At 40.8% G+C, this 144,179-nt stretch overlaps 1 protein-coding gene across 1 annotated transcript; it reads left to right on the top strand.

Moving 5' to 3' along the window:
- Positions 1-47,857: 47,857 nt before the first annotated feature.
- MINDY4 (MINDY lysine 48 deubiquitinase 4) lies at positions 47,858-125,244 on the top strand. The gene is made up of 18 exons (XM_059478996.1): positions 47,858-47,920; positions 50,585-50,704; positions 51,730-51,932; positions 54,801-55,059; positions 56,090-56,496; positions 70,198-70,256; positions 70,589-70,698; positions 71,683-71,799; positions 75,626-75,714; positions 79,491-79,592; positions 81,411-81,474; positions 82,836-82,901; positions 83,189-83,256; positions 102,381-102,444; positions 105,113-105,274; positions 114,304-114,484; positions 118,876-118,948; positions 124,151-125,244. The coding sequence occupies exons 1-18, from the start codon at positions 47,858-47,860 to the stop codon at positions 124,197-124,199; spliced, it is 2,256 nt and encodes a 751-aa protein (XP_059334979.1). The 3' UTR covers positions 124,200-125,244.
- The last annotated feature ends 18,935 nt before the right edge of the window (positions 125,245-144,179 follow it).

The following is a 144,179-nucleotide window of genomic DNA, read 5'->3' as shown; positions in this document are numbered from 1 at the left end:
GCTGCTACCCCCCAAAACCCAGGTGAAAACCAAGAGTGGCTCAAAGTCAAGGCTTAGGAAAAAGGAAAGAGGGAATTTTTTTTTTTTTTTTAACATATTGTTGTAAGAGCTGTAATGAGGGATGCAGGACTCCAGGCTGCTCTTCCAAATGCAGTTTATTCCATCCAAGGTGTTACAGCAGCCCATGAGTGGTAGGTGACAGAGCTGTGCCCACAGCTGTCAGCTCCAGCTGCAGGCAGGCCTGGACACCCTTTGGTTTTGGTTACAGTGCATTATAGACTTTCCTTTGCTGAGCATCTTAATGCAGAAGAACCAATCTATGCCTTAACTTTTACCTACAGCCTGTCATAACTGCTGTAATTACCATATTCATGTTACTGTTCTCCAATCACTAAAAGTTAGTACATTACAGTTTAAGCTAGAAGCTGTTTTTCAGTTTTCTTGCAGTGGAAAATACTGAGACCTTTTTTCTACTTGCCACATTTGCTGACTTGTTTGCCTGTGCTCTCTTTCTGCTTGGTAAAAACATCTTCTTGTTTGAGGTGGGTTTATCCTTTGCTCTAAGTCCTAAAAACCCCTTCTAACTAACACAGCCTTTGCCTCCTTGGTTATCCAGTAAGACTGGCTCAGCAATTCTATATCAAAACTTACTTCCATCTCTATTCCTTCTTCAGATTCTGCATTCAAAAGTCTTTCTGCCAAGCACACATACCTGTGAGACTTTCTCGTCAAACTTTCATCCTTCCCAACATATTGTTTCTAAAGTTCTTGATTCAAACTGCAGTTTTTAATGAGGCCTCTGGCTAATGAAATCAGCAGGTAACCTTTCAGTGCCTCTAAAGGCAAAGAGCACACGCATTGCTGGAGTCACAACAAGGATGAGAATCCAGGAAAGGCTCCTTTAGGCCCTACAATCTTCTCTATCAAACATTAAGAAATGCATTTGATCCTACAGAAAGAGGCAGAACTGAAAGTCATCCTCTCACCCCTCCCCAGTCTAGACACAGCTGGCACAGCCACATCCACCAGGAGGAGAAGAAAATCCTCAGCTAAGCCCAAACACTGGACCAGGATTCTCAGCCAAGGTGCTTCATGGTATAATTTCAGTTCCTGACATCTGTAAAATCTGGATAAAGAGCCTTAAAGCTGTGAGGATTAGGCAAGCTCTGAGCCATGCCCTGCAGACACCTTGCCCTTGCTCCAGAGCTTACACAGCCTTTGCTCCTGCTTTCTGTACCTCTCCAGCAAACAGTCATATAAATAAATGTCAGGCTGCATGATTATACAGAGCAGGAAGAAGGCACAAAAGCTCTCAGTAAAAGGAACAGACCCTTTAAATAATTTGTATTAGCTGGAGTGCAGTGAAATATTAAACTGAAAGAAATGGCCTTTAAAAGTTGTAATCTTGCCCTTGGTGCCAGTCCCTGTGGGTAAGAACACTCTGTGCCCTGGTCTGGATTTTGATTTCTGGGCAAACTGCTGGTTCTTCAACCCAGCCCAGGTTCTTCAACCCAGCCCAGGCCAGTGACTTCCTCTCAAATGTGGTCCTGGAACAGCAGGTCTTGGAAAAGGACAGATCTTTGTGCAGTTCAGAAATCCAGAATAACAGCTGGCTTAAAGCTTCATAGAACCCCAGAATGGTTTGGGTTGGGGATGACCTTAAAGATCATCTCATTCCAAACACCCAAACTGAATATGTGACCCCAACATTGTTTTGTAAGTTTTGAACAACTGTGAACATGGCTTAGGGTTCTGAACACTGTAACTATGGCCAAAATGAGACATCCAGCAACATGGGCCATCATTTGGTCAGGAAAAATACTCCAGGTCCTTATTCCTGAGCTTGGAAAGAGAGTTTCACACCTGCCATATTGTGGCCCCATTTTTTCTAGCCTGTTTTTTCCTCAACAACGTGTGTAATCCTTTGTTGTTACAACTGTTCTACACTGCAAAGGGAAATAATGGGAAAATAAGAGAAGTTTAGGGAAGAAAGGATTAAAAAGATGGCTCTTAAGAAGAGGGCTTGCAAGAAGAATTCCAGATTAAATGTGCACAGAAAGCAGAGGGATAAGGTGAGGACAGGAGGTCAGAGCTCCTATGGGGAGGGGACCAGCTGGGGCCCTGGCACAAGACCCACTGCTGACATGTGTCAGCATTAACAACCACTTTGCAGAACAAACACCAAAGGGCATCTCCTGGGCTCTGCCTTGTTCATTCCCATCAGCAGGGCACTTTTCCTGTCAGTGTTTCTGTCTGTAATAGCCAAACCCTCCTGCTTAATTAGTTCCATGCAGCACCACCATGGACAGCGCCACCTGCCCCCCTGGCTGTGGCCCAGCTGGGTGAGAGCTGATTTCACTGTGGGTACATTTCCATGCCAGCACTGACACCCTCCTCCTCCTAACACTGTTTTCCACCCAGAGACTGCCAGCTCCCTCTGCCAGTGCTCATTCCCACCAGCAGCAGCCACAGGCTGATGTCCCTTCTCTCTCCTTTGGGACAGGTGGCTCCATCAGAGCAGCTCTTGAAGATTTCAATGAAGATGTTTTCCATTACCATCTGTATGGCAGATTACCTTTGTCAAGTGGGCAGTTTGCCTTATCTCTCTCTTTGAGTGACCACAATCACTCCTCCCTCGGGAGGGGACATTGCTGATAACAGCTATTGAATGTCACTGCATGGCTGATAAGAGCTACAGCATCCCATTGGGAGATGTGAGCCCAGAGGGAGGAGCCAAGCATTCCTACCCAGATATAATCCAGAGGTTTTGAGACACCAGCACGGCTTCTCCACTGGATTCCCCAGAGGAACAGCAGCTGCCTCTCCTTCCACTGGATCTTCAGAGGAAGAATCCATCCTTCTCTACAGGATCCCTGCTCCAGCAGAACCACCCCTGACACTGCAGGAGGGCTGAGCCACAATTCCAATGGGACTGCTGCCAACACCCTGACCCACAGGGTGTCAGGTTGGGTTCTGACTCTGTCAGTGTTGTTCTAGTGTACTGCATTGGTTATTTTATCCTTTTTTTTTTTCTTTTTCCTATTAAGGAACTGTTATTTCCTGCTCCCATATTTTTGCCTGAGAGCCCCTTAATTTAAAATTTATAGCAATTTGGAGGGGTGGGGAGGGTTTACATTCTCCATTTCAGGGGAGGCTCCTGCCTTCCTTAGCAGACTCCTGTCTTTCCAAACCAAGACAGCAGCTCTCTATCCCAAAATGACACATTGGATGGTGATGGGAGCAGCTTGGCACAGGAGACACTTGGTGGCTGTTCCTCAAAGCTCACAGGCACCGTCCACTCCCCCAAACCTGCTCCTGCTCAGGGGCTGTCCCCAGCAGTGTCACACGTGGTGGGGTGGCTGAGCACCTCTTCCCCCTGTACCAACAGCAGGCTCTATTTTGTGTTTATTTCCTGGCTCAAATCTTTCAGTTTGTTAGGCTTGGCTCGATGCCACGCTCAGCTGAAGAGCCAAAAAGCCATGGGCAGAGGGCTGCTGTTTCACCTCTGATAGATGGGAACTGAGGTTACTCTTGGCAGCTCAATTGAGGCTGCTGGAGAGAAAAAAATGGGACCTGGTTGCCACAAGACAGTGCTCTGCAGGGTCTGGTGATGGGGTTAATTGGGATTACCTGAGCTTGGCTTCAATCAGCACCAGGAACATATTGTTTGCAGGATTGTTTTGCTGAAGTGTATTTAGAAATGTCGTGGTGGGCTTTGATTATTGTCAGAGCAACTGACAATGGGTTTATGTTTATGGACTCCATAAATGAGTAAAAAAAAAAACCCAAGCAACAATGAAACAATCTGATCTCTTCAATGCCATCTCGAATTTGCACTGGAAGTACAGAACTGCACAAAATTCACAAGTCTGATGTAAAAAGAGAGTCTGACAAAGTAATGGATTTTAAATCTTGGGGAGTTTTCTTAATTCCAAGAGCACTAGTCGCCAGAGTTGTTCAGTCTTTTCCTGCCTTTTGTATACATTTTAGAGACATAGCAAGTGTTCAAGGTACATGTGATATTCACATGTTGAAGTTTTGTAGATGTTCACACGCTATGAGAAAGAAATGAAAATGTCATTTAACTTTTATAAACTGTCTTTTTATCAGCCCTCAAAGGCAGCCCTAAAACAAAGGGCACTATCTTTCGATTTGCCCAGGTCAGAAACTGCAGCACCATTGATTTGTGCAGCATCTCCCACCTTGCTCCTGGAAGAGCCATGACCACAAAGGGTGACTGTGGGGTTGAATTTATTGCTTTAACCATCACCCAGTGTGGCCCCTCAGACACCTCCTAGGTACAAAATTGTCACGGACATATTTTACGAAAAATCCTTTTGCTAGGATTTTTTTTCTCCTGAGAAGCTGAGAGGGCTCAGAAACAAAATGTAAACATTGATTATCTGCTGCTGTGGAATGCAACAGCTGGATCTGTGATTGGTTTCATGTGATTTTTTTTAATTAATGGCCAATCACAGTCCAGCTGTCTGGACTGTCTGGTCAGTCACAAGATTTTATTATCATTCAATTCCTTTCTATTCCTTGCTAGCCTTCTGATGAATCCTTTCTTCTATTCTTTTAGTATAGTTTAATATATCATGTTCTTTTAATATTATATAATATAATAGATATAATAAAATAATAACTCAGCCTTCTGAAACATGGAGTCAAGATTCTCATCTCTTCCCTCATCCTGGGACCCCTGTGAACACCACCATACAAAACCTGTACCCCAGCCTCTATCAAGCCTGATTTGGATCTTAGCTGATGGAAGCAGCTCCCCAAAACCCAGTGGAGCCATATCTAGGTTTGCCAGATGAAGATCAGCTCCTGTATATTTCATGCTAATGTATCCCTGCAATTCACCACGTCTGTTCTGTGTTCCTTAATCTTTTATTATTTCTGTGTCAAGGACTGAAGAATTTTCTGGCTTTCTATAATTTCTCAGACGTCTGAGAACACCCAAACATTCAGTTTTAATTCCTCTTTCTAATGGATAAGTATTTAAACTTGTTATTCATCAGTCAGCCTTACTTTGAGGGCCAATCTCTGAATAAGGAAACTGTGACAGGAATGAGCTCTGCCATCTAAGTGCCACAGATGCCTCTGGGCAGATTTAGACTTAATGACAGACAAACCCAGCTCCAGCCAAATCCATGGCAGCCTGTTTTCATCTCAGCAGTCAGCAGGAATGAAATCCCACTGGAATCTGGGGTGGGGGTGTGTCACTGTGATATTTTATGAAAAAATCCCTTCGCCAGGATTTTTCTCCTGAGAAGCTGAGAAGCCTCAAAAAAGAAACCTAAACAATAATTATCTGATTGCTTGGAATGTAGTGTGGAGGTTGCTCACCAACAGGTGCATCTACGATTGGTTCCATGTGAATTGTTTTTAATTAATCACCAATCCCAGTCCAGCTGTGCTGGACTCTCTGAGCCTGTCACAGGTTTTTATTATTCATTCCATTCTAGCCTTCAGGTGTTTCCTTTTTCTTTCTTTAGTATACTTTTAGAATATAATATAATATAATATAATATAATATAATATAATATAATATAATATAATATAATATAATATAATATAATATAATATAATATAATATAATATAATATAATATAATATAATATATCAGCCTTCTGAGAACTTGGAGTCAATTCCCATCTCTCACCTCATCCTGGGGACCTCAACAACCCCTCAACAATCGGTGACCACAGGGCTGGGACTGAATTTTTTCACTCTTGAAGAAGAAAGAGGTGAAAAGTCCAGAATATTGAAGTCACTTGGAAGTTAAGGTCTCCCTTCCAGCAGGTATCTTTATGATCTTTTCCCCTCAAGTTCTGGGTCTAAAACTCTTGTGTGGAAGTGGCAGATCCTGGGACAGGTGGCAGGGACTTGTGTCAGTATGCAGTGGAGATGTGGGGGGAGAAAAAATGATCTTCAGTCCCTCAGATAATCTTGCACTCCACATTAATGTTGGAAATGGGCCACTGACCCCAGCAGGCCCTTATGTGTTAGAAAATCCCTGTGTGGCCCCACGAGCCTGAACCACACAAGCTGCCCTGTCAGAACCTGCTTGTCCACGGCTCCAGATTGTCCATAATTCAGGGGGTTGTTTTCTGGGTTATCTTTTGCAATTTTATTCTGGTATATTGGCGCAGAGGACCAATCTAACATCTCCTACATGGATACCCTAAAGGAAGAACAGTCTTGAGGGCACACATACAGAAAATCACAGAAATATGATTTTCATGAGGTCCCCATTTCCCCTGCATATAGCAAATTATGCAATATTGCAGCATTACTCACATTTCAAAATTCAACAAATTCAGTTAATTTTGAAATTTTCAATCTACTCAGTGCTTTGATTTATGATTAATGGCATTAAAGCCCATGGTATGGGGGTAGGAACTAGATCCACCCTGGCTAATGAAAGAGTACCACGATCCACTGGGTTTTAGCATCCTGATTTATTCTCCAGGTTGGTTTGATCCCTCCACAAATTCCATGTTTAGTAAAGACGCTGGGCAGCAGTTGCCAAAGGAAGTCTGTGCTTATTAACCCACTCCTCCATGAGCTCAGCAGATATTGTTTTCAGCTGGAAAAATCTGAATTGTTTCCAAACGTTTTCCTTCCTGAAATACCAGAAGCAATATAAAAAGTTTACTTTGCTGGGCAAGCTTGGCCTTCTCAAATCTATCCATTTCCCTTCTGCAGCTCTTCCCTCTGTCTCACAGGACAAGAAAGCTTAACCCAGAAAGTAGATTCACCCCAGGCAAAGTGGGCTGTGGGAGCCACTGGGAGGTGTAGTTAAAAAATGATGAGTGGTTCAGGTGTGCACAGTAGAAATGAGCATTGTGATACAGCCAAATAAATAACAGCAATAGTAGAAACTATAACAACAACAGCAATGATAATAATAACAATAATGAAATAAATTACTCTTCCTTCTCCAGATGTTTTATAAATGAGCTTGCCTGTAGCTGGAAGCAATTTCCCCCTATCTCTGATTCCTCATGCCAACATTACATCCTGGTTTTCCGGATATATTGGATTTTCTACCATCTGTCACAGGACAGCATCAGGATTTTGCCTTGGGCTACACATGTGTGTTAGGTAAACCCTGCACACCCAGAGACATGCCAGAGTGATGGAGGAGAAGCTGGACCCAGCCCAGCATCAATTATTCCTTTGGAGATGGAGATTGATTTCCCCTCACTTCAGCCACCTTTGAACTCACATGTCACCATGATGTTTTCTGAAAAATCCTCTTTGCCCAGGATTTTCTCCTGAGAAGCTGAGAAGCCTCAGAGAGGAATGAAAACAATAATAATTATCTGATTGCTGTTCCTGTGTTTGCTGCTTTGGAATGTGCTCTGGACATTGTTTACCAACAGGTGAATGTTTGATTGGTTGCATGTGAATTTTTCTTAATTAATGACCAATCACCATCAGCTGTGTCCGACTCGGAGGCGTCAATCAGGAGTTTTTATTATTCATTCTTGTGAAGCCTTCTGATGTATCCTTTCTCTTTCTTTAGTGTAGTTTTAGTATAGATATAATATAATATAATATAATATAATATAATATAATATAATATAATATAATATAATATAATATAATATAATATAATATAATATAATATAATATAATATAATATGTAATATGTAATATGTAATATAATATATTATCAGCCTTCTGAGAACATGGAGTAAAATTCTCATCTCTTCCCTCATCCTGGGGACCCTCACAAGCACCACATTCACATCTCAGGATTTGACAGGTACAGGGACAGCAAATGATGCTCAGGTAAAATGCTGCCTGCTTTGGGAAGGCTGTGCAAAGTTATTCCTTTTCACCTGGCACACAGCTTCTGGAACATTCCTCCTGCACGAAGAAGATATTGAGAAATTTGAGTGAAGGACATGAAAGTGGTTTGGGGTTTACCAGCCTGGGGGATGTGATGGATGAGGAGAGCCTGGAAGATTTTTTTAAGCTTGGAGAAGGCCAAGGGGGATGTAAATGACTTCCTTTAGCTCTCACATTGGAGAAAATAGAGATGAGGAGCCAGACTGCTGAGCAGGGCACAGCAGATGGACACAAAACAGCAGCTACAGGGTGAAGGGAGGCAAACTCCCAGCTGAAAACTGAAAACTGGTTTTGCCATGGCAGTGGTGGAGCACGGGAACAGAGCCTCTGAGAGGCTGTGAAACCCCACAGAATCATGGATTGGCTGGGATCAGCAAGGATTTCTCAAGACCTTCTAGCCCAACCCCTTTCTTTTTAACAGGTTGCCCAGGACCATGTCCAGATGGGTTTTGAATATTTCCAAAGCAAGGGGCTCCACAATCTCCTGAGCCAATGTATTCCAATGTTCAACCACAATGTTCAACCAGCAATCCATCACTGGAGACTTTCATGACTGCACTGAAACCTTGAGCAGCCTGGTCTGGGATAGAAGCCAGCATTGCTCTGGGCAAGATTTTGGGAACAGACACTCTAAGGGTCACTTCCAACCCAAAGGGTTTCATGATTTACCAAATGATGACCGCAGATGTGTCAAGGCTCCAGCCTTATCAATTGAGAAATCCATTAGATAAGACAGACTCCAGCTAAAATAAAATAAGGCTATTTTTATTGCTATGAAAAACCACAAAATGCAGAGTTAGGGGTTCCTCTACACTCATTCCTGGCAGCAACAGATCAAGAATTAGCTCAGTTTCCCAAATTTCACTCCAGCAACTTCCCCATCATCACCTTGATTCTCAAGTTTCCATCCCACTTTTAGTATCAGCTCAAGTTCATAAACTCCAACTTCCCATATGCCTTTCAGCCATAAGTGCACAGTGTTATTTTTTTTAAACCAGGAATGGATGAGAAACATGTGCAAAGTAAAAGAATAATGCAGAGCAGACAGCTGGAGTCCTGCATCTGACGCGTGTCCCACCGTGAGGAACCACCTGGAGGGGAACATGACCTTGAATTTGTGCATCTAACCAGGGTAAGGCTGGGTGAACATCTGGATTGGGACTCACCATGACCCAAAACCACTGTAAAATGGGATTGCTGGGAAAGATTATTGCCACAGATATATTTTATGAAAAATCCTTTCATTAGGATTTTTTCTCCTAAGAAGCTGAGAGGCCTCAGAGGAAAAGAAAAACAACGATTATCTGCTGCTGTGGAATGCAACAGGTGCATCTGTGATTGGTCTCATGTGGTTGTTTTTAATTAATGGCCAATCACAGTCAGCTGGCTCGGACTCTCTGGTCAGTCACAAGTTTTATTCCATTCCTTTCTACTCCTTTCAAGCCTTCTGATGAAATCCTTTCTTCTATTCTTTTAGTAAGCTTTAATATATAATTTTCTTTTAATATAATATATATCATAAAATAATAAATCAGCCTTCTGAAACATGGAGTCAAGATTCTCATCTCTTCCCTCGTCCTGGGACCCCTGTGAACACCACCACAGATTATGGTGAGTCTGAACCATGAAAAAGCTTAACTGCTACTTAAAAGCTGTTAATTTTGTCCCTGCTGCCAGCTGCTCTTGAAGAGTGGCCCAGGGCTGTCTTGTTTGTGTCAGTACCACGGCATTTCCCTGGAAACACTGACAGAGCCAGTCCTTGAGTTATTGACAGCTTCCCCCCAGAACAGTTTGGGTTGGAAGGTTAAAGACTCATTTGTTCCACCTCCTGCCATGGGCAGGGACACCTTCCACTGTCCCACGTTGCTCCAAACCCCATCCAACCTGGTCTTTGACACTTGCAGGGATCCGGGGGCAGCCACAGCTTCTCTGGGCACCCTGTGCCAGGGTCTCACCACCTTCACACTGAGGAATTTCTTCCTAACACCTCATCTAAACCTCTCCCCTTAGTGTAAATCCATTCCCCCATCACTCCATGCCCTTGTCCAAGTCCCTCTCCAGCTCTCCCGTAGCCCCTTGAGTCACTGAAAAGAGCTCCAAGGTCTCCCTGAACCCTTCTCTTCCTCAGGCTGAATCCCCCCAACTCTCTCAGCCTGTCCTTATAGAAAAGTGGAGCCAATATTCCATTTTCCTGAGTAATTTTAAAACAAGGACAAGAAATTAGACTGACCCCACACGTTGTTAGAGCCATGAAAGCACTCACTCCCCAAGAATAAGCAATTTTAAAAAGACATATTTAGGTTGCTACTTAGGAGAGGATAGAAGTGAAATTCAGAGAAGCTCATTATCACAAGTATATTGACACTAAGGCAGAATTATACACATCTGCTGAAGACAAAGCCATTGCATTGATTCTTTTTCCATTTTCTAGGTATTTAGCAGCTATTTAACCTGCCTTGCTGAGAGGATGATACCTGGAATTTGCATCATTTCTTTGTCTGTCCAGTACAGTTTGTGGTAGGACTGATTTTTCAGCACCAAGAGGTAACACTGGGCCTTCAACAGCTGCTCTTAGAGATACTTAGAAATTTCTGGGCAATAAATAGCACATTTTCCCTGAAAGCAAAAGCCTCATCTTTTCCATGCTCATTCAGCCTGAAGATTTTCCACCCATGCTGGTCAGTTTTTCACCCAGCACTGCTGCCCTGAGTTACCTGGCAAAACCTCTTTTGAAGCAAAAAAAAGTTGGTAACAACTGAAATATTTAAAAATATACAAAAAAATAACAACCACTGCTGGCTGAAGGTCCCTTCCAAAGTGTGCTGCAAAATTAAACACTTCCAGGGAAGGATGAAAATATCCATTAATTCTCCTAATTATGTCAGCATCAGGGGTCCTGCTGGGATGGGCTTTGCTGCTGGGGTTGCTGTAGCATCCTTCGGAGATGGTGCCAAAAGAAAAGAGTGAAGGAGAGCAAGACAGGGACACTTATTCTTGTTTTATACTGGGAGACTGAAGGGGCAAAATTATTAAAAGTCTTTAAAAAAAAATCTTTCAGGCTGAGACACAGTCCAGACGTCTTTGGTCTCTTCAGAGCACAGCTACAGGCTGTTTGTCCTTGCCACCAACCTGGTAAAGCATTTTTTACTCTATTTTTGCTCAAGTCAGACAGAAAATTCCCTCTTTTACAGCCTGAAGCCTCCATATAATAGGTGGAAGTGTCTGACAGCAGCCACAACACAGACTGCTCCCCATCATCACCCCAGTGCTGCTTCCCACTCCAGCCACAGCCTCATCCCAAAGTCCTCTGCAGGAAAAATCAGCTTTGCACCCACCCTGTGGCCCTCTGAGTTTTTAAGAGTCCTGGAATAGCAGAGGAAGGGTTTGTAACTGATTTGGTGCTAATCCCACCCTTAAATGGGAGCTGCAATTGAATTAGTGCTGGTGATTTCCTCTCCTCTTTGCAGTCATTGTTCTCCACACAGCCTGGAATTTGATCTTCCAAATTCAATCAGAAATTGGCCACCAATTTATACTTGCAAAAACTACTGGGTTCCCCCTTCCTCCTTTTTTTTTTTTTTTTTCTTTTAATGCAACCTGAGAGCTATCTCATGTCACAGCAGCAAAATTGTATGCTGAAATTTGAGTTATAACAACCAATTTCCTCAGAACTGTACTAAAAATCTGATTATTTCTCCCTCATCAGAATGGTTTGAGCACCTATATTCAGAAAAATACCTCAATGCAAACCCAGGCATTAATTTTCTATATCTACTCAAAAGTGACACAGCAGCCCTAGAGCAGAATGAGGGCTCATGTGGCATCAAGAAAACCCTGTTTGGCCAAATTAACATTTCGCTTGACCACATCCCACCATAAACAGGATTGCTTTAAAGTGATACCACAAGTAGTTCCTATTTATTATGTGGCCATGATAATACTCAAACCAAGATATAAAATATTCAGAAAACACACCTTGCTCAAACAGAAATTTCAGACTTGGGGATGAAACAGTTGAAGGAATTGAAGAAATGAGATATGTTAAGGAGCCTGTGAAAAATGCCAATCACTTGTTTTAAAATTTTAAAAGTTTAATAGTAATGAAATAGTTATAAAAATAGGAATGAAAATTAGAGCAATAAGAATTTGGACAATCAGAGTTAGGATAATAAAGGACAATAAAAGCAAAGAATTAAAGATGTCTGAGTGCTGGACATTCTGCCACAGAAACACATTTTGCTAACAAAGAGTTAACCCTTAAAAGCAGTAGCCTGTTGCATATTCATATATCTCATACATTTTGCAAATATTCCTTTCAAACTAGGGATTATTCTGTTTATTGTCAACTTTCCCCTCATATCTTGTAAATCAACCAACCCACAAAATTTGTGTTTACCCAATAAGAATTATTTTCCCAATAATTCTTCTCTTGAGATCTTGGTGTCTTGTTGCTATTATCTCTATGTGAAGAATTTATTGATTTTTTTAATCCATTCCTTGATCTAGCTACAAAAGGTATCTTGCATGACATAGTTTCTATTTTAATATTATGCTATAGCCTAAAAACTACATTTACCACACTACTTAAAAGAGATTAATGCAGCATAGCTTTCCAACGTAACACATATATAGCATTCACTTTAATATTTGTGAAGAGCCAATCATGTAATATGCATTTTTTACAGAGCCTAACACCAAAAAATCCTCAATTTTTTTTAAAAAAAGTCATTCCTCCCTCTCAAAACAATGTTGAGCATAAATAGCATTGAAAGAAAAACCTATGGCCTAAAAACTATATTCACCACACTACTTAAAAGAGATTAATACAGCATAACTTTTTAACATAACATATATAGTATTCATTTTAATATTAGTGAAGGGCCAATCATATAATATGCATTTTTCACAGAACCTAACCCCAAAAACCCTCAGTTTTTAAAAAAATAATTCCTCCCTCTCAAAATGCTGAGCATAAATAGCATTGAAAGAAAAACCTATGGCCTAAAAACTATATTCACCACACCACTTAAAAGAGATTAATACAGCATAACTTTCTAACATAACATATATCGTATTTATTTTAATATTTGTGAAGAGCCAATCATATAATATGCATTTTTCACAGAGCTAACCCCAAAAAAACCCTCAATTTTTTAAAAAAAGTAATTTCTCCCTCTCAAACAATGTTGGGCATAAAAAGCATTGAAAGAAAAACATCGCAGCCAAAGAAAATAGCAGCAAGAGTGATGAAGCCTGATGTTTCAAAACATTAAAAAACATGATTTCCCTAATTTCTGAGTTCCCAGGTACAAGCTTTTTACGTTGATGACAAAACTGATGGCAGTCATGCCTCACACAAAATAAATAATTGAGAGGATGGAATGGTTCCACTCCAAGTGGCTGCTGTCAGTGCAGTGCTTGAAAACAAAACGAGATCCATCGAGACAAAGCAGCAAAATTATTGCACGGTGATGGGAGAGCATCCAAGTGGTTGTTTGCTGTTAAAAACTCCATTGCCAATAATGGAATGAAAACATGACATTCTGAGTGAGGCTTTCCACACTCCACAGCAGCATTCCCACTGCCAGGCCCTTTCCCTGTGGGTGGGTTGAGGTGCTGCTGTGTGGGATTTTCGGGGTCCCCCGTGGCAGGAAGGAAATGATGAATCTGACTCCATGTTCTTAGAAGGCTAATTTATCATTATATTATAATTATATTATATTATATTATATTATATTATATTATATTATATTATATTATGCTATACTAAAACTATACTAAAACTATACTAAAGAATAGAGAAATGATACGGACAGAAGGCTTAACCAGATACTAATGAAAAACTCATGACTTTCCAGAGCCTTGACACAGCTGGACTGTGATTGGTCTTTAAGTAAAAACAATTCACATGTTGGATAAACAATCTCCAAACCACATTCCAAAGCAGCAAAACACATGAGAAGCAGATCAGATAATTATTGTTTTCATTTTTCTCTGAGGCTTCTCAGCTTCCCAGGAGAAGAAATCTTGGTTAAGGGATTTTTCAGAAAATATGGTGACACTACTGTTTGTTGGGAGGCTGGGATGCACAATGATCTTTTTAAAGGGGGAAGAGCAGGAGGGCACTACAGCTCACGACTTAGGATTTTTTTGGTTTTTTTTTTTGTATTGTATTTTTGGTTTTGTTTTTGGTTTTTTTTGTATTTTTCAAATCCTGTACTGCTTTAGGGTATAGCTCTAAAACTCCACAGCCTATCAGCTGCTCTTCTCTTGTTTTATTCAGATAAAACAATTCCCCTCTGGGCCTGAAACTCAAGGACTGTCTCAGGCCCTGAGAGATGTAAACGGCTGTGAATTGTGGAGAGAAAATTTGGAATAAATTATGACGATTTTTGAAGGAGTTTTAAATGAATTGGAGACGGGACCTCTGAGTTGGTTTTGATAATGTGATTTATTTTTCCTTCCTTCTACATAGACAGGAAGGATGAATTTGGTCACATCTTTACCCCATGGTTCAGAAGGGCACAAGACCCTTAGTTACAAGACCTTTAAAGGATTTATTCACCAATAAAACACTGCCAACAAAGATATTTGTGGTTTTGACCCAATCCTTAAAAATTTTGCCTTATGGACTTATGCTACGGTATAAGCTAATCATGTTATAACGCACAAACTTACAGTATTGCATTCTAAACTCTTTGTTTACCTTTAGAACTACTTTTATTTTTTTCTATATCCTAAACTCTAAAACTCTAAACTTTCCTCTACTTAGCTTAACGTGTCTGTGGTTTAAATGATAAATCCACATTCTCGCTTCTAGCACCTGAGTTTGGAAGCCTTTTCCAAGGTCTCAGATCAAATCCTTGGTTCAATTCTAAGCTTTGCCTTACAGGCCCAAAATTCTGAGAGTTCTCTGCATTTCAGATTCCAACAGTAAATGACTTCATTACCTGAAGCTGTAATTGGAGGATTAACCCCTCCAATTATGTAAATGGACCAAACTTATAATTGTGTGAAAAATTTGTGACCATTTCCATCCTGGGTGTAGCCCCTCTTGGGACTGCCCAAGGTGAATTTATTGAAGGTTCACTTTTATTCACTTTTATTCTCGTAATCTTGTCTGGCCTCTGTTCCAGGTACCCCCTCCAAGGCATCACAGCCCCCCAAACACCTCTGCCAGGGCACTGTGGGGCACAACCACCCACCCCAGAGACTACCCAACCTTCCCAAGGGTGCAGCTCAGCCTTGGCACCACATCCAGCTTGTCACAGCCCGCCCAAGAATTCCCAAAGGACATAACCCAGAGGGACAATTCCCTCCTGGAAGATACATCCCAAAGGACATAACCCAGAGAGACAATTCCCTCCTGACAGGCACATCCCAAAGGGAATAACCCACAGGAACAATTCCCTCCTGGAAGATACATCCCAAACGGCATAACCCAGAGGGACAATCCCCTCCTGGCAGGAACATCCCAAAGGGAATAACCCACAGGGACAATTCCCTCCTGGAAGATACATCCCAAAGGGCATAACCCAGAGAGACAATTCCCTCCTGGCAGGTATATACCAAAGGACATAACTCAGAGAGACAATTCCCTCCTGACAGGCACAGCCCAAAGGGCATAACCCAGAGAGACAATTCCCTCCTGGCAGGTATATACCAAAGGACATAACCCAGAGGGACAATCCCCTCCTGGCAGGAACATCCCAAAGGGCATAACCCACAGGAACAATTCCCTAATGGCACTGGCAGGTACATCCTAAAGGGCACAACCCAGAGGGACAATTCCCTGCTGGCAGGCACATCCCAAAGGACATAACCCAATTCCCTCCTGGCAGGTATATACCAAAGGACATAACCCAGAGAGACAATTCCCTCCTGGCAGGCACATCCCAAGGGACATAACCCAGAGGAACAATTTCTCCAGGCCCCACAGCCACCAGGGACAAGGGCAGATGGAGATGGGTTATTTTGAGCACACAGATGCCAGCTCAGGTGATTAATTCTTGTCCCACACCTGCACATGGATGCATTCACACTCCTGTTAGTGTGAAAAACAACCTCATGCTGCCACTGGAGGGGATCAGCTCTTTTGTGAAGCCTGCCCAGGCTCCCAGAGACTGGAGAGTGCAGAAAACTGGTGGGTTTGGGGAAATGGAGGCACCCACATTTCCTTTCCAAGGTGCTGCCTGGATGAGAGCACAGCAGGGTGGAAGAGCTCAAAAATCCCCATGCTAGGGCAGGATGGCAAACAGAGGGAGAAAGAGGCCAACAGGCTGTGCTGGGGTAGCCTGTGATGCCTGCAGCTCCTCAGCAGGGCTGATCCTCCTGCATCCTGCCCAGGCTCCAGGGAGTGAAATGGTGCAGTGTCCATTCCATTCTGCTCCAGCAAGCTGAAGAAACTTAATTTAATAGATTTCTCTTTCTGCACCTGTCTTTCCCTCTTTGTTCTCACTGAGAAGTTATCACAAGGGCAAGGGAGGGTTATCCACAGAATGGTGTTTTCATGCAGCCTTAAGAGCTGTTCCATCAGGGAACCCAAATCTCACAATTGCTAGTCCACTGTGCCATGCCACAGTTTGAGAGGGTGATAAAGAAGTGAAGATCTCAAGGACATATATTTTGTGTTTCAGTTAGTGCATCAGAGGCTAGTTTATCTTTATTTTTATTTTTTCTTTTCACTTGACTCACTTTCCACCTCGTCCAGCTCCCCTTGTACTCTCTGTGCTCAGCTGCATGGGTCAGGCAATCCCAGTCTGGGCAGTTTTACCACCAAATAACCACACATCAAGAATGAGAACACAGTTCCTGAGACTCACACTGGTTTTTGTGTCAGGCAGCTCCTGCAGCTTCTCACCAGGGCACAGATTGGAAATTCTCCATTGTCCCAGTCCCAATTATTTTAGAAAAGTAGTAGAGAGAAAGCAAATTCTGATAACAGTCAGGAGAGCAGAAAAATTAGCTGCTCTGAGCGATTCATCATCTCAGACCACTGATGTAATCCTTCCCAAATTCAATTACAGCTAATTAAAAACAGTTCTCTCATCTGAGTTGATCACTTGTGGTTCCAAGTTCCAGTTAAATCCTGCTGGAACAGCGACCATCAAATCAAACCCTGCAAGCTCTGCTCCTGATGCAGACAGGGTTAAACCAGAACACCCTGAGCTGGCAAATGGGCTGGAGCAAAGAAAGATGGAATTACAATCCTGAGCATCCTCTTGCTCTCCCTGTGCCCCCAGCTGAGGTCAGATTGCCTGGGAGAAGCAGCACTCAGGAAACTGCTGCTGCACTTCACACACAATTGTGGTGTTGTGAGGTCCCTAGGATGAGGGGAGAAATGAGAATTTGACTCCATGTTTCTCAGAAGGCTGATTTATATTATATTATATTATATTATATTATATTATATTATATTATATTATATTATATTATATTATATTATATTATATTATATTATATTATATTATATTATATTATATTATATTATCTATACTAAAGAAAGAGAAAAGGATACATCAGAAGGCTAGACAAGAATGATAATAAAAACCCATGACAGACCAGAGTTCTGACACAGCTGGCTGTGATTGATCATTAATTAGAAACAATTCACATGGAACCAATCAAAGATGCACCTGTTGGCAAGCAACCTCCCGACCACATTCCAAAGCAATCAGATAATTATTGTTTGCATTTCTTTTCTGAGGCTTCTCATCTTCTCAGGAGAAAAATCCTGGGCAAAGAAGATTTTTCAGAAAATATCACAGTGACACACAACTTCACACGGAATTACATCATCTCATTTGTAAACGAGTGCTGCTCTGCAAAGGGCTTTAAAAGCCAAGATATCCTCTCTCCTGCATTCAATGGGGCATGTTGGAGCCCTGGCTGCTGAGAATTTCAGATTTCTGTGCTGCCAGGCACTGGCCCCCAGGAGAACACTGCACTGACCTGAGGCCATGGAGAAGCTTCCAAAATGGAATGACAGAACTGGGATTGTGGGTGTGGAGTTTGGATAGAAGTGTGTGATACCACAGGGTGGGAAACTCAGAGTTTAAGGGTTTAGAATATAGTGATATATAAAAAACAAGATAAAAGTTTTAGAGCAGAAGCTAGTCGTCCTTCTTCACCTTCTTCTTCATGAGTTTAAGTAGTATTGTGTAATTAAATTAAAAAATCCACATTACGAGTCATGAATAGTTAATTAAAAGAAAAAGTGATTTGTGTTATTTCTTAATTAGTTTATCCTTAAAATGTAAAGAAAGAAATACAAATCCATTTTAAATTTATTAGTGTGAAGTACTGTAGACTCACAGTTTGTGAGACTGTAATATAAAGAAAAACCAATAAATATCTAAATCCAAACAAGAAATACTATCTCATGTGGCAATCATATATTCTGGAAAAATCCCTTCGCTAGGGATTTTGCTCCTGGGAATCTGAGAAGCCTCAGAGAAAAAGGAAAACAATAATTATCTGATTTGCTTCTCCTGTGTTTTCTTCTTTGGCATGTGTTTGGAGATTGTTTACCAACAGGTGATTGTTTCATTGGTTTCATGTGAATTGTTTTAACTTAATGACCAATCATGGTCAAGCTGTGTTGAGACTCTGGAAAGAGTCAGGATTTTTCATTATTATCTTTTCAGCCTTCTGTAAATATCTTTTCTAAATTCTTTAGCATAGTTCAGTATAGCATTCTTTAATACAATATAGTAGCATAAAATAATAAATTAACCTTCTAAGAACATGGAGTCAGATCCATCATTCCTTTCTTCATCTGGGAACCTCACAAATACAACAGTCTCACACATTTAATCCCAACCTTAACAAAAAAGAAATCCACAGGATCAGATCTCACCCAGGAATTAGACATCCATGTTCTGCACAGCAACTCAGGAAGCAGCTACAAGTTATAAAGCACCTTCCTCTGATTCCTGCCTGTGGCCATAAGTGTTTAACTCCTGAGAGTCTCTATTAGCAATTCTTTTATTGTGTTATGTGGGTAATAAACCAACTACTCACTGGCTTTTAGTGACAAAAGCAACTACAGGACTTGCAGCAGCAAAACAAAGCTGCTGTTAGCTTTCGAGCTGCCAAGATCAACACAAGGCAGTGACAGGAAATAAATCATGGAAGGGCATGGTTCAGGAAGGAAAACAAGTTTGTGGTGTTTTCACCCGCAAGCCAAGCAAGACCTGCTAATGACTAACCTTATTAAAATATTGGAAAATGGATGTTTCATCCCACAGGCTTCAGGACAAATGCCACTGATTGTTTTATGGGTGTATCAGGGCACAGAAATGCTTCCCAAAAATGTGATTTTCCCATTGTTCTCTGACATCCCTTCTTGAAGGGATCAGAATATGCTACTAAGAAGACAATCAGAGTGGATCTCCAATGCAAAGAAATAACACTTCACAGGGGGAATTTCCTCTGGCTCTTGCAGAGAACAATTAAGCCATGTTGCACATGATGTAATTATACACATTTTTACCACCTTTTGTGTCTTAATCACTATTACAGAATGCTTGGCAAGGCATCACTCAGCAGCTCACAATCACAGCCCTTGACTGCATTATTTCATTCATTAAATGATGAAAGCAGCCAAGGCAGGCTGCAAACACAGGCTCTGGTTTCTGGTTTCCAAGCACATCCAGCTGACTGGAGGAGCAGGACTCTACTCATTTTAAACGAATTGCCCTCAATTAGGCTGCACAGCATCTTTTTGGCACACTTCTACTACAGCTGAGAAAATGCAAGTATCAGCCCCTGGGTAGATGCTTTCTTCATTTTTATGGTGTGGGTTTTTTTGATGTTTTGAGATGAGAAGAGGAGGTTCCTGCCCACTCTCAACATGCTGTGTTGACTTCATTCGAAGGGAGAAACAGAAATAGTTTTTGCAAGATTATTAAAAAATTTAAAAAATAAATAAAAATACTCATTGTGATTTTTAAATCTTCCATCCATGTTGTCCTGAGAGGCTCAGCTTTGAGCCTCTGGCAGAGCTCTGCTGTCAGGGCCTTTGTGGGTTCCTCTCAACATGTTGTGTTGACTTCATCCGAAAGGATAAACAGAAGTAGTTTACAAGGTTATTTAAAAAAAAATAAATAAAAATATTGATTGTGATTTTTACACCTTCCATCCATGTTGCCCTGCTCCAAGCAAGGCTCAGCTCTCTCAGCCCTGGCAGAGCTCTGCTGTCAGGGCCTCTGTGGGTTCCTCTCCCACACAGGATCAATCTCCTGAGGTTGGAAATGGAGCTGGTCTTCTGCACCCACACTGGGGACAGCACTTCTCACAGATTTTCACAGAACCTGGAGGAATGCTAAAGATTTCAGGTCTCTTTCCTGCATCATCTTCCAAATCATGTCATCCTAATAAGGATATCAATGATTAACAGATAGGAAATGGAAAAAAAAGCCAACAGCACAAAAAACATTAACAAGACAGATGGAGAAGGACTTTTAAAAACAGCATGGAAAAATGGCTTTAAACTGAAGTAGGCAGGTTTAGATTTTGAGAAGAAATTCTTCCCTGTCAGGGTGGGAAGGCCCTGGCACAGAGAAGCTGTGACTGCTCAATCCCTGGAAGTGTCCAAGGCCAGGATGGAAGGGGCTTGGAGCACCCTGGGATAGTGGGAGGTGTTCCTGCTATGAGAGGGGGGGTGGAACAGGGTGAATTTAAGGTCTTTTCCAACCCAAGCCATTCTGTGATTAAGAAAACATTACCTTTCTCAAATTATATTAAAGATATTGTTGTATAAATTACAGTAGAATAGAATAGAACAGAATAGAACAAAACAGAATAGAATAGAACAGAATAGAATAATTTCAGACTAAAGTGATTTACAATTATAATCTAATCCCACTGCCTGACCAAAAACCATGTTAAGGTCATTGGCCAAATGCTTCCTAAACCCTGACAGTCTTGGAGCACCAACAACCTCTCCAGGAAGCCTGATCCAGTGTTTGACAACCCTCTCAGTAAAGAAATTCTTCCTCCTGTTCCATCTAAGCCTCCCCTGGCACAGCTTTCCATGAGAAATTGTTACTTTTTCACTAAAGGCATCATAATTCTCTCAAGCACTTGACAGCCCCTGGCACACAAGGCCAGATCAGCTTTTCTCCTGGATTCAGACTCATTCCTCCATCTTCACTTTGCTGTCAATTTATTGTGGTGATGAAAAGAAGGCAATGGAAAGAAATTCAGTCGATGGCAGTGTGATACATAAAGCATCCTAAAAATGAGTCTGAGCCAGAAATATTTTATTTCTGCAGCACAGTGAAGGAGAAGGTGGCACCTGGCTGCATCTTGCCTACAAACATGATACAATCATCTTACCAAGAGCCCAGGCAGTGGTGAGGTTAGAGGAGATACAACCAGAATTTGGCCACACTTGAAGATTCTATGGCTAAACCTTTCACCAGCTTGGTGATATTACAAATATCAAAATGACATATTTTCATGTTTTAGGGAGCAACCCCAGCTGACACCTGATTTGTGACCTAGGAAATAGAAATTACAAGAGCCCACACATTCTGTAATAGCTTTTTACACCTCTCCACCATTTCAGCTGTTCAGCAGCTTCACCTTTCCCTCTTTTTGCATATTCATCCAGGCAAGTGCAGGCGCTCTTATTTTATATTTTACAGCTGCTTCTCCCACTTTTCACATACTCAAGTACAGCAAATACTGGTCCACCGATGAGGGGAGAGAATGATGAATCTGACTCTGTGTTAACACAAGGCTAATTTATTACTTTATAATACTGTATTGTATTAAAGAATACTATGCTATACTAAAGAATACAGACAGGATACTTACTGAATGCTAAAAAGATAATAATGAAAACAACTCCTGACTCTTTCCAGAGTTCTGACACAGCTTGGCCCTGATTGGCCAAAGAGTGAAAACAACTCACAGCAGAATCCAATGGAACAATCACCTGTGGGTAAACAATCTCCAAACACATTCCACATGTGAGCACAACACTGGAGAAGCAAATGAGATAAGAATTGTTTTCCTTTTCTCTGAGGCTTTGCAGCTTCCCAGGAGAAAAATCCTGAGTGAAGGAATTTTTTCAGAGAATGTGAATTCCATACTCAAGTCTTCATGGAAAGCTTCCTCTGCTCCTCCCAGAAGATATTTTCATAGCAGAAAATTGAGTCACAAAATTATTCCACTCCTGGTTCCATAGCGTGCTTCAGTATGGTATAAATTCACTTCCCAGTAAACACTGAGGGCACCATCACTGATGTAAACTACAAATGTTTAGACTCAGTTTGATTCTGAGATTGATTGCCAAAACAGAGAGATGCTTGTAAATAAGGAAATTTAACAAATGCTTCTTAATAAATAGTTGGGGGAAAAATATCTGCAGTTACTGGTCTGTTAACACTCTACAAGTGATTGATTATGGACTTATGATAATGGTAGTTCATTTTAAGAGCCTCCACAGGGATGTAAATCAGTTTTAATTAAAATATGATATGAAAAATCACTTGTTGAAATATGAGTTTGTGAATAAAATTCAGTGATAAATTACATGACTGTTTAATTGGAAAGAAAGAGCTGTGCCACACTTAATTCAGCTCTCTTTATTTTCATATAAATGTATGCACTGAAAGCATCTTAAAGGTAACTCTGGTATGATTTAAGGAAGGAGAAGTCTCTGTCTGTGTCTCAGCAGTGGCACTCACACAATATGGGGTGATTTACAGGAAAAGTGGGGCTGGGGAAGGACAACTAACATACAGCAGTGTGTTCTGAAGGATTGTTACTTTAGCAATGGCACAGAATTTCCAAAAGGCAACTCTTCTATTTAAACATTTGGCCTTTAGGAAGTCTGAAAACACCAAGAGGTGTTTTTGGTGGGTTTTTATTGGATCTTTTCCCTTTAATCCTAATCCTCCTTCTGTGCTAAATGCAGGCACACCAGAGAGCAACCCCAGGCTCTCAGAGAAGCTCCTGGTGAATGGGCAGCTGAAAACCCTCTCAGTAGAGAAATGCTTCCTCCTGTTCCATCTAAACCTCCGCTGGCACAGCTTTCCACGAGAAATTGTTACTTTTCCACTAAAAGAATCATAATTTTCTCAAGCACTTGACAGCCCTTGGCACATATGGCCAGAGTAGCTTTTCCCCTGGATTCATTCTAAGATGTAAATTGGAGGACACACGATACAGAGACCTGTCTCTGCTGATCACAGAAATCCTGGAATGAACCAAACTCAGCCTTCACGCCCAAAGGAGCTGATTTTTGCCTCTGCTGGAGGGCCTGGGAGTTAGCCAGCATGGTCAATAACAGATCAGAGAAAGCAGGGAGCCAAGCTGGTTAACAGGGCAGACTTGTCCTTCATTAGTGTGGCAGACTCTGGAGTGATTTTTTTTTTTCCACGAAAAAAGTAGATAAGACCATCAGGGATTGAGTGGCCCTGTTGTAACAGGAAGGATTCTTGTTTAATGAAATATGTTCAATACCTATTTTCTGCAAGTCAGTCCTCCTGGGATAAGCGGGCATCTAGGACCTGTCATTTTGCCATCCATATATTTCATACTAAACACAATTTTTCAGTTCGTTCTGTTCTGAGTCTGATACCCCAAAAATATTCCTGAGAAAGTATGCAGTCCAATAATGTGGGTAAATAAATCTTTACATGTTTGGGCAGCACTGTTTTTGTGCTTGATTTCTATTGCCATAGCAATTTGCAGTGGGATGGTTGGTACTGAAAAAAACTCTGGCTCAGCAGAGGAGCCACCACAGGAGATGGCAATAAAAGAGCTGCAATGTCAGTATCTAAAAGTAAAAAAAATTAAAAAAATATCAGCACCTTGTATCAAAGTGGGCACAGCCTGAGAGAGTTCAAGGAGTGTTAGGGAAATGCTCTCAGGAACAGGCTGGGATTGTTGGGGTGTCTGTCAGGGACAGGAGTTGGACTCGATGGATCCCTTCCAATTCAGTTTATTTTGTGATCCTTACTTTTTCAACAGGCTTAGGGTCTTCCTTTAGAGTCTCCAGAGAAGCTGTGGCTGCCCCTGGATCCCTGGAAGTGTCCAAGGCCAGGTTGGATGGGGCTTGGAGCACCCTGGGATAGTAGAAGGTGTCCCTCCCCATGGAAAGAGGTTGGAATTGTGATCTTTCCAATCCCTTGCAACTCAAACCGTCCCAGGATTCTATAATTTATTTTACTTGCTGTGGAAATATTTGCATCTGGGCCTTTATGCTGAGAAAGCAGAAAAAGCCATTTGGAGTTCAACTTTTGGAGGTAAATCCATGATTTGGAGGGCCAAGAGGATAAAATCTTGATGTTTTTTTAGACTAGATCCATCCAGGTGTGGTCTAGTGGAAGGTGTCCCTGCCCATGGCAGAGGGAGGAAGGAGATGCTCTTCATGGTCCTTCCAACCCAAACCGTTCTGGGATTCCTTTAGCTTTCAGTGGAATATCCTCTACAGTTGTTTAATTATTTGATCTGACCAAAGATGGGTAAGAAAATTCAAATGTGAGCCATGAAGGTTCAATTTCATTGATTTTCACTCCTCTTGAGCAGGACAGTAAGCTCCAGCTGCTCACTTAGCACAGTCCATCTCATTGGATCCCAACTATTCTTCCAGGCTTCCATTTCCAGGAAATGGGGAGACTAGCACCTCCAGGTGGTGCCTCATCCCAAATTTTTGAGGTCCTACCCTGAAAGGGATGGCTCAAATCCCTCACCAGATCCCACCTTTCTCCTGCACTGGCAAGGCAACCTAGCTCAGCCCCCCAGAAATTCAGCGCCTTGTTCCAAGGCACATGATTCCTGCTGCAGGAAGAAACCCACCCAGCTCCTAAAGTCACCTGAGGAATTCTGTGATGCCCTCAACCCACTGGATTCACTTTGCAGGGAGAATGCAGCACCTGCATGTCACAGACGTATTTTATGAAAATCCTTTCGCTAGGATTTTTCTCCTGAGGAGCTGAGAAGCCTCAGAAAGGAAATGCAAACAATAATTATCTGATGGTTTATAATTATCTAATGGTTTATAATTATCTGATGGTCTGGAGCTGGTTTACCAACAGGTGCATCTTTGATTGGCCTGTGGTTTTTTTCAATTAATGACCAATCACAGGTCCAGCTGTGTTGAGCCTGTGAGCAGTCACAAGATTTTATTATCATTTCTTTCTTTTCTAGTCTTCTGATGCTTCCTTTCTCTTTCTTTAGTATAGTTTTAATATATAATTTTATCTTAATATAATATATATAATAAAATAATAAATCAGCCTTCCGAAACATGGAGTCAAGGTTCTCATCTCTCCCCTTGTCCTGGGGACCCACCACAAACCCCACCACACAGCACCAGTTCTTAGATCTTGCCTTCAGGGTCTCTTGGAATAAAAGCCCTCTTGATTTGGTTTTGGTACAGATCTTGTGGACATGCAGAAAATCCCATTATTAGTTCTCCCAGCATGCCCATGGAAAAGGGATTCTGAAGTGATTGAACACAATAAAATTATAGCTCTGATGAACCCACCTGGCCCCGGGATCCCTTTTGGTGTGTTCAGAGAAATACTAAAGACAGTGAGAAATTTAGCTGGGGGCTGATTTCATTGCAAGGGGAACAAAATGCTACGTGTAGGGAGTAACTGGGACCCCTCACTTGCACATCAGGCAGGGACAGAGAAGCCAAAACCCTGATGTTTGATTTACAGCAGCCATTTTGACATTTTACAGTTGGGAGGAGAGTCAGAAAAATGCTTGAGCAGAATGTAACAATGGCAAGCAACAATTTCCTATAATTTTGTTTTACTATTTTGTTTTCCAATAAATGCACTTATTCTAGAGTGACCTACTGTTTATAGATCCCAAAAATGCTGCCAGTCAAAATGAAAGAGGACAGAGTGGATCAAATTCAACCCAGGGTTGATACTGCTGGAAGAAGAAGTTGTTTTGAATGACTGGAAGTGGAGAAAAAAATAGAAAAACAACCCAAGAAGTTGGTTGGAAATTGAACTCAGCTTGCTGATAAAGGGCTCATCAAGGTCTTTAAATCATTATTGTGGATCTTCTTACTTGTGTCCTCCCACTTGCCCTACACTTCTCTCTATCCTGAAGGGTTTTATGTTCCAAGCATCTCCAGTTCCCTGTGCTGCTTCCCTGGAGCTGGCCTGGCCAGAATCTGAACTGATTCTTCCCCAGTGCCCATCTGAACTTCAGGGAACTGTAGTCCAGCTAAACTGTATTTTTCAGACATTATTCAAACGCTTCCAGCAAGACTTTCCTTTTCAAGACCTGATTTAAATCAAGAAATCTTTGGTTTTGGTAGTGTTGCATCATAAAATCAGGCAATTAATCTTGTAAATCTGTCAGGGCTCTAAGTAATTATCTAATTTAGAGCAGTTAAAATAAAAAAGGCAGGAAAATTCTGCTCTCTGGGGTGTGTTGCTTAGAGGAATTAACCTGAGGGACAGGGATGGGCTGATGAAATCTGTTCCATGGGGTGAGTTGGGTCAGCAGGGAAATATCCATGAATATGTAGCCAACTTGAAATGAGTGATCCTTTGGCTGCAGTCACCCTCCTTTCCTGTCCCAGTTGCACCAAATTAGAAAGATTATTGCAAGGAATCAAATTCCTGCCTTCAGCTGTCTAGACAAAGGTTGTGGGGAAGACAAAACCAGACTGAAAGAAAAGAGGCAATGGACACAAACTGCACCAAGGGGAATTTGGGGAGGAATAAGCAGCAGCTTTTCTCAATGTGAGGCTGGGGCAGCACAGGGACAGGTGCCTGGAATGGCTGTGGAATCCCTGTCCTGGAGGATTTTCAGCGCTCAGCTAATAAAATCCTCAGGCCACATGATCTGACTGGGAAGTGTATCCTGCTGGAAGTCAAGGCTGGACCAGGGAGCTCCAGAGATCCCTTCCAGCCTAAAAGGCTTTGTCATTCTAACAAGTAGAGACACAGCTCTGCAATTCTGTAATTCTGTAATTAATTCTGCAATTCCGTAATTCTGAACTTCTTACAGCCTCGTGAAGCAGAGGCAAGGTTGATCCAAGCAAGACCCTTCACCGTGTCAAGCTAAAACCACAGGAAGAGGAACTCTCGTGCTGGGACTGTGGAAATCCTTCAGCATCTGAAGTTGACATTGAACCAGAATTTATCAAAGCCATAGGCAGAGCAGGTCTTCAGTGACATTTTCAGAGAATCACAGAATGGTTTGGTGTGGGATCTCAGCACCTCAGGACTGAGGTGCAGAGTGACCGAGACCACCCTTGGGGGGCTCAGGAGTCCTGGAATATTGCCAGAAGTGTCTGGTGGCTGGACTTTGATCCTGCACAGGAGACAACACCTGTATGAGGATGGGAGGATTTCACTGGGGTAAATGGTGAAGGGATAAGTTAATTAGAGTGTAAGACACAGGGTTTAGGATTTCTGTACAGGGGGGTCTAAAGAAGTAAGATGGAAGAATTGGGGCGTGTCCTGTCCTTCTTCTTCTTCTTCTTGGCCTCCATCTTCTGTGGTGATGTTGGCACTTTGGGATTGGTTATTACTAAAAGTGCACCGGTTAATAAGGGTAGAAGGTATTGGGGAAAAATTATAAATATTGTACATGTAACTTGGAGTATAAAGATAGGTGACCGCCCCGGGGGCTCGCAGTGTGCCCATGGCTGGCTGCTGTGCAGACCTCTGTCGGGCCGAGAGAAAATCTTTTAGATAAACAATTAATAAACACCGAGACCGAGAAAAGATCTGGAGCCTCTTCTCGTTCTTTGAAGCGCGGGCTGTCCAAGGCCACCCCGGGCCTTTCCAGGTCACCTAAACAGAAAAAACCCGGCAGTTTGGGTTGGAAGGGACTTGAAAGATGATCTTGTTCCATCCCCTGCCATGGGCAGGGACACCTCCCACTATCCCAGGTGCTCCAACCTGCTCTTGGACACGTCCAGGGATGGGGCAGCCACAGCTTCTCTGGGCAACCCATGCCAGGGCTTCAGCACCCTGACAGGGAAGAATTTCTTCCTAATAGTTATTCCTAATATCTCTTCCTAATATCTTCCTAATACCTCTTCATAATATCCTCATCTAACCTGCACTCCTTCAGCTTAAAGCCATTCCCCCTTGTACTGTCCCTACACGCCCCTGTGAAATTTTAGGCTTTAGTACCATGCTTTAAAATAACTGGAAAATAAGGAAAAATAGCTACAAACATTTTAGAGCAACTTGCACATGCAATCACCCTTCTCCTTATTCGTCCCCCAACAACTCCTGGGCTCAAATCTTGCTGCAAAACCAGCACCTGACATCACTGAGAGCTTGTCTTTGACAGCAAAGCTGCTGCTGCTGCAGGAATCTGCCTTTTCACCCATCCATCAGGGCAGCACCAGCCCTACAGCTCCACACTGGCAGCCACACATATTCCAAAGCATCCCTATTTTTTATGAAGCAGATGCACAGATTCCCAGCCAGCTCTACTTGAGAGAGTCCCTGTACCTCCCTCCATCTGCTCCCCAAGCTCACACAGGCAACAAACTGTGCAGCCTTGTATGAGGAGCTTGGCCTTCTGCCTCCACCAAAAAAAAAAAAAAAGGAAAAAATAAGAAAAAAAAGGAAAAAACCTCCTCCACTTCAGCTAGTTCGAGTATCTATAATTAGCTTCCCTCAAAAAAAAACCAGGAACATAAGACTGTAGATATTTTTGATAAAGCTTGAGTGATGATCCTAAAGACAGAACAGGAATATCGTAGAGCCACAAATGTTTCGAAGCTTCCTTCTGGACGTTTGTAATTTAGAGCAGGCTCCTAATATGGAAGGCATGCCTTCATTAGGAAGGGAAACAGGATGAGAAATGTTTGCTAGGGCTGCTGGGAAGGCAGGACACAATTTCCATTGGAATTTTACCTTTCCATTCCCCCCAGTGAAAAATTTTAATGTTCCTCCAGAAGAGCAAATTCCAATACCTTTGATGGCTGGGCAGACCTTAAGGTCTCCATTCAAATGAGATGAACATGTGAAGTAAGGAACAGCCCTCAGGCACAATACATTTTAAATCCAAATTTTAAATACCTCTGAATTTTGAGAGAGATTCAAAGTCCAGGGACAGTCTGTTACAGAGGGGAAGAACAAAACTGACATTGGAGACAACACAAGTTTGATATCATAGAGGGTTAATGCTCTAATCAGCCAATTAACATTTTAATTGTAGGTTAACTGTAGGGGAAACATTTGGCCTTGCTTCTTCTCCAGAATCTCCATTAAAAATAATTTTTACTTTCCCCTGCAATTTCACTGTATCAATTTCAATTGAATGTTCCTGTTGCAATCAAGCCCTGCTCCATTTCCCGATCCAAAACCACTCCCCTGAATGTTTTCACTGAACAATCCTGTACCACAAACAAAACCTCCCCACACATCTGGAAGGGGGAAGCAGAGGCTCTAACAATTAGACATTATCATTAAACAACATCACACTAATGAGAGCAGTTGTTCAAAAAAAAGGAAGAGCATTGTTAGAGGGAAATAAACACCCCGGGAAACAGAGCAATCAAAACAAGTGACACTCATGCTAGCAACAACTGTGACCTTACAGTCATGCTGGAGTAAATAGAAATTTGCTCATGCATAAACAGTAGGAGGGAAACGTGCCTCAATAAAGGAATAAACTTTGAGAACACCCACAAACAATAGGAAAAGACAAAGAGGCCACTGGCGCCTCTTTGGAAGCTCATGAGCAGCGTTGTTCTCCAGCTCCTGGGAAGGCTCTGTCACTGAGAACTTCAGCTCAATGAGGATTTGTCCCACTTAAAATGTGGGGAAAGTGACTGGTGACATGGTAACATCCAAACCAGGTACCTCTTCTTGAGGCTCACCTGTGCAGCAAAACCTGCCTGACCCAGGCTGGTGCAGGAGAGATGGGGATGAGATGTAAATTCTACTCCAGCTCAAATAATGTGCCCTTCATGGGTCTCATTAAACTCATTTCTTACTAAAATTCTCTGAGTCTTTGTTTTTAAGGCATGGATGGAGGTCCTCACCACCAGAACTGTTGTTAAGAAGAGAGCATCCAATGGAAATGAGGAGTTTTGGGTGCCATTAAAATTTCAGAAGCAATGTTTAGCCAGGCATGTGCACTGCAGATTTTCTTGCTCCTTCTTTTGAAATATCCAGTACCATAGAAACACAGAATCACAGAATGGTTTAGGTTGGAAGGGACATGAAAAATAACCTAGTTCCAATTCCACTGTCCAGAGCAGGGACACCCACTAGACCAGACCTGGGTAGATCTAGTCTAAACCCCAAGATTTTACCCTTTTGGTACTCCAAAACATGGATTTAAGTCCAAAAGTTGAACTTCAAACCTGCAGTAAGGTCTGGGTCAGTTAATATAATTCTGAGTCAAACACATTTTAGAAGACCCTGTGGGAACTTGCCATTCTCCAGGGTTGGGGTGCAAATATAGAGTAAAATTGCCTTGTTTTTGATGGTAGCAATGCTGAGGGCTGAAAAAATGGCCAGGACAACAACCACAAAAAGTTTTTCTTAAAAACATCTACATACACATGATCACATACACAAGGCCTGCACATTTATGTCTGACGTCAGCCTTATTTCTCAATCCAAACATTAACCATCATCAATTATTTTGTAGTTCTGCAGCTCTCAATTAACTGAAATCACACAGCGTGGGTACCAAACCCAAACAAGTTTGTAAATTTGTTTGTAAGCTGCTGGGCTGGAAATCATTCAAATTACTGTGTAACAAAAAGCTGGGATTCCTGCAGGAGCCTGGGACAGAGAGACTTTAGCTTGGCTCTCAGCAAACATGCAGGCATTCCTTTTTTTAGCAGAAGCACTCATAAGAAATTAGTTTGGAGTTCTCAGGGGTGCATATTTGAGGCTCCAGAGAGGATCTGTACACACACAAGAATGTGGTTCATGCCAGAGCTGCTCATCCAATCAAGGAACGGAAATGCTGCTACTGCTTGTGGTTCATTTACCCAAATGCTCCCAAATACCACAAAGGAAATTTAGAATAGTTGGGACCACTGCGACAGAGAAGATATTCCAAAAATGCATGGTCAAAATTCTAATATTGCAGTAAAACTCCTATGCTGTTTTCAGAGTGAAATAAAACAAAAAAGTTGTGTTAAGTGGGTTCCCAACACCTGCAACTGTTACTGGTAAGAAAAAAAATAATTGGATAAGCAGCAGATGAAGATCTGTGAAGATCGTAAAATGAGCATTTTGTTAATTCACCAGAAAATGGTTTAGTTATTGTATTAAATTACATTTCAACTTTAACTAACCACAAATTTGTTGTGATATGGAGTAAAAGGCAATATTCTGTTGAAAGTTTCTCTTTTATTTACAGTTAGGAGATCATGAGGAGTCTCAGCTCTCCAAAAAAGCCTCTGGAAAATGAAACCATGAATCAGGAGCTCTCCCTAGTGTCTTAATATCAGACTGCAGTGAGGAGCTAAAAAATCCTTCATATTTTACTTGGTGATTTCATAAGTCATTTTAGCTGTGCACCTTGTCTGTATAAAAGCCAAAAAATTCCTTGCCTAAGCTCTGATTTCTTTCCATTAGTATTTAACAAAAGCTTCCTCATCTGGCTCTCCTATTGTACTAAAAAATGGACATACTCCAGTGTTTTGATGCACATTTTGGTGTCAATTAATTAATATCAAATCAGTGAATTATGGTTTATTTTGTAGGCTCCAAGGACAGCAGTATTTACCGTGGACAATCCTTAGCAAATTGACAGTGAGGATTTTACTCTAAGACACAACACAGAAGAAAGGAGAGGGGGGAAAAGCAACAGCTAAAAAATCTGAAGCATTTCATGTGGAATTTATACAAAATTGTCAATTAATTCATGACCTGGTTTTTAGAAATGAGTCCATTTACATAAATACAGCCTACATGCAGCTGTCTTTCTAATTTTTCTTCCTCTCTGTGCCTTTTAAATTTTAATTCCTAATAAAATAACATATTTTAGGCCGACAGGTCAATGCCAGGGCACGTAGGGAGAAAGTCAATCTCCTTAAAAAGGGGGAATGACTTTAAGCTGAAGGAGGGCAGGGTTAAATGAGATATTAGGGAGAAATTGTTCCCTGTGAGGGCGGGCAGGCCCTGGCACAGGGTGCCCAGAGAAGCTGTGGCTGCCCCTGGATCCCTGGAAGTGTCCAAGGCCGGGTTGGACAGGGCTTGGAGCAGCCTGGGACAGTGGAAGGTGTCCCTGTCATGGCAGGGGTGGCACTGGATGATCTTTAAAGTTTCTTCCAAGCCAAGCCAACTCATCCCAACCCAACCCAACTGAATCCAACCCAATCACACCCAACTCATCCCAACCCAACCCAACTGAATCCAACCCAACCAACCCAACCCAACTCATCCCAACCCAACTCAACCCAATCTGACCCAACCCAATTCAACCCAATCGAACTTAACCCAACTGTGGGATCTCAGCACCTCAGGATGGAGGTGCAGAGTGGCCGAGAACACCCTTGGGGGGCTCGGGAGTCCTGGAATGTTGCCAGAAGTGTCTGGTGGCTGGACTTTGATCCGACACAGGAGACGACACCTGTATGAGGATGGGAGGATTTCACTGGGTGAATGGTGAAGGGATAAGTTAATTAGAGTGTAAGACACAGGGTTTAGGATTTCTGTACAGGGGGGTCTAAAGAAGTAAGATGGAGGAATTGGGGCATGTCCTGTCCTTCTTCTTCTTCTTCTTGGCCTCCATCTTCTCTGGTGATGGTGGCACTTTGGGATTGGTTATTACTAGAAGTGCACCGGTTAATAAGGGTAGAAGGTATTGGGGAAAAATTATAAATATTGTATACGTAACTTCGGGTATAAAGATAAGTGACCGCCCCGGGGGCTCGCAGTGTGCCCATGGCTGACTTGCTGTGCAGACCTCTGTCGGGCTGAAAGAAAATCTTTTAGATAAACAATTAATAAACACCGAGACCGAGAAAAGATCAGAAGTCTCTCCTCGTCCTTTGAAGTGTCGGCTCTTCAAGGCCATCCCTGGGCCTTTCCAGGCCACCTAAACAGCCGAGAAACCGGCACCCAACCTAACCTGACCCAATCCAACCCAACCCAACTTAACCCAACCTAACCCAACCCAACCCATCCCAACCCAATCACACCCAACCCAACCCCATTCAACTAATCCCAGCCCAATCTGACCCAACCCAACTCAACTCAACTCAACCCAACCGAACCCAATCCAACCCAACCCAACCCAAACTAACTCATCCCAACCCAGCCCATTCTGTCATTCTGGGACTCCATGATCACACAGACCAGCCTAGAGGGGAAAAAATAAAAATAAAAAATAGACCCAAGGTTTTTACACAGCCTGTCCCTTGTAAACTGGCAAAGCGACCTTCTTCAGGGAGAGGACAGGAAGTACCAGGAGAAGTGGGACAGCAAGCACTTCAATTCCAACAGAAGTTTGCACTGTTTGCACTGAAGGGCTGCAAATTTGGAGAGAAAAGGAAAAGATGGAAGGTCAAGAACTTGAAAACTACAGCTTTTTAGGGGCAGATGTAAAATCTTCTGCAGTTTGCTCATTGCTGAGAGAAAAAAAAAAAGGCAATTCACCACAGCAGGTGAATTCCTTAATGGTCAGAAAGTGGTTGGACTATTTTAGGGGAAGAAAAGAATTCTTGCAGCATGCAGAGCACTGAACAGCCACCCTGCAGGGATGGTGGGGGAACATTGGCATTTACCTGAGACAAAACTGCTCCAAAGATGCAGGAAATTTGTTCTTTCCCTTAGAAAAGGGACAACAGGATGGTACCAGGAAGAAAAACACTCAGTGTGCCAATGCCTCGGTGTTACTGTGTATAAACCAGACTGAACAACTTGGCATAATGATAATAACTCCTACCTGAATTCAAAACCCACAGGAGGAGGAAAAGCTTGAGACGGACTCAGAAATTTGAGGGCAAAACTTTGAGAAGTAAAGGTTTTTGGTTCATTCTTAACAGTGCTTTGATGCACATTTTGGTGTCAATTAATTAATATCAAATCAGTAAATTACGGTTTATTTTGCAGGTTCTGAGGACAGCAGCATTTATCATGGACAATCTTCAGCAAATTGTTAATGAGGATTTTACTCTGTAGCTTAAAACACAAGAGAGAAGAAAGGAAGGGGAAGAAAAGCAACAGCTAAAAGTCTGAAGGATTTATAAGGAAGTCTCAATTCATTCATGACCTGTGACTAAGGTAGGTGATTGTTTCATCTAAATTTCTTCTTAGAAACCCCTTTGAAAGGCAAAAAAAAAAAAAAAAAAAAAAAAAGGAATCTAAATCTCAGATCAAAATCTCTTATTTTTATCTCAGTCAGAACAACTGGACCTGTAAGAAGAATAAAGATTTACAGAGGAGTTGTAAGAGCAAGGCTAGTAAAAAGTGGGGGCTTGGCAGATCCCATCAAAGCCAACAAAAGCATGATGGGGACAAGGAAACATCTTATTCTGCTGACAATGATTTGCACAGAAAAAGAAACCATCTCCTGTATTCTTCTGATTCGCAGTCTTGTATTAAACATATATTGTATCTTGAGGGAAAAAACCTTAAAAGAGAAAAAGGAAATTTGAAATCTGACTTGACAGCCAGAGCGGGTGTTCTGTCCCTCTAATTTATTCTGCATTTTGTTTATTTCTCAGTCTATGTGCCAAAAGATGTTATTGTTCACTGCTGGATTGGAGTTAATTATTTTCCTGACAACAGCACCAGTTCCTATTTAAATACCAAAATACATTCTTGATTTTCCATGCAGCCACGTTGGCTGGTACTGGGGATAATTCAGGAGCAGTGAAATCTTCCCACAAAGTTTCTGTGGGTCTTTGTGGGGCAGAATGTTATAAAAAAAATAAAATTTATGAGCCACCAAACTCGGAGTACTTCTGCTGAGGTCTGTAAGAAGCTGGGGCACTGGGATGAGGTTTAGCCAGATGAACAGACCATGAAAAACTATTGGACACAACATTAGAAACTGCTGAATAAAAATAACAGTGGAAAAGTGGATAAATAGCTCTGTGAGGGACGGCTGGATTTCCATGAGTGTCACAGACATCTTTGATGAAAAATCTTTTTTTTAGGATTTTTCTTCTTGGCAAGTTGAGAGGTTTCAAGAACAAAATGTAAACATTGATTATCTGCTGCTGTGGAATGCAACAGGTGGATCTGTGATTGGCTCATGTTAGTTGTTTTTAATTAATGGCCAATCACAGCCAGCTGGCTCAGACAGAGAGTCCAAGACAGCTGCTTTTGTTATCATTCTTTCCTGTTCTATTCTTAGCTAGATTTCTGATGAAATTTTTTCTTCTATTCTTTTAGTATAGCTGTAATGTAATATACATCATAAAATAATAAATTAAGCTTTCTAAAACATTGATTCAAATCCTTGTCTCTTCCCTCAGCCTGAGACCCCTGTGAACACGGTCACACATGAGACCCTCAGCAGACATCAGGACAGTCACCCATATGACAGGATAGAATAAAAACAGGGAGAATACAAGAAAATCAGGCTGTCAGCTACCATGGAAGGGCTGCACAAAGAAACAGCAGCAAATCCTGCTGCTAGCAGATGCTGTGGGAATGCTCCAAGCACAGCCCCACTGTGCAGCTGCATTGATTCCACATTTCCAACAGAATTGTGGCCAACATTTGTTCATAGCTATTTTCCAGGCATTAAGGTGAGACAATGATCTCTGCCTCCTGCTCTCTAACACCTTGTATTAGCAAATAGTCCCAGAGATTTTGACCAAATAAGCTTTTAACTATTTAAAATGCAATATTCATGGGGATATGACAACCTGATATTAGGAAACTAATAACAGCATTGTACCCAAAAGACACACTTATCATTACACACATGCTACATTTAACAATGATTCAGGATTCCAGCAGTTCCTTAACAACAGGGCTCAGGAAGAACAAGGCATCCATCATATTCCTACCTGGAATACTACAACAATATTATAAATTACACAGCTGCTTCCTCTCAAGGCCTTGGATGCAATTATAAAACTCAGTGGTGGGCAAGTACATATTGTTGGCTTTCATTTCTTCTAAGAAATTTAATTTTTAGATGTGTTTCATAACTTTTCTGTAATAGAAAGCTGAAATTTCCATTAAACCAGTCCTCCTTCACCAGAGGAGTGAGACAAAAAGATGGATGAAGTTTCAGATTGAAACAGTGCTGCAGCTCACAATTTATGAGTTATACAAAGGATGGGGATGCTGTGTTTCAAGCTGTGGTTGGCACTTCTGTGATTATTTGTTTGCTGTTTGTTATTTTGAAATACTCAGAACTGCACAAAGATGCAGCCAAGGCTAGCAGTGTAAAAGTGAAGGGTTTTGAAGGCCTTTGTTCCCAATCCTCCTTAACTGATGGGGAGGGAAGAATGGTGGGGAAAATAAAAAGCCTGATGCCATGTCTTTTCTTTTTTTACAGAATGAAACAGCTTTTAAATCCAGCATCAAAAAGTTCTTAAGGAAATATTAGCCAAAGCACACTGGAGGAGTCCAAACCAACATGGCAGTTATCAAAACAGGTCTTTTGATTTGTTTTAATAATTGGGTCTAAAATATCAGGGCCATTAATAATAATAAAAATAATAATAAAAATAATAATAATTGCTTGAAACTAAAGTGACTGGGAGAAGGGAACCTCAATCCATCACATCCAAGAGAAGATGCTCAGTGTCTGGAGACAATTACAGTCAGCAGGGCAATGGAATTCCAGCCACTCCAGACAGTGAGGCTTCATCAGGGGTCCTGTTTTGTTGGGAATGCCCCTGCATCCCTGGAAGTGTCCAAGGCCATGTTGGACAGGGCTTGGAGCAACCTGGGACAGTGGAAGGTGTCCCCATGGCAGGGGTGGCACTGGATGGGTTTTAAGGTCCCTTCTACCCAATCCATTCCATGATTCAACACTGAGTAAACAATACACAACAAGATTAACTAAATCCATGACAAACATTTCAAATCCTGCTGGTTTCAGTCAGCACAGCAGCAGCAAATCACCTTGATATTGAAGTGTTCAGAGAGTGGCAGGTATTTTAGTGGTTTTTTTTCCCTTAAGGGTGCATTCTTCACATCTCATTGTGGCAGGTTAATTTTTGCAGCACTGATTCACAGCAGCAGTCCTGAGCAGGAAAGCAGTGTAACAGCTTTCAAGCATCTCATCCTTGAAAAGCTTTATGAAGTTTTTTGCCATTGTTGTTTTACTCCTCCAGTCATTTCTACCTTTGATTTCTGTCGGTTTCTCGGCTGTTTCAATGACCTGGAAAGGCCCAGGGGTGGCCTTGGACAACCCGCGCTTCAAAGGACGAGAAGAGGCTTCAGGTTTTTTCTCGGTCTCGGTGTTTATTAATTGTTTATCTAAAAGATTTTCTCTCAGCCCGACAGAGGTCTGCTCAGCAGCCAGCCATGAGCACACTGAGAGCCCCCGGGGCGGTCACCTATCTTTATACTCAAAATTACGTATACAATATTTATCAATTTTCCCCAATACCTTCTACCCTTATTAACCGGTGCACTTTTAGTAATAACCAATCCCAAAGTGCCACCATCACCAGAGAAGATGGAGGCCAAGAAGAAGACGAAGAAGAACAGGACACGCCCCAATTCCTCCATCTTACTTCTTTAGACCCCCCCTGTACAGAAATCCTAAACCCTGTGTCTTACACTCTAATTAACTTATCCCTTCACCATTCACCCAGTGAAATCCTCCCATCCTCATACAGGTGTCGTCTCCTGTGCAGGATCAAAGTCCAGCCACCAGACACTTCTGGCAACATTCCAGGACTCCCGAGCCCCCCAAGGGTGGTCTCAGTCACTCTGCAACTCAGTCCTGAGGTGCTGAGATCCCACACATTTCCAATGCTTAAATGAAGGTAGCTCTGATAAACACAGGCAACAAGATGACTCTTGGAAAATTTTGGAAATTAAATGACAAATTCTCTGAAGGGAGGTGCCAGAGCAGGCTCCCAGGGCTGGGGCTGCAGCAGCCTCAAACAGTCAAACTGTGCTCTGCTTGAATTCCTGGAGAATTATGTATGTTTGCAGTGTAACAGCATGAAAATATTACAGGAAAATGTGGAAGAACCCTTGAGGCAAGGAATCCCATAATCTAATTTCAGTTTAACACTGGAACTGGATCCCCACTGTCAATGACAGTGATCAGGAAATGCTGAGCACAGAAAAGGCAAAGTTTGGAATGAGAGCAGTTAAATCACCTAAACCCAAATTGGGTCAGCAGCTCTTCAGGATGAGATGCAAACCCAAAACTTCTCAAAGAAACTATACAGGAATCCACAGAAAAGATGCTGCTTTGGATTTAGAACTCAAGTGGTGCTTGGAAAGCAGTTCAAGTGGAATCACTGGAAAAGCAGTTTTCTAGTGGTGCTCACAACAAAATTGGGTTGCTGTAGAAAAGAGCTGGAAAAAAGCACAAGATAAAAAATGTGAAGAAATGTAACAATGTAGAAATAAGCCTATTAGACAGGAAAATAATGAGAAGAACAGCTCCTGAAGCAGGAACTGTCACACCTACAAACAGGCTAAAGACTACACAGAATACTGGGTTAGAAGGCCAGATAAAACACAGACCAAAAAAAGAAGAAAGAAAATCCAATTAATTTTTGCTTGGCTCAACAGCGAGTTCAGGAGGCTGAAGGAAAAGGTCAGAATTTAAAGAAGTTTAAAACTTACCCACATGCAGAGAGCAGAAAAACATAAAACATAGCAGGTCAAAGCTAAGCAAGAAATTAAGAGGATGGAAATTAATTTGAGCAGCATTTTAAGTGGAGACTCAACTGCATGGTGAGAAGTTCTTGAAAAGCATTAAAGCAGGAGGTCAGCTAAGGAATCACCAGGAATGCTTGATGAAGAAATGTATCCAAAACATCCTTTACTGGGCTTTTATGACACAGACTTTGAGGAGATTCCCACATCTCTGACATACTTTAACTAAACATAAATCAAATTAAATTAAAAATATTGGAAAAAATTAAAAATTTGAATTAAATTAAACTATTGGAGCAAACCAAAGGTGTCAATAAACCCCCAGAACCAATTCTCCTTCTCTGCAATGTGAACCAGACAAGCTGCTGCCAAGGGCAGGTCACCCCCCCCACCCCCAAAAACACCTTCCCTCTTTTAATTCTTTTTTTTTTTCACTGTATCAGCAGCATTCCCTGTATCCCTGCTCACAACATACTGCACATTTTTAAATAAAATGTACAATTGCAAAACTGAAATGGAATTTTTTTCTAATCAATACCAGCACTAATGAGCCAAGTTCAAGCTAAATGCATCATTTTGCTCAAACCCAAATTCTATAAAGTGAAGGGGGTGTCACAGCCTTCAGGAGCTTAAGCACCACTTTAAAAGACTCTGTCAATTATTGAACAAAGATTCTTCACTAGTACAATGTTGCCAATCTATGTCTCACATCCAAAGTTAATTAAAGGCTTGAAATGGAGCATTTCAGGTACTGTTGCATTAAATAATAAAGAACAAGGAGAAAATTCTTCATGTGAATAAAGAACATGAATCACAGAGGAGAGAAATTTCTATCTATACAATGCAAACATGCAAAGATCAATCCTGTATATGAGGTGATATAAAGGAAGGAAATTTAAATTGAGGGTGAAACTATAGCTACATATAGTAATTTATTTTTTTTTTTTAAGCAGCAAAGGGTCTGGTTCACCACAGATTCTGGTCCAGTCAGTCAAGGTGCTTCCAAGCCATCCAGAAAACCTCTGTAAATCCACTCAGGAGTATCTTTACTGTCAATACACTGAGAATCACAGAATCCCTGAGCTGCAGGGTACCCACAAAGGCTATGGAAGCCCAGCTCCCAATTCTTCCTTCCAAAGACCTCAAATGACCAAGAACACACACAAAGAACACTCACAAGCTCACAAACACTTCCAGGTTCCACAGGAGAACCCATCTCTGTGACAATTAGACAGAGGAAGGTCAGTCACAATTCCAGAGACCACAGGCATTATAGAATCATGGAATGGTTTGGGTTAGAAGGGACCTTAAAAACTCATTTAGTCCAACTCTCTTGTCATGATCAGGGACAGGTTGATCTTGTTCAACATGATCTTGAATGTTTCCAGGGATAGGAAACCACTGCTGTCTGGGCAAGCTGCTCCAGCTTCTCTCATGAGGCCTCAAAGGGCAGTTTCATCCCCTTCCCAAAGACATTTCAGAAGCTGGCCAAGAATCAAACCACTTCTCTGCCCACATTATCAGGACTCCAAATCATTTCAGAGCTCCTGCCTTGGGGTCTGGAACCAGAGCTAGATGACAAAGAACCACCTCCCTGTCCAGGGAGAATCGCTGCTTCCCCTGGCCTTGGATCAGGGATGCTGAGGAGAAGCTGCCAGGTTCACCCAGATCTTGGGCACCCAGACCCCCTCACATGGGTCAAGGAACACCATGAAAACATCCACACAAAGAGGCCTGAATGACTGGAGCTCTGTCACAGATTGCAGGGTGCAATGGAGGAATTTAGAAACGCTGCCAAGGCAGGTGGAGATGGTGTCAGAAAAGCCAGAGAACCCACAGTTCATGTTTGTAGAAGATTTTAAGGGCTCAGAGAAGTGCTGCTTCCCTCACACCCATGACTGGGGTCATGGCAAGGCTGCTGTCCAGTTGTGGGCATCCAAGGAGCTCCTCAGCCACTGATAAAAGATAAATGTTTCAGCTGCTTCAAAAAGAGGCCAATGGTTCTATCCAGGGCCCCACAAAGTGCTCAGCTTCCCTTCAGTTTGTGGGGAAATGATGAAATGAGTCCTGCCAGAACAGATTTCTGCATGAAGGAAATGGTGGTGATTTGGGATAGTCTGTGAGAAAGGATGTGGAGGTCTTAGCAGTCAGCAAGTGATGGGTCCTGGCAGCATCCAAAAGGAGCATGGCCTGTGAATGGAGGAGAAATGCTGAGGGGAATCATTCACCCCCTTGGCTCTGAGGGGCTTAGATCACATTAGGTCATATCTCCATGATCTGTGATGGGGAAATGTCACATTTCTGGTACCCTGGTACAAGGAAAAGAGAAAGGTCAGGAGTTACAAGGGGCTGGCTATGTGCAGCCAGGGCTGTTTGTCTTTGTGCCCCAGGTCAGTGAAGTCTGTCCTGTGTCCTCATTAAGCATTATTTCCAACTACTATCCCAGATAAATTACTCTCTATTCTGTGCCCCTGTGTATATTCAGAGGTCTGACCCATCTGTCTCTTTCTCATGCCTTTAACTCCTTTCCCCCCCAACTCCTCTGAGCAAGCTAAGGGGTGAAAAAAAAAAGACAGGTAATAGAAAAAGGAACAAGTGGACCAAAAAAAAAAAGTTTTGGCAACAAAGTTACACAAAAATACCACCCAAACCAATGAAGAAGAAGGTGAAGAAGGACCAGCCTCCACCCCAAAACCTCCATCTTGCTTTATATCTATTACTATAATCTAAACCCTTAAACTCTGAGTTTCCCAGCCTGTGATATCACACACTTCTATCCAAACTCCACATCCACAATCCCAGTTCTGTCATTCCATTTTGGAAGCTTCTCCACAGCCTCAGGTCAATGCAGTGTTCTCTTGGGGGTCAGTGCCTGGCAGCACAGAAATCTGAAATTCTCACCAGCCAGAATTCCAACACAGGATGATCAACCAATTTTCTTGTTCATCACCACAAATACCAGCCAATTTCTTTCCTGCACAAATCAGTCACTCTCCAACCCCACTGTTTACAAAAATGCCTTTTGTTCACAAAAAGTTGCTGGATTTGACATTTAAATTTCTTCTAATGCATTTCACTTTCTGCTGTTACATACAATGAAATGTTCTGCATTTCAACGAAAACCCACAGGAACATTAACTGGGCAAATAAAGATCACCTTAAACAGAGCATAAAACATCAAGCTTAAGTGCAATTATATTCTCCAAAGCACAGAGCAGAGAACAAAGGAGTGAACAAACTGCAGCACGCACCTAGCTGTGTACAATTACACAAGCTATACATAATTACTTTTGTTCTAATTACTTTGCATTAGTATCAGGCTTTATTGTATTCTAAATTCTCTACCAAAATGTTTTCAGCCAACTACAGGTGCACCTTAAAAGTCAGAGCCATTACACTAATTGAGTGTTACCCATTCTGGAAAATAATGGTATTTACAGATACCACAATGCTCGAAGAAAACTTTAAGGAGTCATTCCAGACCTCCCATTTGCTGGATTGCTGGAACTGTCAAATTTCTGGAAGCACCTCCCTTAGCCCCTAACCAGAAGAATGTTTTAGACTTGTTCCAGATTGCAATGCAAGATGTTTTCAATTCCCATCTGTATGGCAGTTGTCTTTTGTCAAGTGGGCAGTTTGCCTTATCTCTCTCTTTGAGTGATCACAATCACTCCTCCCTTGGGAGGGGACATCTGCTGATAACAGCTATTGAATGTCACTGCATGGCTGATAAGAACTACAGCATCCCATTGGGAGATGAGAGCCCAGAGGGAGGAGCCAAGCATTCCTACCCAGATATAATCCAGAGGTTCTGAGACACCAGCACGGCTTCTCCACTGGATTCCCCAGAGGAACAGCAGCTGCCTCTCCTTCCACTGGATCTTCAGAGGAAGAATCCATCCTTCTCTACAGGATCCCTGCTCCAGCAGAACCACCCCTGACACTGCAGGAGGGCTGAGCCACAATTCCAATGGGACTGCCACCAACACCCTGACCCACAGGGTGTCAGGTTGGGTTCTGACTCTGTCAGTGTTGTTCTAGTGTACTGCATTTTTTATTTTATCCTTTATTTTTTTTCCCTATTAAAGAACTGTTATTTCCTGCTCCCATATTTTTGCCTGAGAGCCTCTTAATTTAAAATTTATAGCAATTGGGAGGGGTGGGGAGGGTTTACATTCTCCATTTCAGGGGAGGCTCCTGCCTTCCTTAGCAGACTCCTGTCTTTCCAAACCAAGACAAAACTCATATGATCATCAGCTGGTGATGCTGAAGCAACTAGATTGTCCTGCAGCTGCAGCTGGTGAGTGACAGGAGGTGAGGTCCACGTGCCTGCCATAATGACAGCCATAGGCCAATAATGACTGCCACCACCTTGGAGCAGGGACAGGGACGCTTGTGAGCTCCAGAACTGGTTAATACCAGAAACCCACAAGGCAGCCCCAGTTCCTGTTGATTATCAGACCTGCACAGACAGCAGTGCCACGTCCCCAGAGTGTGGCTGCTCAGCCCTTTGCTCAGCCAGAGATTAGGGAAATGTGGGAAATGCCTCAGGAATCCCTCTGCAGCACCTGGGAAAGTGGAGCAGGTGGGATGCAGCTGGTGAGTTAAGAAAAAAATGATTATTTTCTCAGTGGAACCATTGTAAGCTGGTTTCTTGTCTGTGGATTACTGAGCTGTAGTGATGATATTTTCTAAAAAATCCTTTCCTTAGGATTTTTTCTCCTGAGAAGCTGAAAGGCCTCAGGAACCAAATGTAAACAATGATTATCTGCTGCTGTGGGATGCAACAGGTGCATCTGTGATTGGTCTCGTGGATGTTTGTAATTAATGGCCAATCACAGCCCAGCTGGCTCGGACTCTCTGTCTGAGACAGAAGCCTTTGTTATCATTCTTTCTTATTCTGTTCTTAGCCAGCCTTCTGATGAAATCCTTTCTTCTATTCTTTTAGTATAGTTTTAATATAATATATATAATAAAATAATAAATCAAACAATCTGAAACATGGAGTCAGATCCTCATCTCTTCCCTCATCCTCAGACCCCTGTGAAGAGCATCACACAGAGCATCATACTCCCAAATTGTCTTGCTGTCCCTGACATGGAGGAGAATAATCAAATCTTAGCACCACAGGGATGAGGTGGGCAGGCACCTCTGTGCCTCAAGAGCATCACACCTCGGCAGATGCTGCTACCCAATGCATCCAAAAATCATTCTGAAGGCCTTGGAGGAAAGGGAATGCCAGAGAATGTGAATCTCATCTCCAAAAGGTCATGCAGGTGGTTAACACCAAGCCTATAATCCACCACAGCAGCTCTGAGAAAACTGAACACCTCAGACTCAGCTTAATTGGCAGCAGACTAAGTTTTGATGAAAATCTGCACAATTTGGCCTCCAGGAGTTCCTTCCCAGGGCAGGGATGCAGCCTGCAGGGCTGGAGGCTGTAGGAAGTGGGTCACAGCCCTGAGATAAATGAAACAACACTGGGAACACTTACTATATTCCGAAATAGTAACTAAGAAAAGGAATTGAGCTTAACAACACAACTGGAATTATTTGGGGAGCTCAGAAGGGACACAGCAAGCCAGATCAGGTACACTGCAGTGAGAACCTGAGCCTGACATGATGCTGGAGCAGCATCCACTATAAAACCTCAAACTCTGCCTGATGTCCTGCTCATCAAAGGGATTTGGATGGAGTCTGTGCATGATTCATTGAAAAAAAAAAAAGTGAAATAAAAGAGTTGGGAAGGCTTTACAGGCTGTGTGCAGCTATTGAATGTGGGGGAAGTAAAATCCAGAGTAAAACACTGACATTGGAGGGCTCAGTTCAAGGGGTGCGACAGAACAGCAGGAGCCACAGCAGGGGGAGTTTGGACCAGACAGGGAAAATGACCCACACAAGAGGGGTCAGATTTTGGAAGAGGGTGCCCAGGCTGTGGAATCTAAACCCCCAGGGCCACGGGGTACTTTAATCAGCTCCCCTGGCCCAAAAGTGGCACCACAATCTCAGCCTTGATCACATTATATCACTGCCTGATGCAGGTATAACCTAAAAGGAAAGGCTCAGTGAATCTCCCACCCCAGACAGTGCCAGTGTGAGAAATTCAGCTTTACTTAGCAGCTGCAATTTTGTTTTTTTCTTTCTCTTTTGTTTTATACAGCTTTACTCACAGAGCACCACTTTACTAAAGGCACACACATGGTTAAAAGTTAAACAACAGAAATGAAAACTGTATAACAAAGTTACTTTAACATTACACATATAAAATCTATTTTAATATTTACAAAGAGCCAATAATTTATTATGTATCTATAATGAAAAGCAGTAATTACACATTATTATATGTAATAATTATAATAATTATATTATTATAATTATATTACAATATTTGCACAAAGCCAATATTATAATATGTATCTACAATGCATACTTATATCAGCTACTTCAGTACTATGTCCAACTTTAATAAACAAGAGAAATAAAAACTATATCTTCATAAAAAAGTTACTTTAACACTACACATATGAGATCCATTTTAATATTTTCAAAAAAGCCAAAATTATAATATGTATCTATAAGGCAAAGAAGTAATTACAAATTATTATTTGTAATAATTATTATAATTATATTATAATATTTGAAAAAACCCATTATAATATATATCTATAACACATACTTATATCAGCTATTTCACTATGTCTAACTTTAATAAACAAGAGAAATAAAAACTGTATGTTTATAGCAAAGTTACTTTAACACTACACATATGAAATCCATTTTAATATTTGCAAAAAAGCCGATATTATAATATGTAACTATAATGAAAAGCTGTAATTGCAAGTTATTATTTGTAATAATTATTATAACTATATTATTATAATTATATTATATAATTGTAATATATATTTATTCTATATAAATATATATTTATATAATTTTACATTTTCTTTTATATTATTTCTATTTATATTAATAATTTAATATAATTTAATAAAGTAATATAAAATAATAATAGTTATTATTATTATTATTATTATTATTATTATTATTATTATTATTATTATTATTATTATTATTATTGTTGTTGTTGTTGTTGTTGTTGTTGTTGTTGTTGTTGTTGTTGTTGTTGTTGTTGTTGTTAAACTTTTGAAACCCTAAGCAATGAATTGCTTTCCACAATTAAACCTTGCAGAACAAAAATTACTACATAAATATGAAAACAACTATATTTGTCATTTACAACATAATTTCTCATTTAATTATTTTATTTCAAATTTAAGCTTTGTTTGTTTTTTTGTTGGTTTAGGGGGGTTTTTTGGTATTTTTGATGGGGTTTGTTGGGGGTTTTCTTTTGGTTTTTTTTCTGGATGGTTTTTTTGAGGGTTTTTGTTGGGTTTTTGGGGGTTTTTGTGAGTTTTTTGTGGGCTTTTTGTGTGGATTTCTTTTATTTTCTTAGTTTATTTTTGCTTCTTTTTGCTTTGTTTTGATTTTTGGGTTTGTTTGTGGGGTTTTTTTGGTGGTTTTTGTGATTTTTTTGTGGGCTTTTTGTGTGGATTTCTTTTATTTTCTTAGTTTATTTTTGTTTCTTTTTGCTTTTTGTTTTGATTTTTAGGTTTGTTTGTGGGGTTTTTTTGGTGGTTTTTGTGAGTTTTTTGTGGGCTTTTTGTGTGGATTTCTTTTATTTTCTTAGTTTATTTTTGTTTCTTTTTGCTTTGTTTTGACTTTTGGGTTTGTTTGTGGGGTTTTTTTGGTGGTTTTTGTGAGTTTTTTGTGGGCTTTTTGTGTGGATTTCTTGGATTTCTTTTATTTTCTTTGTTTATTTTTGTTTCTTTTTGCTTTGTTTTGATTTTTGGGTTTGTTTGTGGGGTTTTTTTGGTGGTTTTTGTGCGTTTTTTGTGGGCTTTTTGTGTGGATTTCTTTTATTTTCTTTGTTTATTTTTGTTTCTTTTTGCTTTGTTTTGATTTTTGGGTTTGTTTGTGGGGGTTTTTTTGTGTTTTTTTTTTTTGGTGTGCTTTTGGGATTTTTTTGTGTTTTGTTTTGGGGGGTTTTGAGGTTTTTTTTGTGTTTTTGTGGGGGTTTTGTGTGGGATTTTGTTTGTTTGTATTTTTGTTTTGGGGGTTTTTTGTGCGTTTTTTCGTGTGGTTTTTTGGGTTGGTTTCGTTTTGATTTTGGGGTGGTTTTTTTGTGTTTTTTGGTGAGATTTTTTTGTGGTTTTTTTGGGGGTGGGGGTGTTGGCGTTTTTTTTTTTTTTTTGGTGTGTTTTTTTTTCGTGTGTGAGTTTGTTTGTTGTTGTCGTTGTTTTCTTTTTTTTTTTTTTTTTTTTTTTTTTTGTTGTTGTTGTTTTGGTGGGTTTTTGGCTTGGTTTGGGGTTTTTTCCCCCGTTCTCCCCAACTTCCCTCTGAAATAAACAAGGGCCAGGAGACTTCTTCTCCTGTTTAACGCCTTTATTAAAAGTGATCAGCTCAGGATTGGGCGGCTCGGCGGGGCTGCAGCGTCCCGTCGTCTCCCAGGGCGACTCAGAGGAGGAGGATATGCACAGCTCTGTCCACCAGGGGCAGAGCTGGGGGAATTCGGTCCTCGTGGGAGCCTTTAGGGATGTCCCCGTCAGATGTTAGTTCGGTTCGGGTCTCCAGACCTCCCAGTCCTGGCCCGGGGGATCTCGAGAACAGGGTGAGGAACGACGAAGGTTTCCCGCATCTCTGCAGGCCCAGCGCCCTGCTCCTCACATCCAGACATCACTCCAGTCTCTCAACTCTTATTTGGCTCGTTGTTTTTGGCGTTTTCTCCGTGCAGTGGGGGACCCATGCTGCATTGTGGTCTTGGAGTCACTTTGTATAACCCCCCCCCTACCTTCTCAGGTGTCTTCACTATGAGAAAGGTACAACTTAGCTTCGGGAAGGTCCCCACCCGTTACAGTCTCAGGAGAAGGGCCATTACCTCGCCCCAGCCAGGGCTTTTACTAATACAAAAACAACCATCAACAACAATGACCCGTGATTACAATAACAAAACACGCAGAACTTCGGCAGCGACAGTGATCTGGCTGCCTTTTTGTAACCTTTTCTCACAAAAAAAATATTAACCGAATTTTTGTTCATAACACCCTCCATCCCCAATTCCCCCGCCTCCATCCCTCCATCCCTCCCTGCGCGCCGTGGGAGGAGCGCTCCGTGTTTCCCATGCCGCGCTCCCCAGCGCCGCCTCCCCGCGGGCTCCGTCCCGCACCCAAAATCCGCCTTTTCCGCCTTAAAACATGGACAACGCCCTGGTGCAAGAAGTGGCCGCATCACTGGTGAGAGAGTTTCTCAGTAGAAAGGTAAACTCGTGTGCTTTTCCTGCCCGGTGAGCCCCGCTGGGGATGGACAAGGGGAGAAGGAGGATTCGGTGATGCTCCGGGAAAAGGGGGATTCAGGGATGCTCCGGGAAAAGGAGAATTCAGGGATGCTCGGGGGTTTATCCGAACCGAAATCAGCTGGGTGGGAAGGGGGGAAGGCTCCGGGGTGAGCGGCTGGACTACATCTCCCACAGTGCCCTTTTATTGCCGGTGCTGGAGCTGCTTCCTCCTGCTCGGGGGAAGCCCAGCCTTACCCACGCACGCCTGCGAGACTGGGAATTAAATCGAGAAACGCACTTTCAGTTTGGTTTTTCGTGTTGTTTGCAGGTTTTTGGGTTTAAAAAAAAATAATTAAATTTTCTTTTCTTTTTTTCCTTCATTAATTGACTGTTTTGCTGTTGTCCTTGTGTTTGCAAGAGGCATACAAAGCCTAATAAAAAAAAAATTTAAAATTATTTTTATATAATTTTATTTAAAACATAAAATATGTAATACAATTATTAATATAATATAATATAATATAATATAATATAATATAATAGAAAATAAATATTATAATATAATATAAATATTCTATTTATTTATATATAACTATATTCTATACTTATACCATATTATATTATATTATATTATATTATATTATATTATATTATATTATATTATATTATATTATATTATACCACATTATATTAATTATTATCTTATATAATTTTATATAAAATATCTATATATAAATAGATCATATGTATCTATTATAGCCATCATATAAGAATACATATATGTTTATAATATATAAATATATATATTTATAATATAGGAAGGTATATATTTATATATAAATATATAAATAGATATAAATAATATATAAATATATTTATATTTTATATAATCTTAATCGTATTTTAATTTGTTTTTTTTTAAAAGGCAGAAGGTCACAGTTTTAGAGAAACTGCTAACATGCATTCCGCCCCCCCCAGTTTTCAGTAATAACTCAGCAGAAACCCCATTTTTTGGTGGTTGGGAAAGGAATTGAGATAAGGGGAGGAAAGAAGCCTTTGTACCTGTCACAAATGTAATACTATAAAGTGAATTTTGGACTGCACAAGCATGTGGGGAGTGTGGGATTGAGCAGACTGGAAACCACCTTCACATTTCCATGTAGCAGCACCTATTACTTTTTATTCATGTTCAATCCTTAGGAAATATTGCTGATGTTGGACCCCCTGTGTCAGGAATGAGTTATATCAGAAATTAAGCAGCCGCTGTCCCATTAAGTGTTACACAAACCTCAGTCTCATGTTTTGCATCCTGTGTCCAAATTCACATTTTCAAAACAAGGGGCACTGATAATCCTTTGTGCTTCTGCTCCCTCCAGATCTTTCATGCACATCAGAGCCTACAGGGATGATGATCCTTTATTTACCACAACTTGCCCTCAATTTCATAAATCCGAGCCAGACGCTCTGTCAGCAGAAAAAGAAATCCTTTGTTGTGACAATAACCCTCCACAGAAGGAATCAGGGCTTTCTCTCTCAATATAGTAGCCTGGTGTTGTAACACTTAAATTATTTTGGGATCTGACTCACAATAAATCAGTGTCTCTCCCCAGAGAGTGAGATGCCCATGGGTTTTATCTTTGAGGTGCCCATGGGTGCTGACCTCAGAGTGAAAGTTGAAGATCCCAAACCAGCTGATGCCATGGAGATCTGACTGATTTCATCTTGGGATCTTTTGGTCACTGTGACCCCAAGAATGTTAAAAGTGTCTTTTCCCAGCCCAGCACTTGAAGAAGGAGTCAGAGCTCTTCATTTCTCGGTCTCAAGGTTGTTTATTGTATCTTATCTATAAAATTCTTTCTCCTGCCCTGCCCAGGTCCATCCAGCAGGACAGTTCCAGGCACTCTGCCTGCCCCAGGGGCAGTGTTATGTCTTTATACTAAAAACTACATATACAATATTTACCATAACTTTCCAATTCCTATCACCTATGTTAGACAGTGAGCTCCTACTCTAAACCAATCTAAAAGTGCCAACATCACAGCAGAAGATGGAGGCCAAGAAGAAGAAGGAGAAAGGCTGGACATGCCCAGATTCCTCCATCTTGCCTCCTGAACCCCCATACCAAAACCCCCAAAATCTACTTTTCCACCCTGTGATAACTTCACTATCATTCTACCTAAACTGTTGTGGCTTGCTGATCTTCATCTAAGGTTGGTAATTTGCTCCATGGGTCATAATCAAACCCACAGGGGCATCTTGGGCTCTGTGCCAGGGTCTCTGAGCCCCCTGGCAGGGGTCTTGGCCATTCTGGACAGCCAGAGGGATGCTCTGGGTTCCCACAATTTCCAGCCTGAGGCTGGCTGGAATAACTTCAGCTCAGGGCATTTCATACAGACCATCAGTCTTAGGAGGCTGTTTAGCAGCTGAAGTCACCTGCATAGAGGTTTTTGTTTTTCTCTGTTCAGCAATTTCCATCTCATGTAGCCACCTCAATTATTCTCACATCCATGGGCTGCTATAATTCAGTTTTGTACCATTACAGCACAGGTTCTGAGGATTTCCTGATTGCTGCCATCCGCAAGTTTCATGTCACACCCACCAAAAACCCAGAGTAAAAGCTTTGGCCTCTGACACTTTTCCTCCTCAGGGTTTGAAGAAAACCATCAGCACCATGGACCGGGAGCTTCCCCGCTCTGCACTCAGCATCAACAACAGGAATGAGCTCAGGAATGTCCTGCACCTGCACTCCCTGTACAAACAGAACAAGGTGAGGGAACACCTGGCACCATGTGCAAGTGTCCTTGCATGCCCATTTCCATCTGCATTTCCATTTATATGTGGCACAGCAGATGGAAATTACACTTCTGGTATTTATTATCCTTGGAAATGCAATATGAATACTTCACTCATAACTTGAGGCACCACAGTGCTTTTGGTATCTTCATATAAAGTCTATAAATGCCACTTCAAAAAACCCTCTCCCAGTGTAGAAAAGTTGCATTCTAACACAGTTTCCACATTTTGGAATATTTAGCTAAAATGAGGGTAAGAAATCACCATGACAGGTTGTTTTTTTGTGTCCTGCTTCCTTCACTTAACACAGCAGCACCTTTGAGCTCTTGACATTCTTTAGGTGCCATCTTCCATTTCCCTGGATTGTTTGTACAGTCCCTCCTGGAATGCACCCTCAGGTAACTCTGGGAAACAATTAAAATGTTCAGTAGCTTTACATTGTAAAAGTCAGGCCCTGCAGCCAGACTAACACAGCATTTCAGTAGCCACCAAGAACTTTATTGTTGGATTATTCCCTTTTCTGACCCAGAGCTGGGGCAACTGAGAGATGTTTTAAAAAATTTTATTCCATTTTCAGTCTCATGTGAAGGGTGAGACAATACAGATGTTATAATTCATGCCATCACAATCAGAACCCAACTATTTCCTAATTACAATAGATTATAAATTGTTTCTTAGCCTATCAGCCTTAGCCACACTATGCTGAAAATGCCTCAAAGCCAATAATTTAAAATTACCCCTCATGGGTCTCACTCCAATTCTATTCTCCAAAGTTCTATTTCTCCAAAGTATCCAGTCTTATTTGTAAGGCCATTTTTTGAACTTCTTTCTGGTTCCATTTCTCTCTCAGCAATGTCTGTGCTATTCCATGGCATTTCCCAGTCAGCATTTCTCATCTCAAGGTTTGCACACAGATGCACACACTGTGTGAGCCTTCTGTCAGGCCTGGAGAATTCCCTACAAATTAATTTCCCACATTTTATCTCTCTATTTGGCCAGGCAAAGGAGAATCCACTGAAGACACTGCTGGAAATTATTACCAATTATTTCCTGGAGCACCGTGGCACTTCCAGGAGCTCTGGTTCCAGCTCTGCTCTGGCAGCTCCTCAGAGTAAGAGCTCAGCATCCCACCCCCCTGACCCCCTGGATGAGGACCATGGCAATGCCAATGCTCTGGATGAGGGCAAAACTCAGCCCTCCAGGTACTCTCTGATTTATTTCTCTTATCTCTGTGTATTCACTTGTTTTTTCTTAATGAAGGGAAAGAGTTTTAAATGTTTTATCATTTATATCTTGAGCTCAACTTTGTTTTGTTAGTTATCCTCATAACACAAACTTAATTTTCTAGATTATTAAAATTTCCTGTGCAAGCCACCCTTCAAAAATGATATTTTATGTTCCCTGCCAATTATGAAGACTGATAACCTCAATTGCAGATTTCAGTCACGGAAGGACATTGAAATAGGAAATTTCATGCCTTTCACATTGGAAATACTCAAATTGAAGCAGGTTTGGAGGTAAAACAAACCACCTGTGCTCAAACTATGAATATATTCATGCCTGACATAGGCAAAAGCAAGTTTTAATGTCTTAAATTCAGTGTTGTTAAAATAGTGCAGGTTCAGACCTTGCAGAATACCTGAAAATAGCATGTAACCAAGTTTTTCCTTTATTGGTGCCTCAAAGAGGATTAACAGCCTTGTACTTCCATAGGAAGCTTGTAAAATGGGCACAGAAATGTAATTCGTCTTCCCAGCCTCCACCCTCAGGGAATTAATCAGGTTTTGTTCTTCATCCTAAATGCAACATGCTCAAAGCAGCCAAGTCTGAGCACCAGTGCCTGAAAAAAACCCATGAAGTCATTTCTTACAGGGGAAGAAAGCCAAGATGTTTTAAGTTGAACTCAGAAGTAACACTTGAAAAGGACGCAGAGCAAAGGCTTTTTTTCCCTTTTCTTGTTTTTCTTCCTCTTTTTGTTTTTTTAATCCATTTTTCTTTCCCTTTCATGGGTCTGTCCCACAGGGGAGTGCCTGACGCTGCTCTGGGAGGACACAGCAGTGCTAAGTGGTGTTAATGTTGGAAGGGACTTTAAAGATCATCTCATTCCATCCTATTCCTCTATCCCAGGCTGCTCCAAGCCCCATCCAGCCTGGCCTTGGACACTTCAAGGATCCAGAGGCAGCCACAGCTGCTCTGGGACCCCTATGCCAGCCTCACCATCCTCACAATGAAGAATTTCTTCCCAATATCCCATCTAACCCTGCCATCTGCCCTGAGGCTCCTTCTCACCCTTGCCATTCCCTTTGGACAAGGGAAAACCAGGGATTGCCAAGGTCAGCCAGGCAGTGCCTGAAATCAGTTTTAATTTCAACCACCTGTGTAGCTTTTAACCATGCTGTCAGGGGTGGAAAGTTTAATCAGACATGACTCTGCATTGGTTCATTATTAATGAGTCTGATTTGCTTTTAACTTTGCTCTGGGAGGTTGCTGTTTGTGTCTGTAATTTAAAACAGCCTCTGAGCCAGCGCCCCTTGGCAGTGAAGGGTTATGTGGAGCTGGGTTGGGAGTAGCAGTCCTTGCTTTTCCTGATGATTCCAGAGGCAGATCAGGCTCCCTTCAGTTTACATACATGATGCCCCAGGTTTTAGCTTTTATATTTTTCAGAATCTGTGCTGCTTTTGTTTGTAGTTCTGTTGTTCTTCACATCAGGGCATGGTGAGCTCTGTGCACAGAGCAGGGAGACAAAACAATTCCTGCTCCAGCTGGGCACCAAGGACAAATGACCCAAATCTCAGCCCCAGAGCACAAACCCTGTGGGCTGGAGAGAGAAAAACAAGCAGGGTGGGACTGCCTGGGCTAAAGCTGGAATGGGACAATGAACTGCAAGGTGCAAATGGAGCAGAACTGATCCCAGGGAGAGACCCCGGCAGCGCTCGTGCATTTTGGGGCCATTTTGGTTCATCTTGGGTGCAGCCCTGGCTGGGCTCTGGTGCTGCCCAAGGTGCATCCATGGAGGAGATCCTTTGAATAAATCCCTGCTTTATTCTTTAGCTCTGTCCAGCCTCTGTTCTAGGTCAGCCTTCTCAAGACATCATACACATCACACACAGTGTGTCCTCACCACACGAGACACACTTCTGGAAAAATGGGTTAAATAAAAGGAACATGTTTGTGGTACAAGATGTTTCAACTTATGGACTTGCTTTACAGTGAATTAGGATGGAGGAAAACATCCCAGAGGGGATAACAAATTCATGGACTTGTTTCCTTGTATTAAGAAAGGCTAGTGGTTTTGAGTTACACAGGATTTATAAATTTTTAAACGGACACGGAACTGGGAACTACTCAGTAAAATAATTTCCATCACAAAAGTGTTTTTGTTTTTGGACTAAAGAAAGTGTTCTACAGCTGAACAAAGAGTGAGAGGGGTCAGTGGAGTCAGTCTAAGTTACAGGAGATCAGAGGATGTGAGCAAAAGTGTTACATTTTCAAACATGGAGAAGGAACAGGAACTGCTGAGTGTAGCTTAGGACCTGTCTGATATAACAAATAAGTTTTACTTTCTGCTATGATATACAATCATAGAATGGATTGGGCTGGAAGGGAGCTACAAGCTCATCTCATTCCACCCCCTGGATGGGCAGGGACACCTTCCACCATCCCAGGGTGCTCCAAGCCCTGTCCAGCCTGGCCTTGGGCACTGCCAGGGATCCAGGGGCAGCCTCAGCTGCTCTGGGCACCTGTGCCAGGGCCTCCCCATCCTCACAGGGAAGAATTTCTTCTCAATATCTAATGTAAATTTCCCTTCTCTCAGTTTGAACACTTTTTACAGCAAAATAAGTAATCATGGGATGCTGTTACCCATATTATAACCAATTGTGACACATAATAATGATGGCAAATGTCCTGAAGTCCTACTTCCAAATGTTTAAATGAAAAGTAACTGCATTTGATTACCATTTCAAGGTAAAATGCAACTTAATTTGACAGCAGGGCTCTAATTAGCTGGTTTTATTAATTTACTTGTGCATAACTTTGCTGTTTCAAGCTTTTCCTCTTTCTCCTTCTAGGCACGATGCTGAGAGTCCCCTGGATAAAATCCCTGCACCCAGAAAACATCAACACAGAAGTGAAAAATGCCACACGGGGACAACCCACAGCAGTAGCTTACCCTGTGCTTGGGACAAGAAGTTCAAAGACAGTCAAGAGGATTTAAAAGCAGCTGTGATTTCTGAGGAGCTGAAATCCACAGGGAAGGAGAAGTCCAGGCCCAGGGCTGGTCTCATTGCCAGAGGAATGATGGCTGGACCGGTGGCGAGTCCACCAGAGGTGATTCCCAACAATTTACAAAATGTTTGAGTTGCTCATGGATTTTATATCCAGCTTGCTGGGCTAAAAAAAAGTCACTTGCAAATAATGTTCAAATGGCTTCTGCATGTTAATGCATTATTAAATCTGCAGGCTGAAAAGAAGGGGTAAGTTAGGGAAGTTGTTGTGCTTCATTCAGAATTTCTGATAAAACCACTGCAGACAATCACCCCCTGCATGTCTGTGATCTCAGGTCGCTGAATTCCTCTATAATTCTTTCCCATTCTTGAAATCTCTTGACAGATTTGGTTTTCCATTTTTTCCCATGAAAATTGCTTTGTTACCTTCACAGTATCTGTTTTACTCTGGTTTTTCCAAGACCCCACATTTAATCAGCAGCAGTTTGGAACTGAAAATTGCTTCCAGTTGAAAATATGTTTCTGAATTGATCAAATCAAGAAGTGCTTTCAAAGCACAGTTAAAAAATTCTTGCCTATTTTTTTTTCTTTATGCTTCTTTTATATAATTACAGGGACTTTTCCAATGTAAAATTAGGCTTGTGATAATGAGAAATTAAAATATTGAACTATGACATTTAGGTAGTACTGAAGAGGATATGGAAATTGAATTAATTAGTTGGATATTTGTAAATATTTTTGATTTAGAAGTAAAGACTAGATACCTATGGGCTAGGTACCAGTAAAATATCCTTTATGTGTTGATTTTCTGAGCTAGATACAATCCTAAAATTAGCTCTTAGGAGGTAATTTATTGTTGTTCCTGGTAAAAATATGGAAACGTTTCAATGGTAGGCAGCATCTTTAATACTGGTCAAATTGTAAGTGAAAGTGTTTGTCTTTATTTTATTACTGATTTTTTTAAAAAATCTGATTTACTCTCTAAGCTGACTCATAAAAATGAATGAACAGGTCAGGTCAGAAATCAGTGTTAGAGCTTTCCTTTGCTTTTTGTGTTTATTTAAAGATAAAGGTAAAAATTTAAAGATAAAGATGAAATTTCAATCTGTGGTTTTCATGGCCCTTTCTTCCAGGATCCCCAAAAAAGGAGGATTTCCAAAAGATCCACGAGCGCCAGCAGCACAGCCCAGCCCAGGGGCGAGGAGCATGAAGAGCACGACCTGAGTGTCCCAAGCCCTGATCTGCAGGAAAGCAAAGCATCTCCAACAAAATCCCACCTGGAATTCGCATCCAGGACCGTGCTAAGCTCACACACCAGCTCTGCCTCTGAGAAACCAAGGAACAGCCCCAGAGATGCAGAGGACTTTTTGTCCAAGCTGCTGTCTGAGAGGGAGAAGGAAAGGAAATCTCTTGCAAGCTCTGGTGCAGACAGCAGCGAGAAAAGCCTTAAAGTGAGCGTCCCTCACAGGCATTCAGGGGCTGGGAGAGAAAAGAAGGAAAGATCCCTCAGGAAAGCTGAGAGTCGGTTGTCAGGCCACAGGTGAGAGTGTTTCTGGGGATATTATGCTAAAACTGAGTTTTTATTATTTTTCTGCACTATGTCATGGTATAGAAGTTTTAGAAGTGTCTCCCTCAGAGAACTGTATTTTTGGCTTTTCTCTCTCTTATGTTCTTAAGTGATGTTTTCTAATTATTTTTCTGGATAAAATGTAAGAGTGGGACGTGTAGCATTTTTTAAATTTATACACTAACACTGATTTCTTAAAATTAATTTTGCTACTTTATTTTCTAGTTTAATTGTTTATTGAGATACTGTTATGTGGAGACCCTATTGAGAAGGAAGCAGTTATACATTAGGTATAAGTGCATTTATAAGTTAAGGCTGTAGGAATTATCAAACTGGGGGTATGCTGGAGCTGCAGATGGGCCAGGAGTGGCACTCGCTTCCTATCTGGAACCAAAAATTTGCTGAAAAGAGCATTCCACAGTGCCAGCATTCCACATTCATTTAATTTGTAAAAGATTAACGTGTAGTAGGCCAAAGTACAACAGTCTAAAGTCTTAAAACTCTGGTTTCATACAGCTTGGCTGATCCTATAAGGTAGTGCTGGTCCTATAAGGTAGTGCTGCCCCATCCCTTCGTCCTTTCCACTCTCAGGATGAATTTTTCCTCACACTCAGCATTGATTGAGGTAGAGAAGAGAATTCAGTGGCCTTTGGCAGCTCCAAAGCTGAGAATATTGAGTGTATTATTCCTGATACTGGCTAATCAATGAATGGACAGTTCATTATGGATGAGCCTCAGAGATGTGGTGGAATTCTCTGTGTGGAATTCCCTGGAAAGACTTGCTAAAAACCAGTGAAAAGTCTGATACAACCCCCCCTTGTTGGCAGCTGGGTCCTACAAGGGGGTCACAACAATCCCAGCCAGCACCACAGCTTTGGGAAGAGTGGCTGGAACAGTTGGAAAAGTGGGAAGGGACCTGGGGGTGCTGGTGACAGTGGCTGAACTCAGCCAGGAGTGCCCAGGTGGCCAAGAAGGCCAAGGGCACCTGGCCTGGGCCAGGGCAGGGATTGTCCCCTCTGCTCGGCACTACTGAGGCCACACCTCAGATCCTGCAGGCACTTTTGGGCCCCTCATGACAAGAAAGGCTTTGAAGGGCTGGAGTGAGTCCAGAGAAGGGAACAGAGCTGGGAAAGGGCTCAGCCTGGAGCAAAGGGGGATCAGAGGGGACCTTTAGGATCTGCACAGCTCCTGACAGGAGGGGACAGCTGGGGGGATCAGGCCTTCTCCAAGGGAACAGGGACAGGAGGAGCGGGAATGGGCTCAAGTTGTGTCAGGGGAGTTTTAGTTTGGATATTAGGGAAGATTTCTTCCCTGAAAGGCTGGTCAGGCATTGGAACAGGCTGCCAAGGGCAGTGATGGAATCACCACCTCTGGAAGTGCTCCAGAGCTGTGTGGATGTGGCACTTGGGGACAGGGTTTGGTGGTGGACAGGGCAATGCTGGTTGGACTTGATCTTGAAGGTCTTTTCCAACGTAAACAGCTCTGTAGTTCAGTGGCTCACTCTGATGTGTTTGGACACTGGCACTTCCCAACCTTTGGAGAAGCTGGGCTGGAAGGGGGGTGACCCACAGGATGTGCTGCCGTCCTGCCTGTGCTCCATCCCTGCAGGCAGGGAGGGATTGGGAACAATTCCCTTCCCTCACAGAGCTGCTTTGGTCTCAGCAGGAGCAGGAGAGGGAGCCCTTTCCTAAGCAGAGCCCTTTCCTTATTCATTCCTTCCGGGCAGTGGGAGCTGCAGCCAGCAGAGTGTCACTGTGATATTTTCTGAAAAATCCCTTCGCCAGGATTTCTCCTCCTGGGAAAATGAGAAGCCTCGGCTTCTCCATGTTTTCCTCCTCTGGGATGTGATTTGGAGAATTGTTTATCCAAATGTGTGAATTGTTTTTAATTAATGGCCAATCACCATCAGCTGTGTCTGACTCTGAGGCGTCAGTCACGAGCTTTCATTATCATTCTTGGTTTAGACTTCTGCTGTATCATTTTCTTTAGTATAGTTTTAGTAATATAATGTAATATAATGTAATACAATGTAATGTAATATAATGTAATATAATATAATAAATATAATATAATATAATATAATATAATATAATATAATATAATATAATATAATATAATATAATATAATATAATATAATATAATATAATATAATATAATATAATATAATATATATGTAATAATATATTATATATAATAATGTATATAATTATATATAATCTATTATACATATTATATTATATTATATTATATTATATTATATTATATTATATTATATTTATTATATTATATTATATATGATATATTATATATTATATTGTATAATTAAATATTATTGCATAATAGATGATATTATAATTATATGTTATAATATATTATATTATAATTATTTATATATTATTCTGAGAACTTGGAGTCAAATTCTCATCTCTCACCTCATCCTGGGTACCCTTACAACACCACAGCAGAGCATTTGGTCCCTGCTGAGCTCTGAGCTCCTGGAAGCACCCACAGAACCCAGCAGGGCTGCTGGGACTCCAGGAGGTCAGAGGGAGAAATACAGACTCCAAAAACCTCCCATAATATCAGGCCTGGCTCTTGCAAAACTTTTATTTCCCTTCAGCCAAATCCTGCTGGTTTTGGTCAAAGGGATTGAGCATTTTAAAGAATGAAAAATTGCAGTGGTAATACAGTGTATTACAGTGGTAATAACCACTGGATTACAGTGGTAATACAGTGAAAAATTGCAGTGTAAATACAGCAGGTATTTTTCTGGACCCTCTTGCATTCCCTGTTACTAAATCCCAATCTAACTATTTAGATGAGCAGCTGAAAACCTCTGTAGGATTAATGACAGCTGGCTCATTCACAGCATCTGCAGTTCTGTTTTTGTTTCCCATAGAAAACTAAAGACAAATCTTATTTTTCCTTCAATTTGCTTTACTTTTTGATTCTCTTTTCTCCCATGATGAAAGTGCTGTAACAGCATGTAAGCTGAAGGCACCCTGTGCAAACACATGAGAAAAAATTGGAAGTAAAACTTGCCAACCTTTAAAAGAATACCTGGCCATAAAATATCCTAGGGAAATGCAGATGCACAGAATTTTGAACTCACACCCTTTAATGAAAGATATTACAGGGGTCAATGATGGCTCTTCATTGCCATGTTTATATTTTTTGCAAAGTCATGAAGGGTTATTTCATAAAAAAAAATATGTTATGCTGTAGAGTTTGCATACTTACCCAGATTCTACAGGTGGGTTTTATTTTAGGATTTTTGTTTTTCATTAATCTATGAGAAAAGCAACATATAGGTGGCAGCAAATCCTCATTTATCCTCAGCTGTAAGCAGCCAGCAGCCAGTTGAATTTCTCAGTTCACAGAATCCCACAGCACCAGGTTGGAAGGGACCTCAAGGGTCACCTGGTCCAACCTTCCTTGGCAAAGGCACAGTCTAGACAAGGTGACCCAGCACCCTTTGTGCCAAATCTTAAAAGTGCCCAGGGTTTGGGAATTCAACACTTTTCCCTGGGGGATGGTTCCAATGGCTGATTGTTCTCTTGAAAAATTTTCCTCTTGGGTCCAATTGGAATGTCCCCAGGAGTGATTTGTACCCATGGCCTCTTGTCTTTTCCATGGGATTCCCTGGAAAAAAGGGAGTTTCCGTCTTATTTGGAGCCAGGCTTTAATGTGGTGATGATGTGCAAGCAGTGCACTCACATTTATACAGGAATATGTCAGTAATTCCTCCATGCTCCTTCTCAGCAGTTTTATTTAACTTAACAAATTAAAAATGACATTTATGTCTCAGTGCCACTTCAGTGGAGAATTTGAAACCCTCTTCAGGTTATTTTAATGCTGCTGTTTATTGTTCATCTTCAAAGGAGTATTCCCCTTTTTTGTTGAGTCTCTGCTCCTCTTATTTGTGTGCAAGGCCAAATAAAATGTGAATTATTCACTACCTTTTTTTTTTTTTAAGAGATTTTGAAGGGAATAAAAACCTAAATTTAAAAGTACCCAGTTCAAGATTCCACTTAAAAATTGCTGTGTCTGTGGTTTCTTAACATTTGTAAGGACTTGGGAGAGATGATGTTGAGGGAACATAACTCAGGTTACAGGGAGCAAATTAATAAAGATTTTCCTGAGTCTTTTATTCTGGGTAGAGCCTGGAATGGCAGCAAGGAAAGGTTCTCTGCTCCCCTTAATGTCTTGAGGTGACCTCTAAATCATCCTGTGATTCTCCTTGGTGCTGAATCCCCTACTGGAGGGGAATATTTATCATTAACCTCAGCAGACAGAATAAAGAATGAGTGGAATGGAATTCATGATCTTCAGAAATTGTAAAGAAATAGATGGGTGTTGAAGTTGATGACTGTCCTTGCATTAAAGTCTTTCTATTGCTTTTCCAGAAATAAAGCCACGATGAATAATGACTTTTTTGGGAAGGTTACATGGGGTTAGAAGGTCAAGATTTCCCCATTTCACAGCTTGAGCAAACAAAATTGGGGAAAGTCAAGAAAAACCCTCTTCAGAACTGTTGAGAAACACTTCTTTTGTGGTGACTACAGAGGCATGCTGCAGTTGTTCCTCCTGCAGCCCCTGAAGTGTTTTCCTAATTTTCCATTAAGTTGATCAGTGCAAAGTGGGGTGGTTCTGTGGAAACCCTCCAGCTGTCAGCTGAATAATTTTTGGATGAGTAAATCTGAGCTGGCAGTTCTGCAATGGGGTGCAACTGCCTTTTGCTGAGTTAGAGGGGCAGGTTTGGTCTGTAGAGCTCCATTTCTCTTCTGGTAGTTACAAAGAAGAACATGTGATGCTTGAAATTCTGGTTTTCATGTTAAGCCAACCAACTTCCCCAGTTCCATCAAAAACAGCATGAAATTAAAATCAGAGCACTGAAATCAGAAAAAAAGGGTAAAACTGGGCCAATGGAACAAAAGGACCTGAAGTTAAGGATATTTCCTAGGAACTCCAAGGGAATGGCTCAGAATCAGAGAGGCGCAAAGAACTGGGAGTATCGTGACGTCAAAATGAAAATTTCCTTTTACCATTAGTGAGCAGAGGGATGCAGCAGTGAATCCCATTGTCCAGAGGCAGAGATGTGTGCAGCTCCAGGAGCAGGGAGGATAATTGATTCTGCACTCATCCTTCCACTGTGAGCAATCCCCTGGATTTAATTACCTGATTGTGCCTGGCCACCAGTGCTGGCTGCAGCCTGGCTGTGCTGCTGCTCTGCTGCAGCATTCTGCCAGGGAAGAGGGGGATTCCAGGCACTGCTTCATGGCTCTGCAAGTTGGATTCAGGTGCCTTTTCTGAGCTTTTATATTTTCAGATTCTGTGCTGCTTTAGTGTGCGGGTCTGAGCTCCATATCAGGGCATGGTGAGCTCTGTGCACAGAGCAGGGAGACAAAACAATTCCTGCTCCAGCTGGGCACCAAGGACAAATGATCCAAATCTCAGCCCAGGAGCACAAACACCGTGGGCTGGAGAGAGAAAAACAAGCAGGGTGGGACTGCCTGGGCTAAAGCTGGAATGGGACAATGAACTGCAAGGTGCAAATGGAGCAGAACTGATCGCAGGGAGAGACCCCGGCAGCGCTCGTGCATTTTGGGGCCATTTTGGTTCATCTTGGGTGCAGCCCTGGCTGGGCTCTGGTGCTGCCCAAGGTGCATCCATGGGGGCCTTTTAATAAATCCCTGCTTTATTCTTTAGCTCTGTCCAGCCTCTCTTCTAGGCCAGCCCTCTCAAGGCATCATTTCCAACCCAAAGCTGAGCCTCTCCCATGCATTGTGGCTCCAGGGAAGTGTCAGTGAGCTCAGAGCCAGGGTTTCTCCTCCTGCCAGGGCCTCTCTGCTGAGTTCACCACAGCTGGGCACTGTTCAGTGCTTCCCATTCCCAAAATATCCCTCCTTGTTTGGTAAGAAGCCTTTTTCTGGCACTGCCCTGTGTTCTAGCACGGATAGGGTTGGGTTGGGGAATTGCCACAGACACCAAGTGGAACATCACTCATATTTCATACAGTCTTAGAAATTATGGGTGGAAAAGAACTTTTAGGGTCATTTCTTTCTAAGGCAGATCAATCACTGCTGTGTATATTTATATTTGCTGAAATACTTTTTCCAGGTTTTGTCTGCTCCAGTCTTAAGTGACTCAGGTGACACCTCTCCCCTGGTAATACATTCACTTTCTAGCAGTTCTTATTAAAAGGAATTTGTTTTTGTTGTATTCACCTTCCATTTGCTGTGTTTTGCCGTTATCCATAGCTGAAGTTGATTTTTGGACTGCTGTTTCTTTTCCTTGCTACATATTCACCTCTGTTAAAATACTCTAAATATTTTTCATGTTCCTTTATGCATTTTTGGTCTGAAGCTTGTACTGTCTGCTAAATATTTTTACCTTTACTGCTCTGAATTTTTGCTGTTGTTTTTTTCTTAGGTTTTACTGATTTGTTTTATATCTCCCCCACGTATTTAGGGGTGTCTTTGGCATTGTCACTCTGTGACTCTCAGATAATGGCAAGAACTTCTGCTCCTGGCCTGGTCCTCAGCATTATAAAATCACAGTACAGGTGAACCCATTGTGTTAGTGAGAATTCTGATTTTTCTCTTTCATATATTCCACAAAAAAAGACCCTGAAAACTTATTTATAGAAATACAAAATCCCTAGAGGAAAAAAATTACAGATCTTTAAACAAATTCCTTAAATCCTTTAAAAATATATTCAGGGTTGTTTAGCTGTTTTGGTTTTTTATTCTTTTAGATATCTGACACTTTCAAAATATTATTGTATAAATATTATAAGGACCATAATGCTTTCAAAATATTATTTTTAGAGGATTGATATTCATGCTCTTTGTTATTAACAGGAATAAAAAAGCTTATTTTCCATGTGAGGACTGAGCCAATACCTGTCAATTATGGATGGTTGAGTGCCTAAAACTGTAAATATCCTCTCCTATCTTTTTTATCCTGCATCATCCCCAGCCACAATCTGGGCTGATCTGCATTAGGAGATTGGCAGAGAACATTGGCCATGAGTTTCTGAGCAAGTCCTGAGCAGGATTTGGTGTTCCCTCAGTCAGTGTAAGCAAAAAAGCAGAGCAAAAGCAACCCAGGAGGTTTCTGCACTGCACTGATAATTTCTTGACTCAGTGAAACAGAAAAATTCAATGCCTGTTGAAGGTTAATATGTGAATGTCTCATTTCATAAAGAATACTAATTAACATTCCAGCTTTAATGCTATTTTTAAAAAATAAAATTGAATTTCCAACTGAAAGGAAAAATAGTTCCAGAAGAGTTATGTATATTGTTTATATAATGTATATTATTTACCCAGCATATTTGCTTGCCTTCAGTCTTTCCTACTGTGCATTTTGGTGCAAAAGTAGGTTTTCTAGGAATATTTTCTATTTGCCTGGTGGGCTGCAATATTTCAGTGTTACTCACAAAATCGGTGTGTGGGATGGGCTGGCACTGTCTAAAGTAATACCTGGTAATTTGGTGACTAATGAAATTTTGATCCTGGGAGTTGTTGAGCAGTTCCTAAAAGTCTTCACCACCTGGATAACCAGTTCTGTGGAAGGAGGATGAGCTCCCACAGCCAGGTCATTTTGGATGTGATCTCATTTAAAACCAGCCAGAAAGCCCCAGGTTATTCCAGGATTCTCAGTGTATGTGTGAGCAATGCCTGAGGAATCAATTCAGTTTTTCCCACTATCAGAGGAAGAGGATGCAATAGGCTGGGGTGGCGTTTCTAGAAATTGGAGTTGAGTCAGAGTCTGGCTGGAGCAGCCCAGGAGTAAATTACGTAGGTGCATTTCCTTCCACCTTTGTCTGGGCTCTCTGTGTTGTCCTTCAGCCACACTTTGCATCATCTCCAGTGCTTGGAGTGATTTTGGAGGGAGGAAACATGGTGAGAACAGTGCTGGAGCAGCCCAGGAGTATTGTATTTGCTGGGAATGCTTCAACGATGGCAGGAATGATGAATCTGACTCCATGTTCTCAGAAGGCCAATTTATTACTTTATGATACTATATTATATTAAAGAATACTATACTAAACTATACTAAACTATAATAACTGTACTAAAGAATACAGGAAGGATACTTACAGAATGCTAAAAAGATAATAATGAAAACTTGTGACTCTTTCCAGAGTCCTGACACAGCTTGGCCCTGATTGACCAATGAGTGAAAACAACTCACAGCAGAATCCAGTGAAACAATCACCTGTGGGTAAACAATCTCCAAACACATTCCACATGAGCAAAACACAGGAGAAGCAAATGGGATAGGAATTGTTCTCCTTTTCTCTGAGGCTTTCCAGCTTCCCAGGAGAAAAATCCTGGGCGAAGGAATTTTTTCAGAGAATGTGAATGCCACACAGGAGTAAATTAGGGTGTCACATTTCCTTCCACCTTTGTCTGGGGTCTTCAGCCCCACTTTGCATCATCTCCAGTGCTCTGGGGTGGGTTTGCAGGTAGAAAACACGGTGAGAACAGCCTAGGAGTAAATTAGTGTGGCACATTTCCTTCCACCTTTATCTGGGGTCTCTGCATTGTCCTTCAGCCCCACTTTGCATCATCTGCAGTGCTTTGGGGTGGATTTGGAGGCAGGAAATATGGTGAGAACAGTGCAGCCACACCTTCCTGGAGAGAGGAACCAAACCTTCCTGGAGGGGCTCTGATCCCTTGCTCCAGGGGTCAGCCTGGATTTGACTCATCCAACTGGCAGCACAGGAATGTCTGTCACACAGAACTGGCTCATCCATGGGGATGAAAAGAGAGGTTGTGGTTGCCAAATCAGAAGTGGATGAAAAGAGAGGTTGTGGTTGCCAAATCAGAAGTGAAAACTTTCAAGTGCCCGGAGTTGTGTAATGCCTTTTATAACATAATGCTTGGACCGGAAAAAAGGGCCTAAAATAAATTTATAAACTATTGTGACTTTTGTGTGGTGCCAATGGATTTATGGCAGCAAAACCCACGGTGTAACATCTGTGGGGCTGCCATTTGCCCTTTTAGTATTTTTCCAGCACTCCATAGGAAGAGGCACTTTGCAATTACTGGAAATGACAAATGGCTGCTGTATCATTTCTTTATTTTTGGAAAGGAGGTAAATCTGGAGAAGTCCAGCCTATTGCCTGAAATGCAGTCAGTCAGTTGAGAATTTGCATTAGAGGATCATGGAGGTGTGTTCCAATTCAAATTATTCCATGACTCTGTGGAATTATTTGCTCCTTAAAAAAAATCATTTGTGTGCAGGTAGCACAAGGAAGTTTTTTTACCCCTTTTTACCCCTAAGATTACTTTACCAGGAGGTAAAATCTCTGTGGGCTCACCAGTAACCTGTTTTTTGAATTCACCTTATTTTATAATAAGATAAGAGAATACCCCATCCTCTGTGTAAGCTCCCAGTTTAACAGTTGCTATTAGTTTTCAGGAAGGTAATTTATAATGTTACAATGGTTTGGACTGTTAAAAATCTGAGGTTTCTGACAGGAAATGGAGGACCACAAATATTCCGCATCATTAAAAATTAAATGGCCTAAGAGTTGAAGGCCCAAAGCAGACAGGGTGGGCACTTTATGGATGGTGAACAGAGCAGAGGTTTGGATCCATCTCCAGTGATGTGAATTGGTTGAGTGCCAAAACCTGGGAAGCATTTTCTGTGCTTTATGTAGTGTCTTGTGGGTGCTGTGCATTTCTATTTAGGGGAATTTTATCTCCTTTTTTAAAAAAAAAATTACTGATTCTTGTTAATTTTGCTGACAGCAGTTTAGAGCTGCTGAACATAATGGTGAGTTCACACTGAGCTCCTTGGAAATTCCAGTGGGAATTTCACACTCCAGAATCTCTGGTGGAGAACAGTAGGAACAAAGCAGCTCCATTTTTATTATAATTCTGATTTTGTAGCTGGAGATAAATATTTATTCATAGCCTATGGATGAGCTTTGTGTTCAGGGGAGCTCAACTTCTCAGGCACTTCAAACCACCTTGTAACTCAACCTGTGTTTATAGTAATTATTTTTTATATACAAACTTTCTGAACAAAGATTTCACATTGCCACATCTAGTAAAATTCAGCAGGACAAATGCAGATTCATGTGTGAGGGAATCTATTTCTATCAGTGTGGCCACTTCTATTAGAAATTACCCTTTCAATGCCAAGTTTCCCATTTACCTGTTTTGTATCTGTCAGTGTTCACAAATCTATCTGCCATCTATTTACCAGTCAATTTTTCATATTGCAAATGTTCAAATCAAATCAGATGCAGGTCTTCACTGAAAAGGAAATTAGAGGAAAATAGGTGCATGAGCCTCTGTTACCTTTGTCAATCAGCCTTGCCAACATGATAGAATTTATATTAAATTCTCATGACAGGACCTTTTTCCTGTAGAAGAACATTGCCTGGCATTGATTGTGATCACGTCCTTTGCATCTTTACAATTTCTTTTAATAATTCTGATTTTATAATTGTGTCCCAAAGCAGTGACAAGCTGCACCACACAGAATGGCCTTTTTTACCCTTTTGCAAACAACAATAGAAGTTATTTTTTAATTATCTGCTCTGCAGATTTTACTCACTGTTCCAAGAATATCAGATATGTCTGCCTATTCTATGTCCAGTAGAAAGGCTGTTGTAATCTGGCAATGAAAATGGGTTTTACCACCACCTTAAAGACACCAGTGTTTAGTTTTTAGGCCTCTTTGTTTATTTAACCTCTTGTAAGTGTTGGTGTAAATAGGAAATGGTGGAATGCACATCCATTATTGTGCCAAGGAGCTCCCTCTCTGTGAGTTCAGTCTTCTCTGTAAATCCATTTTCCTACAATGCTTGGAGGCCAGAGAGGAATGTTCAAATATTTAGAGAAAGTTCTGTATAGTATGTTTAGAATGAAACATATTTTCTTCCTGTCCCATTTTCCTGCCATGATGGATGACTTCCCCCTTCCCTAAGTGTTCCAACCAATTGGTTTTACACCTACAATAAATTTTCCTGGAACAGCAGCCCTGTGCTGAAATGGAAATTGCAATAAATGTCCTGGCTGTTTTGAGAAACACAAGTTCCCCTCAAGGAGGGGAACCTCCACCTGCAAAAATACCCTACTTAAGCAGAAAACACCCAGCATTAATCTTGGATGTCAGTGCTTTCCTCAGCTTGATGGGAATGCTCAGCCTTGAGAATTCCGAGCACTTTGCATCCCAGGCTTGGTTCTTCCTGGAATGGGTGTAGAACCAACATCTTTTAGACTTTCCAGAGAGAATTAACACTACAAAAACTGGTGCCAGGAGAGCTACATGTGAATTGTACCATGGGGGGCTGGATTTTCATTTATAAATGGAAACTGTAGTGCTGCATTGTCAGAATCGCAGAATCACAGAATCACAAAATCACAGAATCGCAGAATCACAGAATCACAGAACCACAAAATTGGAGAATCAGAGAATCACAGAATTAGAGAATCACAGAATTAGAGAATCACAGAATCACAAAATCACAGAATCAGAGAATCACAAAATCACAGAATCACAGAATCTCAAAATCACAGAATAACAAAATCACAGAATTGCAGAATCACAGAATTACAGAATCACAGAATTGCAAAATCACAGAATCACAGAATTACAGAATCACAGAATTGCAAAATCACAGAATCACAGAATAACAAAATCACAAAATCACAGAATCAGAGAATCACAAAATCACAGAATCAGAGAATCACAGAATCACAGAATCACAAAATCACAGAATCACAGAATCACAAAATTAGAGAATCAGAGAATCACAGAATCACAGAATCGCAAAATCACTGAATCACAGAATCTCAGAATCAGAGAATCGCAGAATCACAGAATCACAAAATCAGAGAATCACAGAATCACAGAATCACAGAATGGTTTTGTTGGAAAGGACCTTAAAGATCTTCCTACCTTAAAGACCATCCTCTTCCCCCTAGACCAGCTTGCTGCAAGCGCTGTCCAACCTGGCCTTGGAAGGTGCTAAAAAACTCTTGCAAAATTAGATAGAAATTGATTGACTGGGAAGAAGCACTAGAAAATAAGACAGAATAGTTTGCAATCTCGGGCAAAACAAAAATCTGGCTTTTGGTTATGCCTGAGTGACATGACTTGGCTGAAAAGTATTTCATTGCTGAATTTATTGTCATTAAGACCCTTTCCTTGAGCAGGAGAGAGGAAAGTAGTAGCAAGCAGTTATGGGAAGGGAATCTCAGCTGAAATTCATGTCAGGAAACACTGAGGGGAGATCTGGCTGTGGTGTAAAATAAACCACAATCAACTCTATTCAATTCTGTATCACATAAAAATACAGTAATGCTCAGTGGGAGCTCAGGGCTGCTTTTGCCACTACACAAATTTGCTCTCAGTCCTCGTATTTTTGTTGACCTGCTGGGCCTCCCATTTATTTTTACCTGAAATTCCTAGAATGTGGGTGATTCATTTCCATTCTGTCTGGCCTGAATCAGGGCCACCCACGTTTCATTGCCTCCGTCCTTTAACTTATTTATAGCTAAAAAAGAGAAGTGTTTTTGTTCTTATAGTATCAAATACTATCTGTGAGAAAGCTGCCAAAATGCCTTTAAACTGGGCAAATCCTGAGTGTGATATGTCTGTATTCTGGTTTTATTATTTCATTCTCTGTAAAGGAAATTAAGCTCATGGAAAGTATGTGACATGACAGCAGTTGTTGCTGTAATATCGTGCCTACAAAGAATGTTGCTGAGGAAACTATTCCATTCTATTTTTGAAAGGATTGTCAGTGCAATTCCTTTTTTTCCAAAGCAAAAGCCAGTGATACAGTATTGCTTTTTTGGGGGAAAAAAAAAGGAAAAAAAGGGTCAATTTTTGCCATTTTTAGAAATGGTTATTCAAAAGTTTTCCTTGATTCTGAATTGGTTTTGGTGTGATTTCAACAGGAAGAATAAAACCCATTTCATTTCCAAAAATCAAATGTTTTATTTCAGCTCTGACTTCACAGCCAAGTTTAAATACTTAGTCCTTTTAGCAGTTATTCATAAGAATTTTAAGCTATTAATTGTGTAATATACAATAAATCACAAGAGGAGTTGAACAACTGATCCCTCTTAACGGATTAAAAATATACCCTTGTAAAGGAGCCAGCTTAAGACCTATTCCCACTTTTATTATTTGGATATCTCTAGTAGTTTAAAGACTAATTTGAATCCTACCCTGATCCCTGTCAGGGATTTAAATTTCATTTTATGATCTGATCTGTCATATCACACCGATGAAATGAGATTGATGCTGGAACAGGACTGAAATCCCAAATCAAACACAGGGTATTGCTCTGTGCTGGCTGCTTTTCCTGATAAACTCCTGGAGTGCAGCTTTCTTCCACTGAAAAAGGCTTTTCTCTAAGACCTTTTATTTCTTAGACCATATATTTATTTTTACAGAAAATAAAAGATGGATGTGTTTTATATATATATAAAGATGGATATATTTGTATTTATATATGTATATAATAAAGATAGATATATTTATATATTTTATATATATATATATGCACACACACATGTATAAGTTATATATCTCCTTCTGTGACAATGCACCCTATTTCTTATTGTTTATTCAAACACCTTTTCTCATTTAAAATGAACATTTTGTCATTAATTTCTTGATTAATTTTCATGTAGGAGGTCTCCAACATCCACTGGCTGTAAAGAAGACCAGATGAAAGAAGCCCTGGAATTGGGTAAGTTATGTCAAGTTTCAGTTTGGCTTTTGCCATCTTTTGTATTGTTCAGAGCAGCTGTGGCCAAATAAATACATAGGAGTGGCTTCTTTTGTAACTCTTAATTGATTTAGAGCAATTTAATTTGCTATAAACTTCTAAATAGACAAAGAAATGATTAAGAAATAATCAGACAATGGCTGGCTCGTGATTTTTTTATCTGCCTATTCTGGCTAAAACTATTTTTCTTTTTATAAAGACAATAAAAGTTGATTTTCATGTTGATGAGCCCCTAGCACTGAGTGTGCTGGGGAAAACAATTCCTTTCATCCAACACTTGTTTTTCCTTTCAGTTGATGTTGAGGATGAAGAGACAACTGGAGAAGTCAATAAGTCCCCAGATCTTTCAACACTCTGTATGCTTCAAATAGTATCAAAGGCAATTGATATTTCTCTTGCAAAAGTAAGAGTAATTATGGTAAATATAAAAAGATTTGTGAGGTTGTTGTTTGAGTTTCCTTAGCTGAAGTTGCAGTGGGTTGCTCTGAGTTGCACTTTTCAACATGGGCTGTAATCCTGAGTCTATTCCTTGTCCAGGTGACAGAGTAATTTAGGGATGCCTAAATTCAGAAAAATACCCTCATGCGATCAGCCCACTTGAAGCACAGATAGTAGCTTTAATTAATTAAGCTTGTATTATTTCTTTAATGCCCCATGTCAGTTATTCATGTGGTTATTCTCCAGTCCTTTCACTGACAGTGGTTTATTATTCCCCTCTCACTGATTCTGCCTTTCTTATCTCCCCTATTTTGAGCAGAGATGAAATTATTAAATACTTTTCCTTCCCATTCAGACAGAGGAGAAAAAAACCCAGACCAAAAAACGAGGGTGACTTCTAATTTAATTTCTAGATCAATGAGCTTGGAGTAACGAGTAACTCTACCAGCCCTGAGTAATTTTTATTTCCTGAGCTCTGCTTTAGCATGAATGCAACTTATTCATTGTGGCTATTGCTGGCCCTGGTCTGCAGTTGTTCAGGGCCAAGCTCTGGATTTGTGCCACCTGAAATACAGAAATCAACCATTTAATTGACATTTATCTTGTACAGGGTCCTTTTCTCTCTCATGTCACCACTGGTTGCTCTTCCAGCTGTTGAATTTCAGGCAATGTACTGGGATGCTTTCATGGGAAACTGTGCCCCAGACATTACACATAAATATTTTCCAGTGCTGAGCAGCTCCCAGCGTTATGAGTGGAAGGAATATGGCAGGAAAAGGAAAATATTGCTCCTTTTCGTTGGGGCGTTGCTATTTACAGTATGGATAAAACAGGAGAGGATGGTTGAACAGTTAATCATTACCCTTCCACACTCCTCCTTTCTTTTCTACAAATTACAGTGTTTTGGGCTTGTTTTTAAAATGAGAAATTTTTTTTCTTTCTTTTATAGGAATTAAAAAATCTTCTGTTTGGCTCCAGTCTTTGTTGCTTCAGTGAAGAATGGAAAATCCAGAGTTTTACATTTAGCAATATCCCACAGCTAAAATATGGCATTGTGCAGAAAAAGGTACTGTAAATTCCTTCCTAACACTGATCTTTGATTTTTACACTGACTTGACAAAGGCTGTGTGTTTCAGCAGTGAAAAAAATTAGTTTTCTCAAGGCTTTTCTCTTTCTTTAAACTCTGGTTACCAGTGGATGCTGTCACCTTGTCAAGTCATGATGGGAGACTTGAGATGGGTGGAAGAAAATGTGAAAAAGCTGCAAAAAGTGTGCAAATGTTTGTGTGTGTGATGGGGAATTATTCACAGGGAGGAGGAGCCACTGCAGCTGAAAGCTAGTGGTGGTAAAAGAGCATAAATCAAGGGTGGAGTGTAAGAGAAAAATGATATGTGGGGCCAAACAAATTAAAGATGCAGCTTGATCTGACTCAAAATGAGATGTAGCAAGAGTTACCTGGAAAATCACATGGAGATTTTTGCTTCCTGATGATACTGGGGTCAGGTGATGAGGCTCATTCCTGAAATAAAAGGGACAAACACCTTGCAGGCACCCTGGGACACTGGCACTGCTGGGTGGGCTCCCCTCTCCTGCAGCCACAAGATCCCTGCAAGGAGCTTTTCATCAATTCCCTGGCAGCAACATCCAGCAGGGGGACACATCTGGAATGTCCAGCACAGGGACACATCTGGAATGTCCAGCAGGTGGACACATCTGGAATGTCCAGCAGGGGGACACATCTGGAATGTCCAGCACAGGGACACATCTGGAATGTCCAGCAGGTGGACACATCTGGAATGTCCAGCATAGGGACACATCTGGAATGTCCAGCTGGTCCCCATGGTGACCACAGCTGGTAAAACCACCCAGCCATGATTTGGGCCAGCCTGGCCAGCACGTGCCCAGTTGTGCTTGTTTTGCATCACAGAGCATTAACGAGAAAGACTCCTCTCCCTAAGTGAACTAAAGAAAGACTATTCTGGAGGTGGTAAACTGACTGAAAAATTTAAGTTTTGTCTCTTTACACTGTCAGTAAGAAAGAAGAAGTTGTAGGTAGAGGAGAAGTGTCCTAAAGTTTTGTTTTGATTCTTATTACGCTTAGTTACTGTTCATAAATTTTTCTTTATACTCTTTTAAAGTTTTGAGCCTGCTTTGCCTTTCTCCTAATGTTACCTCACAGCAGGATATAAGCACATTAAAGTGAGTGCTTGGCCAGCACTGAACCCACCACACTCATTGGTGCATTGGCCAGGAAGTCTCAAATTGGTGAACCAAAACCACTACAGCAAACCAGAGAGATTTTTGGTGCTCTCTGATCCAGTGACTCCTCTGAGCTCTCCCTTTCAGCCCTGCCTGAGCACCAGGCTCCCAGACAGTGCTTCACCCCTCTCAGCTCTGTGTTCCTCATTAGGCTTAGCCCAGGGACCACCCTTGTGCCACAGGGTCGTGGAGCTGCCCCCAAATCTGTCCTAGATGAGATGGTCATGGTTGAGATGGAGACAATACAAAACAACCCTTCATTTTCAGAAGGCTTCAAACCCTTTTTATTATTGCATGTGTGCTCCTTATACATTCTCAAAAAACTCATAAGTTAACACTTTACTCGTTGGTCAGAAGAGACAAACCAAGTGCTCATTGCAGGGTTCTCTTATTTATCCTTGTCTCTTTCCTGGTTTCCATGTCAGTGACCCTGGCAGGAAACTCTTTCAGTGGTGAACATGGATCATCCCATCCAACTTCTCTCTGGCTCACAGAAGCTGCTGCAAAACCTCTTCCAAAAAAATCCACCAGATCCCTTGGAGGAATGGATCCTCCCCAGCTTTGTGAAGCCTTTGTGCCAGCCCTGGGGCTGTGCATCTGCTCCTGAGACGTGCACACAAGGTCTCTCCCCTCAGGAGCAGGGATCTGAGGGATTCAGTAAATACTTGCAGGCTCCTCTTTCCAAAACACTCATTAAAGCCTCTGTGCTGATGCAGAGAATCTTTATCTGGCCTGAGAGAATTAGGCCATTGTGGCATTCACATTTTCTGAAAAAATTCCTTCACTCAGGATTTTTCTCCTGGGAAGCTGAGAAGCCTCAGAGAAAAGGAAAACAATTCTTATGTCATTTGCTTCTCCTGTGTTGTGCTCACATGTGGAATGAGTTTGGAGATTGTTTACCCACAGGTGATTGTTCCATTGGATTCTGCTGTGAGTTGTTTTCACTCTTTGGCCAATCAGGGCCAAGCTGTGTCAGGACTCTGGAAAGAGTCAGGAGTTTTCATTATTATCTTTTTAGCCTTCTGTAAGTATCCTTTCTATATTCTTTAGTATAGTATAGTATTCTTTAATATAATATATTATTATGAAATAATAAATTAGCCTTCTGATAAGATGGAGTCAGATTCATCATTCCTTCCTTCATCTGGGGGGAACACAAACACAATAAACCATTTTACAGAAATGAGAGGAAGAGAGGCTTTCAGGCAAGGACAATGGGTAATAAACATGTCACTAAGATGTTTAATTAACTTACCTCATCTAGTTAAACATTTCATTAGGCTGGTGATCTCAGAAGAAAGCTGCTTTATCTCACAAAGCCTAGCAGAAAAAAGAAGATATTAAATCTTCATTTATGCTCCAAAAGGAGCCGTGGCAGTAGTGGTCACTGGCCCACAGTAAATGTTACTTTGGTGTTTCCAGCCTGCAGAAAGGATATCTCATCACTTCCAGCCACTCACTGGCCATTAAATTCCCCACCATGAATTCGGTGCAGGAATGGTGTTTTGCTTAGATTGTGCCTGTTTCAGCATGTTAATATATTTCCTTTTCACTTTCAAAATTCAATTCAGCTGAACAACTGTTCAGTTCTTTCTTATGTTAAGCTTTTGTGGTGCTGTAAGAAGATATTTAGAATGAATAATTTCTTTTTTGACCGGGAGGCTCTCCCTGATAGACTGACACAAACCTTGCTGTTTTCCTTGATATATTTCAGATTATTCATTCATCAGTTATTTAAATAAACTTAGAGAGGCAGAGTATGTATCATACAAATGAGATATGAGAAGGTGTCAATATTTAAACTGTTCTAATTTCCATACTGCATTTACATGCAGGTCCCCTTCTCTGGGTGCTGCACTCAGGACAATCAGAGAATTAAACTGATCTTTTAATCAGATTGCTGTGTGAAAACAGCAGGGCTGGCTGCCCTTTCCCTTCTTCCCCCTTTCTCTCTTTCTTCTGCAGGGTTTGAGAGGAGTTTGATGGGTGGCATTGTGGTGTCTGTGATGTCAGCCTTGTGTCCTGCATGTAGCCCAAAACCAGCTATAAATCCATAAAATTTAAAGTTAATACGGCATTTCTTGGTATTGTGATTTATTTCCTCTGAAACTGATAATTTAAAAGATTCGAACTTTCTTGGTTTTCTTTCTCTTCCCCAGTGAGAGGGAGAGAGGGAGGATCTGAGGTGCAGAGGGCTTTACTGAAACCTGAAATGTTGTGTAGTGATGCAGGTGGGAACTCGAGGTTGCTGAGGGGTGGTACAAGAACAAGGCTTGTTTTAAATCCTTGGAAAACACTTAGATTTGATTCCTCTCTGAAAATCAAACTGCAGCTCAGTGGGGATCAGGAGGTTTTTATTTCATATATCCCAGATTTCAATAAAACCCCACATTTCTTTTGCCATTATCGATGTCTTGGTCTTTTCATGAAAAATAGTCAGGAACCGCAAAAACACTTCAAAACTCTGATTTTCCTTGTCTTGCACAAGACCCCAGAGCCACAGAGAGCACTGTAAAGCCCTGGCTGGAGAGAGAGGGATGAAAGGATGGCTTTGGGCTGGGTGGGAGCTCCCAGGGGTTTTTTCCCCAGCATCCAGCAGTTTTTTGCTCATGGAATGTCCCATTTTCCCCCAGGGTGGCCCATGTGGGGTTCTGGCTGCTGTCCAAGCCTGTGTCCTGCAGCAGCTGATTTTTGCAGACACCAACAGGAACAAAGACACCCGGTAAGGCACTGAAACTTCAGGAATTTTGCTTGCAGAAGTAAAAAAACAAAAATTACATATATTATATATATGTGTATATATATACACACACATATACATGCATACATACATATATATGTACACACACACACATATATGTATATAAAATGTATATATATAATATATTATGTATAATGATATATAATATATAATATAAATTAATATATAATACATAATATAATAATACTTTTATACATATATTTAATAATAATTTTTATTATTAATTTTATTTCTCTGCTGCAGCCACCCAGGAGCCTTTTGAGTTTGAACTTACAGAACTTATTTTTGTTTCAGGGAGAGAGAGAGAGAAAGAAAGCAGCATCTGATTTAGTTGTGTTTGCTTCCAGTGGAACTGTAGGAATGTACAAGTTGGTGTCTTATTTGTGTAATTGCTTGTGATTAACCCAAGAACCTCTACAAAAACCAAACAGGTTGAATTGAGGCCAATGAAAATTATTTAGCCTCGAGGTCCTCATGGAAATTGGATTTCAAACAAAAAAGTAATCAAGGTTTGAAAGACCATGAAGTTCATCCAGTGTTCGACACTAAGAACTTCAACAGGGTTGAAAAATTAAAGTCATAATGATTTTTTTTTCTTGTAACTGCTTTTGATTATTCCTGTTTAAACTCCTTAATGGAATTTGAATTTATATTCTGTGTATTTTCTACTTGCTTTAAAGGAATTTTGTTAGGTGTTGCTGCTGACAGGGAAATTGCTTGGACTGCTATAATAATGATGTGCTTGTCATGTTGCTAAAGGGAAATGAGTTACTGAATTAAATTCTGGGAAATAATGCCTCAAAAATTACTTTGTTACCAGTTTTCATGTATTTGCCTCCTGTTTTCAATAAGACTTTCAGTCCTTTACAAAAGACAAATTCCACAAAGCCTCCCTGTGCCTTAAAGGAACAAAATGTTTAAGAGGGAAAATTATTTTACTGGTTTATGCTGCCACCACCTTCTTTTATTTGTGACCTCCATTAGTCTGAGTTGGATTTAGTCTGAAGAGAAGCTTTCATGCTGAGATCCTTCATTACCTTGCAATATAAAAATGTTCCTCTTGTATTAAATTTTGGCCTTAAATACCCATTTTTCTGCTTGGAACTGTGTAGGAAAATGCTGTGGTCTGTGTTGATATTCCTTAGTGCTGTCTGGTTTACCCTTAATGTAAATTCATTATTTAGGCTGTTTTTTGTCAATTTTTGAAAGAAACAGGTCCCTGTAGAGCATCATTATTTGTTTTCAGCATCCAGGATGGGAATAGACAAAAATTATCCTGAAAAACTTCAAGATTCTAATTCAGATTTTTCAAGGTTCCTGTCTACAAAAAAGAAAAACCTCAGAAACTTTCTTGCAGGAAACTCAGCGCATACTTAGGTTTTATGACCAGGAATCTCCACAGAAGAATTATTTCTGGCTGTGAAAAGCAAGAATTTCTTTCAGCTCTGAGGACATCCTTTGATCAGCTGCTCCTTGGTCCCTTTGTGTGTCAGGTCATCCTTAGTGAAAACAGAGATGATAATTCCCCTCTTGCAGCATGGTTCAGAGATCATACATGAAATAAAATTATGTGGCACCTAAATGAGTGGATGGAGGCCGAGTTCTTTAAACTGAGTGTCCCAACTCGTGCCTTCTCCAACAAATTCTGTTTATTTGGCAGAATTTGCCTCTCCTGCTTTCCCCCTCTTATTATCCACATGGTTTTAAAATTTTTTGGGTTTTATTCATGAGATAAACATACTTTTCTTACATGGTTTTTGCTATGGGCAGAAACTTTCAGCAAACAGAAGGAAAGGGAAGGAAAGGGAAGCCTCAGAGCTTCAAATGAGAGGATAAATATTCCTTTCTAACTCTAACCTGGATTTTCAAATTATCAACCACTTCACAGGAAGTGTTTGATTTCAGGCTTCTTCAACATCCAAAAAATAGTTATCATGTCTCCTTCTTCCTCTGCTGCTTCTCTCAGACACAGAAATTACTTGTGATTCCCATGAATTTCTGGGTGTCTGTATTAGAACACAGGCAGAGATAAGAGAAAGTTGTGATTATAATTATTTTTTTGCACTTGAAAACTCACCAATTATTTCCCATATCTCACATCCTTCAGAGAGGGAAACATTCTCTAAATTAACATTATTTTCAAGGCAGACATTGAACTTGAAAGTCTGTTTAATTTTTTTGATGTTTGGTGTTTCTTGTTTAGTCTTTTGAATTATTAGATCTTTTACTCAAACAGTGGGAACAGGTTTTGTCCTCATCTCCCATGCTGGTAACACTCTAAAACTGATAAAATCTGAATTTCAAAGCCTGCCATTCTTGGAGCCACTAGAGAAAACTCCAGTTATGTTCTTCCCAAGGGCATGGGATTTTTGGCCACTTCTTCAGTCTCATGGATATTGGGTTTATTCTCAAATCTGCCACTTTGGGACTTTCAGTCTCCTGATCCTAAAATGCTTTAGGTCCTGATTTTGGGGCACACCTTATTTTAAAAAAATGTAAGCAGCATTTATTGCAGATTGTACTTTGGAGAAAGTTTAGTAGTGGTTAAAAACATAATGGTGTAGATTTGTTTAAAAGGGTTAAGAAGTAAAAAATTCAGAAAGAAATTAAGCATGAATGGCTTCAGAAACTAAAAATCATGTTTAAAACATAAAACAATCCTGTTGGAGAATATTGAAAGCTTTATTACAGATTTAAAGATGAAATAGCTTCTCTTGTCCATTATTTGCCAATATATTTTTGTTCCTTGAAGCATTTATCTGCTTTTTTGTCCAAGCAATTAAAAACGTGTTCTGTGGAAGAGGAACTCTTACTTTTAGAAGGTCAGGGTGTGATAACAGATCTGTGCTTAACCAGTTCCTGTTGTTGATCATACCTTATTTACTCTTCTCCTGATTTTCATCCATTGCTTTTAATGACAAAACCAGTTTTATTTTAATCATTCCTTATAAATCAGACACCACCTTAAGTAATGATCTCCTGGAAGTGAAGACTCTGAATTTCATCACTTAAATTCACCTGTGTGACAGGAGCAGTGTCACACGACACAGAGACATGGCAAGTTTACAATTATTCATAACCCTCATTAGGAGCAATATAAACTCATAGAGATCCCCCATAAAGCAGCACAGAGCTGTTAACACTGGACTTTGGGGGATTAATGTTCTTAAATGTCCATGAATGCCTGTTTTCCTTCTGACTTGAGAAGAAACCCACCCAGTGTGCCCAGTTTGTTCTGCAGCAATCCAAAGAGAATTTTTTCTCCTTACATCTCCCTTCACTGGGTCTGATGATCTTCAATGTCCAAAGCACCTTCTTAAATGCCTGAAATGAGGTTTCTCCTCAGAGAATGGTTCCAAAAAGCCCATGGTGACATCAGTGTCCTCTCCCCGTGCAGGTGCTGAGCAGTCTCAGCACAGCGTGTGCCGTGGGTGCTCTCATGGTCCCTCATTCCCAGAGAAAAGTGGGGTTCAGCTCCACCTTTACCCCTGGAATATCTCCTCAGTGACAATACCAGCTGCCTCTCCAACTCACAGCATTTTTGGCCATCCAGGTTGTCTCCTCAGCTGTAGAAGAACTGAAGTACCTAAATAATGATTGTCTGACCGGAGCCTTGTTATTAATCGTTATAAAACTCTCTCTAAAGATGCTTTTGTTCTTTTAAGGTCAAACCTGCCCTGAATCTGTTTTCCCTCACATTTTGCTGCTTTCTCTCTCCTTTATTTCCTGGCCTGCAGTTGTCTCCAGCCCTCAGAAGCTCACAGGACCAAGTGCCTCTCCCTGGCTCTCGCTGACATTCTGTGGCGTGCGGGGGGCCACGAGAAAGCCCTGGTGGCACTGTGAGTAGAAAAACCACTTTTAGTCAGTGTTCACTGCCCTTGCACCTCCATCTGTCCTAAATCTACATAATTTACACTAGAAATGTGTCACTGTCTTATTTTCTGAAAAATCCCTTCGCCAGAATTTCTTCTCCTGGGAAGCTGAGAAGGCTCAGAGAAAAATGAAAACATTATCTCATTTGCTTCTCCTGTGTTTTGCTGCTTTAGAATGTGGTTGGAGATTGTTCATCCAGCAGGTGGTTGTTTGATTGGTTTCATGTGAATTGTTTTAACTTAATGACCAATCACTGTCCACCTGTGTCAGGACTCAAAGCAGTCACGAGATTTTATTATCATTCTTGGTAACCTTCTGTCTGTATCCTTTCTGTATTCTTTAGTACAGTTTAGTATAGCATTCTTTTATATAATATAATATAATATCATAAAATAATAAATTAGCCTTCTGAGAACTTGGAGCTAGATTGTCAATTCCTCCTTCATCCTGGGGATCCCGAAAATACCACAGAAATGCTTTGTGAGCTGCATTTATGCCACCTAAAGAAGCCTAAGGAGCAATGCAAAGTGTAATTTCTGCTGCCCCAGTAGCTGGGACAGCAAAATAGACAAAACACTTTGAAGTTGCTGTGAAAGATCCTGGATCTTTATTAAATTTATGGATTAGATTTAATTGATTGTAGGGATCCTCTGAAATCTTCTTATTAAGAGTTATTTTTCCAGATGCAGCATTCTGCTCCTGTATTGCAGGATATTCCATTATAGCAGGAATTAAGCTACTTTTGCTTGATTTATGCAATGCAATGAGGCTGCTTGTACACAAAACATCCAACTTTTAGATCCCTAGCTTTGGCTGCTCTGGAACCTAAAGGACATTTTTAAGTGAGTCAGGTTTTGTGGCCATAATTAATTTTCTTTATTAGATCAACTAAAATTATTGTATTTGCTGGGACCTCTGTGGCAGGAAGGAATGATGAATCTGGCTCCATTATTCTCAGAAGGCTAATTTATTATTTTATAATAATATATTATATTAAAGTATACTATACTAAACTATACTAAATAATATAGAAAAGATATTTACAGAAGGCTAAAAAGATAATAATGAAAACTTTTGACCCTCTCCAGAGTCCTGACACAGCTTGGCCCTGATTGGCCAAAGAGTGAAAACAACTCACAGCAGAATCCAATGGAACAATCACCTGTGGGTAAACAATCTCCAAACACATTCCACATCAGCAAAACACAGGAGAAGCAAATGAGATAAGAATTGTTTTCCTTTTCTCTGAGGCTTTTCAGCTTCCCAGGAGAAAAATCCTGGGCAAAGGGATTTTTTCAGAAAATGTGAATGTGACATAAAATAGCTGCAAAATAACAGAGAGGCTTTGGGACACAGAAATCCTTCATAAACCTGAAATAGAAGCAGCAAATTCAAAGACATTTCAAATGATATTTCACATATTTTACATATTAAACCTGCTTCCTCTGTGATATTTTACATATGTTCTTCTGCTTGTTTGAATGTCATTGCTCTGAAAATATTTTTAATATCAACATCTTAAACTTATATTTATCCTGTTTCTGTATGGAGAAACTTGTAACTCATATTACACTGAGAGAGCACAGCACAGATACAGTGTTTGTTTCACTGATAGAAGTTTGGTTTGTGATATAAACTTATTTACAAGAAATCTTTTTTTAAAACGTCATTAAAAATAATAATGTGAATCTTTGGCACATTGTTCAGCTCATACAACATGTTGATTTCTATTGACTGCCATTTTCTTCCTTTTAACATGAGTTTTGTCTGAATATCCCCTTCAGGCCATCAGGAAGGCAGCAGTTCACTCCCACAGGGAAATACAAGGCAGATGGAATCCTGGAAACTGTAAGGCTCTGTGTGACTCCCATGCTCCACATCCTCTTTCTTGCTTTCCCTATTTCTGTTCAATGAATCTGATTTCTGTTGCTCTCCTAACATTTTAAAATCAGATTAGTTATGACCCAAAATCCAATAAGAGCTAAAATCCCACAGCCTGCCTGGCTCTGAGTTGTTTCAGTGGCTGTGGGCAGTTGGGCTCTCTGAAATCCTTTTTTTTTAAATATTTACCTTCCAAACCTAAAAACTCTGCCTGTTTTTAATGACACACAGTAAAAATCAACGTGGGCCTCTCCAATTGACCATGAGCATGAAAAGGCTCTATTTTCTTCTTGTCTTACAGAGAATTCTTTGCCTTTTTTCCCCCCTCCAGAAGCTCCAAATGGCAGAACACTTTCCAGTTATGCCTTATTTCCATCTGAGGCTCTGTGATGGCTTTGCAAGCAGTGCTGCCTTCAGCCAGGCTTTAGTGGTTGCAGGAAATGTTTTTGGCCTCCTAAATGAGGGAATGGGTGTCTCAAAAAATCTGGAGATGGAAAAACAGGCAAAGAATATTGAAGTGAGGGCCTGGATCTGCTGGATTTCATGTTAAATAGGAATACTCATATATTGTCTGAGTGTGGTAAATGCCTCACCACATAGGTACAAACCCCTGAGCATGGGGATTTCATGTTAAATAGGAATTTAACATGGATTTCATGTTAAATAGGAATATTCATATTCTCTGAGTGTAGTAAATGCCTCACCATAGAGATGCAAACCCCTGAGCATGGGGATTTTATGTTAAATAGGAATTTAACATGGATTTAATCTTAAATACAAATACTCATGTATTCTCTGAGTGTGGTAAATGCCTCACCATATAGGTACAAACCCCTGAGCATGGGGATTTCATGTTAAATAGGAATTTAACATGGATTTCATGTTAAATAGGAATATTCATATTCTCTGAGTGTGGTAAATGCCTCACCACATAAGTACAAACCCCTGAGCCTCTTGCCCATCCTGTGATTTCTAAAGCTGCAGAATTCCTCTGTCCTAGGCGTTGTTTTTCATTGCATAGACAATGCTTGCAATGGAATCAAAATGTCTGTTCAAGAAACTTAAAAATCATCAATTGAAATGGAGAAACTTCAATATATGTTGAAATTTGAAATTGAAAAATTCAGAATATATCAGGTTTTGAGGTGTAATTCTATGCCAAATGACAACAGTAAGAGGTAAATTTCATTAGATCTTTATTTCTTTGTGTTAGTTCAGATCTTTCCAGGCAGTTTGAAAGTTTTGGCTACTTCATTTCAGCTTTCAGGTTATAAAATTGAGTTGCTGCTTTTTAAGTCATCTTTTTTCTTTCTTGTATTTCTTCCCAGCTAATACTTCACAGTGCCACAAGATATGAGGACCTGATTGTACTTCTACAGCAGAATATTCACCAGGTATTGTGTTTAATTATATACTAATTAATCAAATTATGGTTCAGCTGCCAGCCTTTGTGTCTATTAGTTTCACACTCTGAACACTGTTTCTGCCACTCTATGGACATGTTTTCCATTTTAACAAACACAGCAACAAATTCAGCTTTAGCATAAATCACAGCAATTCCTTCAGTGCCATTTGCATTTCTGGAGAATTGGGCAAAAAAATTTATACACAAAAAAAAAAAAGCACCAAAATTCTAGGCAAACAAGAGAATAACACCAAAATAACACCTTTTCTTTTTCAGTTTGAAATTGGTCCCTATGGCTGCATCCTCCTGACTGTGTCTGTCATCTTATCAAGATCCATCAACCTGTGAGTGCCTCTCTGGCCTTGTTTTATAAACTGCTAAATTAGCTGTGAAAATTAGAAAAATCCATGTTGTGCCTCAATCTCTGGCCTTTTTAATCTGTCCTGGTGTCTGCTCTGATAAATATGGGCGAGCTGTGCAGATTTACCCACCTAATCCTGGCTTTTCTTGTTGTATACACACACTTGTGTGCGTATAATTATAATTATATCATATATATAATTTTATTGTAATATAACATGTTAATATGTATAATTGTATGTATAATGTATAATTAAATATATAATTATATATAATTATATAATATAACATAATATATAATATATTGTATATATAATATAATATAGTATAATATAATGTATTATAATATATATTATATATAATTATATATAATATAATTATAATTATATATATAATCTATATATAATATATATGTTAGATATATATACATATACATATACATATATATATATATATACACACATAGATAGATAGATAGATAGATAGATAGATAGATAGATAGATAGATAGATATAATATATAATTATATATATCTCTATATATATCTATTGTAGTGGTCACTCCACCACATCTGCTCCATCTGAACATTAGGTGTCATGTCTGAGGTTGTTTTTTGTTCTCTTTATCTTGACAGTTCAAGCAAGACTTGTTTAAAAGGTTATTTATTTTACATACTTCAGGTATCTTAGGTAGGGGGGAATAACCTGTCATGACTTCCCTGTCTCTCTGTCAGTGATAATGAAAAGGAAAATCCAGAATAAAATGGGTGAGGCAGCTCATTTTTAGGTAGCTGTAAGGAATGCATGACAAATCTGTTTATTGCTGTCGTGAATATCGTGACTCTAACTCATGGGAAGTCACCATAACCTCTTTAAAAACTCCCCGAGGCTTGCCCAGGCACAGTGGCATTTAATTTTTATATACAGTGGCATTTAACTGAGCTTTTACACAGACTGAAGGTGTTTCTGTGGTGCTGTGAGTGTCAGTGGGTCAGAATATAAAGTCAAATTTTCACTGCTGTGAAAAGCCCCAGGAGCAGGGGGAAGCTGCTCCCTGCCAGTTTGCCATAAACAATTGCCAGCTGCACTTGAAAGCAGCACGAGGCTGGTTTATGGAAGTTTTATTTCTTAGAGGAGGCTGATTTATGGAAGTTTTTATTTCTTACAGCTCTGCATTGTCTTGACAAAAAACCAGCAACTTAATCCAAATTTGAGATCCACTATCAGTTGCTCACCTGCTGGGATCCCAGCAAGGGTTTGCAGATTGAGTTTTTTTGGTTTTATTGTAATTTCTTCCTTTCTTTTGCTTATAGTAACACTACAGCCCTTGGCTCGACTCCACTTTTGTACTCTAACACAAATTATTTGATAATTTCGGGGCACATGCCATTTATTCTCATTTTTGTGAGCTGGTTACAACAGAGAGGTTCAGATGAGTAAAGTCACTTGTGCAAGTAATGATCTGTAGGTTCATAATTGCTGCTGCCTGCACTGCTTTGCTTGCTGTGAAGTGATAAATATTCTTTAATCATTTGAGCAAGGATATATTCTCCCTCATCACCTCCCAGTTCCTACCAGATGGATTATGACAAGGCCAATCAATCAACTGTGTTTTTATTTGGGGGAGCTGTGTCTAAAGTGAACATGACAATTCCTTTTGGTGCCTGTTTGCATTTTAAGCCATCTAAATATTTTTACAGATCTGATCCAGAATGTCAGAGCAGTTCATGAAGTGCAGTTCTATTTTGATTGCCATGATTTTTTCACAAAACTTCATTTTAAAGTGCTGTTTCTCCTCTAGCTTGTACTGTGTAAGACACTGCATTGGTACCTTTTTTTTTTTTACAATAAATGAGAATTTTTCTGGTTTTAAATACAATGGAAAGTGGTTCTGGACCTTTGCAGTTTAGACCTTTGCACAATTTTTTTTAAAATGCAAACTGAATTTTATTGATGTAATCTTCAGCGATCGATTTAGCTGCCTGTGTCACCTTGCTCCTCTCAGGATATTAAAAAATATCAAGACAAATAACTCAGTGCTGATATCCTCAAGAAATATGTACCATTCAGAGAGTGTTACCAGCATGGTAAGCAATTATTTACATAACTGGCATAGTTCTGGATGAAGAGCTGAAGACAAACAAGAGTTGCTTTAGGATAATGGAATTTTCAGCCAGTAATAGATCTCCCTGGGATTCTTCTGCCCTAGTTTTTGAGATTTTTTTGTTTGTTTGTTTTTGTCTTTTTTTTTTTCAGAAAAATCAGCAGATTTTTACTGCAGAAAACTCCATGGAAGTTTCAGTTGTCTGGATTTTTGTGTGCACATTGCACTGAAAAGAAAAAAAGATTATTTTATTTTAGTTGAGGAGTTGACAGCAGTTAGATTTTTCCTAATTTGAGTGTAATTATATATCTTAATGGTCTTTATTACCCAGAGAGGTTGTGGATTCCCCATCCCTGGAAGTGTCCAAGGCCAGGTTGGAGCATCCTGGGACAGTGGAAGGTGTCCCTGCCATGGCAGGGCTGGCACTGGATGGGCTTTAAGGTCCCTCCCAGCCCAAACCATTCCAGGATTCAATGATTTATTTACTTTCTATGTAAATATTTGCATTTAGGCCTTTAAACTCAAAAAAAAGAGAAAAAACCCCATGATTAATTTGACTTATTTTCAATATCTGTCTTAGAAGGACATCAATAATCTCCTGAAGTGCTTGGTTATCTCTCCTATAAAGTGATAAAATAAATAACCAACTAATAAAGAAATTTTTCACTGTAAATATTAAGTCATGAAAGGAAATCTGCTTTTTAGTGACAGGTCAGTGAAAAATGAGAGATTAAATGTTAATAATGCAGAGCATTATACATGACAAAAACACTCTTACAACTGTACTCACCTAGTGATGGGCTTTAAATAGGCTGTTATTAAAAAAAAGGAGAGAAATTCTGGTACTACCACTAGAAATTTAATTATCTGAACACATCAGTTCAGTTTTCTGTGATAGACAAGAGATAAATCATGTGTTGAGAGTTCAGAACAGAATAAAAGCACATTAATGGCTTCATAAAAATATATGATCTTCCATATTTTATCTTGCATGTAGTCCTGTCTCCCCAGGCCAGTAAAGTCACATTAGTACTGGAATAAAGTGGAAGACAGAAACAACAAAAACAAAGTTTCCTTTTAATATAAACAGATAAAAAAAAAAACTTTTTTCTTCACCAACAAAGAGGAATAACTTGGAAATAGTAAAAATTCAGGCACTGATGGCAAGGATGAATATATTATTCCTCAAAATCCAAAATCCTGGGTGCTCTCAGGGTAGCACTCAGGCTTTGATGTTAAAACAAGCATAATTCTAATTTTTTTCCACAGCATAAACAACTTTCAGTGCTGGGAGATGAGGAGGCCAAGAGATTGAAGTAAATTGAGAGCAATTAATGGAAGGTGCGAGCTCCAGCATCCCTAAACCCCCTGGCCTTGATGTTATCCCCATGTCCCCCCATTTTTGTGTTGTTTCCTGCTGCTTTTGCTGTTTTTTTGGTCCAGCTCCATAATTTTTGCATTGTTACAGATCTTCCCCTGCAAATGGAAATTCCAGCGCTCAGCCAGGTCTGCTGGGCAGTTCTTCTAAGATCCCTGGCAAATCTGAAGCATTTTTATTTCAGGGGGGACGCATGCCAGGAAATGCAGGAGTTTGTGCTGCTTTGTAGATTTTGGGTAATGAGTTTTTCATGCTCCAGGCACTAATGATCATCACTGCCTGAGCTGATAACAAATGGCCAGAGAGGAGTGAGAATTCCTGAGGAAGTTGCTGAGAACGCGTTGTTGCTTCTGGTACAGGAAGGAATTCTGGTTCCTAACAATTGTTACCTGTTTTTTAATATTTTAATTTTTTTTTTTTTTAAAAACAGCAAAAAAATGTTCAAAAAAAGCCATATTATAGCAGCTCAAGGGATTAATCTTTCTGAGTGTGCAAGATGTGTGCTGGCATCTTCACGTTGATGAGAGCTACAGGATATTTTCCTTGCATGGCAGAGAGAATGAGCTCAAAATTTGGGCTGCAAACCCCCACTGAGCTTCACCCCTGAGTGCAGGAAATTTGTGGATTCCCCATCCCTGGAAGTGTCCAAGGCCAGGTTGGAGCATCCTGGGACAGTGGAAGGTGTCCCTGCCATGGCAGGGCTGGCACTGGATGGGCTTTAAGGTCCCTCCCAGCCCAAACCATTCCAGGATTCTATGATTTGTTTACTTTCTGTGTAAATATGAATATTCAGGAGTGGTTTTAGTGACAACTCAAGTGATCCCCACAGTCTGACTGTGTGGGTTTTTGAGCACAAAATGGCTATCTCTTGTTATAAGGTCTTTTAAGACTTAACTATCTAATTAAGAAATGACACTTATTTTCTTTTTTAACTCAATAACTGATACCTCAAAGCCTGCAATGTGGACTTTTCTGTCCAATTACAAAACATTGCTGAAACCTATGAAGAAGAAGAAGGTAAAGAAGAACAATTTGCCTCTGCCTTAAAACTTCTATCTTGCTTCATATTTATTTCTATATTCTAAAACCCCAAAGTCTAAGTTTTCCACCCTGTGATATCACACGCTTCTAACCAACTACACACCTGTAATCCTAGTGCTGTTAATTAAATATTGAAGCCTTGTCCACAGCCTCGGGTCAATGCAGTGTTCTCTTGTGGGTCTGTGTCTTTAAGCACAGAAAGTTTAAAATTCTCAGCATCCAGATTCCAACAATACTGAATTTCCACCCAGCTTTTCCTGCTGGCTGCTGCCTCATCCTCCCCAACCCCTGGTCCCTTCCTTGCTGTGCTCCCTCATGCAAAGCCATTCCTGCAGTGGGATGTGGATCCTTTGAATGCACCCACTGGATCCTCAGCTTTCCTTAAATTCCAGCTCCTCGCCAACCCTGTTCTGTGATTTTTCCTTGTTGCAGACAACTTTCATGAAAAATCTTTTCTTTAGGATTTTTCCATCCTGAGAAGCTGAGAGGCCTCAGGAACAAAATGTAAACATTGATTATCTGCTGCTGTGGAATGCAACAGGTGCATCTGTGATTGGTCTCATGTGGTTGTTTCTAATTAATGGCCAATCACAGTCAGCTGGCTCGGACAGAGAGCCCGAGCCACAAACCTTTGTTATAATTTTTTCTTATTTTATTCTTAGCTAGCTTTTTGATGAAACTTTTTCTTCTATTCTTTTAGTATAGTTTTAATGTAATATATATCACAAAATAATAAATTAAGCTTTTTGAAACATGGAGTCAGATCCTCATCTCTTCCCTCATCCAAGAACCCCTGTGAACACTGTCACATTTCCTAATCACTGCAATAACTCGTTTTTATTGTTAAGACAATACAAAGCAACACCCTCCATTTTCAGAAGGCTTCCGACTGGTTTTATTCTAGCATGCATGCTTTTTATACATTCTTACCAAACTCATAAGTTTATACTTTATTCTTTGGTCATGAAAGACAAAGTGCTCACTGGAACAGGCAGTTGCAGGTTTCCCTTATTTATCCTTCTTTCTTTCTTGGTTTCTGTGTCAGCAACCTTGGTAGAAAATTCTTTCAGAGGTTTACATGGATCCTCTTATCCAGCTTGTCTCTGGCTCACTGAAGTCACTCTAAAACTGTGACAATGTTCACAGGGGTTCTTGGATGAGGGAAGAGATGAAGATCTGACTCCATTTTTCAGAAGGTTTGATTTATTATTTTATTATATATATTATATTAAAAGTATGCTAAAAGAATAGAAGAAAGGATTTTGTCAGAATGCTAGCTAAGAATAGAATAGGAAAGAATGATTACAAGGGTTTGTGGCCAGGACTCTCTGTCTCAGCCAGCTCACTGTGATTGGCCATTAATTAGAAACAACCAACCTGGGCCAATCAAAAATCTACTTGTTGCATTCCACAGCAGCAAACCAATGTTTACATTTTGTTCTTGAAGCTTCTCATCTTCTCAAGAGGAAAAATCTTAAAAAAAAAGATTTTTCTTAAAAGATGTCTGTGACATAAAACCTCTTCCACAATACCTTACTACATATAATCATCATTGCCAGAACCCAGGAGAGCAAAGAACACGTGGAACAAGAAAATTCCTCAGGTGGGAAACCAAGGTATTGCCATTTTCAGGCAATGGAGACAATGCAGAGAGCCTGATCTGAAACACAGGCTCATTGTGCTGCTCACAAATCAAAATTCCTCTGTTTGCATCACTTTTGTGACCTGGGGATACTTTATCAGTTACTGGTAGCAGTCATGTGTCACTCTCCAGTCAGGATTGGCCACTGGGGGTGTCTTCCCCCTGTTTGCTCTGAGGTGTTGCTGTGAGAATCAGTAAAACAATGGCTTTAGCTGTGGGAAAAATAAAAAAGGGGACTGATTTTGCAAGTCAGGAGGAGGCTGTGGACTTCATTAAGGTTGGCTGCTCATAAACCTTGGAAAATACACGTCAACATCTTCTTCCTTGCTGTGGTCCCACAGCTCTATTAGCTGCATTTCTGTAGCCCTTACTGCTCCAGAGAAGGGTTCAGACCTGTTTCAAAGTTATCTGTGCTGTTCCCATTTTGCTATTGTGGAATTTTGGTTGTTAACTGCATTTCTGTAGTTCTTATTGCTCCAGAGAAGGGTGTTCAGACCTGTTTCAAAGTTATCTGTGCTGTTCCCATTTTGCTGTTGTGGAATTTTGGTTGTTTGGAGGTGCATTTCTTTATTTAATTTATTTATTTCAAAAGCCAGTTGTTATTAAATCAAATCACATTATGGCTCCTTATCAGTGTAGGATTTCTCACACCCAATAATTCTGTCCTTGGTTATTACCAATTCACCTCTTTCTCTGAAATCTGTTAATGAACAGGTTTTCACTTGAGGGAATCAAATTATTAAAATTATGTTATTCTGTGCACTTACTCTTCATTCCTGTGGTACTATTTTACCCAGCTGGAGAAGTTAAATCTCTTTAATTTGCCATTCTAATCCATCTTTGAAATTAAAACATGCAGAAGCACCAAATCAGGTTAAATGCTGCCCATTATTATGCCCTTTACCATGGTGAAATTTATCTATTTATCATCTTGTGTTTTCTTCTGAAATCATTTATCTATTGCAAGCAATCCTTCCTCTTCTGGTCCATTGGCAAACTATTTTTACTTTTTCCTTTTTTTGTAATTTTAACAGTTCTCTCTGCCTTTACTCATCAAGAGAAGTTTATTTCTATTAGTTTTTTATTCTATTTCTGTCCTATTTATTATTTTTAGTAGCAGGAAATGATCATTACTGCAGTAATAATTTTTTTCCTATATCGTTTCTGTATCATTTACTGTAAAATAGCCCCAATTCTGACACATTACTGGACATTAAATCTCTCTTAGTCGTGCAGAATTTGAAAAGGAAAGTGATGCTCTGCTGGCTCATGAGCTGTGGGTGGAACAAAGGGTCCCCCACCCTCAATCCACTTTCCTTTGCTGACACCTTTTCCTGTGCCAGAGCCAATCTCTAATTTGGAGTTCCCCTGAAATTCACCTTCTCCCCTGATGCTGAAGAAAGGTTTTTTTTTTTTTTTTTGTGAAATATCCTTTTGGCTGGGCCAGGGAGAAAATTCCAATTCCAGCTGCTCATGGAGGTTCCCATCACTTGGGGCACTCTCAGCTCTTGGTGGAAGTAGATTTTCCTGTGAGCCAGTTTTCTGGGGAAACCTTTTCAAAGGTAAACTTGAGAGTGCCTGGGAGGGCAGCAGCAGGGGGAGGTTGTGTCTGGGAGCACTTTGCACTCAGGGCTTGCAGTTATGTGATATAAATAGATGTCATCGTGGTTTTTTACAGCTTTTGGTGTTTGGGAAACACAGGAGAGCTGCTGGGTTTGAGGGGAAACAGCTGTCAATTATGTTACAGTGCTAAAAAACAAGGAGCTGAACACAACTAAAAAAAAATAAATATATATATATATATATATTTGAGAATCTCAGAGCTCCCCAAGAGCCATTTGTGATTTTGCAACATGAGGAAAGCAGGTTGGATTTACCAGGAACAAGGGGAGGAACAATTAGAAGAGATTTTGTGGGATCCAGGCCTTGGTGGGGAAGAATTGAGTGAACTTCTGTGCCTCCTGCTCGATGGGTTGTGTGCAATTCCTAATTTTCAGTATCTTCCCTGCCATTGTGGGAATTGGGAAGAGGCCCTTGTAGCCAAAACGTTCACTGGGCAAGAGCTGCTTGCAACATTGATCAATTAATAAATGCAGGATAATGAATGCAGCTGCTAAAGGGTAATAAAGAAGGGAGTTTGCTTGAAAGAATTTAATTTTTTTCCTTCAAAAAAAAAGCAAGAATACAGAGGTAATCAGTGACAGCCTTAGCAATATTTGTGGGAGGATGTGAGACCGAGATTTGAAGCTTTGTGCTTTCAAAAGAGGAGTGGATTGATGTGTGAAATGTCACTTTCTAATCCTTGGGAGAGAGGGTCCCAGGAACAAAAGGGGGTTTGGAAGACAAAACAGAGGAAAGGAGAGTAGGGTCTCACTCTAGAGAAATGTGAAGTATTTGCCAAATAAAATGTGAATTTAAGGAAGCTATTTAATTTTGTAAATAAAAAATGTGACCCAAGTGGAAATGTGACCACAAAGGCAAAGAAGAGGAAATGTTGGATTGGGTTTGAGGTGTTTGCTGCGTTGGAGGACAAGAAACAAAGGCTAGTGGTAAAGAAAAATGAGTAAATGAGACTCAACTAAGGAAAAAAGGGCAGAATCAAGGAGACAAAGATGTTTTTATGCTGGTTCTGTTTGTTATCTTGATAGGTGAAGGACTGGGGAACTGGGAAACAATGCCAAAAATAATAAATGGGGGAAATTGTGGAGTTTGCCCATATTAATTGCGACATGTGACTCTTGTCCCCTGGTAAGGAAATTCAGGAATTTCAGCTGGGTTCACAGAAGTGGAGGACTGGAGGCTGAGGGACAGCAGATTTGGTGTGGATGTGCAGCAGGAAGGTCACTTGCGGGAATAAAAGCAGATTGCTCCCCTGACACATCCAGCTCCCCGTGGAACTGATCAGGATAAATCAAAAAGCAGCGGAACTGAAGGAAGGGAAGGTTAATATCTCATTCTCTGGGGAGTTTTCTGACTTCTTAAAATAGTGCAGAGGAATGAAAAAAGTGTGGTGAGCAACATCTTTGTCGTCAGTGGTCTGAGTCCTCGTGTTGGAAACTGGAGAAAAAATTTGGTTCAGATGAGGTCGCACGTGAGGAAATGAAACAACAAGTGATTTCCTTATCATATTGATAGCAAGATATCAGGAAAAGATGTGAGGTTTCTCTGTAGAGTGGAGGTGGCTGATATCAGGAATAATGTAAAGAATGCTCCAAGTCTAAATGAATATTCTGCCTTTCAGTAAGGAGAGCAAAACAGTGCAAAGCCAGCATGGCTGGTTGGAGTTCATGGATAATAACTGCATCAAATCTGGCAGGTGGAATTTAACCTGGAAAAGTGATGATGGCTCCACAATGGGAAGGAAAAAATAAACCAAGGATCTTTGTACCTACACCTCATTGCTAAATTTATTCAGCACTTTCAAGCTTTTCTCTTGCTTTGCCAGACTTTATGAATGGATCTGATCCTAAAGCTTCCCTTTGTCCTGCCTTATTTAAATATTGAGTAACTTGACTTGCAGTTGTAGGAGCAAATGGAGAATTGGTGGTTAAACTAAAAAAAAAAAAGAATAAAATTATTTAATTGGGACTTAGTAAGAGATTTTTATTTGATATGTCAAATGAAAAATCATTTACTAATGTGAAAATAGCACATCTTTTAAGGATTCTAAAGTGATGAGGAAAGGACTCAGAAAGTGTTGTTAGCATGGGCAAGGTGGCTGATGGAATTTGTTAATGATCAGTCTGGGATTAAATGTTTTATTCCCTATAATAATATCAGTGATGAGGAGGGACATGGGGACTCTGTGTGATGGTCAGAGAATCTGATTTTATTGTGGACTACAAATGCTTATATACTGTTCTAGGAAGGCTCTTGATGTTTACTACAATGATTGGGTTAAAGATCACATAAACTTACACATTTTAAACATCTGTTGCTTACAAAAGTCCAATGTAATTTTCTTTTTTCAGGTAAATCCATCAGATTTGATTTCTTGCAGTCTTGATTTAATCCTCAAAGTTCTGTTTGCTCTTGCCAAAGCATCCTGTTACCAAATCTTATGCTAATAAGGTCCAAAGCACTCTCTGCTTTGTGTACCCCAACATCTCCCCCTTTTCCCTTCCACCAAAACCACTCTTTTAATGGCCTTATTAATTAATCTCTCCAGACATTGAAAGGTATCATGATTAATAGAATTATTACATACCTATCTTAAAAAGAATCTTTTAGTTAAAAAACTCCAGCCATTAAAAGGCTCAGGCTTGATCTTTATAAATTAAAAATATTCCTTATGGCAGATGCAGGAGGGAGGCATTACTGGATTTAGAAAGGCTGCCAGAAGTAAAATTGCATCAAAAGGTTTGATTCGTATACACAGGGGTGATAGGAAGAAAATTCTTAAAAATTTTAGACTGATTCCTTCCTGTGTATTTTAAAAAAAATCCAATTTCACAGAACCCAGGAGCTCTAATTCTTGGGGTTCCAAGGGTGTTTCAGGAAGGTAAGGGGCCAAATTTGATTCGATTTGATTCCAAAATTTTTAGTGTAAATATTAGTGCAAAGTTCTGGAGGAGCTATATTCCCCCCTAATTTTATGATTTTTTTTTTATTTTAAATAACATGTGGGACACTGAGATGGGAAAAGGGAGTAGTGTGCTGATGGAGTGACCCGATGACTGAAAAGCTGAAAGGCTCTGTCAATAGAGAGAACAAATTGTGCTGTAAAAAGGAGTTGGCCCGGCCTCCTGATGAGGGCAATAAAAAAATAATTTATTTTCACTACAGAAAGTGCAAGGTCTTGCGAGCAGAGCCTGCTCACTCCTGTGCTGGGGGTTCATCAGCTGTAAATGGCAGCGTGAGGAGCAGCAGAGCACACAGGCACTCTGAGCAAGCATTAAAAAACAGCCTTGGATCTGCTCTGAGGGTGTGTCAGAATGGCTTTAGGAGGTGAAGAAATGTTAATGGATTGTGCAAGGCACTGATGTGTCCTTAGAGAAACACCATGGCAGGCTGGGCTCGCACATTGAATCTGGGGGGAAGTGTAGGAAAAGCGCAGAGCAGGGGAAGAAGGAATCTGTTTTGTCAAAGAAGAATTCTAAAAGAACGAAAATTTTTATGTTTTCTGGCCTTAAAAAAAGCAAATTTTGAGGTGGGACATAAGTGTTTCCTTAAAACCGGGATGGTGATGGTTGTAAATAAACAAGAAAGGCAGAGAAAGGGATTTAATTTAAACATCAGAGTTAGTACAGAGAGAAAATGCATCAGTAAACCTCATCAGAGTGTGAGCAGATTGCAGGCTCCTGAGCTACCTCTGAGAAAAGTATGGAAAGCTGAGAAAACAACCAAGAAATGTGAATTTCTGTGAAAGAGAGTAACTGGAATGGCTGGGTTGTACCTGCCAGATGCAGAGAGCATCATCTTCTCTTCTCCCTCTCCACAATTCTGCTTTATCCCAGCCTGGGGTATGGTTGTAATCCACACCAGGGCTGATATAAATGTGGAATATTCTTCTGGGGACAACCTGAGTGTGGGGGTGTTCACAGGGGTCCCAGGAGGAGGGAAGGGATGAGAATCTTGACTCCATGTTTCAGAAGGATGATTTATTATTTGATGATATATATTATATTATGAGAAAATGATATATTAAAATCATACTAAAAGAATAGAAGAAAGGATTTCATCAGAAGGCAGGAAAGGAAAGGAAAGGAAAGGAAAGGAAAGGAAAGGAAAGGAAAGGAAAGGAAAGGAAAGGAAAGGAAAGGAAAGGAAAGGAAAGGAAAGGAAAGGAAAGGAAAGGAAAGGAAAGGAAAGGAAAGGAAAGGAAAGGAAAGGAAAGGAAAGGAAAGGAAATGATAGTAAAATCCTGTGACTGCTCACAGTCTCGACACAGGTGGCTATCACTGGTCATCAAGTAAAAACAGTTTCACATGCTGGGTAAACAATTCTCCAGATCACATTCCAAAGCAGCAAAACATGGAGAAGCAGAAGTTTCCCAGCTTCTCAGGAGAAAGATCCTAGCAAAAGTATTTCTCATAAAATATGTCCGTGACACCTGAGATTTGTGGGTTTAGCTGCCCCTTGTTTCTCTAGGACTGCCCCTGCAGGATCAAGGAGAGGTTCTGCAAGCCTGTCAGCCTGTGTTTGATAGGGAAAAGATAGGAAATTCACTAAGAAATGCAGTGAAGGATCATTCTGCTGGAATACTCTCCGTGTTTCCAGCAGTAATCCCAGGATTTCCCAAGCTGCCAGTGGTGCCCAGGTCACTGAGTTTATCAGCCCTTGATGAAACCTGTCCTCCATCAATGTCTCTGAACCCTTCAATCCCTTTGGCCCCCACAACCCCTGTGGCAATGAGCTCCCCACTGCAGAAATGTGTTTTGTGAAGGAGTTTTTCCTTTTTTTTTTCCCCTTGAATTGCCCAGTAAGTTTAAGTGTCGTTCTAATTTTTTAAGATTTTCTAAACTTTCTGATGTTTATGTTCTTGTAACGAACTTTCTCACACACTTTCTGTAAATAATTATTGTTTTGCATTCTCTTATGGAAGAAGAAAAATTTGATTGGCTGTTGGTTTGTCCAGTGTCATTGAAGAGGTGGCACTGTCACCCTCCAATCCACTGTCACTTTTGGAAATTTTTAAATGTCGGAGTCAGAAATTAAAAAGTCTCTTTTTACCTTAAAAAGAACAGTGTGTCTGCATTGTATTATTTCATGTCCTATAGTGAAATTTAAGAAGTTATGTGGAATTCATGTTTTGAAAAGTAGTGAGGAAATTTTCCTTAATCATCTCCTTATCTTGGAGTCCACCAGTTGTGTCCTGCAGTAGTGAAATGATCCTGGTCCCTGCAGCCTCTTCCCACAGGAAAACTGCTCCTGGTTGTAACCCTCTTTCCTTCTGACCATCAGAAATTCCTCTGACTCTGCAATATCTAAATGCTCAGATTCTAAGCCTTAGTTGAGCTAAAACCTGTAGTAAGTTAACTTAAAGAAATTCAACTTTTAATTGGTTAAAAGAAATTGAACTTTCAATTGGTTTGTCCAGTTGAGGAGTCCTCTTCAAAGAATGGCTACAGGGTGTTTTTATTTCTGGATCAACCTTATTTCTGACTTCTCAGGTTTTAATCTGTAAAAATAAAAAAATAAGCTTAGTCTGTCTTCAGTGCCGGAATATTTGTGATTTATCCCTCCAGTCCTTGGTATTTAGAAATTTGATGGCCATGGCCAGGTTGTGGCTTTTACGTGTGTTCATCAGATGGAGAAAAGGAATTTTCATGAAGTTTCTTCCTCTACTCTGCAAATTACCTGAGCAAGGTCACCTAAATTCTCTTCAGGATCTACCAGTTTCTCTCCATGTACACAAATTTTAAAGAATTCAGAGGGATTGTCTGTTTATATGTTCATCTTTAGATGTAAAAATCAGTTACATAAACCCTGCCCTGCAGTGATTGATCTGCTTTTTCATCTTTCCAATCTTGTTTTTTCCCTTTTTCCTTTCCTCTAGCAAATCAAAGCATTTCAGAAATTAATTATTTTTATTTTAGGGAAATAAAGGATATTGATTAAAAGACTGCAGAGGTGTGGAAGAAAAAGTGTGATTCTACTACAAAATGCAGCAGTAACAAATAAATTGTCAGATTTTGGCCAAATTTCAGCAGGTTACTTTCACACATTCAGATTATTCACCTGTTTGCTGAAGGATCAATGTGGTGAGATAAATACAGATTTAACATCTTTGCTTGTTCTGTTGCACTCAGGAGGACATTGCATTCAGTCAGAAAGATAATTTCTTTTAAAAAATTAAGTAGTGGGTTGAACATGCCAATAGATTAATAATTTTTCCCGTCAGGTCTATCCCTGTGAAATTCAATACTTCCCATAATTTGTCAGCACTGTGGAGCAGCAGAGCTGATGAATTAACCTGCCTGGGTACCTCAGATCATTTTAAGAACTTTGTGAAATTAGCAGGTATGTGGCAAAAGTGATAAATAAAGAATGAAGCCACTTCCCCTGGTCTGAATCCCAAACAATATTTTATATTTTTTTGGAGAGGCTCTTTCCTTCTTCTTTGAACATTCATTTGAAACCTTTGCCGTGTGCCAGTATTAAAAAAAAAAAAAGAAATATTCTGGAACATTTACACAATGAGGCAGTCACCCATCCTGTCATTTTCCATATCCCCATTGTAATTATTTGAAATCCTTATGCTTGAAGATGAGTTTTTTGTCCCGGCCAGCCCCAAATCTATTTTGGGAGTAGACTTGTAATTGTGTGGTTGTTAATGTGACTGTCTGTTGCCATGAACAAAGTGAGGTCACCAATTTTCTGTGGCAGCTTTGCCTCAGAGTTCAGGACTGTAAACCAGCCAGCACTTACTGAAATGTACTCTTTTTTCTTTTATATTATTTTGGTATTTTATATTTTATTTATTTTATATTATTTTTAATTTAATTTTTATTTATTTTATATTTATATTTATTTTATATTTATATTATTTATATTATTTTATATTTTTATATTATTTTTATAATATTTATATTATTGATATATAATATTTTATATTATATATTTATATTTTTCTTTTCTATTATTTTATTTTGTTCTGTTATCAAGCCAAGTCATACCTATGGCATGAACTGACTCACATTGTGATAGCCTGGGATTATTCCTATTACAGTTTGTATGGGACTTTTGTATTCAATATTTAATTATTCTCCATTGAAGACTTGTCGAGAACTTTCTTGGAAGTAAATTGAGAGTAAATGTATGTGAAGCATGTGAAAAAATTTATTTCACTTAGTTTTTGCTAAGGAAAAGTTAATCTGATTGCAGGTTACGTTATACTGGAGATTCCAATGCTCAAAAAATTTGTATTTTGGATTTGTATTTATGTACTTTTAAAACTTTATTGAGTCCATGCAGATCACTGAAGTGTATTTTATCAATGCACCATCAGTGCTAAGGTTTTTAATGACATTACAGTTTCTTCTATCAAATGGTGGGTTTTGTCCATATGTCTTTAGGTTTTAGATTTTTTTTTTTTCTATTTTATATCCCAGAATGGATTGATTTCTAGGCAGATTTCTAATAACTGCCTGGAAGTCAGCAAATGGTGTCAGTGTGGCTGTGACAATTCAGAGAATTTAAAGGTTTGGCTCAGAACATCTGCCCACCTTCAGTACTTAACACCCTTTATAAACACATTATTTATAACTTGAAACCAACAATTACAACCAGGCTGAAGATAAACACAGATTCACCAACAGGAGCATGGAGAGGAAATTAATTTATAATATATAAAGATATATTCTGGAAAGACTTTCAGGCATCCCTGCCTTAAACCCAGCAGCATTAAAAACCATGAATATACAGGTATAATTCACACCAGCTGTATTTTGGTGATTTCTGTCATGAGGAGATTTCTCCAGTTGCTATAAATTAAGTTTTTACTCTGAAGCCACCTTACACATCTTTTGGTTTTCACCACATAATGATGTTCATTTTGTGTGATAATAATGTGAGGAAAAAAAAATGTTTGCTTGCATGAGGACTGAAAGGACAGTTAAACCTCAGGATAACAGCTCACAATTACTCTTTTTTTTGGGGGAAAAAAAGGCTTTAATACAAATATTTTTTAAAAAACAGCTCAGAGTGAATAAACCATGTGGATCTGAATTTTGCTGTGTTATTTAAGTTCTGTGAGCATATTAAAACACATCCACATTCTGTAGATATTTTAGAATCCAAACTCTGTCTTCCCTGGTTTCCGGCAGGCATAAAGCACATCACACACCTTACAAGTAAAACTAAAAACCAAGCTGGGAGATCTTACAAGTGACCTGAAATTTAGCAAAGTCTCATTGTCAACTTTTGGATTCGTATCAGCACAGGGAATGACTTCTGCTGAGAACTACCCATGGATCACATACTTGATTTAGAATCTTTATTCAGGAGATTTTAAAAATCATTATCTTGCTTTCTGCCTGGATAATTTATTTTTTTAACAGATTTTATAGTATTACCAGGAGAGGCAAACCCCACTGTTCTGCTCTAGCAGCCAGCATTCTCCTACCCCACTCTTCAGCTGGGATATGAACTAGCACAACACTGGAAAATAGTGATAATACAGCACAAGAAAGGAATATTTAACATTAACACTGTTGATTTTTAGTGTCTTTTTACTGATCTGTGATTTTGTTGCAGCAGCACGTGTTGTGTTGGGCTGTAAATTAAAAAGGGATTCAGGGAGTCAAGCCTTAAATCGTTGTCTGATGATCACTGGGATTATTAAAAGGCTCCTGGCTTCAAATTAATGGGTTTTATTTCTGTTCTGAAGTGATTTAAAAAATATAAATTGAAATTTCCATGCTGGGGGAGTCATATTGTTGATAATGATTTAAAGATTATGTCTGCATTGACATCTGACAGCCAGGACAGCAGAACGAACCAACTCTTCAGATTTGCCTGTCCCCCGTGCACATCTCCACACCCTGGCAAAAACCACCCACAGAACTGTGACCATCTGATATTTCTACAAAGCACGAGGTGCACTTGCACCTGAAGCGCCCCAAACACACCTGCAGAGAGGCTGGGGAGCCTTTGGCAGGTGGCGAGAGGAGCCCTGAGCGCGTTGAGCGAGGTGTAAATCCCGCGGCCGCGCGCCTGACGCCGGCTTCCTCAGCAGCGGGGCTGATTGCAAAGGCAGATGTTGTCCTCCTTCTGCAGGAGCTGAGATCCACCTCCAGACCCCCAGATTGTTTGTGCCTTCAGATGGAATTGGAGCTTCCTGCCATTGTGTGTGCCGTACGTCCCCTCGTCCCCGACTGACGCATGTTGGACGCTCTGCCCGCGGCGCTGGCGAGATGAGGCCGTTGCTAAAACTGAAAAATGGCCAAAATCCAGAGATTTTTATCATCCCATCCATGCCTTGCAGCGGTGCACGAGGGAGTTTTCCGTGTCACGGGCACACTTTCCCCAGCCTTCCCTTTGATTTCACATGGGCAAGAGACGTCAGTGGCACTTTGTTATGTCTGACACTGACTTGTGAATTGTCTTTAAAACAAGTGTTTTTGAAAGGGGTGAAATACGTTTTTATAAAAGGGATAAAATGCATTTTTCGAAATGGGAATTGTGATTCCGTGACTATGACATTTTTCATAATTATTTTAAATACTTTTAGGGCTGTAAACCTTGAAAATACATGTTACATTCAAAGAAATCTTATGAGAAGATAATTACCTGAAGTTTGGGAATTGTGATTCCACGACTTTTACTTTCTTCAAATTACTTTAAATACTTTTAGGGCTGTAAACCTCGAAATGATTATATGTTGCATTCTGATTTTGGCATCCAAAGAAATCCTGTGAGAAAATAATTACCTAGCATTTGGGAATTGTAATTCCACAGTTTTGCCTTTCTTTCAGTTATTTTAAATACTTTTAGGGCTATAAACCTCGAAATTATTTATATGTTACATTCTGATTTTGGCATCCAAAGAAATCCTGTGAGAAAATAATTATCTAAAGTTTTGGAATTGTGATTCCCTGACTGTGACTTTTTAAAAATTATTTTAAATACTTTAAGGGCTGTAAACCTCGAAATTATATGTTACATTTTGATTTTGGCATTCAAAGAAAACCTATGAAAAATAATTATCTAAAGTTTGGGATGAAGGCAGGAAACGTCCTGGCTTTTTACTTAATAAATACATTTTTAATGGAAGATATGCATCAATGTTAAGGGGAAATTTCCAGCTAGCTGTACCCTGACCACATAAATTCAACTCCTGCTTTGTCAGAAACAAAATATTTTCATTTTAAAACAAAATTAATTGTGCCAGTTGTCAGGAAACATGGATATTTGTATGCATGGATTTGCCAAATCAAATGGGAATGAGGATGTGTATAGAATAACTAAGTTTTAATTGATCATTATTCAAGTATTCTCTCTACCTCAGTAGCAATATCAAAATAAGGATGGAGTCAAAACAATTGAGATCAGCATATTTTATACTGAAGGAAAATAGCTTTTTTATGACCCATAGAATTAATCAGGGGGTTTTACTGGCACAGCTCCCCCACAACATAGTACATTGATTTTCCTCAAACCTAGATTAAACATTTATTCATGTGTAAAATAATGCTTGAAATTCCATTTTATCTGCAGGATAAAAAATGATCACAGTTACAACCTTTATTGCTTAGGCCATCAACCAATCACTGATGCAGTAATTCCAGGAGTTATGATAGTGAACTTAGGTTGGGGACACATTACTCCTTAATTATGGGCAATGCAGTTTCACTGACTTTTCTCTTTGATGTCACAACATGTAATTAGGGGCCACACAGCACCATTATAAATGTGTACACCTAGAGGGTTTTGTTTTTTCTTTTTTTTTTTTTAATTTCTTTTTTTCATGCACAATGTAGTGTATAGATCGCGTGGATATATTACAAGTATTTATGATAGGAATAGCAAATAGCAAATCTTACCTGAGTACTGGAATGTGTTGCCCAGGCACTTTGTGAAGTCTGTCTTCTTAGAGAGATTCAGAAACCACCCAGGTGTGGACCTGGGAAATTTGCTTCAGGTATCAGAGGTGGGGGGGACAAAGGGACCTCCAGAGGTCCCTTCCAACCTCACCCATTCTGTGACTCTGTCACACAAACAGCGCCGTAATTCTAATTTCTAAAATTCTGACTAGTGGTGACAATGACTTGTTTTCTCCTCTACAGTTGCTTCCTTCAACAAACCAAACTTCTGCTTCCCACAGGCTTAGTTCAGATTTGAATTTTTTTTTTTTTTTTTTGCCATGTAAAATCATCTTGAAAGAACTCAGAAAATACCGGGCTATATTTATGGTTGAGAAACAGTTTTCAGTAAGATTTAGAGATGAAAAGAAGCAATTGTATTTAAATTTGATTGGTTTTAAATTTGTGTTTCCTCTGCAGGGTGCGCAATGACTTTGATGTGCTCACAAACCGCCTGATTGGCAGCCACGGCTACTGCACCCAGGTGAGCTAAAGGTCCAGTTTTGGGGATGTCCTGTGCCTCTGCTGAGAACTGACCTCTGCAAGAGATGGATTTCTTATTTTTGAGTCATAGAGTCATGGAATCACAGAGTGGTTTGGGTTGGAAGGGACCCTAAATCTCATCTTGTTCCAGCCCTTCCAACCTTCCACTGTCCCAGCTTGCTCCAAGCCCCATCCATCCCATTCTTAAACATCTCCAGGGATGGGAATCCACATCCTCTCATGACAACCTGTGCTAGGGCCTCACCACCCTCACAGTAAAGGATTTCTTCTTAGTATCAGCCAAACCTTCAGCTGAAGGCCATTCCCCCCTGTCCCATCACTCCATGCCCTTGTGAAAAGTCCCTCTCCAGCTCTTTTGCAGCCCCTTCAGGCATGGAAAAAAATGATTTATGAAAATAAATTGGTGGAGATTTATGCTATAAAATCTCAACCAATTCCCTTTTCTTTCCCCCCTTATTCCCATATCCTCAAGCACCTTCATCCTTTATTGCTTTTCCTCGTGTTTTGGCACATTGTTGTCTTTGCTTTCAGAGGTTCTGCTTTGCAGGCTGGTTTTTTGGCTTGAATGTGCCTGTAGCTGTGTGTCCATGTCCTCACACTCCTCTCATCTTCCTCTTTGGGACTCCTTGGTTGGTTTCAGTGCTGAGATATTGCTGTGTTCCCTCCATTCCCTCTCAGAAACATGCCTGAGGTTCCATGTCTGACCCTACAGCTCCTCAGGGATTCCAGGATCCCATCCATTGCCCTTCTGGCTGCCACAAAATTCATGTTCCTCTCTTGTTTCTAGAGGACTTCTGTACTGTGACCACACAATGGTTCCTCAAGAATGTGGTAGAACATCAATGATGATGAATAAGAGTGCTAAAAATATCAGTAAAAGCCTCTAAAATCTGGGGAATCCTTCAGGAGAAACACAGAGCTGTAATTGTGTGCAGTATTTTTAAAACCATTTCCAAACTGGCCATACCAGAGTTATTCATGTCTTTGGGCATGGTAATTTGCAGTATTTTTTCTGGAAACTTTCTCTTTGTTATTTCCCCTCCTGGTTTTAGCCATATGTTATTTATTAATAGTGAGCTGGTTCACTGCTGCAGCAAAGTCTGCTGTTAGCTCTGCTTCCATGCACCCCAGCTGGCCCTGGTGGGATGTTAGCTGAGAAAAATATCCCAAATCTCTGTTCTTGAACTTCAGGCACACTCACATGTGTAAATGCCACCCACCCTCTCACAGGTATTTAGCTTCTGACATCCCCCTGCTTCAACTGGAGGGGAAATAATCAGCAATCATCTCTAGGAAATATCAATATCTTGGTGATCAGAGTCCATATGTAAATGTTCTACTGAAGGAGATCTAATGTCATCCAGAAACAATCAGTGAGAAAGAATCATAATGTAACAAATCTTGTCCAACATAAAAAATACATCACTAAGCACATACAGAAATGTCATGTAGTACTGACAGGCTTTGAGTTTATACCATTCATGCTGTACTTTCATTGTACAGAAGAGGGGACACCAAAATGTTTCTGTTTAAAAAAAACCCAAAACAACACTTAGATGAGATGTTTGAGTGTTGGATGTCAGAGAAAATAAATTATCAACAGGTTGCCTCCAGAAGGGTGAAAATTAAAAACTCCTCTAATATTTGGACTTCAGCAAAGCTTTCAATACTGTTTCTCACAGAATCCTGATGCGTTGTGCAGGCTGACCTAGAGCAGAGGCTGGACAGAGCTAAAGAATAAAGCAGGGATTTATTAAAAGGATCTCCATGGCTGCACCTTGGGCAGCACCAGAGCCCAGCCAGGGCTGCACCCAAGATGAACCAAAATGGCCCCAAAATGCACGAGCGCTGCCGGGGTCTCTCCCTGGGATCAGCTCTGCTCCATTTGCACCTTGCAGTTCATTGTCCCATTCCAGCTTTAGCCCAGGCAGTCCCACCCTGCTTGTTTTTCTCTCTCCAGCCCACGGGGTTTGTGCTCCTGGGCTGAGATTTGGGTCATTTGTCCTTGGTGCCCAGCTGGAGCAGGAATTGTTTTGTCTCCCTGCTCTGTGCACAGAGCTCACCATGCCCTGATGTGAAGCCCAGACCCACACACTAAAGCAGCACAGAATGTGAAAATATAAAAGCTAAACCTGTGTTATCAATCTTTCTGGATAAAAAAGTCCAACTCACAGCTGGAAAAGGATTTTTTCCCCAGAGGGTGCTGGGCACTGCCCAGGCTCCCCAGGGAATGGTCACAGCCCCAAGGCTGCCAGAGCTCCAGGAGGATTTAGACAAAGCTCTCAGGAACAGGGTGGGATTGTTGGGGTATCTGTGCACGGCCAGGAGCTGGACTGGATGATCCTTATGGGTCCCTTCCAACACAGAATATTCTGTGATTTTATAATTTCCTCATTTTACTTTGGGGGACTTTGACCAAAATATCTGGAATCTTTTTATAATCAATTTTGAACAATAAACCTAAAGCAAATCCATAAATTTGGGTCATATGTAACTTCATATGTAACTTCATAAAATGTACATATGTACATATGTGAAGTACATATGTAACTTCACATCAATCCTGAATCAGTCTTATGCTGATCAACCTCTGTTTGGTTTTTGTTTTCTTTTTTTTTTTTCCTTTATTTCAAACATGTCCCAAACAGGAATTAGTGAATTTGCTTTTGACTGGCAAAGCTGTGTCCAATGTTTTCAACAACGTGATCGAGCTGGACTCTGGGAATGGCAATATCACCATTTTGAAAGGCATCACGAGTCGCAGTGATATTGGTTTGCTGTCCCTGTTTGAGCACTATGACGTCTGTCAGGTATGCTTTCCAATAAAAGTTTCATTAAAAAGAAAATAGTTTCTTTTAAAATCAGCTTTGTGTAGGTAAAGCAGCAAAAAAATTACTGGCTTGGTTCAGTTTATCTTTTCTGTGCTGTAGTGGGGGTTCTTTTACCTGTAAAAAAATTAAAGACAAATAAAATGGCTGTTAATGCAATGGGATTATTCCATTTAATCGCTTTTGATAGTCATATTTTAATTGTAGTCATCATGAAAATTAGAAGATTGATAAAACCTTTCAAAGGAGTGAAGGTATTAATTTACCTCAGGAAAAGCTTGTGTAATGATTTCTCTAGTTCTCCATCAACAGGAGATGCAGGATGGCAAGATGGACATCTTTCCTAAGACAAGTTCTGTCCTAAGCAGCCAATCTTGTGTTTGATCCAGGAATATTATTTGAAATTCTCTTGCTTTTGTTGGATACTTGTAGCAGTCCCACCTGCATTTGCAGCAGAAGCACCCCTATAGAAGTTTGAAAGTGATTACCAAAGGATGTGTTTTTACTGATCTGATATAAATGTGTGACAAAACAAAGCTTGATTTTAACTCCTTCCCATGTGGCTGAAATCAGCTGCATCCTCCTGCTACTGGCAAACTACAAGTTTTGTTATTTTTAATTAACACAATCATTTACATTATTCACAGGATTACAAAAGGCTTGAATTCAGTCAAGGCATCTTATCAGTGTGCCCAAATCAGATTAATTCAGAACAGAGTAGACTAAAAATAAATAAGCTTCTGTGTCTAGTTCACGCCTCTTTTTCTTTCTATAAACAATGTGACATTTAAACCCTCAAAAAATGGTTATGCATCACTCCAGCATTTTTTTCCATTCTCCAGTGAGGAAAATGACTCTGGAGGAGCAAAATGGTAAATGAGGTCAGGGCAGGTAAGAGCTATTTCTTACCCACCTGCCTCTAAAACTAAAATAAGTTACCCAGAGATTCCAACACCATTTTCCACTTATTCTGCAAATTATATGGTAGAGGGGATCTCTTTCCACTGCTGGGCTCTTGCATGGGAGCTGGACTCATGAGCAGGGATCTGTTTTTCCAAGCCAGTGACTTAATCAGTTACAGAAACTCCAGTAGACATAGTTTCCTTTTTTTATTTTTAAGAGTCTACACTAGTTGGGCATCTGCTGCAAATTGTCCTGGTTTTTATTAAGAACATCTGGGTGTTCTCTGCATTTCAGTTCAGAGGCAATGTCTGCTTAGGACTGGGACAAAAGTCAGATTCTGGTGGATTTTGGCCCGAAACTGGGGAGTCTCCACTGTGGCTTCTGCGTGAGGGGCCAGATTCTGCTTCCTGTTGTAAACTTTAGAGCAGTTCAGGAAAAAGAAATGTCAGTGGCAGTTGGCAGGGGTGGAACTGAGAATAGAATTTGTCTTTCAAAGTGACTCTCTTATTCCTCTCAGCATCCAATTACAGTGTGGCTCTGGGGCTGGTAACTGAAGCCAGCCATGGAAAAGGACTGTCAGTTTTGGTTGGGTTTATTTTTTGTTTCCAGGAGTAAGAAAATCCTGAGCGTGCTATATGGTGAATCATAGACACTTGGAGTCAGAAAACTCCCTTTAGGTCACATCCAGCCAATCTCTCAGGGGATAACTCAGGATATTTTTTTGTCCTGTTATATAGCAGGGTTTGTTTAAAAATCTTCATCCATAAAGTTCCTGCCTTTTTGTTCAGATGGCCATTTTTTCATTAATTTTAGCACATATAACTGTGATCTTACAGTTCTTCTCATCCATCTCTAAAACATGAATAAATGCAAATAAAGATTTGCAAGTCCTTGTGAATTTGGAGATTTTCAGTGTTTGGAGTGTTTGGAAATACTATTAATAAATCAGACTCTTCATTTACTTAGTTTCCTCTAATTATAATTTCACTCATAATCCAAGCTGCCCCCTGAACAATTCATCCCCATCCGCTGGGCATTTGCAGCTGATGTAAGAGTGCCTCCCTTTTTTATCAGCACATCCTGTCCAAGGCTTGTTTGTATTCCCCTGCTCCAGACTTGTTCCAACTTACCAACACATTTAGGATATTCAAGACTCCAGGCTAGATGCAGTGAATCCACATGGAAGAAGACTTTTCTACTATTTTATCTAATTTTTCTAATATTTGGAGCATTTGTGTGTAATCCACACCTCCCTTGGCATGGCTTCTGACTTGCAGATATTGTGAGGGCACTTGAATTAATCCTCAAACTCCAACAGTGGCAAATCCAGAGAAAATAATCCATCCCTTTTTTTCCAGCCTGGAGAATCCCTCTGTTCCCCATCCATTCACCTCCTCCAGTGGATCCTGTGTTATCTTTGCTGATGAGAAAAACGTGTGGCCCGAGTAATTTGTCTGCAATTGTTCATGTTCAGTCATCACTCTCAGTCCTGACATATCACCAAACTCTGTGGAGTTCCTGCAGTGTAATTACTTGCTGCAAATTGTTTCACAGTGACAGATGGATCCATTCCATCTGTTTCATGTGCAAATGTTTAGTTTCACAGTGAGATTCTGGATTCTAACAGGGGGAAAAAAAGCTAAAAGTGCAATTCTGCTGCTTTTCAGTAGGCAAGCTGCACATCTTGGGGTTTCTTTTCTTTGTGCTAAGCAATATCAATTCCACATTATCTTACACATTTAACTTAGAAAATTGAGATTTTTTTTTAGATTTCCTGGGATTTATTTAGAGCATGTCAAGCAATAGGAACTTTTCCACATGAAATTGCTGAGGGTTTGCTCTGTCTGCTGAGCTGCAGCAGTTCAGTCTCAGGGAAGCTGAGTGGTTTCTCAGCAGGGAGAAGACCTTGGAGAAGGGGATGAGGCACAGGAGAAATTTTAGCACTCCTGGGCGAGAAAATCCCTGTGTTTGAGTCAGAGCCTTTGGCCTAAATGCCACATTAAAATTGAAGGTGAAAAGACTTAGAATGATGAAATTCTTCCTTTCAAAATGTTTTAAGATGTTAAAAGTAGGAAGAGATGGAAGAAGAGGCTCCTTGTGTTGATGCCAGGTCATTAAATAACAGGGAAAATGTAAAAATAATCTGCATTCTCAGGTAATAAATTTAAACAGATTATTATCATTATTTTAATTCATAACTTTCTAATTCTTTAATAATATTAACAACAAATTAACAAACACCACAGTGCTAATTAACATGAATAATGATAATAATAACAATAATAAATAGCATTTATATGCCATTTCCTATTAGCACATCTGTGCTTTGCAAGAGTGGCAAGTGTCATTTCCACTTTACACAGAGGGGTAATGGGTGAATAAAAGTCAAAGTAAGCTCCTGGCTGAACTGGGATGAGTACAGGTCTGAATCTCTCATTTTAAAGGCAGTGTGGTGCTGGCTGATGAATTTCACCATCCTTCTGAAATGACTTTTGAAACTGCTTTAGGTATGTGCTGTTGTATGTGAAGAAATTGAAATATTCAAAGTTATTTATCACTTTTGAGCCTTCTCTCTGATTTATATTTGTTTTCACCAATTCTCTCCTGTTTTAAGCTGTTCTGTCCTGTCAGTTAAATCTCCTGTTGTCTGACCTCCCAAATTCACCCATTCTGATTCCTGGCTGTCCCAGCACTTTTGGGGCCTGGTGCTTTTTAGTTTTTGCTTCTCTGAAAACGGGGAGGGCATAGACAAAAAAGCTGCACACATTTTCCCTATTTATTTTCAAAAAGACAGAGCAAAGCAACAGAAAGAAACAGAATTTATTCATTAAAATGCCACAGATGGGAAATATTATCTTTGGTCCTTTTGAAGAAACCACTCTGTGCTATGACAAGGCCTGAATGATGAAATTCAGCACACATGCTCTGTCTCCTGGCACCTCACCTGTGTTTTTGCCCTCCTATAACCTCCTTCCCAGGGAAATGTGTCCCCTAAAAAATCCCTTTTCCCCATCAGATGGGCTGGATTCAAGCGAGGCCATTGGTGGGGTTGTGGAGGGGAAAGTTTGGAAAGAGGGTTTTAACCACCTCCTCTGAGAAACCAACCACAAAAACACACAAGTGCAAAATGGAAACTGATGGTTGGCTCCAATTTTCCAGTTATTTGTCAGGAATAGGGGTAAATGTTGTGCCCTGTAGGTGCAGCAGAGGAAGCTGCTATTTCTGTAAGACTTTAGTGAGCATCACTGTGGGCAAAAACATGGAGTACATTCAAATTTGACTGAAACAAGGCTGAAAAAGTCTTTGAGAAAATCTGTTCTTCATTCCTTGTTTTTACATCTCCCTTTCTAGCCTGGAACTGAAATTTTCTTTAATGAAGCCCTATTGTCCTCTGAGTTGTGGCCAGTTATTTTCCCAGAGGCCAGTCACTGTTGTTGCTGGGGTATTGGCATTGCTTCCCTGCCAACATCCTTCCAAATGAAACAGAATCACAGAGGTTTTATTTAAGACAATAAGGATAACAAAGCCCACATGTTCAGAAGAGCTCTGTGTGCTTTGCAAACAGGTAAAGCAGATAATGGTAAGCCAGATATTTCCCACATGTCTCTCTAGATTATAAACACCTACATGTGGATCTGGATTTATCCCATCATATTTTAGGTGCTTTTTAGGATGAAAATTCTTCAGGTAGGAGTTCAGCCAACTCCCTGCATCACTGGTGAATGGGAGGGTCTGAATTTCTGACAATACCCATCTCTTGCTTATTTGATTTTACAGCCAAAGCCCAAGGGCTAACTTGCATTAGAGAGCCTAGAAATAAATGCAGAAGTGTTCTGTGGGCTGAATCCTGCCCTGTCCTTGTCATTGCAGTGATGTAACTCCCTGAAGTGGGTTACAGACTTTGTGTGTAGTGAGGAAATGGCAAAATGCTGAAATCTGAGGGAGGGTCTGAATCTCCCTCAAAAATTTCTTCATTTTTTGAGGCATTGCGGAAGAGCAGCTGAGTGGGACAGGGATAAAGAAAAGATCTTGAATCTGCCTGGCACTCTGAGGTCTCTTTTCCTTTTTACATCTGCTGCTTTTTACACCGTGGCAGTATAAGGGAAATTTAATCAGAAGCCAGTGCTTCTTCAGACATGTTTTTTTTTTTCCCCTCTGGTTCATTATCAGAAAGATTTCCTTTTCTACAAAAAAAAAAAAAAAAAAAAAAAAAAAGGATCCAAAGCTGCAGAGAAATTATCTAAGGCTCCAGTGTAGCAGTAGTGTTTGCTATTATTTTCTATGGCTAAAAACTCTTCAATTTCTGTCTCACCTGGCATACTGCATACTCTGAATGTCAGATCTCGTAAGCGTTAATTTTATTTTTCTCAGTCTGATTGAAATCAAGTATTTGGCAATGGCAATAACTTCACCATCGCAGTGTCCCTTAATTGTCTGCATTTATGTGGCTGAGCTGGTGTTTCAGGGGTGCCCTGCATCAATGGGGTCACTGCTCCCCCAAGGGCTGCTGAAAAGGTGTTTGATTTTAGATTTTACACCCCTGACGCTTCACTCTGAACACCCTGGCACATTGTTCAATATTCATTCAGAAAAGGTCACTGCAGCTGTGGGGAATAAAACCCTGACAGAACAAACAATGGGCTGTTGCCTGTAACTCTGAAAGCTTGGTGTAATTATCTTCTTGCCTGTCAATCCTACCAGAAATTCCTCAGTTTGGCCAAAACCAGCCCTCTGTGGAACCATGACACGCTGTGATTACTTCTCAAATAAACATCTCTAGCAGCTGTATTCAGGGAAAGAAACATAAAGCAAGGAATGACTGATTTCACTGGAAAATGAACAGTAAAGTCCCACAAGCAAGGTGGGGAAATTATATTAAGTGATAAAACTCCTGGAGAAAAATTTGCCCTATCCAGTTATCCTGCTTGGTTTGAGTATCACATTTGCTTGTTTGTTTTGTTGGTTTTTGGGGATTTTTTTGGAATAAGCATGGCAAAAGTTGGCCTTGTTCAAGGGACAAATTAGGGCAGAATGTTGAGGTAACATCCACTCACTCTGGCTGATCTGTTTGGATAATTCTCCAGCAATAAATACTTGTCTGTAGGTTGAATTTCACCATTGTGTGAATACACAGAGATATCAGATGGAGAATGAGCCCTTTGAAGCTGCTTGCTTTTGAAAAGTTGATGCTTCCCAAAGATCAGAAGGGTGTTCCTGAAATTTATGAGCATTCTTCAGGGCTTTGTAAGGTAGAAGATCAGAATTGAAGAAATGCAGCACGAAAGGACACCTCAGTCATTCCCCTTTTATTTTCCTTTTGCCTGAAAATGAGTAATGAGGCTGCTGGAAAACCAATACTTGAATAGTGATAAAAACACAGCCATTGAACTCTTATTAAAAGAAAATCATAAAAAGGATGCAAGTCACATATGCCTTATTTGCCTTTGGAATTCAGCACTACATATGTAGGGAAGACTCTGGAAAGAAGGGATCTCAATCAGCTCTGTTCTCTGCCAGGCTCTTGTTGGATGGCACAGACACTGCTGAGTTTGAGGGGTTTTTGAGGAGTCAGAACCCTGGGTGTTCTTCCCTGTCCTGTTTCCAGGTTTTATTCCAGGTTTTATTCCAGGTTTTATCCAGTGTTACTGCCACCAAGCAGGCTGGTCATGCAGCTGAGGAAGCACTCAGGCCTCACCAGCTGGAGCAGTGAAATGAGGCCATAATTCTGTGTGTGGGAAGGGTCTAGAGAGTCAGCTGAGGGAGCTGGGGATGGTGAGCCTGGAGAAGAGGAGGCTCATGGGTGACCTTATTGCTATCCAAAGCCCTTGGTTTGGATAGGAGGTGTGGGGAGGTGAGGGTCAGCCTCTTCTCCCAGGCAACAATGGGACAAGGACAAGAGGAAACGGCCTCAGGCTGCACCAGGGGAGGGTGAGGCAGGACATCAGCAGGAATTCCTTCACTGGAAGTGTGGTCAGATGTTGGGATGGGCTGCCCAGGGAGGTGGTGGAGTCCTCATTCCTTGGAGTATTGAAGAAACCACTGGCTGTGGCTCTCAGTGCTTTGCTCTGGTTGTTGAGGTGATGTTCAGTCTGAGGCTGGGCTTGATGGTCCTGGAGGTCTTTTCCAACCCAAATGACTCAGTGATTGTGTTCCACACCACAACTGATGCTTGAAGAAGCAGCCAAGGGAATCGTCACAGTGAGGGTTGTCCTCACCTTGTCATCAGCATGGTTCCAAATTATATTTTGTACAAAGTATGTTCTGCATCTTGGTGCAAAGGCAGCAGCTAATCCTAGCTGGTTAAATTGATATGACCAAAACAAAGACTTCTGCCTTCTTCTGGGAGAGGAGGATTTGAGCTACAAATATTTTTAGACTCTCTGAGTTGTCTCAAAGTTCATGCCCTCGCTGCTTTCTGCAAAGATTGTAATTGAAAACTGCACATTTTTGGAGAATGTTCCTGCAGCCCTCAATCATCTGAACAGTTTGTCCTGGCTTCAGGGGGATGGTTCATGTGAGTGAGAGCTGGAGTGGATGTGGCTTTGAAAGTTCTGCATCTCTCTAATCTTTGTCAAGTGTTGTTTGATGAAGCTGGGAAGTTGCTTTTGCAGACAAACGTAGGAAGAACACATTTTTAGGAGGAGACTGGCTGTTCTTTTTGGCTTTGACTTATCTGCATATTAAAATATGCATGTTTGTGAGACTGAATCTTTTCATCTGTGTCCCTCTAATTTGCCATCTTTTGTTGAAACTGCGTGTTTTCTTTTATGATAACTCCTGTTACGAGTATTATTGGAAGCTTGTAAAAAATTCTTTACTTCTAAGCCAAGAATTCACATAAAAAGCAAAACTGTTGTATAAAAGGCTGTTTTAAATAGATATTAGCAAAGTAATGAGTCAGGGAACAGTTACTTAATTAGCTGGAGACTTGTTATCTAACATCAGAAGAAATTCTCGTTGTGGAAGGCAGCTGAATTTGCACTTGTAACACTTCAGATATAAATTCTAAATGTCCATCAAGACGAAAACACAAACTGCTCATCACTCAGTTTTTATTACAACAGAAATAATGTTGGCTTCTGTCTTTTGGCTTTTGCCATTTGCCCCTGTGCCCAGGGTGAAGAATTGAGGGCTGCACTGTGGGAGCTGCATCCACAAATCTATATCTAGAAATCATGTATGAGATTTTTTTCCTGTTAAATTTCCTCAGTTTCCACTAGGGCTTTTTCAGTGAAAAGCAAAATGACTGAAAACAAAACGATCTCACTGGAAGCAAAATGTTTAATTTCAGATTTCAGTTTCCCTAAGCAATTTCTCAAAAGTACAAAACCCAGCTGCAGTGCTGCTGGTATCCCCTTCCTCCATCCCTTATAGATTAAATCTCTTGAGTATTCTAGTTTAAAACATCTGTGTATAGATATGAAAGTTTTTATGCACTTTCTTAGAGAATATTCAGATTATTTCTAAATAGACTTTTAAAAGAAGGATAAAGGCTTAGAAAAGGCTGTGGTTAAATTTCATTTTTAAGAATAATGAAGCAAAACAAATGCTTCTGTTATTGCTTTCTTCTGTGGCTGAAAATACATGTTTTGTATTTTGTATTACCTCCTATGAACTAGGAGGTGATAAAGTGAAGAGAATACATTGCTTTCTTTGCTCAACACAAGATTTTGGGCTCAGTTGAGTTGCCCAGGCAGGGATGTCTCGGGGCACTTGAGATGCTGTGAGTCTCTTACCTGGTTTCCAGTCACTGTTGAATGACAGCACAGCCTCCCATTTATCCCATGCTGTATTCCTGTAGTTTTACAGCTGTTGCAAATGACATATTTCCTGTTGGTTCAGCTCTTCTTGGATCTGATCTTGGAGCTGTAAGAGCACTACAACTGCATTTCATTACCTGCCACAACTCAAGGCCTAATATTTCCTTTATATGCTCTATGATTTACCAGAGCTGTACTAATCTGCTTCATCAACAGTCTCTAATGAGCCTTCATTAGTGTTTGTAGCCTAGAATAAATAAATTATCTTCCAAATTTTATGTTTTCCACAATGAATTGTTTCTCCCCCCAGCACCAGTGACGTTCTGCTATTTTGTATTTTCCTTCTAGGTCGGCTGTTACTTGAAGACCCCCAAGTACCCAATTTGGCTGGTCTGCAGTGAAAGCCACTTCAGTGTGCTTTTCTGTTTGGAGAAGGATTTGCTCAGTGACTGGAAAACGGGACGGAGGTTTGACCTCTATTACTACGATGGCTTGGCCAACCAGGACGAAGAGATTCGCCTGACAGTGGGTATGAGCAGCTCCCTGAATCTGCATTTCACCTCTAGGGGGGCAGAAAGGAGGATCCAATAATACAAACAGTGATGGGTGCAGGCAGTGAACGTTAATTTGTGTGCTGTTGCCTAATTTCCATAATTAGTTTTGGTGATTAATTGCATTTCACAAGGAAGTTTTGAGGATAAGCTCTTGGAGGGGTTAACACTGAGCATGTGTCACTTTATACACACTGGCAAAAATTCCGGTGGCACTGATTCCCAAGGAACAGGTTGTGATCTCTGGCTTATTCATACTCCCAGGACTACAAAATATATTTCTCTACTCCCATTCTCCTTCACATCATCTCACTGTAGCAGAAAGTGCAGGTGTCCAGTTCCTCACCCTAAATGCCTGTAAGAAAATGAGCAGAGATGGTGAGGAAACATGAAATCCTTGCCTCCAAGGCAAGAAGATGCCAGTACTCTGCTAAAAACTTTTAGTCTCTTACCTGCCTGGAAGTTCAAGCCTGCAAAAGATCTTCCAACTTGTTACACTCCTTTCAGGAAGCCATGCCAAATTACACAGCTGCTTTTACAGTAAATACTTCTTCAACTGGAAGGCATTTGGATGAGTATTCTGATCCTTAGAAAGCACCTACTTCAATACATTCCCCACCACTGTTTGCTAATAATATCCTGCTCACCTTTTGTTTTCTTTCCTTTGGTACATTTATACAATCTTGCCCGTGATTCTTTGATAACCAAATTCCTTCTTAATCTTAAGGAGCCACTCTACTGCAGTCTGCTCTTTAGAAATAAGTTGTCTCTGTTCCTTATTTGCACCAACATCCACATTTTGCATAGGCTGGATGTTGTATGTTCTGCTTGAGTCCATGTGGCAAAGTTGTTTTTGTGCTGTGAGTGCTGGGAGTTTGAGCCCCTCACAAGATTTGCTAGTGAGTTCAATCATCTTTCTGCCTGATATTTATCCTCTTACTTTAAAGAAAATCCCTGTAATTCCATTGCAGGGGTAACATGATATATTAGCTCCAAAAATTATCAATTTTCACAGGTCTGTGGTTGCCAGCTGGTTCCCACATACCAGACAAAAGTGACATGGATGACACAGCTCAGCACAGGACTAGAGACACATTTTTTCTATTGTGTTGTACCACATAACATCAGGTCCAAAACAGGTACCCTAATGTGTCTTTCCATCACCAGGAATGTTCTCAAAATCAAGAGCTGCCAAAGATCCCTGGATGAGAAATTCCCCAGAGCTCATATAAATTTTTCCTTTTGCTGTCCAACCTGTCATGGCATTCCTTTGTGTTTCTCCTCAAAGCCAAAATGTGCATGGAGTTGTAGATATCTCTTTGTTGTGTCCCAGTAAATCCTTTGTTATCTATGAAATTCTGCAAAAGGCAGTAAAAATGCAAATACTTTCATTATTCCACGAAAACGCTGCCCTGGTTCTGGCTGTGCAGTAATCCCTTGCTAGGTCTGGAGAAAACTGTAATTACTTTACATTCAAAAAGGTAACACTGGCCAAATATCTACACCCAGCACATAGGAGCAGATGGAAATATCAGAATGCTAAATATTGCTGGTATTTCCCTTGTGGAAATCCCAGCAAGAGGTGATGTTCAGGCAGCATCACCTGGAGATGCAGCATGAGGAGCTGGGTGCTGCCCCAGCCACATCTGCCTGCTGCTGGCTAGCAAAGTTGTTTGCTTTATTTGAACAAAAAGCTGAATTCCTAAAGTGGGAATCTTGATTATAATTACCATCAAGGCCACATTTCAGGAAATATTAAAGAAATTGCACTGGGCAAGAAAGGCAAAAAAGAGAGAAGAGTAGAATTATATTTTGGGAGTACCAGCAGTTGCTACTTTATATTGAGAATTTGCTCTGCTTCTCATATTTAACCATTTGCCAAAATGTAGACAAGAAACATAAAGTTCCTTCATAAAATCAGGTTAATGACATCAACATACGATTATAAAGAGACGATAATAATAATAATAATAATAATAATAATAATAATAATAATAATAATAATAATTCTTTCCATTGTAGTAGAAATTTTGGATAGGCAAGGAAGAGCTGTAACAGTGCTGGCACCCAGTTTCTCACTAATTAAGGGTAGAATGTATATTCCTTTTCTTTGACTCTTAGGTACACCTTTATACTTTTTTTCCTGTTTCTTTGGATGGAAACACTCTATTCAAACCGTTTGATTGGAAGAATTCAAGTCTAAAAATGACAAAATTGCATCAGAGTTGGCCATGAGTGGGAAAAGCAGCCACACCAAGTGCCTGTCCTGCTATCAGGGCTATGGTCAGGACAGTGGCTTAGGTTGCACCTGGAGTGGTTTAGAGAAAAATTTCTTCACAGAAGGGGTTATCAAGCACTGGAACAGGTTGCCCAGGGGAGTGGTGGAGTCACCATTCCTGGAAGTGCTCAAAAACCTGTAGTCGTGGCACTTGAGGACATGGTTTAATAGTGAACATGGTGGTGGTGCTGGATGTATGGTTAATTTTGATGATCTTAGAGGCTTCAGCTTCTATTATTCTAAAATTCTGTGTTACAGACTCTTCAAAATTATGATAAAAAAGGCTCTTTTAAACTTAAAAGATCCCTGTGTGCCTCTAAGTTCCTGAAGATCTAAAGGAAAACCACCAGTACTTCATGTACTTTTAAATATTGTCCGTCTCCCTCCAGAGTTTTCTGCGTGTGTTTGTACCCATCAGATCAACACACAAGGGAGAGCCAGGTCCTGTCTGTGAGACGAGAGAGCCAGCTAGATCTGAGACTGGCAGCTGTGAATGGTCAGGACAATCCCCTCCCATCCTGTCTCCATCAGTCTCACTGAAGCAGACCCAAATCCTGCACCCTGCCTTGGCATCGTGCTCCATTGGCTGGGTGACAGAGAGAAAAGGAGAAAGAGAAAAAAACAAAAAAACACCAAACCCCTTGGTCTGCTGCGGTTTAAATGTCTGATTCCAAAACAGGAAACAGCTGAGCAGACTGACATCCAAGCTGGTGGCAGGATGTTTTGTCCCTGGGAAGTTCAGCTCTACTTTCACTGTTGACAGATGCCGTGGCTCAGACAGTGACCTCTCTGTTTTCCCCAGAGCACTGTGCTGGCCTCTCCTTCCCCAGGGAATGCTCCCAGCCTGGGGAGGCTCCCTGGGGTTCTGTAGGAGCCACGGGGGGTTAGGATGGTGGGGATGGATGGAGATGAGAGATCTCTGAAGCCAGGGCTTGGAATTTAGGGTTTATTGCCAAGGGCCTGGGTGCAGGGCCCCGCTGGGAGCTGCCAGGCACAGCTCAGAGCAGGCCTGAGAGAGGGAGAGAGAGGTAAAGTGTGCGGTAAAGACGATGAGAGAGCCAGGTTCTCATTGTGATACAATAAATCTTATTCTGGTCATGGAACTTGGGATTTATTTCCAAGGGCCTGGGTGCAGGGCCCTGCTGGGAGCTGCCAGGCACAGCTCAGAGCAGGCCCAAGAGAAGTAAAGAGAGTGGTAAAGAGAGAGAAGGCAAGAGTGTGGTAAAGAGGATGAGAGAGTAAAAGAGAGGATAAGAGAGAGAGGATAAGAGGATAAGAGGGCTAGGTTCCCGTTACAATACCATAAATCTTCTTCTGTGTTGAATATTCTGATTCTCACTAGCCAATCTACTACAACATACATACAGCCTACAACATACAAATCCTATAGCATTTACATACAGCCTATAAGAATCATTACATTACCATACTGTGTTACATTTTAAACCCTAAAAACTCCTCTTTGGGCCCCTTCTGCCAAGCTGGCAGGGTCTGCTCTGACTCTTGGAGCTGTCTGCAAGCAGAGGGTGTTGTTCCATCAAAAGGGGATTACCTTCAGCTGGCCACACCATTGTTTTCCAGTTGTTCAGTAACTGAGGTATCTCAAAGCTTGCTTTCATCTCAATCTCACTTATAGTTTCTATATTCTCAAAATCTTTTGCCAGGAATCATATTTATAGGGCTTTCCTGTTTCATCTTCCCAGCAGTGTTCCACACAGCATCTTTTTCTTTCTGTGCACTGCTTGATGAGCAGTAAAGGTAAAATCTTCTTTTCCAGGGTGGAATGGTCCTAACCCAGTTCAAACTGGACTCTGGGTTTCCTGTTCAAGTGTAGCACCACCACTGTCACGTTTGAGTAACAAAATCACTCAGTAATTACAACATCAATTGCAAAATAAAGGCCTTGTGACAGCTCTGCAGCACATGATTTCATTTTCTGATCTGTGGTTTTTTTTGAAACCATCTTTGTATGAGCAATCTAACCTGGCTCAGTGGTCAGTGGTGGATTGGCAGTGGTTGGACTCAAACTATGGTGTTCTGTAGGAAGAAAAGGTTCCCCAGGCACTAACAATGTCTGTTTTGTCTCTGCAGATACAACTCAGGTGTGCCCTGAAAATAAAGAAAATGATCTTACTCCTCCACTTGAACACTGTATTAGGACAAAGTAAGTGAAATTCCATTTTTTCATACAGATGTGTTCCGTGGTTGACACAAGTAAAATGTGTGAGGAATCTCACAAAAAAATTCAGCAAGTAAAGCTGAAAAATTAATGCTTAAAAATCAGAAAGGATCTGAATGGGCCAGGCTGTATTAATATATTTTACACATTTAATTGTGTGCTATTGTAATTAACACTGAACTGTCCAAGGTGTTCATTCTTAGAGGAACCTTCACTTCCATCACCAAGAACTGATTGAGCCAAATTCAGTCTGAGAGCACAGCTTGGTTGCAACTAAATCTAAATCTAAATCTAAATCTAAGTCTCAGTCTAAATCTAAATCTAAAGAGTCTAAGTCTAAATCTAAATCTAAAATTAAATCTAAATCTAAAGAGTTTAAGTCTAAATCTAAATCTAAACCTAAATCTAAATCTAGAGTCTAAGTCTAAATCTAAATCTAAATCTAAAAAGTCAAAGTCTAAATCTAAATCTAAAAAGTCTAAATCTAATCTAAATCTAATCTAAATCTAAATCTAAAGAGTCTAAATCTAATCTAAATTTAAATCTAAATCTAATTCCTAAAAGTGCTTGATTGCAGAGGTATAATTTGGGTATATTAAATTTAATAATACATTTATTCCATTTTCATCAGTCTTTTCTAAAGCACAAAAGGGAGGACCTGGGTGTCATTTTCAATGCATGAAAGCCCCTTGAAGAGTCTCAGTTTTCTGTGGAGAGCACAGAGTTTGTCAGGTTTTGTGCAGTCATTCCTGACAGCCCTTAGCTCCTGTTCTCTCCTTACAGACAAGGCTAATTCCTCTCATGTTGGGATTTTCATGGCCATTTTGAGGCCTATATAAGCAATTCATCCAAATCATACTGAAGTTAATGGGAACATTTTCAGCTCAGTGAGACATGAAAGAAGCCAAATGGAGAAATTTAACTGGGCAGAAAATTCAGCTTTATATCAATTCCAGCAAGGCTTTGGAAGTTACTATCTGAATATCTCTGGAGCAAGAAGTAAAAGCCTCATTGTCAGAGACCATAACATTTGTTAAATTAGCCAGCCAGGCAGCTTCAGGTTTCTCTTGCAGTTTCCCTCCTGTCCTTACTACAATTTGGTCTGCAAAAAAAAAAACCCAAAAACAAAAAACAAAACAAAACAAAACAAAAAAAAACAAAAAAAAAACCAGCAGAAAATAAATAAATAAGGACAGTGGCTGCCAGTGTGTTGATCAGAAAATCACTGAAAGGTAGAAGAGGCATCCTGCAAGGTGACAGCAGTGACATCAGTCCAGCCTTCCTGCACATACAGATTTTATTGATTCCTCATTTCCAGTGACACATCAGCATGACTGCAAGCTAAAGTAAATTACGTATAACCTCAGAAAGCCCCACAGGGAGAATAATGCATGCAACTACTTAAAGCCTTAGAATATCTTCCATTCCTGGCATCGTGTCAGAGTTATACAGTGGTGGTGCTGCTGCTGTTTGTTTATTTTAAGTTCCCTGCTTTCATCTGCTTGAGAGGTAAATTACCAGCAAATTCCAGTGTCAATTTATTTTGTTCGTAGCATTCTCAGTCTGATTTACCCTGGGCAGGCTGGCTCCTTGTTTTCAGTGTTTTCCCTTTGCTTTGAGGGTATTTATTTAAGCGTGGCCTTGCTGCAAGAGGTTTTTCATGTTAAATTTTTTCCTTTTTGTTTAAAGAACTTTTTCTTCCTACTACAGAACACCATATAAAGAAAAGTAAGAACCAACCCAAATAACCAAATTTTTAGCAATTTATGCCATAGAAAATGAATGTTTTTTATTACACAAATGTTTAAAATTCCCCTAAACTAATTTTTAATAAAGCAAAAAGCTGTTATTTATTTTTGATGAAGAATTCATGATGAAGACTTCTCTCTTCAAAAAATGCAGGATCATTTCTCAGGCAGAGTGGAGAATTCCACAGTCTGGACAATCAGAGCTGAGACAATAAACTATCATTAATCGGTTTTATTGTTAATTGAGAGTTTTGCTTCTATTCATATGCCTCAGTTCTGGTTTAGTCCATGATAATGGATTAAATTAATTAATTTGATTAAGCCTGTTACTTACCCCAATATCTGAGCACCACCATCCTGTAACACATTGAGTTCTCTGCCTCACATCTGCCTGCTCTTTATTCTCTTACCCTCTCCTAAAGGGAAAACTGCACTGGTAATAGACAGGTTTTGCATTTAGTAGTAGTAGTAGTAGTAGTAGTAGTAGTAGTAGTAGTAGAAGTAATAATAATAATAATAATAATAATAATAATAATAATAATAATAATAATAAATTGTTATTGTCAGAAGAGAGGGATTGTTTTGCTTCTACAGGAGGAAGAGGCTCCTGTTTTCAGTCCCTGTTGTGTGAAACATCAGTAGAGTTCAGTTCTGAGTTTAGAGCAGGGAACCCTTCAGCTGCCCCTGGCATGACCAGTCACCACCAGGTACCAGTGTAACCTGCAGGCCCCCAGAAAAAAGACAAGTAAAAGTGCTTTTCTTGTGGCTCTGAGCCCCAGACATCTGTGGCAGCAGAGGATTCTGCCCAGGGATGTCTGGAATGTGCATCCCTGGCTTGTTTTGGAGATGCCGTGCAGACAACTCATCCCGTTCTTCCCTGAGGAATACTCTTATATCACAGTGCTGATCCTCAGCACTGGAGGAAATAACATCTGTTAGCTCAGCCTGAGGGGAACCAAACTCTCATCTGCTTTTAGAACCTGAATTTAGCAGGATTTTTTTGTTAACCCTCTGTGGTGGTGGGGCTGTGGGATCCGTGAGTTCACCTGTGAAATACCCAAATGGGATTTGGTGGGTAAGAGAAGATGAGAGCCTGGGCATTTCAGCCTGAATTATTGATGTGCTCCAGAGCAATACCAAATTGTCAGCCCAGGAGATGCTCACTGAGTGCTATTCCAGACTGAGCATTGTTCAGGGCCTGACCTGTTCCTCTCCAGTTCCCGTTAACTGCATGACCTTGGGTGAGGTTGTGCTTGAGGCAGGTGGGTCAAATGTAGTTTTCCTTTTGCTGATCTGATAAATTGTAATTGAATCAGCAGCTAGAAAAGGCCTCACATTGCAATTACACTGTGGCAGGATAGTTTGGGGAAGTGATCAGCTGCATTGTCCAGGAAGTTTTGTATCTGTTTGTAAATATAATACTATTTCAGCATCTGTGAGTGAGATTTCTCACTCTTTGATACCTTTTCTTGTGCAGATGCAAGAGGGGGAAAAATGTTTTAGACCTGTCTCATAGAAGCAAACAGCCAAAAGCTTCTTTTTGGTCTAAAAAATGGTTTGGAAATAAACCCAGGAGATAAGGCTTGTTCTGAAAATAACTTTCAGTCCTACTTCAGAAATTATGCTCTGTTTAAGCTCTTTATGGAAAGCCAGTTTTAATAAAAGCCAGGTTATCACTGCACAGTGATTAACAACTTTACCAACAGCAGAAATGGTGTCAGCAAGGTGAGCAATCCCACAGGGCACAGTGCAGACTCATTTTTTGGGCTCTGTGGATCCCTCTCAAAGCTGTAATCACCCTGGTGAAACAGAAAGTTGCACTTTGGGAAGATTGTCCTCAAAGATAAGGGATGATTTGATGGCATAACCTGACAAACCCAATGGGGGCAGAAGGTGGCAGTTGTTTTTTTCCATTTGGTGGTTTAAGGGTGACATTCTAAACCGTCTGACAGGGACAGCTCTCACCTCTGGCAAATGCCAGATTTAGGTTGAATAACCCCAGATGAAACAAATTCTGCTTTTAATTTAAGATGTGGAACATCTCTGCTGTGTAATCCTGCTCTGTATTCCTGGGATGGAGACAATCTTTCTGCAATTCTCAATTATAATTTTCTCAGCAAAGTAAAAAAACAGAAGGAAAAAATTTCACGACAGCCCTCAGATGGTCACTTCCTTTCAGACATTGCCCCGAAGACTGCAAGAATTCAGCTTTTGGTTTTGTTTTACACTTAATTGGCTTGCTCAGCTCAAGGACTGAGCTGCCATACCCTCGCTGACACATCCTGTCCTCAGTGACAGAAGGAATGTGGCACTGGCAGCTCCCTGCTCCCTCCACCCCCTCACCAGTGCCTTACTACTCTGAGACAGATTTTCAGAACAGATATAAATACTCAGCACTGAGAATGCAACAGTTTAGTTCCTAGAAAAAGTGGAGCATGACCTCGCAGATGAGAAAAGCCACGGCCAAGGGTGGATCCGTGCCATGAGGGGTGAGCTGGCTCACTTCAGGGAGGTGACCATCCTGCTCTCACCAGGTTTTGGGGCAGATCTCTGTCTTTTGCCATGGTTTGCAGACACATTTTGTGGCAGATTCAGGACTGATGCCTCATTTGCATTCATCACAATGCTGAGGTGGGCAGCTGAGCTGTGGCAGCCAGTGCAGAGCCAGGAATGAGAAACCTGGAAGGTTCCAGAATCATTCTGTTCTCAGTGTGTATATTCAGGGTCATGCTGAAGGAGGAAAAAGGGCAGAGAAAAGCAGAACCTCAGCACAGGAAAAGCAAAACATCACCATTAAAGTGAGCCATGGAGTGCTTGGAGGAGCCAAGGTCAGGAGCAAAGAAAGGAGCTCAGTGAAGGCATCTAGCCACAGGATCTCAGTCACAGAGTTCCTAATCAGAGCTAAACAAAAAATAACAAAATAAGCAAATTGCCTACTGACAGCTGAGAGTGAGAATTTTGGTTTAATATTTATTTAGGGTTAATTCTTGTACCCACCTTGGGCATTCCCTAATTATTGTGTCCAACATGAAGGTCTCTGTTGTGAATCAGCTGCTGCTCTGTTTCCCAGAGAGGCTGGAGGAAGAGTCAGGACAGAGATCTCCAACCTTTGCTCCTAAAACTGGGGTACAATTCCCTCACTTCTGCTCCATTCCCTTTGGGATGGGATTTGTTACTTAATTATTCTGTCCAACATGAAAGTCTCTGTTGTGAATCTGCTCTGTTGCCCAGAGAGGCTGAAGGAAGAGTCAAGACAGAGAACTCCAACCTTGGCACCTAAAATCAGGATACAATTCCCTAATTTCTGCTCCATTCCCTTTGGGATAGGATCAGTCACCCCAAACAAGCCCATCCCAGTCTGAGCTTCCCTGGGTGGTTCAGGGCTGTGGGTTTGCCTTTCAGGTGATAAACTGATGGATGTAAATGATTTCATTTCTAGGTGGCAAGGAGCTGTCATCGACTGGAACGGCACAGAGCCCATCTTGTGACTGATCTGAGCTGCACTTTATTTGGGAAGACCAAAAGGAAATGACTGAATGAGCACATTCCTATTCCCACCAATGCAGGAAATAGGGCAGTTGGAGATGGGGAAGAATGACAAGGTTTGCAGGCTGGCAGAGTTTCACCTCAGTCACCTCGTGCTTCAGATATTTTGCTTTTAATATAAACAACACTGACGTAAATTCCTTGTCTCTGCCCTCAGCATAAAGCTCCTGAGGGCAGGCTGGGTTCCCACCACCAAATCAAGGTTACAGATGAAGCTCTGAAGTCATCAACGTCCCCTTGAGGTCTCCTGCTGGATCCACTCTGTATCCTGCAATTGTTTGGAAGCATCTGATGGGAGATGCTGAACCCAGATTTCTCTCACTTTACAGCCTTCTCTGTCCTGCCTTGTTCTTCCTTGAAAAAGCTGCAGTGCCACTAGAAAACATCATCCAAGGAACATATATTCAGCTAGTTACCTGGTGTTAGCAAGCCTAAATAGGCTGGTGACCATCTGGGCTTTTTTGGGGAAAGCCTGGCCTATAGCAAGTTCTTGTTGTGTCATAAATTTGCAGTAAGGATTGTGGTTGTGTGTTACCAAAATAATCCCATTGACAGTTCGTAGGTGCAGCTGGTGTAACAGTGCCTCATGCTGATATAGCTCATTTTTCTTTCTGCTAGGAGGCAGCTGTATCAGTGTCTTTACCTTGATGCCCTTATTTCTACATGAGGGTTTATTCACACCCAGGTGACAGATCAGAGCTGGGATTTGCTTCTCCATAACTACAAGAAAACAAAAGATTTGTTAGTTTTGAAATTCAAACGGTGCCTATCTGGGATAGGTCCCAGTTTCCATGGTTAAATAAAATGCATGTGCTGGAATGAGGGGCTGTGGAGATGGATACTGAGGTACTCAAGCCACAGTGTGTAATCTGACTAATTCTGCTTTAGCAACACTTTACCAAAATTGGGGCAAGTTACTGTACAGAAGGTTGGAAAAAATGCCTCAGGGAAAAAGGCAGATAAATGGTGTTTCTGGAGGTATTCCTCTCCTGAGAGTGAATATTTCATGAAAGTTCAATAAAGGACTTTTACTTCCTGATGTTTATTGTAGCACCTTCTTCCTAGTCAGTGTGGAAACTCCTCTGGGTCCTGAAAAATGGGTAGAAAATCAATTTCCAGCAAAAATTCATTGTTGTTCTGGGTGTAGGTGCAAACTGACTGTGAAAATGGAGATCTCAGGGAATTAGCACTGGAGTTAGATTTGAAAATCAACCTGAATATAAGGAAAAGGAGAGGTTGAGATGGCCTTTGGATGAAGATCTGCCTCTCCCATTTGCTTCCCATTCACATCAAACTGTCCCAGAATGGTTTGGGTGGGAAAGGAAATTAGAAATCATCTTGTTCCACCCCCCTACCATGGCAGGGACACCTTCCACTGTCCCGGGTTGCTCCAAGCTCTGTCCAGCCTGGCCTTGGGCACTGCCAAGGATCCAGGGGCAGCCACAGCTGCTCTGGGAACCTGTGCCAGGGAAGAATTTTTTCCTAATATCCAATCTAAACCTGCCCTCTTTCAGTTTAAAGCCATTATATGCAGTAAAGCATCTCAGGGTTGCAGTTGTTTTAATTTTATTTATTTCAGTCTAATAAAATCTGTTTGGTTTATATCAGACAGATATAAACTTAAAACTTTGAGAGATCCAGATCTCCCAAAGAGATTCAGCCTCTGAGACATCATCAGCACCAGATCCATGCTCATTCCTGGCTGCTGCCTCTGTCATCCCTGTGTACTTAGGGATGTTTATGCTGTCAGCTGTAGCTGGATTCAATAATGCCTTCAAGATACCTCAGCTTGAGCTTCAGTGTTTCTGGCAAGTCCCAAACAGCCAAAGATCCCAGATGAAAAACCTTTTTCCCTTCTTGGAAATTTCTATGTTCTATAATCCACACTTTGTTTCATGAAACACATAGAATTTGATTTTCCCACCTGCCTCACAGGACGTCCATAATATGAAATTTTGAGGGGTGCATTTGGACAGAAGATACTGTGGAGATGCCAAATGTTGGGAGATTTTTGGAACCAAAAAAATTCCTTTCTGGTTTTTCCAGCCTAGTAAACCCACACCATTTATTTCAAAGCTTTAAACTGTGTCAGGTTGGAGATAAGGTGGAGATAAGGGCTGGTCTGGGTCAGGAGGAGCTGCTGTGGGACAGGTAGATGTGATCTGACTGAAATCTGGATGTCTGCAGTGCAGAGGTGTTCAGGGCATCTGTTCTCTGTCCAGAGAAGGGGAGATTCCAGGGTGTGGTGGAGCTTTGTTTTGGGATGAGAGAGTTGTTCCTACACAGGGATCCCCAGAGGATTGTCTCCAGTGCATCACAGCCATGAAGATGTGAAGATGTTTTAAGGTATGAGAAAGAGGATAGACTGTTTGGAAAATGTGTTTTTTGGGTTCTTGTGGAGGGTAAACAAAGATGAGAAGAGGCCCTGAACTCTGTCTCTCTGTCTAAAGCAGACTCCAAAGAACTTTGAGCCTCCTTCATCACTGGTTGATGGAGAATGGAGAATATTTTTTGTTAAAACAGATTTTCCTTACCTATTATCTGTCATTGTGTCCTTGTATATTTGTTTGCAAAGTCCACTGCCCACCTGACAGTGAATTAGCTCCAGATTCACCCAGGCCCTCACTCACAAATAAGAAAAAATGAACCTGAGCCACCTCCCCAAGCCCCAGCTGGGCAGGGCACCTCAGTGTCCTTACCAGGCAAAGAGGAATGGCTCCTTGGAAGGAATCTGCAACCAGAACAGTTCAGGGCCTCTCTTCGTCTTTGTGTACCCTCCACAAGAACACAAAAACCACATTTTCCAAACACATTTTCTTTCTCATACCCTAAACATCTTCACATCTTCATGGCTGTGATGCACTGGAGACAATCCTCTGGGGATCCCTGTGTAGGAACAACTCTCTCATCCCAAAACAAAGCTCCACCACACCCTGCAATCTCCCCTCCTCTGGACAGAGAACAGATGCCCTGAACACCTCTGCACTGCAGACATCCAGATTTCAGTCAGATCAGATCTACCTGTCCCACAGCAGCTCCTCCTGTCCCAGACCAGCCCTTATCTCCACCTTATCTCCAACCTGACACAGTTTAAAGCTTTGAAATAAATGGTGTGGGTTTACTAGGCTGGAAAAACCAGAAAGGAATTTTTTTGGTTCCAAAAATCATCCAACATTTTTCATCTCCACCATGAGGGGTCCAAATGCACCCCTCAAAATTTTATATTATGGACGTCCTGTTAGGCAAGTGGGAAAATCAAACTGTTTTTTTCATGAAACAAAGTGTGCATTATAGAATAAAGAAATTTCAAAGAGGGGAAAAAGGTTTTACATCTGGACCTTTGGCTGTTTGGGACTTGCCAGAAACACTGAAGCTCAAACTGAGGTGCCAGAGCATTGCCTGGTTGCTGCCTGCATCAAGACTTGCATGTTTTTATTCAATGTAAAGCATCAGAAATTATTTCCCTAATTCGTTACTTTTGGGGCTTTTTGTGTCAATCACATGAGGCAATGCAAAATGTTGTGTGGCAGTGCAAAAACATTTGCACAGATCTGTATAAAAACACATCCTGTGCACAACATGCATCCATTTTTTAAATTATATTTTCCTCTTCCTTGTTTCTCTATTTTTTTTTTTTTTCATTTCCCAAATAATGTGACTTCCTGAGCTGAACAAAGCAGCGATCATTTGATAATTGAGCTTTAAAAGGCACCAGTGGTGTTGGCACTTAGGTCTGCATGGTGTCTTCATTTCATTCCCTTTTCTTCTGTGGAATAAAAAAGTTCGCCCTGTGCTGAAAATCGACCCCTTAACTAATAACAAACATGGATTATGGAGATGAATATGGAAGCAGAGTTACTATTTTGCCAGAGTGTCACATCTACCACCTTTTTACAAAATGTTTATTTAGGTTTGTCTTGTACAGAGTGTCTCCCACAAATAAAACATTTAAAGCAATGGTCAGGCTAAAGCCCTGATTTCCTCCTCATTTTTTAATAATTGATTTGCTGGTGGAAATTAATCTGGGACATTGAGTTGTGAATGTTTCATGGGCCTCATCAGCTCAGTGGAAAAATAATGGCAAAAGCAAAAAGTGATGGTTATAGGTAAAAAAATTCACAATTTTATAGAGCTTCTGATGTTTGTTTTTTTACATGCCTGTCCTTATTCTGGTTAAATCTGGGAGAAGTTTAAGATATGATGGCTGATCCCATGAATGAATCCCTGCAGTCACTGTGGGTTTGGCTCCCAGGTAAACTAAAAATGACAATTTGAGTCTCTTGCTTGCAAGTTTTCACTTTCCTGGGGCAAATTTGGATTTGTTTGTGTCTGCAGTGTATCTAATGGGCTAATTTGAAATGGCAGGAAATGGTCACTTCAGTAATCAAGGAACGCTGAAGAGCTTGGAAGAATGACACCACCATAAGCCAAGTTTTCCATTAGGGAAAAGTGATTTAGGGGCTCTGAGGATTCAGTTGCTGAAAGTGAAGTACTGGGAGAAGACAGGATTTTTTCTGGTGCTGGATGGGAGCTGCATTAAAAAACCAAAGACATCAGACCACTGTTTTTTTCCTGAAAATACTTGCACCAATCTTTTGAAGCAGTAAAATAGTAATTTTTCAGAAGGCCTAAATGATTTGGGGTATGATTGCAATAACATAATTCACTAAAAAATATGAATTTCAGTTCTTTTGATAACTCTGCTTTATTTTCCTGTCCCTTTACTATGAAGGGAACTGCCCTGAATTTCACATTGTCAATTTGTGAGGTGTGCACAATTATGTTTTAGATGACAAAAACTTAACCCTCACCAAACTTTGTCCTGTGATAATTTATCTCTTCAGTTTGTGTTTTCAGAAATGACAAAATTAAGAATCAAGCATCAACGCCTTAATGTGCATAGTTTTATTTTATTTTTTCATCAAAAAGATCATGTTGGAAACAGAGATTTTTTTAATGGAATGGTTGCTCCTGCATTTCTGCATGATCCCATCTGCTGCACCTCCTAAGGAAAAGTCACTCCATGAAGGACACTTTGTGTACACTCACACTCTTCATTGATTTGTTTTCTTTGGCTATCAAATAATAAATTCAACACCAGCTCTGAAATAAGGAAGCAGTTCCTCCTTAGCAGCCTTGTTTATAAAACTAGAAAAGGAAAAAGGGCTTAATCAGGTATTTGTCATTTCAGACAGGATGGGGAGAGATTGTTGGTACAATGGAAAACAACCAGATTCTGTGACATCCCCCATAACAGTTGCTGACTATATCCACAAGGAATCAAGCACAGATTTTACAAGGAGAAAGTTTTTTTTTTTTTTTTTTCCAAGATAAATCATTCAACATTTTTTTTCATCTGCTGTGAATTTTTTTCCTCAAATTTCTTTTTTTTCTGAAGGAATTATGGGTAGTTCCACTTTAAAGGCACAACTCAAATATCCATACAATGATAGCCCCGAGACTCTTCCAAACCTTCAGATTAAAACACTTTCTCTGATCTCTGCCTCTTGGCCCCACAGTGAGTTTCAGGTGGTGTTTCTGTGTTTTCCACGGCACTGTTCACCTCCCATGCATTCTACATCTTTGGCTCAACACTGATTAAAATGTCCTATAGCAACCCCTAGATCTGGGTCCCTCGATTTTCAAGGGAATTTGTGAAAAAATAGAGCACAAAGAGTTGGCTGTGGACAGCCTGAGCTGAGATGGAGTCTTGCAGAGATACTCAGAGGTGATAAATCTGCAGGGTGATTTTAATATGGCTCTGAAACTGATTCCAGCTGAGCAGGAGTGAGTCCAGAGCCGGTCCATGAGGATGGTTAGAGGAATAAAACACTTCTCCTTTGAGGAAAAAGCTGAAATATTTGGGGTTGTTCAGCCTGGAGAAGAGAAGGGGAGACCTCAAAGCCCCTTCCAGTGCCTTAAGGGGCTCCAAGAGAGCTGGAGAGGGACTTGGAACAAGGCATGGAATGACAAAACACAGGGAATGGCTTCCCACTGCCAGAGGGCAGGGATGGATGGGATATTGGGAAGGAATTCTTCCCTGTGAGAGTGGTGAGGCCCTGGCACAGGTTATCCAGAGAAGCTGTGGCTGTCCCATCCCTGGAAATGTCATCATCATCATCAAAATATCTCCTCACAGGTGTTTACAGGGTGGATATCTCCATCTACACCAGTGACCCAGGAATATCTTGAAAGCCACTGGTGAGAAACAGGCACTGGTGGAGTTCATCACCTGGTCAGGTTTAGGTGCTACAGAAGGAATCGCATTTGTCTCTTCCCTGCATGCTGCTCTCTGGATCTCCACAGGTTATATTGATTATTAGAGGAGTCCAGGATGACTGATTCAAGTGAATCCCACTGTGTGTGAATGATAAAGCCTGAAAAGAAGGAAGTTGTGTTTATGGAGCTTGGCAGAAAAAGTGAAGGAGCTGATGGGTCAGAGACTCCTCCTGCACCTCTGGCTTCCACCTCACAGCTTTCACCTGTGACAAAGAATTACCTCTGTGGAAGAAAGCACAGGGCTGAGCAGCAGGATTTGCCAGCTTTTGGAAAAGGAGTTGCTGATAAATCAGGTTACCCACATGGGCACACAGGAGCTGTGTCAGAGGTGGGACCTGGAAGGTGTCCTGGACGTGAGAATTTGTAAGCACAGATTCCGTGTAGAACAGCACTGGGGCTGTGTCACAACCCTAAATCCTGATAAAACACCCAAGATAACTGTACCTTGTGTGGGTGTTCTGCTTACTTCCTTATCATCATCTTATCTTTTGGCAAGGCCTTCTGAATTAATCTAAGAAATATTCTGGGCATTTGTGAAAATACTCCGTGCACTGGAATTCAGCAAATATTTATTAATTGACAGAACACCGGTGAAGAATGTGTAACCAAAAAAAGAATAAAAGTGTTCAGCTCCTCTCTGTAAAATACACAAAGAATAGGAGGTTAAAAGTTACATTCCACTAACATACCTTTTGCTGAGCTGTACTTGGTTTGGTGAGTGGTGTGGATGGCAGCCAAGGTCTCCAGACCCTGAGCTGAATGATTGCTGCAGGGAGAGTGGAAAAATGTCCCTTGTGGCTGGGGAAAGGGAGCAGTGCAGGGTCTCCACCTGTGCAGGTCTGTGGGGGCAGTTCCCCTGAGGATGGATGGGTTTCTGCAAGGCTGTTTCCCCAGAGATGTATAAATCCAAGCTGAATATCACAGGAAAAGAGCATCCATAGGTTGTGGATGAGCTGTGAACATGTCATGGGTCACACTAGTGGAGTTTGGGTTGGTATTAAATCCCAAACATTATAAAAGTATTGTCATGGGGTGGAGGGTGGAAGGTGTAACAGTAAATTAATTTTAGTATCTCAAGTAAGAAATAAAAATCCACCTTAAACATTGAGCATGGAAGATGAAACAAATTGTTTTACTCTACAGGACATCACTAATCACTGACTTCTGTGTTATTCAGATTATTTTTCATTTGTGATGCAGTTTTAGGCCTGTGCTTCATTTGCCTTATTGACCATTAAAGTCAGGAGAAAAACCTACTGAGGACCAAGCTCATTCCAAGTGTGGATCTGGAGATATTCCAGAACTGCTGGGACACAATCCTGTGCTGGAGCAGGAGGCTGGATTCACTGTGCTCCCTTCCAATCTGACCCACTTCTGTTGAAATCAGCCAAATACTCTCTTCAGTGGGCTCCACATTTTTCTCTGTCTGATGGAAGATCACTCCCTTGCATGCTGTGACATCTTGGCTAAGGAAAACCTCCATGGTCCATGCCTTTATGTTTTATTGTCAGTGACACATGGCCGTATTCCTGTTTTGAAGTGGCTGCAGCACGCTGTTGATGCCATCTGAGACCTGCTGTCAAGTATTGTTTACATTTGGTCAATGGAAGCAAAAGGGGAAAACTATCACAATGGCAGATTGCAGCTGGTAAATGTCACTCCCAGGCAGGGTGACAAATGAGTAATGAGTGCTCTGCCATGGCGTGTGAAGAAAGTCGGTCTTTTACGAGCACTTCAATGCAGAGCACTTTTATTATGACTGACATCCTTCTCAGGGCTGAATTCCTATCACCATATCCTTCCTGAGTCTCCCTTGCTCAGGTCACTCCTGTGAAACAATCCAGCATTTCTCAGATTGTTTTTCCAGTTTGTAAACCTGACAAACACAGCATGAGCAGTAGAATCTGCTCTGGGTTCGTTGGGGTTGGTTCTCGGTCAGTAGCAGAGGAATATAATAAGTGAAAATCTGAAAATTAGGCTTTTGGAATTTTTTTTTCACTATGAAATATAGCTCTGGATACCCAACTGTTGAGGCATCTGAGAGAGAAAGTAGGTTTTTAATAGATGCATTTGAGAAATGCATAAAATCACAGAATCACAGAATCACAGAATATCCTGAGCTAAAAGGGACCCACAAGGATCAAGTCCAGCTCCTGGCCCTGAAAAGGACGCCCCAAAAATCACACCACATGTCTGTGTGCATTAGTAGCAGGGGCCACAAAAAGAGGAATTAAAACTATAATTATTATGTATTTTAAATTTTGAGTAGAATCTATAAAAACATTAAATAAAGCAATAGTGCTTAGACACCTACAAATTAATTTTTAACCAAACGATGAGTGAAAACATAGGGAAATGTCATGATGAGTGAGAGGCTATATTGAGAGCTATGAGGAAAGGCTAAAAGAATTGGGATTATTCAGCCTGGAGAAGTGACTGACTTAATTGCAGCCTTCCAGTACCTGAAGGGAGCCTGCAAGAAAGATGGAGAGAGAGGATTTACAAAAGTGTGGACTGACAGGACAAGGAAGAATGGTTTCACTCTGAAAGAGGGCAGGTTTCAACTGAATATTAGGAAGAAATTGTTCCCTGTGAGGATGGGGAGGCCCTGGCACAGGGTGCCCAGAGAAGCTGTGGATGTCCCATCCCTGGAAGTGTCCAAGGCCAGGTTGGACAGGGCTTGGAGCAGCCTGGGATAGTGGAAGGTGTCCCTGCCCATGGCAGAGGGTTGAAACTGAATAATTTTGAAGGTCCTTTCAAATCCAAACCATTCTATGATTCTGTTAGAGCCACCTCTAATAGCGCCAGCCTGGGTTTAAATTCTTGTAACAACTGGTGCTCTCTAAATATACATTGCCCCTGTGTCTCCTCCTTTCAAGTTCTCTCAGCTGCTGAGAGCAAAGAAAGGCACCTTGTAACTTGAAGTTTAAAAACAGCATTAATTTTTACTCTGTCCTTGTTTTTTTCCACGTCACATATTCTATGTTTAATGTGTAACTGGAATAAGAAGCTTTATTTTGTGGACAGCAAAATGTAAGCACGGTCTGCGAGGAGAAGGCTGATTTATGAGATTTCCAGGATGCAGGGAACAGGTGACTTTTGCTTAAAGGAAAAAAAAAAAAATCATGTTCCTAGCTTAAAAAAATAATCAAGTAAAAGTAAAGCCATAGAGAGAATATATGTTATCTACAATCGTTCCAGAAAGCATTTCCTACAGAACAACAATTACAAGTCATTGTAAGTCCCTTGGGAACAGCAGTCAAAAACATCAGCAGTTAATTACTAGAACTTCCTAAATCAACCTTCTTTGGCATGACATGAAGTGAATGAGAGCAATAAAAGCAAGGAAGTGCATTGTGCTTTGTCCTGTCCAACTCCTGTTCGGACAGGCGTAGGTCACAAGCACAAATGTAACCAGGCATGAATTGTTGGGGTTTTTTTGTTGTTTTTTTTGGTTTGTTTTAATATTTTAATTCTTGGCCTTGGGTTAAATTAAACCTTGGAAAGGCCAAGGTGAAATGCAGGGCCAGGTCTTGAGGCTGCGTAAATCCTCTGAGCTGTGCCATGGCCACACCTTCAGAGCGGAGTCCCTGATCCAGTAAAGCATCAAAGAGGATGGAAAAAATGTGTCCTGGAGTGGCTGGTGAAGTAAAGGAAAATAGAAAATCTGTTCTTATTGGGGTTCTCAAGGCTGCATTTTGGGATGCTGCTAAATTTTCTGATATGCAGCTCAGGCAGGTGGAGCTTCTTTGCCCTCTGTGGTTCTGTGGCTGCTGGGGTGAGTCTGGAAGGGATACCCTTAGCTATGGAAAAGCAAAACTATTTCATGTGGACCCTGCTTCAAAATTGATTTGTTTGCTTTAAAACCAGTCTGAATGATCCAGAATATTTCTCTGATAAAGCAGTTGCTTCTGTTTTTCATCAATCTCCCCGTTCCTGCCCTTCTATCTCACAGTGGGGTGGAGAAAACGTTTCACCAGCTGAGGTGAATTGTTGGTGAGCCTTCCCAGGAAAAGGAGCTTTGAGTAGGGATGTGAATGGAGCACAGCTTTGAGTAGGGATGTGAATGGGGCACAGCTGTCAGCATCACACATCTTTGGCTCATAGTGAATGAGAAGGAAACTCAGAAATAAAACTCGTGGCTTAATTGGAGGGAGGGAGCTGCAGGGAAAGGCACACACCAACAAATGGCACAGAAGCTGTTTATCAGGAAGAGGTTTATAGGATCTCAAATCTTCACAGATGTGGGCAAGGAGAAGCTGCTGATTGATATAGGGTGGCTGAAAGGAAGAGAGCACAAGATGTTCACCAGGCAGGGCTCCCCAGACCTTGGGAAATTTTTAATTTTTTTTTCTTTTTTGATTAGCAGTTGTGCAAGTCATGCTTGGTGCCATTGAAGGGTTGGCCAGAAAGAGCAATAAACCAGGAAGAATATTTCCCTAAGCCATTAGCATTGGTGATTAGCAGCTAATCACCATAAACCCAAAGGCTCATCAAGGAGCTGAGGAACTACAATTAGGTGGAGGAAACCCCAATATTGTGATTGGTGCCAATGGGATTTTCTGTCTCAGTCACACTGGGGCTGGTGAGCAGCTGAGCCCCACTGAGGTGTCTTGGCTTGGGCAAAGAATGTCTTAGCTTGAGAGCTGTGGGGTTTACTGCCCTCACAGGAACAGGGATGCAAGGGAGGAGCATTTGAAGATTACATAAAACTCACAGTGAGATGATTTTACAGGAGCTGTGAGAGTGTGTGAAAGTTATTGTAGGATATTTAGAGAAGGACCAATCAATGTGGCTTGGGGAGGAGCAAGTGTGGGAAAACACAGAGATAAGGGGATAAAAGCTGTAGAACATGCCAAAAAACTGGGCTAGCCACACTCTGCTCTTGCTCAATCTGCCCTGTCTCCTTATTAAACTCCATTTCCAGGTATTTTCCTGGGCAAGGGGCCCCCACAGGTTTGTGTGGGGTCTCAGGGCCATCAGCTGGAGAAGGGGCCATGGCTCACAGGGCTGGTGTGACCCAGGAACTGGAGAGAGCAGGATGTGAGTGTTCCCTGAGTGTTGGGGAAGATGAAACAGGAAAGCTTTATAAATATGATTGTCTGGCAAAATATTTTGAGAATATAGAAACTATAAGCGAGATTGAAATGGAAGCAAGCTTTGAGATACCTCAGTTACTGAACAACTGGAAAACAATGGTGTGGCCAGCTGAAGGTAATCCCCTTTTGATGGAACAACACCCTCTGCTTGCAGACAGGCCCAAGGGTCAGAGCAGACCCTGCCAGCTTGGCAGAAAGGGCCCAAAGAGGAGTTTTTAGGGTTTAAAATGTAACACAGTATGGTAATGTAATGATTCTTATAGGCTGTATGTAAATGCTGTAGGATTTGTATCTTGTACTAGATTGGTTAGTGAGAATTAGAATATTCAGCACAGAAGAAGATTTATGGTATTGTAATGGGAACCTAGCCCTCTTATCCTCTTTTACTCTCTCTCTTATCCTCTCTTTTACTCTCTCATCCTCTTTACTACGCTCTTGCCTTCTCTCTCTTTACCACTCTCTTTACTTCTCTCAGGCCTGTTCTAAGCTGCAGCTGGCAGCTCCCAGCAGGGCCCTGCACCCAGGCCCTTGGAAATAAACCCCAAGTTCCACCACCCGAAGAAGATTTATTGTATCACAATGAGAACCTGGCTCTCTCATCGTCTTTACCGCACACTTTACCTCTCTCTCCCTCTCTCAGACCTGCTCCGAGCTGTGCCTGGCAGCTCCCAGCGGGGCCCTGCACCCAGGCCCTTTGCAATAAACCACAAGTTCCAGGGCCTGGCTTCAGAGATCTCTCATCTCTGTCCATCCCCACTGTCCTACCCCCTTCACTCCTACACCTGAAGAGCCGCTCTCCTGCACACATGGATGTTCCTGGTTTGTTGAGAGAACTTCAGCCCAGCTGGGGACAAGGGGAGATCTCTGTGAGCTGGGCCTGGCAGAGATTATGGCCCTGGGACAGATACTGGAGGGGCCAGAGGGTGGCAAAGTGGCTGTTGGAGGGTCTGAAGGTCTCAATCAGCTTCTGGGGAGGTTGTGGGGTGCTTGCACAGCTGTGGGGACACACACTGGGCCTCTCAGCAAGCAGGGCTGAGGGATGTGGAGCTGTGGCCATCTCCCATCCACTGGGATCCCTCGGACATCCATCATCCTGACCCATGGTCCTCCCTCATCATCCCTTTGATTCTCACGGAGCCTTGGTGCTTGTGGTGATTTGCTTTCAGTCATGCTGTGAGCCCCAAGGGAGAGACCAAGCTTTTGGGTACCTATTTCAGACTTACTATTTTAAAAAAGGGAAATAAATTTCATGTTAATGCTTTTGTGAGGTTTTAACAGCACTAATGGACAGCTGCAATCCCCTGGGGGCTCCCTGTACTCTGAATCTCTGGGATGAGAACCTGTTGCTCCATCAACAAACATTAATAAATATATAATGAATAAAATAAACAAAAATAAATTAAAAATAAATAATAAATGAAATAATAAAGTACTGGAATGCTCTTCCCAGGGAGGTGGTACAATCACCATCTCTGGATGTGTTTAAAAAAAGACTGGACATGGCACTGGGTGCTATAGTGTAGTTGAGGTGTTAGGGCGCAGGTTGGACTTGATGATCTCAGAGGTCTCTTCCAACCTCATGATTCTCTGATTCTCTTCCTGAAAGGACTTGTAGGACATTGTGTGCTGACTTCAGCAACTCAGGGAAATCTCCTTTGCTCCTTATTTCTACTGCAGACACATATCAAAGTCACATCACTATCACTCTTGGTCTGGGCAAGCTTCAGATTTCCTCTTCCATGAGATCATCTCTGTCTTTTTGCTTGCCAAACAATTCAGATTATTTTTTTCTCCCATGTTTCTACAGATCTGGAAATGTTTCAGGCCAGGCTGGACAGGGCTTGGACCAAGCTGGTCTGGTGGAAGGGGTCCCTGCCATGGCAGAAGTTGGAACTGGATGGGCTTTAAGGTCCCTTCCAACCCAGCTGTTCTGGGATTATGTAATTCCATGGCCAGTGGGTTTCTGATTTAATATTTCCTCTCGTCTTTTCCATTATAAAGGAGAACAGTTATGAAATGCCAAACCAGTGTGTTGTGCCTCACATCCAACCCAATCACATCACATCCAATCACAAATCCAAGATTAAATGCCATTTGTCTGAACCAGTTTTGTTACTGATTTTTAACTCCATGGCACCCCAGTGAAATCCTAACACCAGCTTCTGCTTTGCTGTGAGTTTTAATGGCAATTAGTATAAAAATATTCTCATTATCAAAAAATATCCAACATCTAGACAGAAGCAAAGAGAATTTATATTATGGATAACTTTGATCTGTGATGAAAATCCAAAGGCAAACCACTGCCAGAGCCTTACAGAAAATCAGATCCACTCTCTTCTTCTGTTCTTTATCTTCAGAAATATTTTATGCTTAGATGTGCTTACCTGCTCTTCACGCATGACCTGTGGTTTGTGCTTTTCAGTTTATTGCTAAGGATTTTAAAAAAAAAAGGACTTTTTTAAATGAACAAGATCATTAACTTATCTCAATGAGGGTTTCCTGGGAAAACTCATGGCTAATTCTGCTTATTATCCTATTAAAGTCTGCAAATCATACACAAATTTTTAGTGTGAAAACAGAGAACTGGAGAAAAAAACTATTCAGCTCAGGGAAGTGATGATTAGCCAGGAGATTTTATCTGGATTTCAGTCAAAATCATAGGTTACCTATTTCTTGTAATCACTTCTGTGTTCAAAACCAGGTGTCCCTTCCAGCTGAAGCAAAGTTGCATTTCGTTTGCTGCAGCATGGGTCTGCTTTCCATTTTACACCAAAAACAGGGCAAAATGAGGGGAAGAGCTTTACTTTCCATTCCCTCTGACAAACATAAAGTTCTCTTGGGCTGTGAGGATGTGTTTGAAGAGCTGCTCTGACAATCTGTGTCAGGAGTCTGAGCACCTGAATTGATACGTGAATATCAGACACTGATTGGTACCTGAATATCAGACACTGATTGATACCTGAATATCAGAATTTTGTGAAATGCTGCTTTCCTTTTGAGTAAAACCTGTCCATTTTAGTTTTATCCTTGAGAGGTTTACTGGAGCTCATCACCAGACACAGCTTTTAGGGCCAGATGAACGGATGGCCCATCCTGGCCCAGCTTTTGGAGTTGCCTTGGGAATACACAAAAGCAGAGCCCAGCACACATGACGAATCATAACTTCAGAGACATTTTCTGTGTGCTCTTTCTGAGTTTGCAGAGTCTTTCACTGCTTGGTTCAGCATCAGGGTCGGTGTCATTTACGCACGAGGAGCCCTTTATGAACTCAGGGCTCAGCATTCCCTTTTCCAGGGGGGATTTTTGAGCAATCCCAGTGCTGTGTGTAGGAAACGGCCTCTAGTGACATTTCTCTGCTTTTTGTGCCAGTGCCAACCTGTGCCAAGATGTTTGCTGCTATAACAAATAAACTCAGCCATGGTGAAGTTGCCCTTTGTGTAAATTAGGAGTGAGAAGGGTGAATGCTCCAACATCCTCCAGAGCTGGAGTGTAAAAGTGCTGCTTTATCCAAAATTAGCAGCATTTGGCAGCATCAACTTAGCCTGCACATTCTTCTGAAAGCACCCATGTTGTAAGTGACATCAAGTTATTATTAAATTAAAATTGACTACTTAAAATGTCCTCTCTTCTCTAATTTGAAATTGAAATAAAGACTATAATGACAACAGCAATACATGATTGCAGTAATGGGAAGGGAAATTGGGAGAAGAAAAAAAAAAATTTCAAATAAATTCAAATAAAGTGCCCTCATCCAGTTGTCTTTTGTTTACTTCTGTCCTAATATGCTTAAGGATATTCAGGGAAGTCTTTCTTGACTGAGTTTAACATCTGAATTATTTCAATTATTTTTATTTTTTAACATTTTGAGAATGAAACTGGCATCTTTGTACTCATGCAGGATCCCATTGCAAAATAATAAACAAAATTTCCCTGTGATTTTGAGTGGATGCTGTAAAATTAGAAATTAATTCAAGGCCAGGCTGAGTGGGTCTTGAAGCAATCTGGGATAGTGGAAGGTGTCCCTGCCATGGCAGGGGATTGCAACTGCATGATCTTTGAGATCTCTCCCAACCCCAAACATTTTGGGTTTCTCTCAGAATTAATCAGGGAACTTCTGTCTTGCCTTTAAAACTTTTCAGTATCCATCAGTATCATGTCTAAAGGGCCTTCTGTCCCTACTGGCACAAGATGTTTAGAGTAATTCATAGCAGGCCCTTACAGGCCTAGACATTCACAGATTTCACAGAATCACAGAATGACCAGGTTGGAAGAGATCTTCAAGATCATGGAGTCCAACCCAGCCCCAACAGCTCAACCAAACCCTGGCACCCAGTGCCACATCCAGGCTTTGTTAAACACACCCAGGGATGGGGACTGCACCACCTCCCCGGGCAGCCATCCCAGAACTTTATCACTCTTTCTGTGAAAAACTTTTTCCTGATATCCAGCCTGTGGTGATTCCAGTTGTTGGTTTCTCTGGGTCTGGATTGAAGGCACTTGAGACAGTAATTCATGTTCACACTCAGGTGTTTATTATTTCTTATCAGTAAAACAGTCTCACTGCTGGGAGTTCAGCAGCTTTTCATTAGAAGGCACAAAATGGCCAACAATCTCTTGTTCCAAGGGCTTTTCAGACTAAACTATCCAATTCAGAACTGACACCTGGATTATTTTCCCTTTTAACCTAATAACTGATCCCACAGAGCTGCAATGGGGACTTTTCTGCCCAATTACAAAATGCCACCCAAACCCATGGAGAAGGAGGAAGAAGCAGCATGAAGAAGAAACCCAGGATGACACCCTGTGCCCTCCATCTTGCTGCCATCCACAACACACTAAAAACCCCAAAACCTCAATTTCTCACCAAGTGACACACCTACACTGCTCCCTATAATCTACTGCACACTTTTTGGATTCTGGTCTATCTTGAAGTCTGGGAAACTTTCTCCATGGATGAGGGTCAGAGTCAGTGCTGCCCTGGGGGTCAGGGCAGCCCAGAGCAGACACAGAAATATTCCCAGTGCCCTGGGTTTGCACACCAACCTGTATTTCCCTTGGTGCAGCTCGAGGCTGTGTGCTCTGGCTGTGTCAGTGCTGCTGCAGACAGAGCCCAGCCCCAGCTGAGCACAGGCACCTTTCAGGAGCTGCACAGAGTGATGGGGGCAGCCCTGAGTCTCCTTTGCTCCAGGCTGAGCACCCCCAGCTTCCTCAGGGGCTCCTCACAGGGTTTGTGTTCCCAGCCCCTCTCCAGCCTTTTTGCCCTCCTAATTCCTAATTCCCGGCTAATGAGTCTGGCTGATCTCCACCCATCACTTCTTTGAGGAGAAAAGTTTTAGCATTGGATTGAAGGAAACTCAGTGTGAAAGATAATGCATCTGATTAAAAAAATTTAAAAGTGAAAGTCCACTCCTACTTAAATCAATATGATTTGATTTCAAAATGAAGAGGATTTCACTAAAAATTGGCTTTGAGGTATCTGGAATCAAATAAAAATCCATAATTGAGAAAAAGTTCTTGGTTTGGTAGCTCCCAAAGCACAAAATAAATAAATATAATAGTCTTAAACCAACTGACTGTGTGTTATTTCATTGGGCTGGCCTATTTCAGCTGGAGTTTTGTGGCCATGGTGCACTTTCAGTGCTAAGTCAGTGATGGATGGTTCCTCACAAAAATAATCATATGGCCTTTTTCAGATTAATTAACTGGGTGTGCAATTAGTCCCAGACAAAATGTAGCCTTGACTTAAACAGAAATATTCTGTTCACTTAATATAAAAAAAAGAAGTACAACCATTTGGCTACGCAAAGATTTTTTTTTTATCCATTAATTTGGGTTCCCTATCAGGGAATAAATGTCTACACCCATGAAGTTTTTACCAAAGAAGGAAAAATGCAGAGTCTTTAGCCAGGTGAAGACAATCAGTCAGGACCTGACAACTGAAGGACTGTTTACCAAGGTTAGCAGCAAAAAAAATAAAAATTAAGAAAACTTGGAACTGAAACAACTGAATCACTGATTCAACAAAAAGCAGCGCTGCTAGCAAGGCAAATGAGCTGGAAAACCAGCCTGGGCCAGGGGAAATGGGACCTTTCCCTGCCCAGGAGGATCATTAGTGCCTAATCACTCCCTCAACATTCCCTGGGAAGCACTTTTTACAGTGCATGCTCCTCTCTCCTTTTTAGGGAAGCGGTGTGGAGTGGATGATCCCAGAGCCTTCTCTTGCCAAGGAGCCAAAAGAATAATTTCTCTGTATTTAATCAGCCTCCTTAGGCTTATTCTGTAAGAGAAAGGACTGAGAAGAGGCAGGAATTCATATTGCATGTGGAATACGTCAATACTGGAACCTCCAAGACATCCCAGCTTCCTGCTTTTAAAAGATATTTCTGAAAACTTAACCCCATTTTAAATTGGTTTTCACAATTTCAGAGCTGTCAAGGTGAGGGGAGCTTTAGGGACTGTTGATATAATGGCAGAATTTCTTTGCTTTCTGACTTTGTGCTTGGAAACAGCAGTGCAGCTTGAACCCATTTCCATTTTAATCTCTATTTGAGATATCTCAGTTATGATACAGCTGCCTTAAGCTTTCAATAATGTCCACAACTATTTTATTTCCAAAAAACAATGCAGAATTCACACACATTCCCCTCTAATGACTGAATCATTAGGCTGAGCCAATATACCCTGGGTATGATTCTCCCCTTTTGTCCCCTCAGGTGAGACCCCACCTGCAGAGCTGCTCCAACCCTGGGACCAGCACAGGGAGGATGTGGAGGTGTTGGAAAGAGCCACCAAGATGATCACAGGGATGCTGCAGCTCTCCTGGGAGGAAAGATTGGGAAAATTGGGATTGTTCAGCCAGAAAAAGAGAAGATGTGACCTCAGTGTGGCCTTGCAGTGCCTGAAGGGAGCAACAGGAAAGATGGAAAGAGCCTGGAGTGACACGACAAGGGGAAATGGCTTCAAACTGACAGAGAGCAGGTTTAAATGAGATATTAGAAATAATTTCTTCCTTGTGAAGGTGATGAGGCCCTGGAATACATTACCCAGAGAAGCTGTGGCTGCCTCTGGATCCCTGGAAGGGTCCAAGGCCAGGTTGGATGGGGCTTGGAGCACCCTGGGACAGTGGAAGGTGTCCCTGCCCGTGGAACGGGGATTGAAAGAAGTTCATCTTTCAGATTGCTTCTGACCCAAACTCCTCTGTGATTATGTAAAAACAGCGAGAGCTTGTTCACAGATAGCGTGGTCTGTTTGGCTTCCATATTTTGAATCCCAATCTCCCAGATTTTTCTTTTCTAACAACTTAGTAGGGAGTTGGTAAATAATGTTGAAATTCATGCCAAATACAAAAAAAATGTTCTGGCAACTAAGGGTATAGCAAGCCCAGAAGAAGCCTTAAAATTCATTCTTTTCCATGTCTCTCTGCTGATTTTATGTCATAACCAAAACTCAGTAACCACAATCTAAACTATACCATGATACCCAGCACAAATCATTCTTATCCCTTACTGGCTCCACAAGAGTTTGGAAATGAAAAAAATATATTTCGCTTTCTCTTCCCATAAATCAATGGTAACTTCTCATTAGGTTTTATTTTACATGTCAGAATAAAACTTGAATGAGGCTCCAGAGTGCAGAGTCCCAGGCAACACTTTAGTTTTATTAAAATTATTTGCATCTGTTAAGATGCATATGAAGATTACTTGATTCTTTTTTTCTCTTTCCAAAATACTTGGCACTCAACCTAAGTGATGGAATTTAGAGTTCTGACCCTTAATACTCCTGTCAGCAAGCTGAGAATGCAATTTGCTTTGGGGTTATCATAGCTCTGAAAAGACCGAGCTAGATTTAACCTGGTATTTAAATCAGTTTGCAATCAAATAGAAAAACAAAATTAGAATATGGATCATATTTTTTAATGTAGGCATCTGAGAGTTCTGGGGGTTTTTTTCATCATATAGACCAGCACTGTTGGAACAGTGGAGGGCTTTATAGATTATTTAATTTTTCATTTACCCGACGGGTTTGTCAGAGATTTTACTAGATACTTCTGGAAAGATATGGTTTGGTAGTTACAGAAGATATTACAGGGAGGCCTGAAGCTGAACAGAACTCTGTGTGCAGAGAAGATCTCTCTGTTCCCAACAGGTACTACTTGTCAAGGAGCTGCAGGTTCAGCTCAGGTGATCCCTCAGAAGTTGATTATTCAGGTTTGAAACTTAAATGTCCTGGAAATCAGCCCAGAACTTGCATTTAAGGACAAAACAAAACAAATCAAAACTTTCTGGAAGTTACTTCTGAGGTGATTGCCGCGTTCTGTGAATTTAAAATAGAACAAAGCTGGCTTAATTGTGTTGACTGGGTCTGAAATACCACGAATCCTACGCCTTCCGCATAATCCTGGCAGGTTGGTGTTCTGTCCTGGCCAAATTTCAGTTGTACCAAAGAAGGAAAACATGTAAGAAAATGTTATTTTACGGAATTAGTCAATTTTTCACATGTCAGGAAAGCTACAGATGAAAACTTAAGTGGGTTTTCATTTGTTCA

This window comes from Ammospiza nelsoni, chromosome 1, assembly GCF_027579445.1.
Source record: "Ammospiza nelsoni isolate bAmmNel1 chromosome 1, bAmmNel1.pri, whole genome shotgun sequence".
In the NCBI taxonomy this organism is placed as follows: Eukaryota; Metazoa; Chordata; class Aves; order Passeriformes; family Passerellidae; genus Ammospiza; species Ammospiza nelsoni.
Note: the sequence above shows the minus strand (reverse complement) of the source record. Positions and strands in the feature narration are given on the sequence as shown.

Coding starts and splice junctions, on each gene's coding strand:
- MINDY4 (XM_059478996.1), top strand. CDS start 47,858: ATGGACAACGCCCTGGTGCAAGAAGTGGCCGCATCACTGGTGAGAGAG. Junction 50,705..51,729: donor CCCTGTACAAACAGAACAAG/GTGAGGGAACAC, acceptor CTATTTGGCCAG/GCAAAGGAGAATCCACTGAA. Junction 70,257..70,588: donor GAAAGAAGCCCTGGAATTGG/GTAAGTTATGTC, acceptor TTTTCCTTTCAG/TTGATGTTGAGGATGAAGAG.